This window comes from Telopea speciosissima, chromosome 7 (genome assembly GCF_018873765.1).
Source record: "Telopea speciosissima isolate NSW1024214 ecotype Mountain lineage chromosome 7, Tspe_v1, whole genome shotgun sequence".
Taxonomy (NCBI): Eukaryota; Viridiplantae; Streptophyta; class Magnoliopsida; order Proteales; family Proteaceae; genus Telopea; species Telopea speciosissima.
Window position 1 is genome coordinate 11,215,001 of NC_057922.1, and position 127,591 is coordinate 11,342,591.

The 127,591-nt window shown below is 39.8% G+C and overlaps 8 protein-coding genes and 1 long non-coding RNA gene across 11 annotated transcripts; 5 read left to right on the forward strand and 4 right to left on the reverse strand.

Annotated features, from left to right (window-relative positions):
• Positions 1-3,545: 3,545 nt before the first annotated feature.
• Positions 3,546-8,404, reverse strand: LOC122667569 (110 kDa U5 small nuclear ribonucleoprotein component CLO). 2 transcript variants are annotated; one of them, XR_006333812.1, is made up of 10 exons: positions 7,614-8,404; positions 6,212-7,474; positions 5,978-6,076; positions 5,728-5,886; positions 5,109-5,194; positions 4,826-5,024; positions 4,412-4,522; positions 4,039-4,245; positions 3,703-3,933; positions 3,546-3,600 (listed from the first exon to the last, which is right to left on the reverse strand). XR_006333812.1 is itself a non-coding variant. In XM_043863899.1 (9 exons), exons 1-9 carry the CDS (start codon positions 8,355-8,357, stop codon positions 3,835-3,837), a joined length of 2,967 nt encoding a protein of 988 aa, XP_043719834.1. In that variant the 5' UTR covers positions 8,358-8,404; the 3' UTR covers positions 3,667-3,834. The 2 variants fall into 2 exon arrangements, 1 of the variants encoding a protein (XP_043719834.1); XM_043863899.1 differs by lacking the exon at positions 3,546-3,600 and having other exon boundaries at positions 3,667-3,933.
• Positions 8,405-11,266: 2,862 nt separating this feature from the next.
• LOC122667615 (E3 ubiquitin-protein ligase RLIM-like) lies at positions 11,267-41,977 on the forward strand. Of its 2 annotated transcripts, XM_043863963.1 has the most exons (7): positions 11,267-11,283; positions 28,873-29,092; positions 32,325-33,323; positions 33,718-33,891; positions 40,538-40,665; positions 41,534-41,647; positions 41,761-41,977. In XM_043863963.1, exons 2-7 carry the CDS (start codon positions 28,976-28,978, stop codon positions 41,825-41,827), a joined length of 1,599 nt encoding a protein of 532 aa, XP_043719898.1. In that variant the 5' UTR covers positions 11,267-11,283; positions 28,873-28,975; the 3' UTR covers positions 41,828-41,977. The 2 variants fall into 2 exon arrangements, with proteins under 2 accessions (XP_043719898.1, XP_043719899.1); XM_043863964.1 differs by lacking the exon at positions 11,267-11,283 and having other exon boundaries at positions 41,537-41,647.
• On the forward strand, positions 16,616-19,274 carry LOC122667616 (F-box/LRR-repeat protein 14). Its single transcript, XM_043863965.1, has 2 exons — positions 16,616-16,702; positions 17,517-19,274. Exon 2 carries the CDS (start codon positions 17,573-17,575, stop codon positions 18,974-18,976), a length of 1,404 nt encoding a protein of 467 aa, XP_043719900.1. The 5' UTR covers positions 16,616-16,702; positions 17,517-17,572; the 3' UTR covers positions 18,977-19,274.
• LOC122667617 lies at positions 27,744-49,963 on the reverse strand. Its single transcript, XR_006333824.1, has 5 exons — positions 49,841-49,963; positions 49,755-49,759; positions 41,126-41,133; positions 39,117-39,121; positions 27,744-27,755 (listed from the first exon to the last, which is right to left on the reverse strand). It is a non-coding gene; the product is annotated as an uncharacterized LOC122667617 (long non-coding RNA).
• Positions 49,964-54,884: 4,921 nt separating this feature from the next.
• On the reverse strand, positions 54,885-64,808 carry LOC122666618. The gene is made up of 4 exons (XM_043862643.1): positions 64,797-64,808; positions 64,353-64,356; positions 55,146-55,322; positions 54,885-55,033 (listed from the first exon to the last, which is right to left on the reverse strand). The coding sequence occupies exons 3-4, from the start codon at positions 55,314-55,316 to the stop codon at positions 54,914-54,916; spliced, it is 291 nt and encodes a 96-aa protein (XP_043718578.1). The 5' UTR covers positions 55,317-55,322; positions 64,353-64,356; positions 64,797-64,808; the 3' UTR covers positions 54,885-54,913.
• A 7,033-nt stretch (positions 64,809-71,841) lies between these two features.
• LOC122666900 lies at positions 71,842-76,319 on the reverse strand. Its single transcript, XM_043863002.1, has 2 exons — positions 75,929-76,319; positions 71,842-72,021 (listed from the first exon to the last, which is right to left on the reverse strand). Exons 1-2 carry the CDS (start codon positions 76,246-76,248, stop codon positions 72,012-72,014), a joined length of 330 nt encoding a protein of 109 aa, XP_043718937.1. The 5' UTR covers positions 76,249-76,319; the 3' UTR covers positions 71,842-72,011.
• A 10,929-nt stretch (positions 76,320-87,248) lies between these two features.
• On the forward strand, positions 87,249-108,033 carry LOC122668846. Its single transcript, XM_043865396.1, has 10 exons — positions 87,249-87,357; positions 87,495-90,701; positions 90,792-90,985; positions 91,068-91,139; positions 91,231-91,383; positions 91,479-91,642; positions 91,770-91,917; positions 107,225-107,347; positions 107,451-107,538; positions 107,629-108,033. The coding sequence occupies exons 2-10, from the start codon at positions 87,578-87,580 to the stop codon at positions 107,823-107,825; spliced, it is 4,263 nt and encodes a 1,420-aa protein (XP_043721331.1). The 5' UTR covers positions 87,249-87,357; positions 87,495-87,577; the 3' UTR covers positions 107,826-108,033.
• A 6,445-nt stretch (positions 108,034-114,478) lies between these two features.
• LOC122668224 (ethylene-responsive transcription factor ERF084-like) lies at positions 114,479-115,264 on the forward strand. Its single transcript, XM_043864815.1, has one exon. The coding sequence runs from the start codon at positions 114,479-114,481 to the stop codon at positions 115,262-115,264; it is 786 nt and encodes a 261-aa protein (XP_043720750.1).
• Positions 115,265-124,742: 9,478 nt separating this feature from the next.
• On the forward strand, positions 124,743-125,296 carry LOC122668225. The gene is made up of 2 exons (XM_043864816.1): positions 124,743-124,957; positions 124,988-125,296. Exons 1-2 carry the CDS (start codon positions 124,766-124,768, stop codon positions 125,294-125,296), a joined length of 501 nt encoding a protein of 166 aa, XP_043720751.1. The 5' UTR covers positions 124,743-124,765.
• Positions 125,297-127,591: the final 2,295 nt, after the last annotated feature.

Here is a 127,591-nt window from a genome sequence, read left to right on the forward strand (position 1 = left end):
TTGGAATCGAACACTCCGCCGTCAGTACGATAGCAATGCAATCCAGATCGACGCTCAAATCAAAGCTGGAATCGATAATTTGATCACTCAAGCTCTTCACGAGCTGTGGAACCGCCTGCGAATCATCGCAGAATCATTCCACCCTCAGACCCGTCAGAATGTCTTCACCCGCAAGGCCCCAACATTTGATGGTTTCTGCTTGCCGCGATTCTTCGCCTCCGTACTATCAGGGATTGGGCCACTCCGTGTCCAAGACACTTTCCGTGACACATACATCATCTACGCTCCTGCCCAGGCTACGCGCCACCCCGCAAGAATTTTAACCCAGTGGATTCCCTTGCGATCCTTAGAATGATTACCCCCTCTGAAGCCCAACAAGACTAAATTTCTGAAAGACAGGAAACTTCCGAAGCGGATTTTCCCACTTCAAAGACAGAAAACTATTCAGAAATAGATACCAAAAAATGAGAAACTTCCTCCAATGGAAAGGGTGGATGTTGGGTGGGGAAGCTCAATGAGAATAGGCTAGCATTTAAATCTAAAACTAAAGAAAAAGAGGAGAATAACAAGGAAAAAGGGGTATTTGTCATAGCAGGATGCGAACGGTATCAAGATTGGAGTGATTAGAATGACGAGAAGAAGATAGAGAGATCGATAGGATAAGTAGCGCACGCCCAAAAAAACATAAATGGGATTTCAGGAAAGAGCACTCTGAGCAGTCAATCTCCCTATGGCCACGATTATGCAGAGGGGCTCCCAAGGAGCCTTCTTCACCACCACCGCCCTGACCAACACAGACCCAGACTCATACGAGTTATTGGGTGCTTTTCACAATTCGCATTACAATAGGAATGACATTGCGATGGGATTACTCTCCGGACCCCTGAACACGGAAGAGAACCCATTCGCAGATTTATTCATTACTCTCGGGCTTCGTATCCAATGAGGCCGTAATCAACGCTTTTGACGCTCCGACTCCATAAGAAGGAGAAGGACCAAATCAGCCGGCCCGCCCCCGTAAGAGGAGATTATGCGATCAACAACTTCGGCATAGCAGAGGCCACTACAACAAATTCGCTAGCTCACTCGCTCATGATTTATCAGCACTGGAGATCCTACAGATCATCCGGCACCGCATTTATCATGGAGGAGAGGGAGCAACAACACAAGCCCCAACCAGAACACCGCCACCACCAGCACCAGAGACAGACCTGGCCCCAGAAGGGGAAAGGGCCCCTTTGGCACCTTCGAACAATGTTTTGGAATGAGATATTTTCTTTTCATTTTAGTTAAACATGGATGCAAATTTTATTCTTTTTACAAAAGCAAGAGATGTTGTAGGAGCATTACCCCTGCTTTTGTAGAGAGGCTGTTTCAGACTCGAACCCATGATCACTTGGCCACAATGGAGCAACTTTACTGTTGCACCAAAACCCCCCACCCTCTTGGGAGTTGAATTAAGAGCAACAATATTTCTACAAAACCAAGACATTCACAGCATATCACCTTGACATATGAGAAGTACTTGGGGTTTCTTGGGGTTTCCTGCAACCTCAGATGGGACTATATTGAACGGTGGTGGTTTGATAAGGAGACCCAGAAGGTATCAATATCAAAGCAAAATGAGGATTGCATGCAAGGAGGTGGATGGTTTCTAACAAACTTTTAGTCATACCAACAACCATTTTCAATGAAGAACATTGACATCATGGAGAACAATGCTGCCGGAATTATAGTTTTATCCCTACTGCTCAAATTCAGTTATACATCAACCCATTATGAGTTATAGTCATCAATTAGCTATAGAGCTCCATGCTATGGACATGAAATCTGACAGATTTTGTGATTTCCAAATCTATTCTTTAATAGGTTCAGTTATACATCATCCCATACTGTCATTGGTTGAGCCCTTCTCTTTATTGTTTTTTACTACAATGTCCTGTGGCCAGAGCCCTGAGTTTGAAAATAATCATTTCAACCATATTCCGACTCAATTTTCTGTGTGATCTTCAACAAACTTGGACCATCTGCTCTCTATAGATGAGTTTTCAGAGACGGGCAATAGAACCTTTAACAACATGACTTCCTCAAACTAATTGAAAGTACAACCTTCACATGACCATCACTTGACATTGTAACGAACTCGGGGATCAGCCATAAAACCAGACTCTCTAACACAGTATAAAAGAAAAATGAAATTACCATTCTGCTACCAGAACAACTGTGATCCATGTTTTCATTGACCATCCAAAATATAAAGGTTTATTCAGTGAGGTAAACTATAAGTCAAAAGAACAGGGGGAAAAAGAGAAAACGAAATAGAAAAAATTAAAACAGAGTCACCTTGGCCCTCCATCTAATACCCACAAGTTACACCAATCATTTCCTACACCAAACCATACAGTGTGCTTTATCAATCACATAACATGCCAACGAAGTACAAGCATAACCTAAAGTTGTATTACTCATGAACTCAGTAAAGGTGCACTCAAGCTCTCTTCCAAAACTAAAGTAAAAAACTATAACCATAATCGCTTATATACCGCAAACCAAGTCTTCAACGTCCTAGCAAGCTAGATAACCTTATGATAGATCTACTTCACAAATCTTTAGCTCTACATAGTTCAACAGGAGAGAAAGACATATTCCAAACCCAACCCCCAACCAAGAAAGTAAAACGATGCATAGATCCTGCAAGATCAAAATTTTAACAAAAAGCAATAAACCAAATTTGTTCCCAGGCAAAGTTCTGCAAATAAAACTAACCAATTCCACCCTAAAATGGCTTTGCATAAACAATTGTTGAGCAATAATGCAAATATTGGCTCAATGGAAACTCGATGATCACGATAATTAGAGAAACATATATGAAAACCCAAACACACACCAGGGGGAAAAGAAAATTTTCCTAGGAAAGATCAGAAATAATATATAAAAGATAAAGGAGCTGCTAGGTTAAATATTTAAAAAAAAACAAAAACAAACCGTAAAAACTGCAGATTCTCCACTCACCCCTTGCTTCGTCGATTGATTCCCACTGCTGTTGCAGATGCCTGATCCTCCTGCCACCATTGCAACGATACCAGCTTTACGGCAGATTTTCTCTTATATGACTTCTGGACTGGGTTTGCAATTCTCTCCAAGTGATTAAGAGATTCAAGGGTTCACTTAACTTCACTGAAGAGTTGCAGATCCTAAGGTTGCCTGAGAGTTGCAGGTCTTGCATTTTGCATGATTAAGAGATGAAGAGGAATGAGGTAGTTGCAGGCCTTGCAGATCTTAAGGGTTCAAATATGGATTGAGAGGGTTGAGGTTTACTTGGGGGGGGGGGGGGATTAAAATTATCTTTTGCATTTCATATTAACACCATCAGCCAAAAGAGGGACGGAAGTAATTTTGAACATCACAGGGGAGTGGATTGTATTTTAGGTCTAGTACACGGGAGGTCTGAGTAATTTACTCTTTTTTATTTTATAGGGGTGAGGCAGCAATTTTGGCTTTCTTCACAAAAAAATGTCAATATTTGGAGCATGATGCTGTATGAAGTTTCTACAATGAACATACCATTCTTTACTGGATCCAATCTCAGCCTCAAAAAAACTTAGGAGAAACAAAAACAATATGGAAGGTTTAAGGAGTGGGTGGTGGTTCATGCAGAGGTAAGGCTTTCAGTATGAAAACAAAAAGCCATGCTACATTTACTATCACTTGAAAGCATAAAATAAAACAGAACATCCGCTGAGCCCCTACACCTCAGTACTTTGACAAAGCTCATCTGCATGCAGAGCCAGACCAAACACCATAGCTTCATCCATCTCCATCCTAACTTGCTATTCATATCATCTGCTGATGAAGCTCCGCGGCCTGCTGAGCCAGCTCCACCACCATAGCTTCGTCAAAAAACTTATTTATGCTAACATCTTCACTCATTCCCTGTCATTTGACAATGTCAAACAAACATAAGTTGTTAGCATTAGGTTATAGCTGCTAGATTTGACAATATTAAAAGAAAGAGCTGCTGTTTTACAAGAACATTACCTTCCGACGCCTTGTCTTCACCATGAATTCTCGTGCAAGGTGCTGAATGGGTGCAGGTTCGAGGGGTCGCAGGACTATGCTTTTGTCAAGGGGATCTCCAGGAACTATAGCCCAATGGTCAAATGCAGAGAGGGAAAATGCCTGTCCTTGAGTATGGTACCTTAAGTCTGTCTCAAACCCAAAGGATTCTATCACTGGTAAAAATGCCTACAGTTCACAGAAAAAGAAAGGAAGTCACAATCACATAAACTAGCATCCATGCATACAGGGACACGGCAGAAAGATTAACTACAAATAAAGGACATGGTTTTGTCGACATAAAATACACATAGAAGTATCACCAAACACTACAAGAATTGTTTCATCACCAAACCTTGACAAGGTAAGCAGGAGTTCCCGGTTGAGGAACGTCAGCCGTAACATGTCCACGCCTACGAGATAACACTGTGTAGATTGCAGATACACAGTCTATTGGGGTTTGGATCTGACACAGCAGACACAAATAATTGATAAAAGCCACCATAAACAGAGTTAAATAAGATTTTTTTTAGATAATTCAATATATGTATTGGCAAAAGGTTTCGTACACGGTCGTGCATGGTGCACAACCGTGCCTTCAACCATTGGATAGGGATGAGAAGCTGTGTATTGTACACGGTCATGCCCATCTAATGGTTGAAAACACGACCGTGTACCATAAATGGCCGTGTACAAAAACCTGTCCCTTCTGAATTTCTATACTTCAATATTTATGATATATGTTTTCTGAATACTAGCCTGTATATACCTCTACATAGTATACAGGTTCCATGAGCCTTGGAGTTGCCATGAGGAATGCTGAATAAGCCACCCGTCGAGCAGTTGGAATGATTTGACCAGTGCCCCGATGCAAAGGCTCAGGAGCAATCCTTGCATCAACAATCTTGAATTTTACATTTCTGATGGGTTCATCACAGAGTGGTCCTTCTCGAGCACCCCACTGGAAACTGGTCCGCACAACAACACCTATAAGAAATCAAAGAAGCAGGAACATGATACAGAAAGGAAACGTAAGGCAACAATTATTTTACCCTTGAACAATGGAATCCTTGACTGCATTCAGCAAGTTTTTGTCAACTTCACTTGGAAGAGTATCATCTAATAAAATGTTAGGTCCCTGCAAGCAAATTTTAAGTCATATTATTTCGAAACAGGAAGAGTGTGAAGACCACACACCAACACCACCCCTCTCCAAACCCCTCCCTCCCCCGCCCCCCCCCCCAAAAAAAAAAAACAAAACAAAACAATCTAAGAAACTGAATTTGAAAAATCGCCTCTTGCCAGACTGGAGAGATCCTGCCATTACCAATAGAGATGGTATTAAGCACACACAGGATATGTACAGCATGTGTATTTTTTGCAAATAAGGCATAAAACTAAATTTGGAACTAGCCTGATTTCTCTCCTTTCAAACTGGAACGGATTCAGAGTTTACAAAATAGGCAAAAGGACTGCAGATTTCCAAAGAGGGAGAGGATAACGAGAACACGATAATTAAGAATTTGGATTCATGACCAAGCATAAGTACCAAATTCAAAATGATTGAAATTATGGACGAGAGGGATGGGAGGGAGGGGGAGAAGAGCAGCGCCTTCAAGCTAAAACTAGCTATACAGCAGCCATGCTACATAGAACTCATATTCATATTACCTGCTTATCAGGCCCGAATGCCCAAATAGACCGTGCTGCAAGTAGATCCCAATCATATTTTGTTTGGAAGAAATCGCCAAGTTTCTTTTTAGGCCAATCAATGCTTACAACACCATTCTCAATATCCTCTGCAAGTCCCTTTTCCAGGGGCTCTGCAATCTAAAATACGAAAAAGATTAAAAGGTCACCAAATAAGACTATTGTCAAGATCCACAGTATCAGAAATAACCAGAAATATTGACTTCCCTACCATGGTTATTTTGTTCTTTTTGTTCGGTGTTTCAGCAAAACATTTCATTGATGAAGACTCCACCACTGTCTCACAGAATGACACAACAGGATCTGCGACCTATATCGACCCCAAAACATGTCAGACATCAGGTGTGGAAGGGCACATAAAACAGAAATCTGTTTAATGAGAAAGTTCCTTCATATTTTTACCAAGAGAAGTTGAAGGAAAGCACGAGTGAGATCATAGCAATACCTTAACTTCCACTTCAGAATAGAGCTCCCTAAGGTCTTTCATTATAGAGTCCAAATATAACTCTCCAGTACCCAAAATGGTATGCTCACCAGACTCCTCGACCTTCGTAATTGCCAAAGGATAGCTCTTACTGATTTTCCTAAGACCTTCCACCATCTTGGGTAACTCACTTGGATTCAAAGGTTCAGTTGCAGTCTTGACAACAGGGAGAGTATTGAACTTAAGAGGCCGGAATATATACAAATCTTCATCATAGTCCACATTGCAAAGTGTAGCAGTCTTCATAATTGAAGCATCCACACCTTCAATGAGAACCCAAGAGCCAGGAGGAGCCTTGCTTATGGGTATCCTGTAACGAGATTGATAAACCCATAACTTTGTTACTTCTTTTATGGTCATGTCCTCTTCATCATCTGGAGAGTAACCTTCACCTAATACACGTACAGTCTGTCCAGTTTGGATCTCACCACTGTAGACTCTACCAAAAGCATCAAATACACTGCAATCAGACTTGGGATAAAGTTTTGTGACATTAATCATAAGTGGACCATAAGGATCACAGTTTTCCATGGCCTCGTAAACCGATGAGTCTTTGGGTCCTGTATATATATGTTCCACCTTCTTAGGTGCAGCATCCTTGGCTGATGGGATGTGATTAACTAGCATATCCGTAAACCCCGTTGCAGTACCAAAAACTGAGCTACAGGCCAGCCTTAGCAAGGGTCTAACATTTAACTTGTATGCCGCATTGCTAAGTGTGACACCAAGTTCAGCAAGAGTTGACTCCACACTCTTCTTATGTTCTCCAATTACTTGGCTATAGATTTTATAGAGTGGCTCCAGGATAAACTGCACAAATGATCTTTCCCCCCCACTAGCAGGGGGCTTCCTCTTGAAAACCCTAGCATCAGGATGATAGTACATATCTCCCCAAAGGCGGCTAGCAAACTTATCAGCATCGAATGGGATCCCATGAAGCTTAGAATAAAGTTTAGCAAATGATTGCAAAGTGAAGGACCAACCAGCACTTGAACTTGCAAAGCAAACATTCCCGGCAGCTGGATCAATGGTTTGTACACCTCCTGCAGTAGAAGAGGCGGCAGATATGTGGTTGTTGATGACTTCAATTGTATGCCTTATCTTATGGTAAGCATCCTTTGGAGGCAATTTTAATTCTGTAATCAGCCTGTCAACCTTGTTAAGCACAACTACAATGGGAAGCCGTTCTTGAATTGCATGGCGTATAGCCCTCTCTGTGTTTACCTGCAACGCAATAAGAATAAACCTACTGGACTTAACAGCTTTACTCAGAAACAAATATTGCGATAAGAAATACTATTGGTTTACATGCATTCGAGAGAATATCCTTTTAAAGAATAGTAAACTGAGGTAAGTCACGCACCATTACTCCTTCAGCAGCATCTACAATCAATACAGCACCATCAGCAAGTCTGAGAGCCGCAGTCATTTCATCGGAGAAATTGACATGGCCAGGAGTGTCCATAATATTACATAAGTAGGATTTTGCATTGCTATCCTCAAGAACAAGAGACATGGGCACTGCCTTGATTGAGATCCTCCTCTCTTGCTCATCTATCCTCGTGTCTGTGTACCTCATGTGCTTCTCGCTATTTGGATCAAATGTTGAGATGTGATGGGTTTGCTCGATCAGCATGTCCATGAAAACTGTTTTACCATGCTGGAGGTGCCCAACAAGGGCAACATTCCTAACCAGCAAGGGGTTCGACATAAGACCCAGAAGGAATTTCGTATCCACATAGGTAGAAGAATCCTTCACACCCAACTCAAATTTAATATTCCGGACAGGTTTTATAATTGGTTGTTCAAGGGGCTGCTCATCTTCATCCATCACAAGGGCCTCAACATCCTCACCAAATACCTCTTCTGCAGTAGGGTAATACTTCTTGTCTTCAGCAAGCACAACCTGGTTATCCATATCAATATCATTAGTAGATGTTATCCATCCAGCTGAAGCAGCAGCAGTGTTCTCGTCATCTGACACTGGTGGTTCTTCATCAGCTTTGTCAGGTAGGTCCTCATCATCCTCCCCAACATCAGAGTCTCTATCAGATTCTATGTCTGGTCCAATATAGTTCCCAAACTCATCATATAAGCTGTCATCCATGTTGATTACAATCTGCAACAGAAGGCTCAATGAGTGCAACTCGAAAATAGCTAAGGAAGCCACAACAACTACAATGATATATAACCAGTTCTGGAAATTTAAGTTCAGGTTGAGTCAGTTTTGGGGCGCGAAAAGAAAATTTTGAAAATGGGAATCAGGGGAAGGGGCCTGTGATTGGAAATTTCTCATCTTAGTCATCCTAGTTTTGAACCAATAACCGCAGAAATCTGAGAAGCTCTCCAACTTTAACTGATTCTGGTCCACATGCTCCAAAGTTAGAGAAAGCACAAGGTTGCTCAGCAGCAGATATCAGTCATCCAGAAATACTTGGGTTTAATTTCTAAGTTAAAAACTTAAAATTACATGAAGAATGCTACATAATTAGTCTCCCTAAATGATTATTGGACTACTTTATTTGAACAAATGTTTCCACCTCTCACACGTCTTTATCATGTTAGGATAAAAAATAAACATAGGTGGGGTCAGGAGAAGAACAAGAACATAATGAACTTAACTAATGGACGCTTATAGGTAACTATAGAATTATCAAAATTCACCAATAATGGCTGTATATAAGGCGTCGTCAGTATCTAATGTGTAGTACTAATTAGGTAAATACAATTTTAAAAGCAAGAGTAGAAATTAAAATAACTCCAGTGAATGGAGAACATCTCAACCAGTCAACAAGTGAGTGGTAGAAATAACATGCCATCAAACTGCAAACTCAAGAAATAACATCAGCAACCAGACCCTCTTTAGTTAACACTCATGTAGCTCTCATTGTACTTGCATCATACGCTTTTACCCTAAATCAACACAACTTTGGTAGTAACTAAAAGAATTCCCCTATAAAGCTTCTACACTTACAAAAACAAGAGGAACTCTAACATGGTAAATTAAAGTGAAGATTTATAAATAATAGTCTGGTAAGGAGAAGAAATAAATAATGGCAAGATTCAATGGTTCCTCTGTACATAGTTAAAACGTGAACAGAATAAAAACGGTATTCCGTATGGGCATGTTTTAAATGGACTAGGACGCGAACGGGACAGTCAAAAATAAGGTGAAACTTTGAGGACGGCAAAAAATTGAAAACAGCGGTACGGGTTTTAAACAGTTAAATTTGAACAATATGGGACCAAAAAAAGGTCAATACACAAGGATAAATTGGGAAATAATTACCTAAATGCAACCCAAGAATACAATGAAACACTCCCACAGACAAAAAAAATTAATACACGAAACACATTTTCACTTGGCATCATTCATGAGAAGTACAAAGACCATATCATCAATGAGAACTACAAGAACCAAAGTACAGAAATGACCCGCAGGTCTCCGTAATCCCAAATTCCAATGAGCCTTACTAAACAAAGACAAAAGCACGCCTACAAAAGTTCAATAAAATTCAAATGTTACCATTACAAAGGTATAGAAATGGGGATAGGGCTCTTTTGGATTTCCATTTTTTAATTTTACTAGGTTTCGGTTATGTGCAAGAAGTGAGAACTGTCAATGACGGCTTCTGTTTTCCCATCATCAGAGCAAAACCTGTGTTAATTCGCATCGTTATAAATTCTAAACTGAAGATAGAAACTACCATCATCTATGTATAATCCAGCAACCCCCTGGATAAATTCGCATCATTATAAATGCGCAAGAAGTGGGAAAAGGGAAAAGACAGACCCGCAGGTCTCTGTAGCCCACAAGGAGAGAAGGAGAGAATTTCACCTATTTCCCGAAGGTGGCTGCTGCTCGAAGGATTCCCGGACCTGGAAGTTGCACGCCGGTCGCTGCGGCTCCAAGAAATCCAGAAACTGGAAGAAGCTGTGGTGCTGCAGCTCTGGCCCTAGCACCGGCCACCGCTAACTCTGGAGTCTGGCTGCTGGCGAGCCCTAGCGCCGCCGCCGCTAGTAGAGTGGGAGTGTGGGAGGGGGAAAGTGAGGGCAGAGGAACATGGTAATGGCTTTCGGGAGCAGGGAAACAGTGGAGAAGACTGTGAAATGAGGACGAAAATGCGAGGGGTTAGGTTTAACCGTTCAAGTAAATTAACGTTTTTCTTTCAATTTTAAAACGCGTATACGAGTGTAAAAGGCGTTTTAAACGGATTTCAATCCCGTATTTTTACCGTTCGTATGAGGGTAGCGTTATAAATGGCAAAAACGGTTTGATATGAATTAACTAATTAGGGTCCATCCATAGTTAGTAAGTTTGGGAATTGCAATAATACGGGTACGAATGCATATAACAATTTAACGGAATACACATCAATAATACTTTTCAAAAATCGGTGCAATAAAATATGTATGTCAATGATATGGTACGCGTTTAATACGTATTTAATACAAGCATCAATTCATTGGAAATATATCTCCTGTGATTCCTTGATCGATACAATTCCGCTAGTGCCTCTAATAAGAGGGGGTGGACCCCACCTGGGACAGAGTGTTCGATCAAGGGTGAAATGGTCATTTCGCTCCCCTTGTTAGGGAACCACCGGACAGGGAACCGTAGGTGATAAAAATCCTCAATTCACTATGCGACAAGGTTTTCATTGTTAACATTTCTCTTATTTTGCACCAGTTATTATCAATTTTCTTCTTCTTTTTTCCATAGTTTCAGATGTTGATCTGCTGTTTCTTACTTGCTTTCTTTAAATTAAAATCCTCCAATCAAATTGTTGAAGTTTGAAACAGATCATCAACAGACAACAGTGATTTCCATAATTCCTAGCAAGGGCGTTTCATAAACATCAATCAACTACATAGATTGTGTTTACTAGAATGAGAACAAATAGATGTCAGGAATGTTGAAAGCTACACTTCAAGAAACGTGAAATATAAAGATGGGAAGTAGTTTTCTGTCCGGGAGTGTAGCCTACGCTAACACTCCTATGTGTGTGTGTCTCTCTCTCTCCTCCTCAAAACAAGGGGGCAGAGGTGTCTTTTTCTATGGGAAGAGAGAGATAGACTCATAGGAGTGTTGGTGTGGCCACACTCCCATACAGAGTTCTTTTTCCCTTATCCAACAAATGTATAGAGAGAGAGAGAGAGAGATGAGTTTAGATTTATAGAAGAATTTACAAAACGTTTCTCATTGGCTTAATGGAGACGAAGAAGAAAAAGAAGGGGGCATTAGGGGCAGGGGCTCAACTCAAGAGGTATTTGAATCAATACTCAAGAGCTTCAATCATCAACTGCCACTGAAATCATTTGGAAACACTCTGTCGGAGAAGAAGGGGGTTGGGCCGCTAGGGTTCCTCGGTGGTGTATTCTGATTTTTCAAGGACGACGGTTAGGGGAGCTCAGTTAGTGTATTTGGGAGTTAGGGGATTTCGGGAATTTAGGGATTGAATAATTGATTGCCTTTTTTTTGTAACATAATTGTGTCACATGCGTTCTATACATGCATGTATAATACTCCAGACCTTAAAAGGTGTGTATAAAACCATATCACTACATTTATACGGAAGAAATCACATAAAATTTGAGTACAAGAAATGTCTGGACCCTCCAGTCCTAATTAAGACATTTACTTATTTTGATGCTACTTGCAAAGTTTATATTGAATCAAGAGAAAAAGAAAAGAGGGTTCAAAATGGAAGTTTCAAAAAAGGGAAAAAAGATCTCTATTTAGTGGTGTTTACTATGTCCTCTCACAGGGCACCGTGAGGTGATGCCTCTGTCCCTTAAGTAGATACCCAGGGATGCTCACCAATTGGCCCAGATGTTTGTGTAGCGATCATACAAGACCAAGTAGAGATCTCTTGTCCTTTAAAAAATTATCTCAAGCCCATCAAAATATTTAAAAAAGAGAAGAAGATGCAGGAGACTTCTTTTCCTTCTCAGAGTTCCAGTTAATCAGGTTGAGGATTCAGTCAATTATTTTTCTCAGTACACATTGATCGATGATCTATTTATTAATCAGTCCTCTATATACCCAAACCACTTCATAGTACACATTAATTCCTCATAAGAAGCTAAAAGAAGTTACAAAACTCTCAAAGACCACAATTTATTCATTGCTACACATATAGTCTAATACACTTAAAATACACCACTTAAAAGAAATAGCAGTGGCTAGCATACAGACTCCATAGACTTCTAGTAATTACAATCACGGACAATGGCGAGGGTGGTGAGGGCCGTGCGGTCCCGGAGGACCTGGCGGACCTGGAGGGCCTGGCGGAGGGGCATGAGGTGCCGGAGGGGGAGGGGGAGGGGGAGGGTGAGGATGGGGATGCCCATGGTGAGGAGGACCTGGCGGAGGGGGTGCATGTGGTGGCTCCGGGTGTGGCGGACCATGGTGTGGACGATGTGGATGTGGCTCAGGTGGTGGAGGGCGATGCATCTTCCTGATCAATGTGTTATCCTCTCCTCTTCTTCTTCTTCTTCTTCTTCTTGAAATTTGAGTAGTTCTGAGTGAGAGAAGGATTGGTACTTGGTAGTTATATAGTGAATTGAAAGGATGTCCGCAGGTAATTAAAGTCTTCGCTTGCAGTTGAGAGTTCAGACTTATCTAGAGAGGGAGATTATTTTAGAAGGTTCTAGTTACAATTAATGTTCAACACCGTCCATGCACTTCCATTTCTGTGGTCCAAATCGCTCGAGAGAATGCTCAAGTCCCATTATCACTCAAAAGCCCTGATATTCTAGCTGCAGCAAGAAATTTTAGTTATTGGGCCAATAAGGAAGTGGGAAAGAGGATCTAAAATACTTTGATAAATGAACATACTTGATGGGTATGAATGAAATTTGTTGCTTTTTTCTCTCTGGATTCTGGAGAGGATGCACGGCATGCAATTAAAAGAAAGAAAACTAGACACAGACTAATCTTATCTTAATGGTTAAGAAAAGAAAAGAAAAGTTGTAGTTTCTTCAAACTGAAAACAAACCTAGGAGGGCTCTCTGTTAGGCCAACTGCTAGTCAACCTTAATTTGTTTCGTCATCTAACACCAAAAAACAAACAAAACATATCTAAACCACCGTTTGTTTAATCGTTTATCGAAGGAAAGCCCTTTTGGGTAACGCATTTTAGTCATCTCTTCCTGTCGAAGCAACCTTCGGAGAGGGAATTCTCGAATCATTATCCTCTTCTGTTACAGCACGGTGTTGTAACGCATTGTGCGATGGATGCAGAGGTCATGTGGGACCCGTTGTGCCACATAGTATCTACAGCACTGCAGGTTACGTTACAACACCATGCTATAACAAGAGAGAATAAAAATACGGGAATTCTCTCGTGTGATTTACTTTGGCCGACTCTAATTTCATTGTCAATAACTAATTAATAGATAGAATTCTTTTTCTTATCAGATCACATACATGTAATAATAATAGATAGAAATTAAGAGAGATTTGTGAGATGGGTATAAATTTGGCTCCGCGAGTTGCTTGAAAATTTCAGTGCTTGGGCTAGGTTAGGGTTTAGATTTCCAAGCTTGTGGTTGAGCCAGTTCTGGGCAGTTTCCTTAGGTTACAAATAGAATTTGTAATTAATCTTACTATCTATGTCAGTATGTCCTCATACAATGAATGATGTGGCACTACTCTTTTGCTCAAGGTAGACTTTGTGTATTTAGAATTTCCATTGTAAACATATTATCATTATTCATTATTGTTGCTTTATAAATGTTGTTACGTGGGTGCATGACAAGCGTTGTTAAGATTGTTGCATCAAACATAGTGGGTGTTGTGTTGAATTATGTAAGGGGTCGGTGCTCTTCCTTGGTGGGCGATCGTGAATTACTTTATTGTATTCTGCAAATACATTTTGAAAGATCATTTTTAACCATCACTAATTCATCCCCTTTCAGTGATACATTTGGATATAACAAAACCCCAGACCTAACATTTACGAAATATGAGAGGTAAATATAATAAATCAAGGAAAAACATTTCCTATGGAAGAGTGTACCGCCTATGTCCAAACACAGAGGGGGGGCAAAATAACCGCGCCTTCCCCCCATGAAAGGCATAAATGATCACCCACCTTGCATGCTCCCATTGGCCCACGTGCACACGTAGGTGCCACACTCCCCCACTGGAAACATTTTCCCATAAATTAAACATGAGATATCCCAACCAATGGCCCCTTGTTCAACTAGCTAGTGGCATCACTTCGTAAGAGAGTTCTCGGGTTCGAGTCATGTGCTTCCATGTGAAATTTGAATCAAGTTATAATCTAGTGATAGCCTCCCTGTGGCTGCAGCACAGTCGAGTAGGGGTGTCAATTCCAAGCCCGGCCCGGTCTGATTATTAAATGTGTCAGACTTGACGTTTAATAATTGATCGTTCTCAATCCTAGCTTGTCATGCGCCCAGCTGGACCGATCAACTCCAGGCTCGACCTAGCCTGCCTGGTTACAGTCCAACTTTGCCCGACTGAAATGGAGGATTATTCAATATATCCGATTTTGGTTGGATTAGATCAGCACAAACACGATTTCATTTGTAAGAAATGGAGGTAACAGAGAGATTACCCCCTTGATTAACGGGTAATCCTTGTCATGAAGGGGTCATTGAATAGCTGTCAATTTAATTAGGCAAAGGTAATTACTGGGCTTCTACCTTCCAGCAAATTCCAAAAGGTCCACACAGACATTTACAGGATTCATCTAGAAAGAGAAAGCCCACGTAAGGTAGCCCATGTGCTAAGTCAAGGCCTTTTATTTACTGACTTAATTAAGTGGATGAGCGTCACCAGTTGAATAGGTCATACATATCCCCTCCAGCCCACATAAAAAACTAATGTAACTTTTTAATTTGCTTCCTAGAATTTGTGGTAGTCACATCACACACAATTTTTGCTGACAGAGAACTCTCTAGCAAAATAAATTTCACTTTAGAAACAATTGTTTCAATATCCCATAATCAATTCCAAAACCCCTTAATATTGGGCTACAGAAGCTGCAAAATATTATTTTAAGTTTTTTTTTTTTTTTTGAGAAATGGATAAAAAGAAAAGAAATAAGCATGGAAGAAGGAATTTATATTCTTCTTTTTTTGGGGGGGCTAGTCCAACCCTTTAGGGTTGTATCGTTTAGAATCCGTTTAGAGACCGTCTAGAGTTAAACATGCCTATAACCCAGTTAAAGCTCGGTTAAGGTCCGATTCTAGTACCCGATTATAGTGCAAAACTGACTGAGCCCGGTCAAGCCCGGTTAGCTAAACGGATGGTCACGGTGCAGGGCTTGAACTTGGTTAAGACCGATTAGGTCCGACCGAGACCGACCAAGCCTGTCTGGTTGACACCCCTACCAAGACATGAACCCCAATAGAAGTAATTCAAGCCGCTCAAGGAGCGAACTTAGAGTTTCTCCAAGCACGATAGCCCCTAAGAGAAAATGTCTCTACTCAACCAATTGCAGAGGTCAAGAATACGGTGTAGGGCTAGTGTCCTCCACCTTTCTTTCATAAGCTTAACATTGATGTCTCTTGGGGAAATGATCATCAGAGTGGGGGTTAAGGGTGATTATTCGAGATTCTCGTGGACAAGTCCGAGTTGCAATGCCTGAGAAGACGACTTTTAAGTATATTATAGTAGGTGAGGCAATGACGGTAAAAAATGGGTTGTTAGAGGCTCTCTTAGATTGTGTTGAGAAATTACTAATGGAATTTGATTGTCGAGAGCTCGTTTTATATTTGATAGGAACAACATCAACAACATCCAGCATTTTCAGGCTATTGTTGAAGATATCTTGCATTTATCAATGTATTTTAAAGCTTGCTCTTTTCATTGTTTTCTCGAAAGAATTCATGATGACTCCTTAGCAAGGAAGGATATGTCAGAAACGTGTACGGTAATATGACTAAATTTCACTCTATGCCCAGAGGAGCCTTCTCGCCCGAATGCCCAACAATTGTGCGTTCTTCCCGTTCTAATGAATAAATTTCATTTTTCCCCCCAAAAAAAGAAAGCCAAACAAGTGCCACGTGGTGCAAACATGGCTACGAAAATATTCTTTATGCTGGGGGCACAGGCTAGCCCAGACACACGGGAGTGGGCACAATGACCACCCTGCCCCCTGAGTGGCAGGCCCATGTGTCTGGGCGCAGCCTGTGCTGCGGCGAAGAGAACATGAGCCCTATAAATAAATAGCCTTTATCGAATAAAGGGTATTTGAGTAGTTTTATATGCAGAGTAACAAACCTTCTTCTGAAACATGAAAACTCTGGTCCCTGGAAGAACTTCACGGTTTCAACCTATCCTTCCTTTAAATATATCTCTTTTGGGTAATTAACGTAAAAACATTTCAAAAGCTTGAACGCAAGTATCAATCAAACAAAGCTCAAGATGACGTTGTTCGAGACTCGCTAAATGTCATGATTTTTTCCTCTCTTCTGGTAAGTCTCTACCCCTTTTGCTTTGCATCTGGTATTTATGTGATTGTAGATCTTGAATATGTGTAGTCTTTTTTTTAAATCTGCGAATATGATCATTTTCAATTTTTTTTTAAAAAAAATCTATGATGGGTTTGCTTTCTTCGACGTGTGGAACTTATTTGAGAAAATTTGGCCTTTTCAACGCTTCTTTTTCCTGTTCGACGAATCTCTCAAACTCCCACCCTTCTAGATCGAATGGAGGATCCTGCATCTATACTTTTCTGTCTTCTTTTTGTTTGATAAGATATATGAATGAGTGGATTCAGAGAAGCCCAATATCTAAATAACCTACGAAAGGGGTGACTTGTACATCGGAATTTTATTCGGGTTTCTGTTAAATTTTGTTTCATTAGGGAAGTCTAAAACTGGGCTTTCTTCCGTTGGAGGGGGGTATATCTGATAGATTTCTGGAAAGAGAGAAAAAAATTACTCTGGTTGTTTTGAGTAATCAAAGCTCAGGTGCCTCATCAGGAAATTTGGTAAACTTGGAATGAAGATACATCATTCGGGCCCAAAAAGATTTTCTTTTGGTTTTTTCAAATTCTTATATAATACAAATTGATTCTTGCCATGATTGAAGTTTCTGAAGAAGGGGGTGAGGGGATGTTTTAGTTGCTGAAGTGGTCAAATTTCCATAAGTGGGTATCATTTGTGAAAATCATGTGGAGCTTGTTTGTTTTCATATCTCGCCGCCCCCCCCCCCCCCCTCCTCTCCCTTCTCCCTGCATTTTAGATTTGGTACAAGAAAATAAGTATTGGATTTTCATAATTTCAGGTTGAGCTCCAGCTTCTGCTCTTTTGAGGGGGAGGTTAGCACCCAATCTGGTTCCAATGGAGGCTCTACCAGATCAATTAGTCTGGGAGATCTTGGCTAGGGTCAATAAAATTATAGACCGGAATTCTGTGTCTTTAGCATGTAAACGCCTTCATGCATTGGAGAAGGAACAAAGGGAATTTCTCCGTGTTGGTTGTGGATTAGACCCTGCAAATGAAGCTTTAACTTCCCTTTGCAACAGATTCCCCAACTTGAGAAAGGTGGAGATAATTTACTCTGGTTGGATGTCCAAGTTAGGAAAACAATTAGATGACCAAGGTCTTCTCATTCTCTCGAGTTACTGCCCTTCCCTTGTTGACCTGACTCTAAGCTACTGTACATTCATCACAGATGTTGGACTCGGCCACTTGGCTTCTTGCTCAAGGCTTATGGCCTTGAAGTTGAATTTCACCCCTGGGATTAGTGGATTTGGTATATTATCTATTGTTGTGGGCTGCAAGAACCTCACCACCCTCCATCTTATCCGATGCTTAAATGTGAGCAGTGTTGAATGGCTAGAATACCTTGGCAAACTTGAGACTCTAGAGAATCTATCAATCAAGAACTGTAGGGCAATTGGAGAGGGTGACCTTGTTAAGCTCGGACCTGGTTGGCGGAAACTGAAACGGTTGCAATTTGAGGTTGATGCTAATTACAGATACATGAAGGTTCACGATCGCTTAGCTGTGGGCCGATGGCAAAAACAATGGGTCCCCTGTGATAATATGGAGGAGCTTAGCTTGGTGAATTGCCTCATCAATCCTGGAAGGGGACTTTCTTGTGTTTTGGACAAATGCAATGCCTTGCAGAAGCTCCACTTAGACATGTGTGTTGGGGTTAGGGACAGTGACATTGTGAGCTTGGCCCAGAAATCTAACAACCTCCGGTCCATCTCGCTCCGTGTCCCATCGGATTTCTCACTCCCCCTGTTAATGAACAACCCATTAAGATTGACAGATGAGAGTCTGGAGGCTGTTGCACACAACTGTTCTATGCTGGAATCAGTGAAGATATCTTTCTCTGATGGGGAGTTCCCTTCCTTCTCTTCATTTAGCTTAAGCGGAATCCTTACTTTGATCCAGTTTTGTCCAGTTCGTGTTCTAGCCCTTGATCATGTGTACTCCTTCAATGACAATGGGATGGGGGCACTTTGTTCTGCTAACTTTCTCGAGATCCTGGAACTAGTTAAATGCCAAGAGGTCAGTGATGAAGGATTGCAGCTCGTGGGACAATTTCCACGTTTGAATGTTCTAACACTCTCCAAGTGCTTGGGTGTGTCTGACGATGGACTAAAGCCACTTGTGGGGTCAGATAAATTGGAGGTTTTGACCGTGGAAGATTGCCCTCAGATTTCTGAGAGGGGTATTCAGGGGGCTGCAAGGTCTGTGTCCTACAAGCAAGACTTGTCATGGATGTACTAAAGCTGCTTGGTTCCTAAGGTTGGTTAAGAAATAAGGCCTACTGCTTCGTATGGTCTCATTTGCTTTCAAAACAAAATACAGTAACTGGGTTCCTCAGCTTCTCTGTTACTTTGTTGTATATGTTTTTCAGTTCAACAGTTAGAATATGTGGCAGTGTATTATATGTCTTCTTGTACCAAATTTGGTTTTCTTATTTGTTTGAAGTCTGTCTGTACGTGAACTACTTTTCCAGTTGTCTCATTTATCTTGAAGCAATTTTAAGGTTATAGACACTGTATGCTTCAGCTTCCAGTATAGCTATATCATTTCTAAATCTCACCCTTCTTACCAAAAGTTTGCAGTGTATTTATTTCCTTCCCATACTAAAGATTAAAGATCTTGAACATCCAACCTGGGGCCTAGAACAAAGTTCAGAAGGCTAGGGAGCGTAAGAGAAAGGTTTAACAAATAGGAAGAAAGTTCATGCTTGAGACTGAGATTTGAGTTCCAGTTAATTTGCTGTTTCGCGACATCATCTTCTCTGACCCTTGGAGAAAAGATCCAGCAATTAAGAAGTATCCTACTGACTAAAATGTAGAATTCTTGATTCTTGAAAGGTAGGTAGTTTAGATAATTTAGGTATAATTATTGACCAACCTTACGCAATCAAAGGGACATCAAGAAAGACTTCCCATTTTATTGATGAATAAATATAACAAAAATAAAAATAAAAAATCTTGGAAAATTCATGCACATGTAAAATTACCAAATTCCCCTATATGCAAGCTAGATTAACGTAGACATGTGAAAACATGAGAAAACAAAGGGAAAGACCCAAACATGGAAAACCATGAAAATGCAATGAAATATAATAAAAACATCGGAAAAACCTCATCTAAACTTTTTTTTGGTAAACAAGTCTTTATTTAGGATAAGACATGCAAAAACTCATGGAGATAGTGAGAAACACAACTCACGCAACCATGGAATGGAAAGGGACCAACCATCGGAAAAACCTCATCTAAATGTTAGAAAATCAAAATCAACCGGCGGCAAGAAAGAAACCTAATAATGAAGAACATGTGATATCAAAACTAATGGCTGAACATGGAAATTAGAGGGTAAATACTAAAGGATTACAAAAAAATCCTGAAAATCACATTTAAAATATGATAGGACCAACTAAACAATGGTATAAGTTTTCTATTAGAAACTATGGAAACATGCTCCAATTCTTGGCATGTCGTCGTTGCCTCATTATTGGCAATAACGATGAACCCTCAGTAACTGGAGAATATCTCATAGCATTGAATGAAGTAAAACCCAAAAGAAATAAGGCTCACCTAGCTTTGACTTTTGTGAAGAATATCAGGATGTTGGCGCAGACTAAATTCAGATTTGGAGGAGCTCAAGTTGAAACTACTACAAGAAACTTGTTGGAAAAGATTAGACTCTCGCTTGGAACTCTTACGGACTACCTAGATATTCTAAGAATGCTCTAAAACTTCTATGTAGTTTCTTGTTTATAACTTAGGTTGTTACACACGTCCAAACCAGTGTTCGTCATCCAAACTTTTTAGAGATCTACTTTTTTGATGAGATTTTTAGAGATCTACTTATAGACTCCATTAACTTTACCAAAAAAAAAAAAGAAAAACTTAAGACTCCATTAAGCAACCTAGGTTCATGATGTGGTGGGCCCAACATTTATGGTTGCCTCCATCACATCCTCTATAGTCTAGGTAAGGCGAAATAAGTCCATTGCACAAATAATCAAACATGGACTCAAGAATCCACAAAAGTGAAAATGCACAAATAATCAAACAGCAAATGGCCATATTCTGACATGCATTGAGGCTTGACTGGTGTCGGTGCCATGTATCGATGGCACCGGTGGATCTACTACCAGTGCTGGCCTGAGCAAACCTCTTTGATTGACTTTGGCTTGGTTCAAGTGTGACCCTAGCTAAACCAAGGCTACACCATTTGTTGGGGTTTGGAATAGGTCTTACCTATGTGACAAAGCCATATAAGTATATAACCATGATTTTCAAAACACGTTTTTAGTCGATCTTGAATCATATGGATTTGGGACACAGTTGTGAGTGTGAGCATGAGAAACCTCTAGAACTATAAGTAAATGGGTCTTGCAATATTTCAAAACATTCTTGATTCATTGTTTAGCCTGCTTCGGGTGACAAAATGAGGTGTCTACAGCTATGAATACCTCTTGCTTGTCCATTTTGTTCAATATGACATTAAATATTTGGAATTTTCCAAAGAAGATGATTTTGGTTAAATACTAATTTATTTTGTTTTGAATTTTTTTTTGTGTGGTCATCAAACTAGTTAACAAGCTATTCCTATTAGAAATATAGACGTGTATACTTACAAGCTTATTACTTCATTATTATGCTCATTAGTAGGTTGACATTATTTATAAGAAAGAGACATAAAGAGTGAGCAGTAGGTTTTTCTTTTGATAGAAATAAAAGTTAGTAGGTAGGCATAGTAATACTTGAAAAATAAAAAACTTATAAGCATTTCATTATCTAGATTAAAAATATATATATCATTATCTATTCCAACGTCTTTTTCTTGGGAGAAACTTTGATCCTTCCACAGAGTCATATATTTAACATTCTCCCTCAATATTCTTAAAGCAAAAGTCTTATATATATAGGCACATCACCTGTGTGCAATAAGCTGGTGTGAGGTACCGATGGGGGTACACACGGATCATCATACGACAGGGATAATATACCGTTATTTTTTGCCCTTTTGATATGAAACCCATTTTTTCCGAATAAGGGTAATAGTGTCATTTCATATATATATTTGAAAAATATTGTGCATGACAATAAAACCTTTTGATAATGACATCACTTTCAAATTATTTTAAAAATCCTTTAATACCCCTATCTTAAAAACCTTATGAGAATAAAACAATGGGCAATTAAAACATGTCAAGAGATCTCTGCTTGGTCGCATGGTCTCTACATTAGGGCCTGGGCCAATGGAAGAGAGTGTCTCGATATACACCTAGCGGGTAAGGACGTCATTTCATGATTCCCTATGAGAGGGTGTAGGGGACTAGGGGATGCCACCAAGCATGGATCTTTTTCCATATATATATATATATGGACAAGCAAACCAACTTGTGCCACATAAAATTGACGTGGCAACTATCACTGTGAGAAATATAAGAATAGTTTGATTCAGTGATCTATCAAATTTCAAATTTCAGACTGAAATTTAACCATATGCTCTCCCATGTATTAGCATGGCAGCAAGCACGCACTATCTTCGTAATCCAAGCATTGCACACACCCAATTGGTAATCTTGATTACCAAACCAACCTTGTTTGGGGTGAAATTTGACATGTAAACAAGGGATCTTGAGGTCTACTTGTCCACAAAATTTTACATCCCTTATCACGTAACGAAACTAAGTATGTATGTTTACAAAAGACCAGTTTTATATTATTTGGGGGTTCTGGTTTTGAAAGCCAAAATACATCAGGTTAACCAAATCTATATTGACTATGCCATAGGGGGGAGGGGGAGCAGAGAAACTGTGAGAGGGCTACATACTCCCTAACAACATGTATAACCTTTCTCCATATTAATATGTATGTGAGTATACAATAGCCTTGTTTACCCCAAATAATATAAAAGATTTGGATTGGTCTAACAAGAAAATGGTCTTTGAGGACCTTTTTCCAATCAATCAAGGTATCAATATTGTATGTTTATCTCCCCCCACACCACGCCCCCCCCCCCCCCCCAAAAAAAAATTACTATTGTATCATCATCACGTGATACCGATATCGATTGAGAGTATTGGCCAAAAAGTGAATTAGTTTTTAACTTACATCCGATATGGACCTGATATGGTGCGATCCGTATCATACCAATATTGATATTGGCGATCACAAATATGACCACTGATAGTGATACCTATATTAAGTTGAAAGAAGTGCTTAGCATTTAGTATTTTGTACCACACCTAAGAGATTTCGGAGAAGAAATAAAATATTCAGTTATTAGAAAATTCCATCTAATTAGATGATCTTAACCACTTAATATTCAATAGAAAATGATCCAAGGAAAAAATAAAATCCATAAGATTTTTCAATATCAATATCAAAATTTTAAAAGATAAGAGTAAAGGTAGGTGAGTGGCCTTCTCGGTACAAATTTGCATATTTTCCATGTAGTAGTAGGTTTAATGGAAATCTAATTTGTCCAATTGTTTCTAACCGTGTGGAAAGTTTGAATCCACATTGAAGCCACTACTTGTCAATACAGAATTAGAGAAAATATCCTTAAAAATAATTTAATCCTAAAATTAAAAAAACAAAGGTGCCATGATTTTTTCTTTTGGCAATAAAATCCTGCAATCGGGAAATTTATAGAGCCTCTCTTAGCAAAAAGTTCAATAAAATCTTAAGGACATCTTCTACAGCCCCAAGTGAGAATAACCTAAAGTCCATTTTGAAATAGCATGGGCACAAGCATAATTATTTCTACATACATAGGAAAAAGAGACAAAGTCAAGGATAGACAAAAAGTAGCCTAACACCCAACATAATAGTGGAAGTCTCAAAGATTTGGGTGCTCTGTAGTGCGACAGGGAGTGTAGCACACCATTTGACGGCCCGTAGTGCTCAGGCTAGTAGCCCAACACATAGGTGGGGTATTGTACTGCGTGCCCAAACACTGTGGGCCGTTGGATATGCGCTACACTCCCTGTCGCGCTACAGAGGAGCCCAACGCAAAACCTCAATAGGTGGGATAATTGAATAATCCAACAAGCACTTGATCAACATTTGGCAGTCGGAATGGATGAAAACACATTGACGCCCTTCATCAATAGACATCGCACCATTAACTGCTGAACTAGGAAAATCATGCTTCGTAGCCACCGTTTAGAGATAATCACATCAGAGCACAAAACATCCCATGCCCATAACCTTTTTTTTTTCGGTAAGAACATACCCATAACCTTTTTTTTTTTTTTTGGTAAGTAGCCAATTCATTGAGAAGAAGGGCAAGCAGTTACAGGGGCGTCCTGGTTACACAATTCCAGAAGCCAGCTGGTGGAATTGGGCCAAACACTCTTGCTTACCAAAGAGAGGGCCCTCCTAGCTAGGTTATCAGCGACACTATTCGCTTTCCAAGAGATCCAAGAAAAGGATGACACATTTAGCCTCGTTGCAAGGACCCGTATGTCCTCAATAATATTTGCAGTATCTAGGGGGGTACAGGGATCTATTGTTTAGTAACTCGACCAAGGTCAAGTTGTCCGATTCTACCATGAAGCTGCTGCTGTCTAGATCCATCGCTGCTTGAAGTTCTGCTCTCATAGCTAAGCTCTCCCCCAAGAAGATGGAGTCAAAGGTGTCTAGGGCTGACAATGCAATAATAGGATTGTTTGAGGAATCCCGTATGATCACTCCTAGACCTCCTTTATCTGCATCTTGATTCATAGTAGCATCGCAATTAATCTTAAGCTGATCCTGAGGAGGGGGCTTCCAATGTTGGTCCTCCGAATGGAAAGTCAATCCTTCTCTGTTAGTTGTCAATAGCTCCTGGCAGGCTTTGTGGGCTTTGTTGATCACATCCGCTGGAGACCACTCATTGTTGTTGAAACTTAGCTCATTTCGAGCAAGCTATAGGTACCATATGATGAACGAAACCTGGGTGAGAAGCTCATTGCCCACTTTCTTTGAGGGAAAGTTGTACTGATTCCACACATGTAGGAGCTTCGCCAAGGTTGGAGATTCGTGCTCAGGCACTACAAAGGATAAATTACTGCCAAACCAAACTGCCCTTGCGAAAGGGCAGTCTAGTGTTATATGATCAGCAGTTTTGATTGCACAGCCACATCTCTTACAACTAGGATCTCGATTCATCTTACTTTTCATCATGTTTTCTCCAGAAGCCAAGCCATTAGCACACACTTTCCACATGAAGGACCGAATTTTGGGTAAGGTCTGGGAGGCCCATAATCTCTTCCAAGTAGGCGGAGTGATGCTCATCCAATTGTGGTTGCTGGTAGGAGGTGATTCTCTATGCTGCCTCTGCTCCCTTTGGTTGGATAAGAAGTGATAGGCTGAAGAAACAGAGTACAGTCCTTTCTTGTTTCCGCCCCATCTGAGTGTGTCAAGCCGTGGCACGACTGGAAGCTTGATCTTCATGATAGCACCCACTTCCACAGGGTTGAACAACTCTTGTAGCAGTTGAATATTCCAGGTGTGAGTAGGCGTATCAATAAGCTGGGAAACTGTACTGAGTCTACAGTTTGTTGGCTTGATAGAAGAAATTCGAAAATTAGGAATGATGGGGACCCAGTTGCTTTCCCAAATTCGAATCTGCTCTCCATTTCCTACTTGCCAACATAATCCGTCTAATAGAACTTTCCAGCCTATTAAGATACTTCTCCGTACCCAGCTGGGTCGATTTCTTGTTGAAGCCTCAAGGAAATTAGAGTGTGGAAAGTATATTGCTTTAATGAATCGAGCCTACAGCGTATCTGGATTTGCCCACAGTCTCCAAGCGACCTTGGATAGGAGGGCATGGTTGTGAATAATTGGGTCACGAAACCCCAATCCTGCTCGCTCTTTTGATTTACAAAGCCTCGTCCATGATACCTAGTGGGTTTTCTGTTCCTCTTCTCGCTGTCCCCAGTACAAGCTTGCCATCTTCTTTCTAACCGAGTGATGATGGGAAGTCGGCAAGAAAATATGTGCTTCAGCAAAAGTGGCCATTGAAGAGGCTACAGATTTGAGGAGAGTTTCTTTTCCTACTGGTGATAAAAGTCTGTGCTTCGACCCTTGAATCTTGTTAGACATCTTGTTGCTCAACTCCTTAAAGATTTCTGATTTTTTCACCCCAAAGTCCAGAAGTAGCCCCAAGTATTTTGAATGCCCATTTTTAGCTTAACTTTCAGCATCCGAGAAAGCCAAAACCTGCACCTCCGAGTAGTGTTTGGACTGAATATGATAGAGGATTTTTGGAAGTTCACTTCCTGTTCACTAGCCCCGCAGTAACATAAAAGACACTCTTTCAAGGATTGAACCTGTTGCTCCTTAATTTCTGAGAAAATGAGGCAATCGTCAGCAAATAATAGGCGTGAGATGGTTGGTGCTCTTTGCCGAACAGCTATGCCTTTGATGTGGTGCAGCTCCTCATTAGTGCGGATAAGGGCACTCAACACTTGGGAACAAAGTATAAAGATATATGGAGATAAATGGTCACCTTGCCGAATTCCCCGAGTGAGAAGGAAGGTGCCGTTTTCCACCCCATTGATCAGAAGAGTATAAGTAACACTGGTGATGCAGGTCATTATAAAATTAACCCACCGAGTACAGAATCCCATTCTAAGTAAAGTGGCTTCAATAAAAACCCATTCTAATCGGTCAAAGGCTTTACTCATGTCAAGCTTAAGGGCCATACACTTCTTTTTCCCTTTTTTTTTATGGTTTATATAGTGAAAAAGCTCATGGGCTATGAAAATATTGTCGGAAATAATACGGTCCGGTATAAAAGCTGGCTGGTAGGGAGAGATTGTACCTTGTAGGAACTCCTGAAGTCTTGTAACCATGACCTTAGAGATGATTCGGGTTACCACATTACTGAGGCTGATAGGATGATACTGTTCTAGCCTTTCCGGCTTAGGCACTTTGGGTAGCAGACAGACATATGTTCTATTTAACTCCTTTGGTAGAGCTCCGGAGTTGAAGAAGTTGGAAACCAAATGGAAGACATCTGCACCTGTGATTTCATTCAATTTTTGGTAGAAGATTGGGGAGAACCCATCTGGGCCAGGTGATTTTAGGGGTCCCATCGCTCCAATAGCCTTGTTCACCTCTTCAATAGTAGGAGGCGCACATAGTTGATCATTTATGGCTTCTGTGATTGTAGGCTGAAGACTCGCGAGAGCAGTAGAAAGGCATTCTTTGTCGACGCCTTGGGTGGTGACAACATTGGAAAAATGAGTGAGTAGAACAGTTGCAATTTCAGGTTCAGTCTCGACCCAATTTTCGATAGGCGATTTGATCTTTAAAATGCGATTATGCTGTCTACGATCAACCGTGGTTGCATGGAAGAAGCTAGTGTTCTTATCTCCATTCTTTAACCACTCAATTCTGCTTTTCTGGTGCCACAACGCCTCCTCCCTTGCTAATTCTTCTTCCATCTCCTGGGCTACCCTGTTTGCTTCAACCTGATTGTGTGTTCTTATACCCATAACCTTTAGGCCTTGAAGAAAGTGAAGCAATGGTGAATAAAGATGGGGATCCACATTGACATTTCTCTCTCCTATCTTGATCATGTGGGTCCCATGTAAATTCATATGGATGATACCATTTTCCAATCCTTCATTGGTTGTAGTGCAGATTCATTCTTACATTGTACTTGTAAGAAAGCGTCCCCCTTTTGGATTGCATTTTATGATTTGTTACTCCTCTCTGATCCTGTGTATTGGGCAGCCGTTGGATTCATCATTTTTACATGAGGCATTTTTATAGAAAAAAAAAATTTTGAAAACTACCTAATTACCCATATTTGGGTTTCCCCTTGCAAAACCACACATTAACTTTTTGGGTTTACAAAACTACCCCAAATAGTGATTCTTTCTACCCATGTATATTTCTAGATCTTTATACCCCTAAATTCCTGCACCCTCTGCCTCCTAACTCCATGTCCAATTGTCCACCCTTCCCTGTAACCCGTCCCCAGTGATGCATCACCGCCAGTTCTTCTTTTTCTTCTTCACCCACCCTTCCCCTGCCTTCTTGCCCCTCCCATCCTTTCTTCAACACCTTGCTTCAGTGTGGTGTTTTAAAAGAAGAAGAAGAAGGAAGAGGAAGGGGTGAGGGGTGAGGGGTGAGGGGCCACTAAGGTGGCAGGAAGAAGACGACCAGGGGAAGAGACAAGATTGCAACGATGGCTCATGGGTGGAACGGGAGTGTAGAAGAAGCGGAAGAGAGGGGCGGGAGGATTGCAGGGGGGTTTGGAGATAGTGATCAGACAAAGGGGAGATGGAAGGGTAAGATCGTTAAAAAGTATAGGTGGCTGAGAGTGGAACACTATTTTGACTATTTTTGTAACTTCAAATTCCATTTTGGGTAAATTTTGTAAAGTGAAACATTATTATTGTAAAATTGTATAATTTTGTAATGGGGAACCTAAAATTGTATAATCATATAATTTTCCTTAGAAAAAAAATCAAAAAAGGGACTTGAAGTGTAAACCTAAAATGGTAAAATTTTGGCTAATTTTGTAAAGTGAAACATTATTATTTTAAAATTGTATAATTTTGTAATGGGAAACCTAAAATTGTATAATCATATAATTTTCCTAAGGAAAAAAAAAAAAAAAAAAGACTTGAAGTGTGGTGCACGATGGTTAATTTTCTCCCTCAAGTGGGATGGGTGGGCTCTACTGTAAAGGTGGAATCCTGACCCGTGATGCACGTAGCCAAACATCTTGATCTTTGATCGTGCGGATCAGCTGATGATCCGAGATTCCGAGTAGGTAAAAGGTTTTAAAAACCACGTGTCATCGCTGGATATGGTTAAGAAAGTCCATGGCACAGGTTAATACAGCAGAGCAGGATATAGGGTAGAAAATACAGGCAAACAAATCCAAGTTAGAAAATAATTGAAAGAAGATTTTTGAAAGAAAAGGGAGCCAGCCAGCCCCTAACAAAAGACCAATAAAAAACCGAGGAAGAGATGGCGCTCCTGTCCTTGTGTGTGTGAGACTCCTCCTCCTCCTCCTCGTGCTTGTGTTTTTCTCTCCCATCTCCAGTTCTCCACCATTATCATTGCACCACAACGGTAGTTTCCTTACCCTTCACACATGTTAGAAGCGCAGACGACCTGCACTTTTCTTTTCTTCTTTCTCTCCGAAGCTTCACAGGAAAAGCCTTCAACCTAACATAAAAGGAGCGAAAAAAGGTCAGGAGAATTGAAACTTGAAAAAGGGGAGGGGTGTGTAAAACTTGTGAGGATGGGTTCGAGTAACAGCCGTTTGGGTCCTCGACCTTCTCGTCCGCGCGTTAATCGCTCGAATCGCAGATTCTTCTCGTTCATCTGCGGTGGCTCCACTTCTTACGCTCCAGTTGAGGTAATCGAATCATCTCAAAGGGAAGCTCTGGAAAATCGGTTTAATTTTGTTCAAAATTCTCATAATTTCTTGAATTCGTTATTTTGTTCAGCTACATGGATTCAGCTATGGAAGATCGTCTGTTCTATGTGTGTTTCTTTGGTGTAGGCTTAAGATATTCATTTGTTTCAAAATTTTCCAACAAATACAATTCTCATACCGATATATTTAGGGTTTACTGGTTTATTACGGTACTATTTTGTTTCAGTTAGTTAATTATCAATGATGAAGTTTCAGGGACAGTAAGTTTACTTGTTCGATAATATTGACTGGTTGCAATTGTTATCGTTCAATAGATTGTTTGTTTGCATGTAGTATCTCGGTGGTGATTGCCTTTTTGTATCGCTAAATTTAACTGGCTTCAATAATTAAATGAGATAAGAGTAACAGACGACAGTCATCCGACACCCTGTTGTCATAAATTTTTAATCATCGATATTTGGTGGCCTAGCCTAACTCAGTGGATGTGATGTAAAAGAAGGATGTTAAATTGTTAAGATAGGGCGGCTTTACAGTGTGGGAGGTGTTTCAGGGGCTTACTTTGATTATTTTTATTCTCACTGACCTAATGATTCCAAGGTTGGATTGATTATCAATTGAAGAAGTTGATTTTGGATGGGTGATCCAAGCATAGCCCTTTTGATCTTCTATGCTACAGTGGTTTTCTAATAAAATTTTAGATTTTAATAGTACTTGGTTGGAAGCTAGAGGGCAAGATGGGAGCAAAAGGGGCATAGGACTTTGTATAAAGCTTCAGGCTAATTTGTAGCTTGGATTTATGAAGTGGAGAATCTGCATTTCTTATCATAAAGTTGAGTACCAATAGATGGAATCAGATTATTGTGGGGTGACTTCGGTGAAATAATTGTAGCAGTACTGTTTGGAGGAACGAACATCTGTGGATTTGATTCAAGAGCATTTGGGATACAGTCATTCAATTAACGTTTGGATTCATATTTTTTCTCCTCCAGTTCTTATTCTTGACAATTGAAGTGGAAAGAGCTGACAAACTGTGTTTTCGGTTTCTTACCTGCATCTTGTATTATATGAAATGGTATGGGAACATGATCTTTTGAATTAGTATAGCAACTTTTGTTCAGCTACTTGAGCTGTTGTGTTTCTTGTCTTTTCTATGGACCTGTCCTTCCTTCATGAAGTTGGCGGCATTGGAAACCCTCCCCCTTAAAAAAAAAAAAAAAAAAAAAATACAAATGACTGACGTGAAACCAAAGTGAGCTACAACATTGTTCTGGAAACTTTTGCAAATTAACTAAAATATTATATTTCTAGTCTCCATGAAAGGGAAGTTTCTTATGTGGCCCAGTGTGGGGCCATTGATTGTTCATTGGAGAACGCTGATGTGAGGAAGAGCTGAAAAATGTAGAATGTGGTTGAATCCTTTGAGTTTGTTTCAACTGCCATTTTTTTTTTTTGCAACTTCATTTTCTCTTATTTTATGCGAGAAGAATAAATTTGTGATTTTACTAAACCATTTTGAGTCTAAGTAGTACTAGAATGTTTCCAAAAGTTGGCATCAGATCATCTGATCTATATATCTGATGAGACGAATCCAATGTATCATACCTAGTGGATTGATCCATCCAGTTGTAATGTAAGGCTTCTACTCTGTGGATTGGCTGATCTTTTTTTTTTTTTTTTTGTGGATTATCTGAGCCAGAAAAATCTGAATTCAGATACTGATCACTTTAGCGCATCCAGCAAGCTGGAAAGCCATCGCACTAGCACGCACATCCATTTTGAAGCAAGCTCGCCTCTTGCGCCCCTTAACAGAGAGATAAACCAGTGGCTCTTTTCATTGTGCGAGCAAGATTGGTTGGATTAGCACATTTTTCTGTAGGGTATATATTCACTTATCCAGCTTTCTTGATTGCCTCTATATCAGGCAAATTTGGTTAATTCATTTTTTTTAATGTACTCTATCCGTGACAATCTCATTGCTTTTGATGAAGAAGGGGGGCCTACCTTCTTCTATTTCTAATCTAGGATCCGACTTGTATAATTAATAATAATAGTAGGAATTGAACCATTATGCCAAGGAAAAGTTTGATTCAGGAGGAGAAGAAAAGGCAGAAAGTGGAAACCGGGAGCTACAAGAAAATAGAACGAATACCTTGCAGTAGTATTAATACTATCACATAGATCGTAAATGTATGAATATGTTGTACTAAAAAATCTGTAGTTCCTAAAGGAATAGGTAACATAGTCGTAAGACTTTGCGGTGACCTGTTTTTTGGTAAACAGTCACCTGGGCCTGGTCACTGCGACCCTGGAAGAAGAGGATGAATTGAAATATAGCTGCTACACCAAAACTAGGTGTAAAGAACCAACCAGACTGACCTAGTGAGTACATCATCCTTAAATCCTTGAGTATTATGATAGGTTTTGGTCTCATTAATTGCAATCTGGATTAGTTTATTGTGCTCTGGGTCAATGTTTATTTAATTTTTTGATCCAGCTGTCCAAGTTCCTCAACAAATTTTTCAAACAGGAATCTATATAATTAAGTTTATTAATATATTAAAAGAAGTTTCGTTGTTTGATCTTTTCTCATGGACATGTGATTATGGATATGCCCTAGAACCTTGGCAATTTGAGAAGGAATAAAATTCTTATCATAATTGATCCATTATTTGGAATAAGATAAAAAACACTACTCATTAAAGCATTACTTTGACTTTCTGGACTTGATTCTCATAACTAATATATTTGCTTTGTGGTATAGCACAAATGTGTTACTAATAATTAGTCCATTTACTTCTTGTAATTTTGGACTGAGAAGAATTACTAGCTACATATGTCCTGCTGGTTGGGAATTTTCCACATTGATTAATAGGGACCTTGGAGTTGGGCCTATACACATGGGAGGTATCTCCACCTATGAGCTTAAGGATTTGGGTTGGAGTGTTGGACACTTCAACACTGCTAGTGCTAGCAAATTCAATACATGTTTAAATTTTAGTTGGGCAAAGACTTATATTGCATATGATGAATTACTTCATACCTAAGGGTTTATTGGTTACCTGTTCTTGATCAATCATTTTACAGTGTGGCGATGAAAATTTTTCCCAGATCCAGCTACTGTCTTTATGATATAATAGTTCAATACTTGATGCAGAATGTAACTAACTGAAACTCTGGAATTGATTTTTAATTTTTTTTTCTTTTCCTGCAGATGGAAGATTGTCCAGCTGAATTAGTGGTGAATTCTACAAAGGATCATAATCCAATTATTACTGATGAACACCCCAACTCAATGAAGAAACCTTCTTCATTTTCCGATTCAGAAACTGAGTGCTTCAGTTCAAGAGATGAAAACGGTGCATCATCTGAAAGCAGTAATGGGACCCATGACGAGACATCTGTGGAATATTGTTCGAGAAGTATTGCTACAAGCAAGAACAACAAATTCTTGTCTGGGAGTAATGAAATAGTTCCTGATGGGATAACTGCTGAATTTGTTCCTGTTGAAAGAACTAGTGATGAGGCTAGTACCTCCTTCAATGGACAGAAATCGCTAGATTCAAACTCTGTAAATGTAGGTGGTTGCTTGAATGCTTTTATTGGTGCTGATGATACTAAAAATGAGGGTGGGTCTCAGATCTTTGAGGAAAGGATATGTTCAAGCAGCACATCTCATCATGAACTTGGCGACTCATGTGCAAATGCGGCATCTTGTGTTGGAAATCATGCAGATTCAATTATGGGTGTCCATAGTCCTGATATAGATTCTATTCCTAGTGCTTTTGAGACACAAGCAACTTCACAATCACTAGAAGAAGAATCTGGTCAAGAGACAGTACCTCCAGCTCCTGGATTTGTTGTGCCAGATAGGGAAAGAGGCAGAATAAATGGAAGTGTAGTACATGTTGATGTGGTGAGTATTTCTTCCAATATATTATCTAGTAGTACTGGGGAAGTAAGTAACCATGAAGCAAGAAGGAATAGTAGAAGAATGTTTTGGGATGCTTTTTCAAGACGCACTTCTAGAAGGCATAGTGATTCTCCAACCATAGTTTTCTCAACTGAGGATGCTGATGATCTGGGAACTCATGACAGATGGCTCCTTGATTTCAGTGGTGATCTCTTTGAGGATAGCTTTGGAGGTGATTCAGGATACCTTGGCAGTAGAAGTCATGGCACATATGAACGGCGTCGGAGTTCGAGATCGGAGGTGATCTTTTATTTAATTTTAACTGTATCATGAATGATTTACTTTTATTCTGGTAAGCCACCACATTGGATACATTGTGACAGTATTATTAGTTTATCTAGATCATGCTTTAGGTTCATCTCCCACTCAAGGTTTGTCATCCATGTTTTGTTAGATTTTCCATTTGTTGATGTCCGTGTGGAAGTCACAAAGCCCTTTTTTGTTTTATATCCTCTACCCTTGCGATGATTGATGATTAATCAATGGTATGTATTGGTTTTGTCTTCTCTCAAACAATTCATTGGATTTTCTATCTGGGAGACAAAACACAAAAGCCATAGTGAGTAATAGTTTTTCTGCCTTGCCAGATCCTTTGTTAATTTTTACATAACTCCTGTGAACATATATTTTCCAGATCTGGGAAAGACTTCGTGGTGGGTTTGATGAGAGTAGCCGACGAACTAGTTTTTGTGCATCTGGACTTCACCCTGATGGTACCTGCACATGTGAGAGTTTCTTGATGACTGAAGAGTCTGGTACTCGTGCAAATATTTCACGCATAGTTATGCTTGCTGAAGCCTTATTTGAGGTACATCCCTTTCGATTGAATAGTTTTTTTTTTTGTCGGTTTATGTGTTCCCTTTGGAATACATCTTCCTGCTGTTGGTTTTTTGATAATCTGAAAATAAATTATATCGTTCCTTTCATGTCGTCTGAATGTCATTGGCATGGTTAGTCTGATCTGTTATGGTTCTGCTGTTCAATTTATAAAACTATAGTGGATTTTGTTGTTAGGTTGATGGTTTTGTGTCATAGTTTGCTCTAAATGAAATGGGAAGCTTAAGGGAGATTGAAGGGATGTAGAGAGATTTAAAATTAGGGAAAGGCTTGGATGATTTATTCACCCCAAGCACATCTTTATTTATAAGAGTAATAAAAGAATAAAATTATGTACATGAGCAATGTGGGACTAAACCACTTAATAAAATAACAAAGAAAGAGGTCAGAATACCCCCACGGTATTCGGCCATATATCTAACACTCCTCCTCGGGTTGGAGCATATATATCATGCATGCCCAACTTGACTAAGATAGGATGAAACGACTTGCTACTCGGTCCCTTAGTGAACACATCAGCCGGTTGATCGATAGACTTCACAAAAGGAACACAAATGAGGCCGGCCTCAAGTTTCTCCTTGATGAAATGTCGGTCAACCTCCACGTGTTTAGTACGATCATGTGGGCGGGGTTATGAGCAATGCTAATGGCTGCTTTATTGTGACATTGTCACAATAAAGCATCATGGGAAGATGGACAGCAACACCGATATCTGTAATAATCCTTTAAGCCACGAAGTTCACAAATTCCTTGGGCCATCGCACGAAACTCGGCTTGACCTTTGGACCTGGCCACAACATTACGCTTCTTGCTACGCGGTGACAAGGTTCCCACCAACAAAGGAACAGTAACCGAGAGATAGATTTCTGTCGGAGAACCAGCCCAATCGGCATCGGTATAGGCTTCAATCTTAAGGTGACCCGTGGGAGATAGAAGGATTCCCTTTCTGGAGCGGACTTCAAATACCTCAAAATACTGACGATTTGCATCCATATGAGAGGAATAGGGATCATGCATGAACTGGCTCACCAAACTCACGGCAAGCTGCAATGTCGGTCGTGTGTGAGAAAGGTAGATTAGCTTGCCCACTAACCGCTAATAAACACCCTTGTCAACGAGGCTCACCCTCTTTCTCCCTATGTTTTGTAGTAGCTTCCATAGGAGTATCCGAAGGATGATGACCTAGCAGCCCCTGTTTGATCAATAGATCAAGAACATATTTCCTTTGAGAAAGAAAGATGCCCTTTGAAGAGCGAGCAACTTCTATCCCTAGAAAATATTTCGAGAGGACCAAGATCTTTGACCTCAAACTCACGGCCAAGGAGGAGCTTCAAATCCCGATAGCATCACCATCATTACCAGTGACCACAATATCATCCACATAGACTATGAGAAGAGTTACCTTGTCACCAAAATCGATAAACAAAGTGTGATCAGCATTACTCTGCCTATAACTCTGCTGAAATCATAGCCTTGTGAAATCGCCAAACCATGCCCTAGGTGATGTTTCAGCCCATAAAGTGCACACTTGTCTACTGAGACCTTGCCCTTGGTCTGTCATCGAGAAGCTTTGGTGGAATGTCCATATATACCTCCTCCTCAAGCTCCCATGGAGGAAGGCATTCTTTACATCTAAGCTGTTGAAGATCCCACCCAAGATTTACAAGAGGATAATAGCACCGGACGGTGTTGAGCTTCGCCCCTGGTGCAAAGGTCTCCGATAGTCAACTCCATAAGTTTGAGTGAACCCTTTGCAACCAGGGCGTGCCTTATATCGATCCACGAACCATCGGCCTTCAGTTTGACCACGAAGACCCATCTACATCCAACTGGTTTCTTTCCGGAGGAAGAGTCACAAGCTCCATGTATTATTTTTATGTAGTGCTCTCATTTCTTCCAACATTTGCCTTCCACTTTCCATCTGTAGATGCTTCCCTGCCAAACTTTAGGAATCGAAGCGAGGAAGAAGAGAAGATACAAAAGCACGAAAAGATGGAGAAAGAGAACTATAAGAAACAACACGAGATATGGGATGTAAAGTACAAGTCCTAGTACCTTTGCGGTGAGCAATAGGTAGGTCGGAAGAAGAGGGATTACCAGGAGATGGAGGATGCGGATCGGGAGCCGCAATTGGATGGGTATTGGTGCTAAAGTGGATTGCAGCGCCCTCTGTTGGTTACGCCCCTTGTGTAGGTGAGTATGTTGGAATTGTCAATTCTCTTAGAAATTCACCAATAGTTCTCGGGTGAGTCGGCTCCCCTGAATAGGAACATTAACAACACTATTTTCTATGGTCTCCCCTGTAAAGGATTCCCATTAGGTGAGGGAGGAACAGCGGAGGAGGTTGGACATCATCCAAAGGAGGTTGGGCATCGCCAAAGGAGCTGGGCGTGAGCCGTGGGTGCCATCAAAGGAGGTGGACAGCAACCGGAGGAACCTCTAGTGGAGGAATCTCAAAGGCACATCTTCACTAGAACTCTCCCCTTGAAGAGGTGGTGAAGAATAATAAGAAAGGGTCTCATGGAAAACAACATCCATACTCACCAAGGTACGACGTGGGAAGGAGGATGGTAACACTTATAACCTTTACGGGTTGGAGAATAACCCAAGAAAATACAACGGAGCCCACGAGGCTCAAGCTTACTGGAGATCGTATCCCTAGCATAACACACACACCCAAATACTTTGGGAGGGACAATAAAGGAGGAATGGCCGATAAAATATCGGAGGGTCGGGAATTAAGAACCCGAGAAGGGAGCCTATTAATGAGATAGGCGCGGTGAGAACCGCATCCCCCAATATTGAGAAGGAACATTCCTCGCAAACATCAAAGCCGGGCCATTTCCAACAAATGGCGGTTTTTTCTCTCTCGCCACACCATTCGGCGGGGGTATCAACACAACTAGTTTGGTGAATAATGCCATGATCAGCCAAATATTTTTGAAATTGGGATTGAGAAATTCGGTTCCATTATCACTTCTCAATATTTGGAGAGTAGCACGGGCGAGTTTGAATCATCTTATGAAAATCTTGAAAACATGAGAAAACCTGATTTTTAGTGTGCAAAAGATATACCCAAGTGTTCCGAGAATGACAATCAATAAAAGAGACAAACCAGCGATGACCGAAATAGAGGGCTTGCGACTAGGGCCCCAAACATCAGAATGTACCAAATTAAAACAAGAAGAACTCCTTTTATTTGAAATAGGATATGTTGAACGTGTCTGTTTGGCCGAACACAAGCCTCACAAAAAAGTCATCCTTAGTATGTAGGGTGACCAAACTAGGAAATAAATGAGCTAAAATTCCTAAAGGGGGTGACCTAACCGAGAGTGCCTGGTAAAGTTAGGAAGAGACCAAGGAGGTCGATGCGCGAAGAAGGCAATGGTGGTGGAGAAGCGACCGTCATCAAGAAGGTACAAGCCACCATGCACTCTACCCAATCCAATCGTCTTCCCGAGTCCGGATCCGAAACACACAATGAGATGGAAAAAAATGACTTTGCGATTAAGATCACGAGTAATACTACTAATGGAAAGAAGGTTAGTAGTAAAATTAGGAATATGTAAAGCAGAAGATAAGGGAAGAGAGGAAGTGCGAGTTGATGAGTCCTTTTCCGAGATATTGAAGAAAGGGACCCATCACCACTTTGACCTTATCTTTCCGAAGTAGGAGAATATCGTGAAGCAGACTAGAGGAACGGTCATATGATCTCGTGGCCCCGAATCTATGATCCAAGGATGGGAAAGCCGCGAAGCACAATGACCTACAAATGGAATACTGACCGGGCAAAGTGTGAACTGAAGGAGGCGAGGAATTGGCGTGGCTGATGTAGTAGAGGCAGCCGCAGTGAAGTCCCGAGCATACGTAGGAGGGCTGTAAATCATCCTCGGGATAGACCAAGTGTCGATAGTAGGGTAGTAATGTCAGTCTCCCCGATGGGCCTTGGTCTTTGTCTTTATCTTTGTCTTGGCAGCCGTTTAGCTTCAAAATCAGCCGGTTTCCCATGAAGTTTCAAGCACTTCTCTTTGGTGTGATAGGGTTTGTGACGGTGCTCACAAACAACAGTCCCTGTAGTAGAATCACCAAGAGACGAGTGCCACTAGGTGCGAAGGGTCGGGCAGCAGCCTTGAGAGCTGATCTATCGATAAGGCGGGTGCAACATGGCAGCCCTACGGTGCTCCTCGAGATGAAACCAATGCATAAGATTGTTCGAGTGTGGGAAAAGGCTTATGGCCCAACACTTGAACACGAATTGATCATCTCGCACATTCAAGCCAGCCAAAATCATAGACCCCGATCTTGTCCACATGCTTCTTATAGGAAGCAATATCAAGAATCGTAGACGGGTGGAAGTCGGAAAAGTGGTCTAATTGCTGCCACAGATGCGTGAGAGTAGCATAGTACTTGAAGCGAAAGTTCACCTTGAGTGGTATGGAGGACCTTCGCCTAAGTTCATATACCGGGCATCATTGCCAAGCTGCCCGTAGGTTTCCTTGCAAGCAGCCCAAATCAGTGCAGTTGTGTCTAGAAGAAGAAAGTTATCTTTGCAAATCGTAGTCATTGAACCAATTAAGTAGGACATGAGAACACCATTATTAGCAAGCCCCGTCCCGAGCGGGGCCTGGGGCGAGGTTGAACACTAGTGCCATTAATATGGCTGGTGAGACCACGCCAGCAATGGCAAAAGAGGAGACCTGACCATAAAAGGTAATTCGAGCCATCAAGTTTAATAGGATTTGGTGTGAAGGCGTGGTAGTCGGTCTTGTGGTGACCATCGGAGGTGGCTGATCTGAAGTAGCTGAAGAATCGTGAGAGTCACCCATACTTGCCATAAAGAAGTCCAATAATGTCTTCAAGTGAAGGCTGAACTAACCCCAAAAAATCGAGACAGTGATGAAGAACCCTATATCGAAATTGACGGGTTTTGGAAAAAAACCCTGAATTGTGGAGATCGATAAAGGGACAAGAGAGGGATAAAACTGCAGGTAAATAGCAGCAATCAAGTCGATTGACCTGTATAATGGAGAAAATAACCTGCAGAAATATAGGTCCAATAGGCAGCAGCCCCAAGATCGATGGATGTCGGGGTTTTGGAACAAACACCTATGATGATATATCGATCTTAGAGAGGTCTTCAAAACTGAACTGTGAAGGCCCAAATTGCAGTCGAGTGTGTCCTTGAAAGTGTAGAACCAGCCCTGCAGAAGTAGAGCCAAAGTGTAAGCGGCAACAAGCAGCCCCACACCCAAAGTCGACAATTGTCGGGGTTTTGGAAAACCCGAAGATGGAGATTGATTGGGAGTGGAGGTCTTCAATGAAGGAGAATATATATGCTGAATAGATGCTGGAAAGGGTGCTGAAGAAGCTCCAATAAGGGAAGAACAGCCTGCAATAATGGTAGGGGCTGATCTTCTAAAAACTTGAAGACTTCAAAACCGCGTAGAGTCCAGCAGCTATCGAACAGGGATTGATCATGGAAAAAACATAAAAGAGGTTGGGAGGGGCAGCACCTAAGTCATACGACCACCTCTTGTAGTGCTGCCCTTAGGAAAAAAGGAGAACAAAGGAGAAACAAGGAGGGAGAAGGAGGAAAAACGATGGAGGAGAGAGAAGGGAAAAAAAAATTCGATGGGGTTGGTCCCTAATTGAAATCAGCTCGATACCATGTAGAGAGATTTAAAATTAGGGAAAGGCTTGGATGATTTATTCACCCCAAGCACATCTTTATTTATAAGAGTAATAAAAGAATAAAATTATGTACATGAGCAATGTGGGACTAAACCACTTAATAAAATAACAAAGAAAAGAGGTCCAGAATACCCCCACGGTATTCTGGCCATATATCTAACAAGGGACATTAAGAACGATTTCATCTCCAGAACTTGCTTAGGATAAGTGACAATAGTAAACAATAAATTCCCAGAATATACAGCTATTTCAAATTTAGCTTGAGACCGAAGAGACAAATATCTCTTTCTAAAACCCCAAGGGGGTAGCTTAGTTGGTAAGGACCAACACCTCACAATTAATAGGTCATGAGTTCAACTCTCCTTGGGACCTATCTAGAAAAGAATAAAAAAAATTTCCATCTAGCTTGTCGGTATTCCAAACTATTTGTCTTTGTACAAAGTGAGCATGGAAAATTGGGTTGACTTTGTTGTCAAAATGCTTAAGTCACTAGTCACCGTGGCTGGAGAGAGGCAGATCGGGATTTTGGATTTCTATTGCATTCATTGCTTACTGTTTTTTCTAATTTGTAGCCTTCAAATTTTGTTTGAATTAATGGATTATTTTTCATGTTTTGTTCACAGAACTGCGATTTTTTTTTCTTTTGGTGTCTAATTTTTTGGGATGGGGTGTGCTTGCCCGATTTGGAGGCAATATTCTTTTGTACCTTATTCATTATTAGCTTGCACAGTTGAATACCCAATGGTTATGTCATGTATAACCTATGCTTTATGGACTGTGTATCATCAACTAGTACTTTTTCATGATTTTCTCCCCCTTTTTTTAGTGATGATATTTAGTGTGGACTTTGCTACTTCGTGTTATGAAAAGCTTGAAAATTATCACATGTTCTGAAAGTTTGAACTATCTTTAATGTGTGATTGCAGGTCTTGGATGGAATTCATCGCCAACCTATATCACTTTCGCTATCAGTCCCAGCTCCAGAATCTATTGTTAACTCCTTTCCTCTGAAGAGCCACAAAGGCACAGCTGAGGGTGGAAATGATGTGGAACAGTGAGTTTCTAACTGTATTTTCTATTTTAGAGAGGAGATAGGTCTTCTCGCAGATAATTCAATTCATACACTGAAATGCTATGGAATTTTAATTTTTGAAATAGAAAGTATGGCATCATGCTGATGCGGATTGATCTGAATCTATCAGTGAGTCAGCTTTGGTTCCTTTGGTGGGAGCCACAAACAAACTGTGAAGACCATTAATGCAAGCCTCAAATAGATCAGAGGTTGCTTATGTGTTTATTGGGATTGGGGTCTAAATGTACCTGAGGCTGTTATTGATGACTCTATATCTGGATGATTAATCAGATGTCCTCTGCTGCCTTGGCCATTGTTGTGCAGTCAGAAATGGTTAGTTTGCGACTGTAATGGTTCCTTGTCCAGGATGAGGAAGTACTATGGAATTCTCAGTTGTGGGAGACGGTACTTGATGGTCATCAAATCAGCCTTTGGAATGGACCTTAGGAACTCCCCCACCCCCAACCCCACCCCTCTTAGCCTTTTTTTCGATGAGCTTCTGTAAAGAAGCCATATCTGACGGTCATTCATTCTGGAAAAAAAATTGGGGGTTTATTCTGTGGAGCTAGAACTTTGAAGGATTTTTTCAATTGAAGATGATTTGTTTTAACTTGAAGTAATCTGGGGCACTGATTATGTGGTAAACATTAGGATGTCCGGTTGTAATGAGCCTAGGATACTGTTTCCCCCACTCATGTTCTTTCCTTTTCTTTTGAGCCGATAATAATCTTCTTTACCTGTTATCGTAGTCATCATCATCTATTCCAGTATCTTCTTTACCTCTCTAATTGATTAATGTTGATTTGTTAACCTCTGCAGTTAAGTTTGTTATTTAACATGTGCCTTGTAGCAGGTGTCACATTTGCCTGGCCGAGTACGAACAGGGGGATAAAATAAGAGTCCTCCCCTGCCGCCATGAATATCATATGGCATGTGTTGATAAATGGCTGAAAGAGATACATGGGTATCAGCATATCTCTCTCTCTCTCTCTCTCTATATCCATCTATGTTGGGTTTATGTTTAGTGTTTATATTTATGGATGATTTATGTTTATTCTTCTGTTGGGGGCTTCACAGGATTTGCCCACTCTGCCGTGGAGATGTTTGCGAGGGAGTTGCTCAGGGCACTGTCTCAAACCCATAAGAGTTACCTCTTCTTTGAGAAGAAACCTTATGTACATATACATGAAAGTAGAGTAGAAAAGCTTGCTCTTGAGTGCTCTTGAGATGTTGAATATCATTTCTTTCCTCAATAAATAATATGTACCCTCTGTATATTCATTTTCCCGCTTGCTATATGATATTGGGCAAGGGATCACCATGCCTCCGGCGTGAGATGGAATCCCCACAGCCAGCCAAATGGGTCATGGGAATGGGCGTCAAATGGTTCATCAACAGGGGGCAGGAGAGGATAATGAGAGAGAATGTCAAGAAGAAGAGATTGTGAGAGGGATGATCATGCCACCGATGTGTCCATCATTTTCCAATATATATTTGAAGAAAGTGAATTTAACTAGTCTGAAGATCGATTCAGAATGCTTTCGAAGGTCTGTATCCTATATAACTGTTGCAGCTCGGGCAGGTCTTGTAACCATGACTTTGAAGATGCCCACTTGTGTCACCTTAGATGACAGAAGGAAGGTGTCATGGGACATGGTATGCCCTGATTTAACACACTGAGACAAAACTCAAGGCATGGGATGTAATCTCACAAAATAATTAAAATTCATCACTGGCAAATCAAATAATATTTTTAAGGGGGCAGTTGGGTATTTTATGCAGTATAATAAGTTCTTTCTGAGATTCTTTGCACTCAACGCAGCAGTCTCTTTTGAATTTTTTTGGGTAATGTTAACTCTGATTTGCATTTTTGGAATCTCCGGCAAGATTGAAGCTTCTCAGCCTTTACCAACAACTCTGAGCTTTGTTACATACGAAGGAAGCTTTTTTTTTCTTTTTTTTTTTGGTAGTCTTAAATTCTGTGACTAAAATCACAATCCATCTCAAAACAATGCTAAGAACACCTATATGATGACAACAAAAGAATAAGGCAAAAGTTTTCTTTATACCAGAGTGTGAAATCTAGTGTCATACTTATTCGTTCTTTACTGGAGAAGTCGTTGCTACCCCTAGGAGTCCCATTCAACGATAATGAGGCCAGGAAATATCTAGACCCATGGTGTAAACAAATTCGGTGCAAAGAATAAGCTTAAGTAGAAAAACTCAAGACAGGTTCTAGAATGAAATGAATTTCACTGCAGAATTCTTTTGCCAATTAGATCTATAAATGGGTTCTTGAGTGGGATAATGTTCTTTGCAAATTCTGCTGATGAGTTCTCGAATTGAGGGAAATGATATCACGGTTTTAAAAATTGGAATCAGATAGGGTGAATAGTTTATTCGAATTGAAATAGGCTGATCTTAATTCCTATCATTCTAGAGTGCGGTGCAGCTGATCGGTGGAATGGAGCTGGTCTGATTGCTATATGCTAGTCCGACTGTAGACATCTCATTTAGTCATCCCAGAGGGTGTCCACGACAATGATAATTTTTTTTAAAAAAAATTAGGACAAAGGGAAGGTTCTATCATCTTTAGGCCTTGGAGATTCTCCGCCATCCCGACGACGGTGGAAATTATCCAAATGAAATAATCAAAATGTCCCTAAAGGATAAACAATGGTTGAAATGTGGTTTTCTATCCTCGGAGTCCACCCAAAAAGTCCAATTAGTATATTATTTCATCATAGTAAAATTTGGTATATGAAAGTAAGCTCGTTTGCCCCTTAATCAAGAGAAGAATTTATTTAAACTATGTGAGACCCATTATGACAACAACAACCTTTGTTGAAGAGTACAATCCCTAAATTTCATGCCAAGTCAAAATATTTTGGACATTGGAAGCCCAAAATATTGGCGTTCAAAAGCATAGCTTGGGCTGGATCAGGCCTGACCTAGTTCAAAACTGTAGACACCTCATTTTGTCACCTACATAAAGAAAAACCACTAAATAAAGGTAATTCAATTAAGACGGGCACAAAAATTGGTTATTGTTATATGTTTTTTTTTATAATAATTATAAGTTTATAATTTTTTATTCTAATAAATATAAACTTAACATTGTATTTTGGTGCACTAAAGGTTGATGATTACACTAGTTATATATCGGTGCACTAAATTTACAATATTTATCTGTGAATGAAATGGCTACTCCATAAGGAATCCACTTCTCGAATAAGGTGAATATTCTAAAAGAAATTCAGATAGTCCAAATTAATATGCCACATGACTATGATTTGACCAAAATTCCAAGCATGGTGGTAGTTTTGAAAGAATTTGCAAATACCTTTAAATATTACTTATTTAATATTTATATTTAAAAATGTTTTTTAAAAGTTATGTTTCTATCATCGTTGTTTCGATGCGTTAGGATTGTTTGATAGTGTTCATATTCTATACCCATAAATCTGTTATGTTAAGGGATAACCTAACTTAAGGGGTTCTTTTTTTCAAGTGTGTATTTATTAATAAATAATTATGTAATCATTTAAAAATGAAACTTTTAGATAAGTACTATTACCTCAATTGAGTGTCCTTGAAACCGTTCCTTTCATTATTCCTAGAGAAAATAACAACATGGTTGACTCTTTGATTCGAAGGGTTTTTTCTTTAACGTGTAGGAAAAAATGGATCAATTCCACATCTTGATTGTCTGATGTGTGTAACAATGACTTCTTGCATCGATCGCGTTTCAATAAATAGTCTTCTTTTCATACAAAAAAAAAAAAAAAAAAAGAACAAAAAACAAATGTTTGAGAATCAATCTTGAGAATGTATTAATTTCAACATACCATTGGCCTACCACCCCTTTTATTAAAGGACGTGGCTGATAACTGATAAACATGGTGGCATCTTATGTGGTGAAGAAAGAATTGGAGGACCATTAGAACAAGTGGGTGAGAAGGAAAACCTGAGAAATGCAGCTAGAGAAAAAGCATGGAAACTCGGGGTGATGAGTGACATGCATTCAAAGATAACAACGAAAATTTTCATCCAAACTTCTTTCAATGACATGATGGGTTGTCATCAGTGGCCAAAGACAACACCGAATTTCAATATCTTCATGTGATATTTGTTTGATATAGTGGCTTCATTTGCCAGATTGTCTCCTATCTATCAAAATTAATAATTGTTTCTTATTGAGCTGGGAAAGCTGAGAGTGGTGCAAATGCGATGTACTGGAGGATTTTTGAATTTTGAAATTTGAATTTTCAGTTCGATGGAGACTGTACAAAGAGGAGCTTGTTCATGTTTTGAGTTGTGGTGGTGCGCCACAAGGTGTGCAGCGCACCCCTGCACCGTAGAGGAGCCTAATCCCATTTTATGAGAACAGTTTGAGAGATCTGGGTCACTTAATTCAGGCCAAGCCAATTAAGCACCCTGCAGGACGCGTGGGGTAAACGTCTAGAAACAGAAAGGGCAAAATGGTTGCCTTGCCCCCCCCCCCCTTGAAATAAAAAACCCAATCCTTGTTGGATGCCCTTGTGCTGGTGTAGGGGCCACGTAGTTTGGTAGCAATCCCCCTTCTATATCATTATCTATCAAAATATTGCGACATGAGGGATTAGAAAGGCACATATAATTTTCGGGGAAGAGTTTTATGTCCAAGAGCGTTGTCCTTGTGCTTGTACAGAGACCAATGAGAAACGCACAAAAAAGCATCAACAAGAGTGAGATTTTAACTTTTCATGGGGAGGCGGGGCAATCATTTCACCCCGTCCTTTGTTTGGGGCAGGAGCTACGCTCTCGAGCAGAATCCTTTTTCCCATTGTTTTAATTTGGTCGTGATGGATCTCAATTCCTCTAGGGGATGACAATTATGGTTGTTTTCAGCAAGGTAGAGGCAATCAATACCTTTGATTGAAACTTTCAAGCTAGGAATCAGTGGATATATATACAGATAGACCTACTGACCAATTTTAAGGTATGTATCCAAATGTTACAACTTTTTAGTACCAGATAAATTGATTAATCTATGTTACATAAAAAAGAAAAGAAAAAAACAACCATTAGAAAACTATGGACTATACCATTCAAAAAACAGGCATCTTCATATCTGAAAATGACTTCCAATTTGGATTGAATGATATGATTGATATTGATAGTAATGGCATGTTTGGCTTAATAGGTAAGATCGAGTTTTCTTTCACCCATGGTGAAGGAAAAATTCGTAAAAATTCCTTCTTTTTTTATTTTTACGGATAACTATCATTGGCCTTAAATGGATGTCAGACATTTCAAACCTCCACCAAATAATAGCGAGTGGGGGGAATCCAATTCCTCTCCAACGCCCTAGCACATCCAATGCACGTCCAACAATTAAGCGCAGGACACATCCTAGCACGTTTCCTCAGACGTTGGATGTGTGCTAGGTGCGCTGAGGCACTGTAGAGAATCTGATTCCTAAGAAAGAAGAATATTAATGACCCTAAATTTGTGGGTGTTTCTTCCCCCAATGTAGGAGGAAAACATTTGAAGAATAGAAATTTCTTCATTGTAACCAAAGGAGGGAAATTAAAGATAACGGTAACTATACCCCACCAATAATTCAAAGGTAACGAATCGATCCATCTTAGGATAAGGACAATGATATATTTGTTGTGACATCTGAATATAACAGCACTAATGACTTGTAAAGACAAACCAGAATTATATCTAATCAAGAATTTTATCTTCTTGTAAGATGGAATATTTATTAATTCATAATAAGCATCAAATCAACCCTTACGTAGTAATTAAATCATATATAGATTGTGAGGGTGGTGGTGGTGACCCATAGAAGACAAAATAAGTTGCTTATTCTAATTGCAATGCTTAAGCCAACAAAAAAAACACTTCAAATGTGAGACTAATTAAGGATAATTAAACTTCCTTTATTTTAATGGAAGAGACCAATTACTTCCCAGCATTTCAAGGAACCGCATGGGACCAACCTCGTATAAATCTCTTACATAATAAGCCGAGAGAGGTGGGTCTCTAGAGCACTAGAGTCTCTATTATCATTCAATTGGTCCAGTTTGTTTTATTATTATTAATGGTGGAGCCCAATTACATATAGGACTCTTTCTTTGGTGTTACTAAAATCAATCCAATTTAGGCCCCTAATCTCATCTCATCTCATCATTTTTTTTTATTTATGGTAAAAGGTCTAGAGGCCAAGCAATTTTGTAAATTTTACCAAGATTTCATATTAGGTTTTTCTAAGGGTGTAAGTTTGGCCCTGTGAACCCGATCTTATCCTGAGCTCAGACAGGGTTTGGGCTGGGCTTTTCAATCCCAGGGCAGGCCTGGTTTGAGCCAGCCTTGTCTAACCTGATTTTGATTTTATATAACTATGTATTAATTATTACATATTTAAGTCTATAAATCTTTAGGACTATTTTAAAGAATGATTGATGTTTATTATTATTTTTTAGGTAAGAGAATGATTGATGTTTATGATGCCTTATTTTTTTAAGTGTATATAAGGATACAAATGACAAAAAAACAAGCTGGTCAATCTAGCCCCGGCAAAAATCAGGGTCAATCAGGACTAATCTGGCCCAGCCAGCTTGATCTGGGTCAATCAAGTCCAGGTTTGGTTGGGTTGGGTTGGGTTGAACTCAATAGAGTTGGGCCGGGATGAGATCTCAGTTTGACCTTAGGGTTGGGTTCCTATTCACGGTTCGATAACTCACTCTAAAACCACTTGTAATGGACAATGGGTTTTGACAGCTAGCCTGTGCAACACTCGTGCATCCTCTTATAACACAATGAGTCAACCTTACACATCATCAGGGTATCTCACAATGCACCCCAACAAATTTGTTTTTTTTTTTGGGTCTGTACCAGAAAGAAATTTTCTTCTTCAATAGGTTGAGCTTCATCGATTATGAAATGTATTATTGATCGATTGAAGATGGGTGCCTAGATAGATGCGTCTAGTTGACTATCCTTTGATTTCCGCTTAACAATAAGTAATTATCATCACTATCCTATACTTAGCCTATATTTATTAAAACTATCTTATCTTAAACTTCTTTTCTGATACTACTCTGCTTTTAAATTTTTACTTCTCCTTCTACCCTCATGTTTTTAAATACCCAGATTGTCCTTCATTTTCACCTTGTAACCTGTTAATCTATTTAACCTATCATTCTTCTTCTATTTTTTACTAGTAAAAAATGAAAACACCCCACCTGCTTCTTCTCTCTCTCGTTTTTTACTCTATTCGTATTCTGTTTTTTTGTTTTTTCTTCAATCTGTTATTCAATATTTCATCCTCATCGTTCTTCTTCGAATAGATCATGGTTCTAAGTATCGGTATTGTATCGGGCGATACGTACCGATTTTGCTAGTCACCGATATCGTATTGGTAGCATGATATGAACAAGGGGTAAAATGGTCAGAAAACTCATTTTTTAAGGAGATTCAGGGTAATTTTGTTCGATACAGTCGATCCAGGCTGATACTGTATCGATATCGTATCGGTTTTGCAGGTCACCAATACTCATTCTGATACTGTGCACTAAAACACAAAAAGGTAAATTGACTAAAAAGAGGAAGAGAGAGAAGACGTGGGGTGCTTTGAAGAAGTCGACTGTATCGAATAAAATTACCCTTGAATCTCCTTAAAAAATGAGTTTTCTAACCATTTTACCCATTGTCCGTACTGTACTACCGATACGTTATCGATATGGTATCAATATCGATGACTAGCAAAACCACTGATACTTAGAACCATGATTTGTTCGAAGAAGAACGATGAGGATGAAATGTTGAATAAAAAATTAATTAAATAAAAAAATTGAAGAAAAAAAAAAAAAAAAAAAAAAAAAAAACAAATGAAGTAAAAAATAGGAGAGAGAAGAAACGGGTAGGTGCTTTCAATTTTTACTATTTTAATGACAAAAATAATAAAAAATAAAAGAAGATTGGTAGGTTAAATAGATTAGCAAGTTACTAGGTGAAAAGGAAGGGCAATTTGGAAATTTAAATACATGAGGTTAGAAGGAGATATAAAAGTTTAAAGGCAGGGTAGTAATAGAAAAGAAGTTTAAAATAGAATAGTTTTACTAAATATAGACTAAGTGTAGGGTAGTGATAGCAATTGCCCCGCTTAACAATGTTCAAATTTAGTTAATTTGAGATGATTTATTTAGCAACAGATGTCGAGATTGGCTAAGAAATTTACCGACCTCTCCTAAGGTTTAAAAGGTCGAGCCCAACCCGACCCTATTTCATTCCTAAATTTTTAATTATTCCAAAATCCAACTTGAATAGGGCCCGGTTGGTGTCCTCGTGGCTGTCATTTCTTCATGGGTTCTGGGCCCTCATGCCTTCAATCACTCTCACGGTCTCTCCCGGCACCCTAATTCCCTAATCCCACACCAAATGGAATAAAAACTTCACTTAAATTCCTTAGTCTTTACTAACAAAGAACCCTATTCATTGGAAAAGGAAAAAATCACCCATAGTAACATGGGTTGCTCTTGTGAACAAGTGCGCTACAAGTGCTTCGCTACAAGTGCCCAGCGCACTTGATAGTATGTGGTGTGTTGGAGCCCATTGATACTAGGAGGTCTTGACTTGAATTCAAATCTCCTGGTTCACATCTCCCCTTCCCTCTCCCCCATAGAATTGAATAGAATAGGACCTATTAAAAAAAATATGGGTTGCTCTCACTTTTCTAAGGCTCCCCACCTGAATTAGTAGCATGGCTCTTGCACCCAAACACATTAGTGCACTCGACTCCATTAAATAAAATAAGGAAAATATCATCCCCCTCCCCTCTAAGTTTTCTTAATATCAATCCAATACCTAAGTTTTGAAAAATGATAATGCGTTCCCCTACTTTTTAAAGATTCTATCAATCCCTAACCATTAAAAAATGCTATTAAGTGATGACGTGGGCAAATCCAAGTATTCTAAAACCCTAAATTACCCTTAATTTAATTTAATTCAAAATTTACCCTCTCCAATCCCAAAACCCCTTTTACATCTATTTCACCCAAACTCCCCTTTTTAGTTTCTACATCTTCTTCTCCTTCTTCGTTGCACGCCCCACACCTGCAACATAAAAAAGATCTCCTTTTTTCTCTTTCGCAATAGCGACGAACACCACCTCTGTGAGAATTACAGGGACCCATGGCCATGAAACAGAAAATCAGCTTAACCTTTGTTCAGGTTCAAATAGGGATTTTCTTCTGAAACCCTTTGAAGAGGACGACGATATGGATTTGGAGCATGTTCCAAGTTCAAATAGGGATTTTCTGTTGCAACCCTTTGAAGAGAACGACGATATGGATTTGGAACTCATGATGCTGCATAATCTAGCTGGGCTTCCAAGATTCCTCTTCACCATCAAAGAAGAGACAAAGGAGGATTTGGAATCCAAGGATGGGAAGTCCAGAAGTGATAGAAGCCGAGTGAAATCCTGACAGTGGAGACCCCATTTTTGACTCCTTTGTCTTCACCGCAATTTTTCACTCCACCGCTGACCCATGTGGACTCGTATAACCACCATGGATTCAACCCTCTCTATGAATCATCAACAGATACGGAGCGGAACAGGATTAGGTCTTCACCACCTCCAAAATTCAGGTTCTTGAAAAATGCAGAGGAGAAGCTGTACAGAAGAAAAGTGATGAAGAAACCGAGAAAAAGATCCAGAAAAATGATGGGCTTTTTCAAGATGGGTTGGCGAACGCTCCTGCTTCATCTGTGGTCACAAATGAGGAAGATGGATCTTTTATCACTATCATTGTCGGTAAAAACAAAGAGAGAGAGAGTTTCATCACCACCATCAACTAGCACATCACCATTTGATACGATCATAGGTAGTTGGGTCATTGTGTTGGGTTTAGTCTATTAGGAGTAGATGGGTAATTTGTGTTGTGTTAGTCTATTAGGGGTAGATGGGTAATTTGGTAGAATTTGGCTATATAATGTAAAGCAAGAGATTGTGAAAGGGAATGAAGAATTAACTCTACTTCTCTCTTTGTCTCTGTCAATCTGCTTTCTCTCTCCGTCTTCTTCTTCTTCTTCTCTCGTCTTATTCCTCTGTCTCTAACTTCCCTCTTCCTCTATCCCAATCGAACACGTATCATTGGTCCGACCTGCCTCGGCTCTTCTGCCTCGGTCATTACATTGGTGCTTTCGTTGAGAGAAATTGGCAACCAACCATGGCCGACGAACTCCGCCTCATCCCACCGTTCAACCTTGCTCAAGAATTGAAGGACATTCGTGCCTTATTGCTTGATTGCAAGAAGAACTGCTTCAAGATGCTAAACAATATATCAGATATGCGGCTTAATTCTGTGGCAATCAATGAGCAATCAAAGGAACTGCAACATCTGGTACGTGAATTAATCGACGAAGAAAATGCCAACGCCATGGCAGATCTTGAATCTCTGGCACAAGAAGTTGATTCTGGTGCTATGTTGACTGAAGTTGATGGGGCTTTGATTCCTACCATCATGGGCCAGATTCCGGTTGCATCAGAGCTAATTCCTGCTTTGGATCAGAGACCATTTGAAGAGCCAACGTCGCTTTCTTCTTCGATCCCTGCCCTGCCGGACCGGATTCGAGATCGCAGGAATCGGGATTGATGTCGTCGTCACTCAAGGAGACCAGGCCTTCAACGATGCAGCCATGGAGCAGAATCGGTTGCTTCAACGATGGTGGTGGCAGCAGAGCTCGTCCCTTCCTTCGCCGATCAAAATCCAAGTGGCATTGAGCACATTCCTGTCGTTGTATCTTCAGGCATGCCCAAGGCTGATTGGGAAATCACCATCGGCGCAGCTCTAGCTCTTCGTTCCACGGCGATGGAAAACCAGCTTCAATCCACCCACTCCATTCATCTAACTTCCTCCCCTGGTCCCGTTGTTGTTTTGCTCCTCACCGTCTCAGGTTCTAGTTGCGTTCATGGCCTCGCCGGTCAATCAACGATCTTGAACCTAAGCACTGTGCAACCTCTGATTGTGTTTGGCAACGCTATCGTTGATGCGCAGCGGATGCGTTCGTCGTTACGACATGGATAGGGATAGTCGGGATGGATCTTTCGACCTCCACCGAGCCACCACCACCATCTCTGCACGCATCTAGCTGTCGGCATCTCAGCTGTTGGACCAGCGAAGGTCCGGACTGTATGGACGCCATGGATTCCAATTTCTCTTTATTCCCATTTCTTCGAATGCATTATATGCCCAAATTCTACCAAATTACCCATCTACCCCTAATAGACTAACACAACACAAATTACCCATCTACTCCTAATAGACTAAACCCAACACAATGACCCAACTACCTATGATCGTATCACCATTCTAGTGCTTCACAAGTGCTACCTCTAGATTCTTCTGCTTCCACAATCCAGCCAACTTACGGGAAACCCGTATTGCATTCCAGTCCCATGGTGAACAAGGATTTGGACAATCTTTGATTTTTCCTGATCCCTTTCTTCATATCTGTTCTGCTGCAATCATCGTCAATTTCTCTGTTGGTGAATCTCTTCTTACACCATAACAATCAGTAGAGCTCCGTAACAAGAGCCAAAAGCAGAAAACCGAAAACCAGACTAAGACCAATCCCTAAACTACTCAAAGGCCTTCCTCACACTCCAGAATCACATCTCACAACCACTATTCCAAGTTCAAGATTGCTTTAATATCGAAAATACCAGCTGGGTCGTCAAGGGGGGAGGAAGCTTGCAGGTCGTCAATGGCGGAAGCTGCTTGCTGGCGCTTCTTCTCTCTCTCTCTCGCTTTCCTCTGTTGCAAGAGAGAGAAAAGGGTAATATTGTCTTTTTAAACTCTGTTTTAACAGAGTTAATCACTTAGTGGACGGTTTTAAAAAGTAAGGGAGGGTATTGTTGCGTGTGAAAACCTCCGGTACCTGGTTCGCCCGTGAATGAACCTGCAAAAACCAAGCAATGAGCGCAAGAGGGCCGGTGTGGCTCCGGCCTAGGACTCTCCGATGCTCAAGTCAGGTCTTCAACGCGACAGCGTAACTGCGTACTAAAAAGCCAGCTGTGGAATAGAGCTCCATACCTGGGTATTTATAGAGTAAGGAGGAGATGAGACGGTTGGGAGAGTCCTAGTATGGTAGGAGTCCTTCTTTCGGAAGGTTCTCTCGCGTAGAGCGGAGTGGAGAGTTATTTTCGGGGTCGGACTCTTATTAAGGTAAGAGTCCATGTAGAGTGTGATTCTGTGTTTATCTGGGATCGTGGCTCGGTCCTTATCCCGTGATTCTCGGGATGTGCTGACGGGGCCCGGAGATCCCCGGTGGGGTGCTATGGGAGCCTCAATGGAGGAGGGCTCGGCCTACGAGGTCCGCCCGTGGGGTCGGCCATGGAGGTCGGCCCGAGAGGAGGTTGGTCTCGGCCATGAGGTCGGCTAGGAGTCCCTGGCTGACCCGTATAATCTCGGCCTCAGTCATCGGCCAGCTCGCTCAAACCAGGCTTTGTCAGGTGACTTATCGGATATGGGGTCGGCCCAATTTTCTGCTCGGCCCAACTCGGTTCTCGGATTGAGGTCGGGTCGGCCACGTGGCAGCCTCTGATAGGTGGGGTGTTTTATGCCTCATCAGGTATTATCATTTTTCAAAACTTGGGTATTGAATTGATATTAAGAAATCTTAGAGGGGAGGGGGATGATATTTTCCCAATAAAATATGGCATTTATATTGATTCCCTTGTGTATGCTTTCATTGATCGTGCTACACGACTTGCTAGTGATCTCTCCCTAATTTTAAATTTTTTTGGAGAGATGTTCTCTACGAGGGAGTGTAACCTAGATTGGGTTCCTCTATGGCGTGAGGGTGCGTTGGAAGATGTCTTGCACCCCTAGAACTCGACACATGGTTGAGGTGTTGTTTGATTGGCAAGAATGGATGTACACCACTGAGGCTGTGGATGGCGGACATCTTCCAACGCACCCCTGCACTGGACATCTTTCAATGCACCCCCACGCCATAGCAGAGCTCAATCCGTGTAAAACCCTATACCTAGACACAGGGGTGAAATGACCGCCCTATTGATGCTGTTGTAAATGCTCCCATTGGCCTCTACACGCACAAGAACCATAGGACTCCCTACGGAGAACTTTTACCTTTTCTTTTTTTAAGAACGTACCCTATGATTAAATAGAGAGTGGGTGGGGTTGCCGCAGCCCTTAAAGGTGAAATCTGAACTTTACTGGCTCCATCACCGAAACAGTAGCTTCTCTAGTCCGATTCCGTTTCACAAGGATGCCAAGACAATGATGATGGCCCGTTCTTCTCAGAGATTACATGATCTGCCAGATTGATCGATGGCTCTAACATGGCTGATTTGCCTGACCTTCAACATTTATTGCTCAGGGGTCATATGCTCCAAGCCTTTTTTTTACATTTTCTTTAAACCTAGCACAAACCCAGGTTGCATCTAGGGTAGTTTCCAAATCTGACCTGCTTCAGTATTGTCACAATAGATTGCTAAAGCTGATATATTTATGTGGCCCTGATCTCTCTCTCTCTCTCTAATTATCAAAAAAAAAAAAAAGATCTCTCTCTCTCTCTCTAATTTAGATAATTCAATGAGAGAAGGAAACAGGTGGCATGATCAGAATTGAGATTACAAACATCAAATTGTGATTATTTAACGTTATAATTCACTTTTAGAATGGAAAAATAATGACTAAACGACAGCTTATCCGCAACCAATCTAAAGCCTTGAATTTCCATCCATTCATAGAAAGGTATGGTAGACAAGTAATTGGATACAAAGAAAGGTTACAATTATCACTAAATTAAGATTCTCAATCTGCAACAAGGGCAGTGAGAGCTGGTTTCTAACCACGGCGCCAAACACCTGGAATGGAACCTATGAGCACAAGGCAGATGCAGAAGTGTCTCCCCTTCTTTAAACCTTTCTAAGCACACTGCACATTCGTCTTGGTCCGATACTCTCCACCCCAACTTTGCCCAGCTTATGAATCTTTTGGAGTTAGAGCTGCAACTACTACTCTTCGTCTTCTTCGATCCAAACACCTCTGTTGGCAAATCTCCAAGGACAACAACAGTACTACCTGAACCCCGCTGCTTCCCACCACCATTCTCTGTGCTGATTTGCCTGTGTAATTAGTACTGTTTCTTATCAGAAATTTTTATAATTAACTACTCTGTTCTGAGTACAATTTTGTTTATAGAATTCGATTTACCTTTTGATTTCTGGTTTCTTGGGTGCCCTTAACCTCTCATCTAGTCTTTCCTTGGCTTCTCTAGCCACTCCTCCCAATTTCTCATCTTGGAAACTCTGGTTTGTTGGGTTTCTTGGCTGGGTTTGTTGTGTTCATCAAAATTCAAATTAATAGATTCATAAAGAAGAACACACACAGAAAATAAAATGGGTTCAAAATTCATCATCAAGTGAAGCAATCAATACATACCAGAGAGGAGCTTGAACTTAGATGAGATTCATGGTTGCTTGCATAGAGACAGAAAGCTGAACGCCTTGTTCGACCATTGCCGGCTGCTTTACTCTGTGATTCAATCCACCCTCCTCCTTGATGGAATCGTCTCCTTCGGGCACATTCCACACCAGGGAGCATTCCAGCCATTGATTCAAACCAAGAACACAAACAAAAGTTGTAAAAACAACCCAATTAATATAAAATTCTTATAGTTCCATCTCTTAATGATTAGAACACAAATGGATTTCTGATCAACAGCAGACACCTTTACAAGATATATATAAGAGATTGGAATCAGGTTATATATATATATATATATATATATATATATATATAAGAGGAATAAGATATAAAGAAAATAAGTGAGGGAGGCTATTCATCAAGAACTTGGCCGACAGTAGCGGGGCCACGCCATTAAACATCTAAGAGACAGCTTAGCTTGGATCATTTTCCCATTCACTCCACAGAATTGAACCATCTTTTCCAACAGTAATTTAAAACGAATTTGGTAATGGAGGTGGAGCAACATAGGAATGGGACTGCAAGCAAGTGACAATTCTATTCTCTCTCTCTTCCACTCACTACTTATTACTACCCTTCTCCTCAGTTCCTCCACTACTGACTGGTTCTTGCTGGCTCTCTCACCCATGGATGAACATGATTCACCAGGAAATTAAAAGATGAGCCACGTGACTAACCAAGCCTCTCTCTTCATTATCTTAATTCCCCTAATGATCCCCTACTACTACTGGGGCTACAAAGAAAAAGATGGTTCTATCATTTATGTGGGATCACCACCGGAGATGTAAGCTATATATGATTGCAATTTCCAAAGATCCAACAATCGATCACACCGTTGGGATCAAGATACATTTGGGAGCTACCTAATCTCCGTCCAATTGTATTAAATAATTGTTGTTTAATTACAGATAACATATCCAGACCGTTGAAAAGATTTACGATGGTCAGGTGGAGATGTGGTCCCTACTTTTTAGTATAATTATGACTCATAGCATCACCTTTTCCATGGGGATTAGGAATGGAGTGCCTTTGTCTCTTTTTTATTCAACGTGAGGTCCGCGGTGACCTACCCTAACACGTAGGGCAACATTGTTTTCTGATTAACCAAGGTATATGCACGATGTCCGGGCGGGCCCAGACCTAAAATTCGTACATATGGCTCCCTAGAGGGAAATATTTTATCCCTCTTAAGTTTTCTTTTTATTACCGCGCAGCTGCCCGTTCTATCTTTGCTGCACAGACACATGTTTGAGCACAAAGATCGCCTTATCCCTGTTCGAGTACCTTACCCGAATGAAGGTAAGGTGGTCTTTGTGCGTGGTCTTGTGTCTATGTAGTACAAGTAGGATGAGCAGGTGCGCCGTAGAGAATCCAAATCCAATTTTCCTTCACCCATAATCCCAAGGGTTCGATAATAGTATCCATAGTTTATCCCATAATAATGAGGTTATTTTTTTATCATTCATAGAGATTAGACATTGAGAATTATTGATGGTTGTACTTTTCCTTTACACATCCCAAAGAAAAACTTTTTCGATCAAATAACGTTCTTTTCCCAAAAAAAAAATTATAAAATAGAAAACTTTTAAATCTACTTACGGTGAATTTTTAGTATCTAGCGGTGTAGAAATTCTATTTAAAATTTCCCCTAGACCCTAAAACTATAATCTATACCAAAAACCCTATACATATACCATATAAAATCAATATTAATACATTAAACCTAGTTTGATATGAGTTATTAAACAGATCCATCCATTAAAATAACGTTCATATTCTTTTCATTTCCATCTCTTTTGCATATATATCTCTTAATTATTTGAGCCACATGGAAGGTCTATGTGGTCCATCTTGTTCATTCATTTGATAGGTCACAATATTGATTATTTACATGTAAAATTTCATGATCCAGCTCAATCCAAATGATCCACTTGGTATCTACCTTCCCTAGCTCAACACTAAAATGATAATTTTTTTAAACCTACCATTACCAACTGTGAGTGACTTGAGTAGCAAACGGTACGAAAACCCATATAAATTTTGGGGAAAGGCTGGCACACCATTGGTGTACCGTAAACTAGTGTCCAGTGTGTTTATCTCTCTCTTCACCCTTTTGAAATGACCCCTACCTCTATCTCTTGTATGATACACCATCATGTGTCCCCATCGGTGCCACTCACTAGCTTACTGCAAATGGGGTGGTGTGCCTATCTCTCGATCATAAAAAATTTTCCTTACTACAGGCCCTACTGCACTGTACCCTAGGCTAAAACTTGTTACAGGTGGCCCAAGCCCAACACAAAATGTAAGGCAAAAAACCAAACTTTAGTTTAGCCCAACCTGATATCAGCTGTGAATTTGACCCACCAAGCAACAAATTTCAAACCCATTCAAACAATCAAGTTTGAGAGAGGTTGAGCTGGTTTGTTGCGTTCCCAAATAATTTAATTGGACTGGGCTCAAGATGAACCCACCCTGAACATCACAATGGACCCAAAAGAAATTGGATTGGGTTCTAGATCCTGGGCCAAGCATTCTATTCTAATATTCAGGCCATATCAACCACCGACTGAGTATTAAAAAAATTAGTATTTTTTACTAATTTTACTTGGGAATTTTCCTTTTACATGTTTCCTGGAAAACTAAGCATCTTTTGGTTTGATTCAATGTAAAATAGTGAACGTATTAAAAAAATGTAAAATTCTAAGTTAAAAAAATGGGTCCTTTCTAGGCATCACTATGCCTAGTGAAGTATAACGTTTCACTATTGTCTCTTGGCAGTACATGGGTTTTTTTTTTTTTTTTTGGTAATGGCAGTACATGGGTTAACCCATGTGATAAGAGACCCCAAATACATCTATATGGCCAAATTTTAGTCCAAAGTAAACATGAAAAGTTTCTCAAACTCTACCAAAATACCATCAAATGGAGATGAATATAAAATACAAAATCACGTCTTTTGTAATTTTAGCTTCTTCCTCTACTCATTTAAATTGAAATTGTACCAATGAGATGTTTGTCTAGTTTCTATCACTTGTCATGTGGCAAATAGTGAAGCGTTAATACTTCACTAGGCATAGTGACAAGAAAGAAAATCCTAAAAAATGTAGTTAACTAGAAATAAAAAAAAAAAAAAAGGGTTGTAGAGTTTAATAAAATATTCGAGTTACTTCATTATATTTCTAGGCATTTTGATCAGGTTGAAAGAAACAGCTTGTACGGACATTGATTAATTCAGCTTGTAAGCTATTGCATTTGGTTAATTATTTGCTTTATTCATTGAACTTGATCTTTCCATACATGAATTTGACTTCTGTGGGCAATTTATCCTGTTCTTGAAGATGATTGATATTGAGCTATTAACTATAAAAGACTTAATTCACCACATTTTGTGAAATCATTTACTGAAAATCAAGAATGGGTTGAAGTTGATTAATTTGATTTTTGGTGGTTCTTTCATTTCATTGCAGGGGTTTGGATGATCCAAAGATTATGTTCTTGACTTGCTCAGCTACTCCACTTTTTCAAAATTTTAGCTTAATATGATTCATATATATCAGCTAGGCAGAAAGTTGCTCAACTACAACTTTGATTCTTACCTCTTTTTTTTGCAGAAGAAAAGAAAAGGATTCTTACCAACCAAATTATTATTTTCCCTTAACTATGGTTGATGAAATATGAATAAAAAAAAGTTTAGGGTCATAGGACATAAATTATATTCACTTGGAGTGAGTATTTGGGGTAGGGAGGATGAAGGCTAGACTTGAGACTTGATCCGATGTCTTAGCTGTGACGACGAGCCTAAGACTTTTTTTTTTTTTTGGGTATATGGATTACAAACCAGTGTGAAGGGAATGTGTTGATGGACCAATTCTAAGTTCTAACTTAAGAAGCGAAATCCTATACACGATGCGAAAAACAAACAGAAAACAGAAAGAAGAAATAGTCGTATAATCACAAGAAGGGCGTACCCAGTGCACGAAGGAGCAGGGTCATAATGTAAACAACCTTACCCTTGTTTTCACAGAGAGGTTGTTCCATAAACAATCGTATATTCACAATGCAAGAATTTATGTGGTTCGACAAGATACCTACATCTCCGTGAAGAGAATAATTTTCACTAAAAACAAAGAAAGGATTACAATATCTCTTCCTCATGCCTCTTGCAAAGAATTCTTAATAACCCTAATAAATTTTCATCACAACAATTTTTAAGAAAACAAAGAAATAAAAATTTTCTAAATTACTTTCATGTAAATCCTAAAAATTTTTCTTGGGACTGTCGCCCTCGAACCCCTGCATGGACCCCCGCTCAGCGCGACCCGGAGATAGACACCAAGACACGCCAACTCCTCCGTCAAGCCCTACAAGCTTTTACCGGTCCATCAGAGCCACCCCACAACGCAATAATAACTACTCATTGGCCCCATACAACCAGAAACAATATTAAAGAAATAAAAAAAAATGAAAATCAGTGCATATCATTGATCCATTAACTTAGTTGTTATTTTTATTTTTTATTTTTTTATTTTTTGTCTAAGACTTTAGGATCATCCTTGGACTTTTCAAAAACAAAAAAAAGATAATGTGTATTAAACTATTAAGACAATACTTTTTTTCCTCTTTGGGTACATATTTATATCTTTAACATAGCATTAGAAAGCGAAATGTCTAGTTTATTCTTTATTTTCTTTTTTTTATTTATAATTCCCCCCCCCCCCCCCCCCCCACCCCCACCAAAAGTTAAAATACTAAAACATTTTAATACATTAACCTATTATAGTGTCATTTTCATGAATAATAGTATAAGGATACTACTGTACACTTTTATAAACACAAACATAAATAGCGAAGGATTTGAAAGTGCCAGCTACCTTAGCCGGCTGGTAAATCGTTGGTATGTTGTCACCACAATGTAGGTCGTGTAGTTTACGCTCAGACACAAGAATGTACGAAATTACTATCCAGCTCCTATTGAAAATAAAAATCTCATCCGTATTGATACCACTATGTGCACTCTCATTGGCCCCCCACACTGATGCAAGACCTACATGATCAAACAACAATCTCTTCCTCTAAAAAAAAATTATAAATATTACCTAACACGATTATGTAACTAACCTCAAAACATTAATAACTTAATTAAATTAAATTTTAATATATTTTACAATCAAATCCCTTGGATATAAGGCAAAAAAAAAAAAAAAAAATATTGCATTTAAAATGTTTGATCATCATATTTGATAAGAGCTTATGGTTACATATATATTCATGCTGATTCAGTTTCCCTTCCTTTTCCCTAAGCTGAAGAGCAAAAATAGGAATCTCCCCATGGAATTTCAAATAACATCGAACTTAACTTTTGAGAAAATTACGTGGCCCTCCCCTGAATTATGGATCTATTAAAAACCCTTGTATTCTGAGCATTTAAATCCGCACCCCTAAAGGTTGACGGTGTTAGTAAGTTGTTAGTTTTAAAATGTAAAAGACAATTTACCCTTATTAAATCTTAAACTAAATACTAAGGATGTCAACGGATATTCAAAAATCTGTATTCGATCGGTGTTCGTATCCGTTTAGGAGATCTAAATCCGTACGAAAACTAATCGGATATGAATATGATAATCCCCCTATCCGTCCAATTATTATTTGACTCGTTTAGCAATCCGACGGTAATAAATGTCTGAAATATATCTTTATATCCATCTATCTGATTAAGTGTTTTTATTTTTATAATTTTATAAGTTAAGATAATGTGATTCATTTTATAGATTTTCTATTGGTTTATATATATTGTTTTATACATTGTAATACATGGAATCACATATCTATTAAAATAAATACAAGATAAAATCAAAAGTAGAAAACAAAAAAAAAATCAAAGACTAAGATACGTAGTAGAAAAAAGGGTAGTTGTTGAACTCTCAAGTCTCAGCTCTAACCCTCATCAATAAAACTGTAAAGATGTCAATGGATAGGATATTATCCGAATCTGTCCGAATATAACCGGATACAAATATGATAATGTCACTATCCGACCGAATTTGATCCATTTGCATCTTTACTAAAAACATCCAAAATCTAAATACCATTTTTATCCTTATTACATCTTCAAACCTAAAATTCCATACAACTGACTCCTCTGCATTGCAGCAGCAGTAGCAGAAATTCCAACTGGGCTTGCCCACCAGTCCCTCCATGGCTTCAATGTGTATCAGTCCAATCAGGCCTGGACTAAGCATCCTAAAGTCAAGAAAGCTCATTGAATCCTTTAGAGTGGATGAGGAAGAACAACTACCCGTACCAGCGTTTATGCTGGAACAGAGAAGAGCATTATCTGGGCTCTTCTGAAGCAAAGCAAGGTTTACAGCTCGTACATCACCGGAATGAACAGATTACTCCTCGTACATTGCCGGAGATGACAGATTGATATATGCAAATCGCGGGAGAAGAAAGAGATGAGATAAAAGATAGGGTTGGAACGATGGAAAGTTGAGGAGATCAAGGTTTTGTAATGAAATGGTCAAAAAGGTAAAACTACACTAACCAAGGAGTAGGGGGTTACTTGTAATTAACCCCACCATTGTCAGGGTAGGTCCATGCAATTGTTCACAACATGGGGGTTTGTTATAGGATCGTAAACAAGGGGCGGGGGATGGAATTTGCTCTTTACTTTTCTACTTATTAGAGATCAATATCTTGGGGCTGAAATGGCTGATATGGGATTTGCTACTGGTTTTGATAAATATTTAAATCACTCAGAAAATATATGTTTTTTGGATATCAATCCAGATCCTCTACTACCGAGCTGCCGTTAGGACCGTGCAGCCCAGACCCAGTGAGGCGTGTAGTGATCGCCTTGCCCAAGTGGGGGGTAAGGCGATCATTGCGTGCTTCACTGTGTTTGGGCTGCACGGTCCTATATCAGGCAGCTCGGCAATAGAGGATCACGATCCACCTCCCTGTTCCCTGGTTGGAAATTGGACCACTCAAGCATCCCAATGGTTAGGGAAATGCACAGGAGTATCCACGTGTACTCTTGAATATACATATGTAATTTTCATTTTCTTTATTTACAACTCATAGAACTGATACTTGTTATCTTTTTGACTCTCATGTGTTTTTTGCCGTCGTAATTTATAAAATTTATTTTTTCTCATAAAAAAAAAAAAAAAAAACTAGATGGAGTTATGAGAAATATAAGTCAATATTAATACACAATTTTTTTTTTTTTGAGAAAATTTGTTATAAAAAAGGTTGTGAAAAAAAAAAGAATTTTTTATGATACGATGACAAGTCACTTTTAAATATTTTAAGGGAAACGATTCTTTAAACCGTTCCAGTAAGATATGCTAGTATTTTTATTTCTCTCTCTCCTCCTCACATGAAATGATATTGTTGTCTGGCCTCTAGTGTTAGAGTAGGATACCATTTTACTATACCTCATTAGTGTGCTCCTCTATGCTGCTTGCTTGGAGAACCCTATCTCTTATTTTATTTTATTTTTTTTGTTGACCTCTTCCTATATTTTAAAAACTCTTTTTTGCCAATACATTAAATAATTTTGGGAATAAGACAAATGATGATCTAATGAAAGTTTATTTCCCATTTCATTATCTTTTTTTAATAGTTAGACGTCAAGGAGAATTGAACTCATGACCTCTTATTTGTGAGGTGTTTGTCCTTAACAATTGAGTAACCCCCTTGAGGTTCATTTCATCATTTGGTGACAACAAAATGTACCTTTTTTTTTTTTTTTTCTACCAACAATTGCCTAGCTCAGTTGGTGAGCCGTGGTGCGCTTCATGCCCATGCTCACTAGGAGGTCTCGAGTTTGAGTCTCCTGGCTGGTACCTTATCCCCTCCCCGGTTCAATCCCCCCCTCTATACAAAATATATATGAAACTCCCTATTCCCAAAAAACACATTAGATGGACAGCTCACTCCCTCCCTTTCGCAATGTATGGTGTGAGTTTAGATTCCTTGCATATACTTTCACCTCCACATGCATTTTAGGTGCAAAATACCCATCTCAATTAAATGGTGAAAAATGAAAACAAAAAGAGCAGAGACTGGTTGAGGAGGTTCTCATACGCCAAATGATACACAAATGAAATCCAAGAGAGTGAATGGATTTCATCTATACGCCAAAAATGGTTCAAATACGAAAACCTGATCCAGCCTCAAAGAAACATGTGTTGGCACATGAACATACGTGCATCAGGTTGGACTGCTTATAACAGACGAGTTGAGCATAAGAATGACAACTAAGCACCAATTAATCGAACTATGTTTAGTGCCAATGATGTTAGAGCTGGAAATTTATCCTCTTAAAGTGCAAGCGCATGAATCCAACCGTAGGCCCAACACTTTTGAGATGAAAAGATGCCAAGTCAAATGACGAAATTACCCAAACCCACTCAAAACACGTTCTCTGGTCTCTAGGCTAACTCCCCAAAGGACAAAGGCCAAAACCGCCCACACGATCTTCCCACGCCGGCCACAACTTTTATATAAAACCGTAGAAATTGCGCCCTTTTAGGCTTTAGCCTCTCTCTCTCTCTCTCTCTCCATACAATAGTATAAATACTACGCTGCCGCTTTAAACTCCCATTTCCTATTTCCCTCTTTATTCCTTTCTCTCGCTCGCTCTCTCTCGCTCCATGGGAGACGAACGTGATTATCATTCACATTCTCCATCGCTGAAGCACATGTTCCGATCAACCCTTTGTCTCTCGTGTTGCTTCGGCAACGGTCACCACGAACAACTCGTAGACGAAGACAAGCCGAGGCTCGTCAGATCTTCGTCTGGGTGGCTGAGATCGAGGGCTCACGAGTTTCCCGAATTCAAAGAAAAATGCCGGAATCTTCTCTCCCGGAAGGGAAGAGGAGGTCGTAGACACTCGGCCGATTTCAGGTACGATCCGTTGAGTTACGCTCTTAATTTTGACGAAGGACCAGACGACTTTCAGAGCGACGAATTACCTCTTAGGAACATGTCACTCAGGCTTCCAGCGCCGACACCAGCGAAATCGGTTATGCCGCCGGTGGTTGTAGAGGGGATCACTGCCTATAGTTAGGAAAATCAATTAGAGCATCCATGATTCCATATCTCTCTCTCTCTCTCTCTCTCTCTCTCTCTCTTGGTGTTTTTATTTCTTTTTCTCTTGATGATTATTGTATAATTCGGTTGATCAGCGAATGAAGGATTCTTCCTATTATTTTTATGGTTTATTATCTCCGGAGGAAATTTTTTTGTTTCCCGACTCAGAGGGAGTGGCGTTAGTCTCTGTTTTTCTTTTTGTGTTTTCTGATATCAAAGTCCTTCTGATCATTGGATGGGTAGTTGGAGACTTAAAAAGGAATTGGAGATCCAAATCCGGGATAGAAAACTCCCCTCCGGGATAGAAAACTCCGCTTATGACGCTAATTAATTCAATAATTGTCATTTTGTCTTAGCCCCCAGACTTGATTTGATTCGATATAAGTACTTAATAGAGAAATCAAAATTGTACCAAACCAAAATCACATTTTCAAAATCAATTAAATAGGTTCTATCACCCACAAAGACATTTCACCAATAAAAAACATAGAATATCAACTGACTAGAATATAATGTACAATCTAAAAATATATATAGATGGTCCTAGTATCTTTAGGGATGTGAATGAATAGTCGAAATCCGTTTTCGTATTCGTGTCCGTATCTATTTAGCATTATCCAAATCCTTTCGAAAGCTAAACGGATACGGATATGGATAGGGTATAGCTATCCGACCGAAAAACTATATTACATGTAAATGGATAAAATATCTAATCCATATCTATGTCCGTATCCGTTTAGCACTATCCGAATTCGTCCGAAAACTAATCGGATGCGAATGCGGATATAGCACTATCCGAGCCAAATCCGATTCGTTTACATCCCTAGGTATCTTGTTTTGCGGAGAATAAAAAAAATTAGAGTTCAAAGGTTTTAAACCACCAGTTCTTGTTTTTGGTTTCAGTTCCAAAAGAATAATGTCTGGTTGTGTGGTTCCTACTCCAGACATTGGAGTGCAAAATTTCCACTCTAATGTGATCTCTTGCATTTTTTGTGGAAAATAATTAAAAATAAGACAGATAAAATATCTTTTTTTTTTTTTTTTTTGGATAGAAGATAAAATATCCATAACACCCTTAGTAAAGAAGATCCTAATCCAATCTATTCTAGCCTTCTCAGCTAACATTTTTTGATAAATATATAGTCATCCAATTGTACCTTCCAAATCATAGAATTAAAGTCCCTTAACAAACAGTCAATTTTTCAATCACACCTCTAAAAAAACTCCCATGGCCATTCACTTGCTTCTATCTTAGAGAACAAATTGAACCAATTCTCAGGAATCTATCCACACTCCTATGGATTTGCACCCCAATAACACTTCTCTTGGAGCAATCCTCTTGCCGTTGTCTCAACCCTGCCTTTTGTACCACCATGACTCATAGCCACAAAAGCAAATTGATTAAGCATTAACACAACATGCATGATCCTCAGTCCAGAAACGAAAGTGATGGTGGGTAGGAGGACACTCAATCAGTTGAATACAGACAAAGATTATAAAGCCATTTGAAAACATTATTGAGCACTACATAGAGATTAGGGGTACAATTAAACCAATCTGATTGGTGGTACGTAATACAGAGTTATAAATAAAACATTTAAAATAAAAAATAAAAAAACCATTTACTTTTCATTGTGTAAGTAAAATCATCAAAAAAAGACTTAAATAATCCAAAAGTGAAATTGTTAGACCAATTTTCAATGCGAAGTCCCAATACTTAGAAGCAGCCAATTTAATTGTGATACCTCTAGTCCTAAAGTCCCAACAAGGGGATAAGACCTCCAAATGCGATCCTATACATTGACCCAACTAGTCTAATGCAATTATATTAGAGATCCAACCAAGTTGAACCGGACCAGCTTCAATGAGGCCAGGGTCGTGGTTGACCCATTTTAGAATTGATTGGGATCAAATTTGAGTTGACTTTCAACATTTGACCAATCAGATACCCCCTCCCAAGAAGAGGCTGAAAATTATTTTGCAACTAAATAAGGGAAAGGTTAAGAAGGTCTTTTGTCGGAAAGAAAACCATGTTGGGTTGGGTTGGGTTGGGTTGGGTTGGTAAGAAAACAGAGGAACAGTAGCAGAAGGGAAGGGGTGGATTGTAGCTTGACGTTACTTAAATTTGGTTCTCCATCCTTCCTTGTCACCAACCAAAACCTGGGAAGCAAGTATTATAGCTTAAGCATCTCTATCTACTCGCTCTCTTTCCATGTACGTCGCCTTGCTGGCTCTGCTAGCTCTATACGTGGTTGTTCCTGTGGAAATGACGAGGACCAAGGAAAAGACCTCAAAGCTTAGAAGGGGAACCCTAGAGTCTAGACAGACGAATCGTGTAAGAAATCCTTGAAAATAAAGCCTTTTTCTTTATTTATTATTTATTTTGAGAGCTTAAAACGTCACTCAATCAGCAGTATTTGCTAGAAACTTTCGCCATTAATCCAGCTCATTACGTGACGTGTGGAGGTTCTGTGAGGTTGAAACTTGAAACCTTAAAAAGTTTGGTTGAAAAGGAACGTCATGGCATGTTTGTCTCTTTTCTCTCAATCTAGAAGTCTCGAGTCTCAAGTCTCAAGTCTCAAGTCTGAACTGTAGTATTTCACGGTCAGCTTCTCCTGTGGTGGCTATATATTATTTATTTGTATTTCAACCAACTTCTGAATTGGACATTCAAAATTGGGCTTTTCCCCTTATGACTCTTCACTTCTCAAATATCCATCATCTTCATAAGAAACTAGTAACAGGAAATTATTTTTAAAAACGGAATACCGTTTCTTCCACGTTGGTTCTATATGAATACCTCATATCCTAGTCTTTATGTGGGTGAGGGCTCTTCCAGCAAATGGCACAGAGTAGAACATAGAGGTGCTAGTATAACCTACACATACTTGTCTTTCACATTGACTCCATATTTTTTGAGAAAAGAATGCTACCTAGTCGTACGGATTCTGCGCCCAAACACAGGAGTGTGCAAAATTGTCACCCCACCTCTACTGAAATAAAAAATCACATTCATGTTGATGCCCTTGTGCGTGCTCTCATTGGCCCCACGCTAGTGAGGGGCCACACGACCAGATAGCAATCCATGTTGATACCCCTGGTGGGGGGCCACACGACCAAGATACCTCATATCCTAGTCATTATATGGGAGAGGGTTCTTTGAGTCTTAACCGTATTAGTATCATATCGGTTTTGAAGGTGATCGATCGATACCCGATCTGATATCGTGCACTAAAACCATGATTGGTTCTATATATGAATAGGGCTGATGTTCTCTGTGCCGTAGTGTAGCTTGTACCCCAGACACATGGACCTACCATTCAGGAGGGCAGGGTGGTCATTTCGCCCACCCCCATGTGACTGATCGCAGCCTGCACCCTCGGCACAGAGAATATTTGGCCATACGAATATTTCCTATCCAATTGTAAGGAAAAGGTTCTCTGGGCAAATGACAGAGAGAAGTTCACCTATGAGCTAGACATAGTAAAATGATATCATACATTAAGGCAGTGAGGATATTTCATGTGAAGAGAAAAGAGAGAGATAGGCATAGAGACACTAGTATATCTGATGGCTTACCCCAAAGGCTTAGACAACCTTCTCCGTATATTATATTAGGGAAAGTATGTCGCTCTCACACTCTCTGTCTCTTCTCTCCTTGACTATTATATGACTTGCGTAGAAAGTTGGGTTTCCTATTTTTTTCTTGGGAGTGATTATGAATTTTTTTAGTTTTGTTTTCTTAGACTTGGGCTTTATATTGATTTGGTCCATAATATCACGGAAAGCGATTCTCTGCCGACCATCACAATCCAAATGGTTAGTTCTGACTATTGCTCCTTCGGAAAGCCCAAGGAACAGCGAAGGTATTAAGAAGAACTTTTATAGTAATGGGTCAAACTGGGAATGTCACATTATGGGGTATTTTGAAGTTTGAAGTTTTGAACCTCCCAATATTTAATGAACATAATAAAAATGGGCAACACTTTGTTAGGTTAACCCATTTAAAGGTTTTCTTGAGGGTTCAGATATCTGGCAAAAAAGCAACATCTCTGTTGGCACTTAATTTTCTTGGGTATTATCAAGCTTCCATTTTAAAACCAATTGGTTCATAATGCACTCCTGCTACCATCTATCAACCTCGATCAGTAAAGTTTCAACCACAATCCAATTTACCTACATGGACATAAAGTTTTGAAATTTGATGGAATAGGAAGAGTATTATTTCTAGGCGAGCCTGTTCGGACTTTGGAGAGATTATCCAAATGACTATTTATTTCGATTATGTAGAACGTTAACGTAACAATTTTAACCATTGGAGACCTAAGGAATGGACTGGATTTGCCACGTATCAAATTCCAAACCCATTCAATCAAATTCTCAGGGAAAGCATCTCTTGGTATGGTGGTAGCTCCCAATACAGTAAAGCGCTGGCCCAAGTCAAAGGATGCTTGTTTGACAATCACCCCCACCTACCCAACCAAATGTATTACATCTAGAGGTGTAAATGAATAGCCGAAATCCGTGTCTGTATCTGTTTAACACTATCCGAATCCATTCGAAAGCTAAACGGATGCGGATAGGCTATAACTATCTGAAAAGCTATATTTACATGTAAACGGACAAAATATCCGATCCATATTCGTTTAGCACCATCCGAATCCGTCCGAAAGCTAATCGGATGCGGATGCGGATGCGGATATAACACTATCCGAGCTGAATCCGATCCGCTTACATCCCTAATAACATCCTGTTCCCAGGAATTCAAAGTACACGTACTATAGCCCATTTGGCTGTGTACTGCCATCAAAGTCCTGGTTTTTGAGACCGTTACTTGCCATCTGATACTGTGAATTGAGGTAGTTGAATAACTAGCTATCATATTGGACACTTGATATTAATACAAAATCACATTAAGAGAAAACATGGCAACTGGGGACCCCAACGAGATGTCAGGAGGATGTACTATTAATCCCCTTGTGGAAGCTATTAATTAGCTATGTTGGGTATCTCGCATCCTCTCCCTCATATCATCAGACTTCAGGAACCGACCAACACTGGGGAAGATCTTTACCTACGGATTCCAGACAGAACCACATACAGGCATCCCACACCACATTAAGATCAACTAAAGCCTCAACCAGAGTTACAACAGTTTAGTTGAGCACCACGAGCTTCCTCAGGAAGATCATCAATTACCAGTTAGGCAGTTCATAAATATGCTGGAAGAAGCTTACAAATATTGACAAGCACATTGGGGAAGCTGAATAGCTTACAGTGAAAAATACATGAACAATGTCCTGGGATTCCATGTCACAAATATTACGTCCATTTCACCAAGGTGGTAACTATTCAAAACCTGTCATCTAAACTGGGTAATCTACGGTAGCCATTTTAAGGTTGGATATTATTGCCTTTTGCTTCTTTTGACAATGGAAAGATCTCTCAATTTGGGGAATCCTTCCAAATTAGGAAGTTTATGTCAACATTATAATCCCGAGCTAAAACATTGGCACTTTAAGGTTGCCTTCAACAAGTACTAGAATTAAGAGTCCAAATCTTTTCCAACTCTGTCTAGCAATTACCTGCCAGCCCAACCAGGAAATCCATCATTAAAAAGGAAGAGAAAAAAGCAGCATCAAATGGGATTCCTTAAAGCTGTTATGGTACATGCCTAAGGTTCATACAGCTTCAGGCAACCAGCACATCTTAAACTACATATCTCAGCTGTCCCTGAATATTTTTCCAACTCTTAAGATCACTTCCCAACCCCTTCAACCCCCCACCCCATGAAAAAAAAAAAAAAAAAAAGAAGGTTGCAAACATCACTGCAAGTCCACTTGAAAGGACTGGGATACCAACACGGTACTCACCAGGTATCCAATTCCTTGTCTTTCATAGTTTGACAAAACATTTTTCACTGTGGATTTCCCAAATATTTCCTGCCCCTTAAGAAGTTTGTGAATTCTTACTCACTTTCATGTGCATGATGTAGCCCTCCATACAATGGTCATCAGAAAAAGATTTGTCAATCGTCAGGCTCATGCTTAATCTAATCATGCACCACTGTCTAACAGTAGAAGTCATCTAACTGTCAGAAGGGTCCTCAAGATTTAACTCAGCTGACAAAGTGTCGAAAGAAAATATGAGGTAAATAAAAGAGAGAATCTAAACCAAAGAAAGAAGACTACACAAATTGGTCTAGCCTATTTGAGGTCCGCTACACAATTCTTGTTCCAGCTGATCAACCTACCGCATATCTTCTATCAAAGGAACAAAATTGTAAAGTCTTTAAACAAGCTGGACAAATAAAAGTGGACTTGATTGTAGTTGAATCACATGCAAAGCAAGTACTGGACTGGTTGCAGAAGACACTGTCAAGACCAGCACTGGAATCTCTCTTCTCTTTTTTTTTGATATTAAGGTTCTGTTTGCGTCCAGGTACAAACCATACAACAGGGAAATTTTTGGGCACAGTTGTCTAGGCAGCACCTAAGCGTCCAGTCTCTTTCTTGGATACAAGCTGACAGCATGCCTTGATGACACTTCACGAGTTTATGTTGGTTTCTGTTTATTGTTTGGGTTTTCGATGAATATGCTTATATTATATTCTATGTTTTGTTTACTTTATGTTGGTTCTCATATTAAGTCATTACTAACATAATTATATCATATTGAATCGATATGGCTTCTATGTTGCATAGAAGCATAATTATATAAAATTATCATATATTACATATAGTCATATACTGCACCCCTAGGGCGCCTAGGCGGTCGCCTTGTCACCTAGGTGCGCCTCCAACAACGTGGGTCTCCTAGTCACCGTGACAACTTTGGGTAAATCTTCCTTCAACAGGGCTTCTACCTACATAGAGACAAATGGAGCCTAATCAACTAATAAACTCATAAACTTTAAGATACTTAACCAGAACTAGGACAACAGGCAGCTCAAATACTAGAAGACAGGTCTCTTGAGGAGACTCTGGGAATTCTGGTTCCGTTGTACGCTAGAATTGTTTGAAGATGTATCACATACTGCTTTCAGGACTCTGTCAATGAAAAGAAAAGAGACTAATGCGCTTCAAAGGTATGTGAATATGGACTCACTACTGTGCTGGACCATGCACAATATTCTAATGTATGGAACACCAAATTATTCAGAAATTGTAGGGGGAAACAACCTGAGATAAGCATTCTTTGTAAAAGTTAAAAGGGAAAAAGCAATCTGCAAACCATGCTGATTGCATAGAAACTCTTCCCTATCATAATAGAATTTATGCTCCCCCCCTCCAACAGAAAAGAATAACAAAATAAGACAAAATTGTCAAGCCTTCTCTCATTACCTGGATCTATAACAAGTAACAAATCACCCTTCTCCTTTCAGAGAGCCTTCAACTCACACCATATCTTTTCCCACTTCTTACTAAGAGTTCCCATAGTTCTCTTAACACAAAACAATATAAAATCAGTGCCAGGAATAGAAGATGGATAAAAAATAACTTGAATGTAACAATTGAACCTTATTCACCCTCCCCCATAAAAAACCCATGATTAGATATAGAACATTGGTCAGCAGAAAAATATATTTGAAACATTAGGAGTTTGTTCCTAATAGAAATCCAGAATCACACATGAACAAACCTGTAAAATTAATAGCCAGTTGCACACTGCCAATAGCCTTAGCAAATAATGCTTCAAGTAGCAACTCAACAAAGCTCTCAAAGACCCCTGCAGCATTGAATATATCAAAGCATATAAGCATTCTAGCACAACCAGATGGAAAGTACATACATGATTATTCCACCAATTCATAAATAGCCAGTAGAATTCTGTGTGCATCAGTAGGTGATAGCAGTGGCCATTTTTTCTACTATACAAAAGGTGATGATAGAGTTGAAATTCATCCATTTATAACAGAAATAATCAGGCAGATTTGAGGGTTCTATTTTCACCCAAAGATCATATAGCTCTAATTCTATGATCTTATGCAACAAACATATAGCTCTACTTCCTGGAGCTATGTTTGTTAATGAAGAACAGGATGCAAGCCGCGATGGGAGGAAAAATATTATTGATAGACATCACAAAGATTTGAGTCCTGCAACGATTCATACAGCAGCCCATGAAAAATATTATTGCTTCTCTTATTTCTTCCTTCCCAGTTGTCCTAGGAATCTATGTTTAGTTGTTTATTGGTTGTTTACTTATTGATTCTCTTTCATAGTCTGAATAGGAAAGCTACTATTGTAATCGGCAAGTCTATAAATATAATTGTGGTTGGGGAGGCTGGCTATCGGTTGCTAGTCTCTTTGGCAATCTCTCTGTTCTTCTTCCTTATGGTGATTTGCTGGTTTCTAGATCTGATATAGTAACATGGTATCAGCTTCGGCGCTGGACCTAGCCATAGTTATCTGCTTCTTACTATGCCAACAAGTAACTAGATTACCTCTCCTATGAAGATGTTCTGTGATAATCAAGCTGCTATCACATTGCTAGTAATCCAATGTTCCACAAGAGAACCAAACACATTGAAGTTGATTGTCACTTTGTGAGGAATGCTGTTATGAAGAAACTCATTGCTACTCCTTTCATCTCCTCTGTTGATTAGCTTGGCGACTTGTTTACTAAGCCTCTATTTGGCCCTGCGTTCCGGAAGGGTTGTTCCAAGCTGGGCATGGGGTGATCTGTATGCTCCAACTTGAGGGGGAGTGTTAAAATGGTGGGGTGTTGGTTATGTGTACCACGATAGGGGGAGTCCCTTCATCGTGAGTTCCTTTTGCTTCTTTTATTTCTTCCTTCCTGGTTGCATATTATATATTTATATGATAGGGACACTCGTCACACTTCCCCTATCATGATCACTAACAACTTAACAAAATAAACATTATCCCACGGTGCACTGTTCCATGGAACCTATCCCATGATACACACTATAACAGTAGCAATTCAAACCCCAAATCCAGAAATTGAAAGAAGAGTAACTGGGAGAGATCACTCTCTCTCTCTCTTGCTGAATCCAACTTAATGTTCGAACAGAGTACCGTCCACCAGTGAAAGGTAAACAATAATAGAAATAAAAGGAAAGAGGAACAAGGAATAGGTAGGAGAACAAAGGGGGGGGGGGGAATGTGAAAGAGATCAGAACTGAGAATCTGAATCAAACAGAGAAGGAAAGAGGAATACAGCCTCATAACCTCAGTGCACAGCAGCACAAAAGCTCAAAAGGTAAACTTTAGTCAATCAACTCTGCTTAATCGTTGGTTACATGCTTGTATATAAAGAGGGAAAGACTCCTAATCATATCCTGAAACTGGAAACAAAAGTTAACTCAAACTCCAACTCCTACAGTAAGTCAGTAAGAACATTATCTAATTGCAACAAAATTACAAAAATAGCCCCTATATGTGTGTAACTGCATCACTCATCTTCTAAAGAAACCTTGCAGAACATGAAAATGGGAGCCTCTGAACAAAGAATTTAAGTGGCTCGATCTTTAATTAACAGCTATTAGATCAAGTTTCCAGCTCTGCGTGTACAATATTAGCATGGGTTGCGAGTTTTAAGGAAGTTTACATAAGACCTGTTAACTGATGCTAAAGGAGCAGGCGTTTTTAATAAGGTGATGGTTGTCCAAATAATTTGTTATGAGAATCTTAGAATGTAGTTTTTTATTAGAGGAAGAATCCACCCATGGTCTATATATTTACTAGGAATAAGGAATGAAATAGATTTTGTGTACAAGGGATGGATGTTTCCACTGTATGGTTGGATAGGCAAACCTCCACATGATTTTCGTGGTGAAAAGACTCATCTTTTCTCCATTTCTTCTTTTCCTTTCTGTTTAATTATTCGATAACCATGTTCTCTAGTCAAGTGAATATACAAGTCAGTTTCAATGTCTTATTTTTAAGGTTCTGCTGTTGGTTTAGATCTGTTTATTTTCGCACCTGATTTATGTTGTTTGGCCTTATTGGTTTGTCACCAGAATTCTCTATACCTCTGTAATCTTGAACCCATCAGTTAACCGATATTCGTTTCAGATTTGAATTCAGGTCTGTCACTCTAACTGAATTCTGGATTTGACCTTCAGGTTCAATTTTCCTTCTGATTTAGTTCCAGAACCACTGAAGTTTGTATTAGTTGTTCCTTATTTGTAAACTGTAATTCTAGAATTCTCTCTAGTTTAGGCCCATTACCCGAGCCGCAGGCACTCTACTCCCTGCCTGCCTCAGTGTACCTGAAAGATTATAGAATATTGGTCTGGATCATCACAGATTCACAATGGAAGATTCAAGGAGATGGACGGATGTGCATATATTCTGATAGATAGATCTTGTTGTCTAATCCAAGATATCAAGGAGGTTACTGGATTGTGGGGAAGTGCTGCACCTCCAATAATAGAGGTATTTGCTAGGATATTCTTGTTGAACAGGCTATTGATCCTTCAACCATTCAAGTAGATAAACTTCAAGTTAGCTAATCGGTATTATCTTTGTTATGAGGAAGAGGAAACAGCGGCTTAGACGTTTCTGGAGTGTGAAAAGGCTAATGCCTTATGGACTAACTTCCTGGGCCTCTCTGTGTCAAGGCAGCTAATTCTGAGATCAAGTTCCTGTATTCCAAATGGGCAAGAATCCAGTATCTAAGAATGGTGTGATTGTATAAAATCTTGTCATCAATTACTGTCTCATGGGGGCTATGCGAAGAAAGAATACATTCAGAAATTGGCTGCTTCGGTTTGGACTGGGCAAGTGGGAAAATGAAGGCACAGAAAGGGAACACTCGGGGAATAATTGTTGACTACCTTGTGAATCCAAAGATTCTTTTTCTACCCACATTTTATATCACTTAAAAGTTTACAGATACGGATGTATATCATTTCTACGTGTTCTTGTGACTTTTTTTTAAAAAAAATAATAACATTTCTTTCTGATTAGGCAGTGAAAATCTTTTATTGTAGATGGTAACAGAAAAAGGTAGACCTAGACAGTATTGATTTTTCTCAAATAACAAGGCTTGAAAGAATCCTTCTTTTATGTGGCATGGTGCAGGGGATAGAGGGTTCAAACCAGACGCATAGAAGAGAGATGGAACTAATGTATCATTTTTGTGGAGTTAGAGATTTAGATTATGAAAAACAAGTAAAATAACCAGCATGAAACAATGGATTCTGCATCCTTCATATTCTGTATTCATATTAAAAAATATGAGAAGAATTCCGTACAATGAAGATAGTTCGATGGATGCCTCCATGCGAGTGGAAAATCAGAATAAATTAGAAATCCATAGGAAGTTGACACAGAAAACTTGTATGTGAAGGCAGCAACTATAGCGTAAAAAATGGATGCAACTTTCTCAAAAGAACATGACAGAAACTAAAATTTTTTCCAGGAAGATCAAGAGAATGCTAATTCATCAAGGTTCTTCCGGATCTCGCTTGATCAACAAGTTGAAGTCATTGAGATGTTCTATGCAAATCCAAGTTCAATCTCAACTGGAAACCATTAATCAAACTAAATCATGCTCAAATAGTAACAGTAAAGACATTTTCATGAGCTTTTCCTTTTAGTCTTTAGCAATTGATAAAGTGAATTGTGTGTCTGTGCATGGCTTTGGTTTTTGAGGGTTATGTTACCTGACTTTCTTGACAAGGATGGCTTGGAGCTTGCGAGCAAGCTCCTGGGATCGGATCCTCCGCTCCAGGGCTTTATGAGCTAGGACACGCTTCTCAGAGTTCTTAACATGGTGGGTCTGCTGGCGCTTTATCAGACGTTCCATGCCACTTGATTGCATCTTACGCTGCATCACAGTCAGAGCTTGCTCAAGGTTTCCATTCCGTATCCTTACTCGAATCCCTCGCCATTGCTGGAATTGCTGATGCATTGAACGCAATGGATTACATGCAAGCCCAGGGGGTCTGAAGAAGTTTGATACTTGCTTTGCTATCGAGTTCATTTTTAAGGATTTTTGTTCGTTTTCCAAGGTTTTCAGGATTCACATGAGACAGTCCTGTTTGAGGACGTGAGCTGCATAATGAGCTAGAGTGGATGAGCAATGATAGTTCAGAAGTTTTAAACATAAAACTACATACCATAAGGACGACTAATTGATGTTAAATTATGTTAATACCAACCATCAGGTAAAAGACTAAAAGAGTACCATAAAGATCCAAAAGCAAAAGAACTAGTGGCTTGAGATCATTTGGTTTTTTATTTCAGAACCACTTGTCAGATCAGCAGGAAAGATAAACATATACCAACAGGTAAACCGCAATCACACATTTACCCAAGTATGAACTATGCATACTGCTTCTGAGTTTCAAACCAGTCAAATGACTATTGTTTTTTTTTTTTTTTCATGCAATAAGTTGCAAGTTAAATTGTAAAGACTAAGAGATTGTCTTCTTGCCCTAAAATGGGTTCCAAGATAAGTTGTGCTTTAAACCCCAAAACCGAAATGAAAAAACTAAAATAAAAATAAAACCATGCATAAGCTGAAGTAATGTAATAGGAGCTAATACCATAGGCATAGATGAACGATTCTTCATACTAAAACCAAATTCCCTTAAAACAATGACTTAACTCTAACATCTCAACACTTGTTTCTTGCTTTTAGAGAACATAGACCTAAAATACCAAAGTCTGGTACCATAAATACGGTCATCAACAAGAACCATTTTCTCCCATAAAATTCACATTGTTCTTGTAACAGCATGAAAGTGAACCAAATAAAAAAAAAAAGACAAATAAGAAAACACAAAACTTAAATGACAACACAAGATGGAACTATTGAATTGAACCTCATTAAAAGGTACAAAAGATGTTAAAAGAATAACATATCTAGCCCATTAAAATTCAGAAAACAAATGCTAACTTTCGTCTGCTCGACGATAAATAGCTTTCAACCGCAATGTCAGCTAACAGATAAAAATAATAATAACAGAGGGCAAAGCTTCATCAACAAGAGATTAGAATGTATTATGTAGCATTTCAGAAGTCAAACTCAATGTACATGGGACTAACAAACAAGAATTAGAAGAGAACTTACCACTACCAGACCGGGCCACTTCTAACCGGAGAGAGGAATGGAGAGTAGTTTCTGTTCGCCAGAGTTCGCTGGATTGTAAAGCTGAGTGGAGGAGATGGAAGGATTGGAGCCGCAGCCGCTGGTCATTCGATGATAAATTTGGGGCCTGGGGGTGAAAGGGGAAGGATGGTGGAGCGCAGTGAGCGAGTAGAGAGATGTATCTTGGGCCTTGGGGCCTAAAAGCCCGAGCCCACTCAAAGCCCGCCCGAAATTTTTTGGGCTTGATCTCGTCTCGGGCCAAGAAATCCCAACCCTAGTATTAGGGCCGAGCTGTGCTTCAGTTTAAGGCCTTAGGGCTACTAGGTTGCCCAGCTCCGCTCTAATTTAAATTTGTGATATATTATAAGGGGAAAGTTTTCATACACGGTCGTGTATGAAAACTTCTCCCATATTATAACACTAGTTACATGTTAAATTTTTTTTCTTGTTTTTTTTTCAATGGAAAGAGAATGGTACCTAGGCGCCTGTGGGGCGCAGACCACCACACCCCCAGGAATTTTCGCCCAATCCATGGGGGCACGACGGTCATTTCACATGCCATGTGTCTGGGCGCAAGAATAGCGCACTGCACGCACCCAACTTAAATAAATCCCATGTCCATCCTTCTTGTTGACCTTGTCAACTGTTATACCAACTCTGTGTCCTCCACCCGCAGCTCCACTCTTTGAAACCCCTTGGCCAATGGTTGCAGACCTTGCAAGATGCTTTGGGCTTCGATGTCAACACATGACCTGTAAAACTATGACTCACCATAGCATAGTGAAATGTGGAATTAAAAAGAACAATAGATGCTCATCTAACAGTTGAAGTAATAGAATGAAAGAAACCTTCCCAAATCAGAACTGAATGATCCTCGGAAGGTAATTCTAGGAACTCAACAGTAAAAGTAAAATAATGAAAGAAACCATCACAAATGTTGGCAGATGCGGCCCAATTGCTACATCAACATAAAGTAGTTGCAACTAGAAGGAGTTTCATACATTGATGGTAACTCCCTACTCCCTTGATGGTACGTAGTTACAAGTGCAGGGAATGTTCACGCACGTGAACGACTCACAACCGTTCAGATAGAAGGTTCCATTTGAACGGTTGTGACTCGTTCATGTCCGTGAACATTCACCCCCTCCATAGTTACTTAGGAAATTTCATCTAAGGCTATAAGTTAGGGAGAGGCTAGAAGACAACTCATGTTGTTGGTGATTGTTGAGACACTGAGAATTCGTTGAAACTAGAGAACACCAGAGTTGGACAACAGTGTCCTAAGGTACGATGAGACCAATGGAGCTGGTAGGTGATCCTCACTTTCATTTAAGTTTTTTGCTAACATGATTTGATCAATGCTCACAAAATACGACCCATATTTTCAACCACTAATTAAAGTTTCTTTCCTTTATCTCGACTTATCATCTATTTTATGAAGCTTTGTTTTGTCATATGGCAAACTCCATCTGATTTTACAAATTTTTCGATAATAATCTGATTTTATAATTTGATAGGTGGTTATACAGAAGAAGGTGAGACATACCCATATTAGTAATTAATTGGCTAATTGTGTTAATTCTAATTGATGCAACTTGCCCAAACCTACCTTCCTAGAAGATGAGAGGATTTTAAAACATCTAACTATTGGAATATTATTAAATGTTTTAAAATCAAAGATTCAAAGTACATTTAATTTTTTATTGGTTGTGTCAGTTTCTCCTCTATATAATAAGGAGAGGAGATCTTGTCTTTTTTCTCTAACATATTTTAGAAATAATAGTAAATTTTGTTTTCCTCTCTATCATAGTTTGTCTTAATGAGTAAGTGAGTATAATCTTTGGATCTTTCTGTGTAATCACATTTAGTAGTACAACTTATGTGATTAAAGAGCTATTCTATCTCGAGGTTTAATAAACGCATGGTCAATCCGGATTGCACAAATTGGGGCGTTTAAAAACCTTAAGGAGGTATCATTTGATACGACTCAACTCTATTGCCTTCTATTTCGATAATACATACATGAGGATGACGTATATTGGTTTTGTCAATCCTAGCTTGCTTCAACATTTAATAAGATATTTTGGTGATATACAAATTGTCATACAAAACAGATAAGTCTTATTGTGTTATATTTAAAACAGTAACTACTTTAGGATTTAGTAACAATTCATAACAATGTATTAATCTTTAAAAAAAAAAAAAAGTTAACTTTCATTTCTTTTGGCATCAGCAGAAATAATATTTGAAAGAAAAAGATATAAAAATTTTAAAATGTTGAAGCAGAGGTGTAGATATGGATATGGTTGTAGATGGTTACAAAGCAAAAGAGATTCAAATGAACTATTAACTTTAGTGATATGGTTGTAGATGGTGACAAAGAAAGAGAGATTCAAATGAACTTTTAACTTTAGTCATTCTTTTCCCCAAATCAAGCAACTTTCGGTTTGTCTTAAAGACATACTGTATTATATGCTATGGAGCATATTCCTCTCTAGCTAGTTTACTATCTTTTCTTTCTTTTGTAATGAAAATAAACAGTTCCAAGTTTTCCCTGGTCCGTGTGATACTCTGAATTGATTTTGTCAAAGAAACTGCTAAAATGTCCCACAACATTCCATGGCCGTTATGGAAGTTAACTGTCATCTTAAAGTAGTACTGAAAAGACAAAAAGAAACCAAAACCTTTATGTACCTAAATATTTAACGAGTTTGGTTCTTTTGCACGTATCAATAGGTGAATGTACATGTAAGAGCCAGCCATCTGTCATTTTTTTTTGTCATTTATAAGGTGATGAGGGATTTTTATGAAAATAAAATTAAAATATGATTAGCTCTGAGATATACGTTCACCTATTGACACGTGCACATGATCCATCTCAATATTTAACTTTGTCCCGACCAAGAAAATAGTCAAAATCCATACTTTGAGACTTTGAGTGGATAACCTTCTGGATTTCTCTTTCTCAACCTCAACCTTCGAAGTAACTGCTGAGAAGTTTCATTCCTCCATAACGTACGATTGTGGAACTTGACTTTTCTAAGGAAAAAACAAAACAACTAAAATGTTCATGACCAATACTGTCATGGTCGGTTTGTGATTTCAAAATTTGAAATGTATGGACGATTTAATATATTATATTTTTAGTGCTGTGCTGGAATTGATTTTGTACAACCCCATACTGTATGTAATTCACTCACAATAAATCTTCTCATTTTCCCGTCCATTAGAACAAGTTAGACTTAAGGGAGATAAGAAGGTATGATACCATGAATTGAAGCACAACGTTGGACCCATGCATGTTTGTTTAGGGCTCACATCGGCCAGTTTTGGAACAGCACCATTGGGGGTGGGGGCGAACAAAGGGTTTTGGATTCAGGTACCTAGCGGTATACCGTAAGCTAGCACCCTATATGCATATGTCTCTTTTCCCCTTTTTGAAATGACTCTCTTACCCCTTAAAGGAAGGAAGAGAGAGATAGACACATAGGGTGCTAGCTTATAGTATACCGTTAGTATACCCAGCCTTTTCTCTTAATTTAGATATATAGAAAATGGATGGGCTCTATTTAAATGGTGGGCCCAAATGAGTACCATATGGCAAAAATCATAGCGACCTGGTTTCTGGGTTATCTCTTCTTCTTCTTCTTCTTCTTTTTTTTTAAATAACTAGCTACACTAGAAAATCATAATGAATAATTAAAAAAAAAAAAAAAGTAGTTAAGAGTTGGGACTCAGGAGGACTACCTTTAGCTTTGGTTCTTATAATATATTACTTAGTTTTGTTTAAGAAGCTTATCAAATTTCAACAGGGTTGACCCAGGCCCACATTTAGGGATGATGTTTTCTGATAAGATGGTGAATTAATCCAAAGTAAAAAGAGTATCATAATAGACCTCAGTTGGAAGATGGATTTTTTTTTTTTTTGGTTTTTAGTATAAAGTCTTATAGATTCCAATAGAAGCATCACTCTAAGAGTAGTTGTATAATTAAATCATGAATAGGCTTCAAATAGGGCCCAAACTAGTGCCAACATGTTCATTGAATGGGTCCAATGTATGATAGAAAACTTATGAGGCCCATTAGATGACTACATCTGCAGAATCAATGTTTTCTATGAGTTGCCAACATTTGCGTGTAAGAACTGTCCTCTATCTTTGTTCTATGTATTTGGATTTTTTTTGTTTGGCGTTGAGCACGCATGAACTGAATAGCCTTTCTGTCTAAAAAAAAAAAAAAAAAGTGATCTTTGTGAAAGAATGTAGTCCTTATGCATACGTGAAAACCAATAAACGCAGAAGCATCAACAAACAGATATTTTCACCTTTCATGGATTGAGATGGTCATTTTGGCCATGCTCTCTTTATCGCAGGGACCACAACACTCCCCACAGAAACCATTTTCCCCATAGGATATAGATATGCCATGGAGCATGTTCCTCTCTAGTAGCTGTTAGTATCTTTCTTTTTGTAAAAGAGTAAAAATAGTTCCAAGTCTTTTCTGGTCCCATATGAACTATGTATAGAATTGATTTTTGTCAAAGAAGCTGCTAAAATGTCCACATCCTTTCATGGCCGTTATGGAAGTTAAACTGTTGTCTTATTAATCAACATCCATACTTTGACTGGATAACCTTGACTTTCTTTCTCTAACCCTTTTGTGTGTATTTTACGATGAAGGGGACTCTTCAAAGAAGCTGCTGAGAAGTTTCATTGGTACTCCACATTGATGGTGGTAGTGGAACTTAACTGTTCTAAGGAGAAAAAGCTGAAATGTTCATGACCAATGATGGCCATTATGGAAGTTAACTGTTCTCTTCCAAGGGAAGTGACATAAGGAAGTGCTATAAAGTGGGCAATCACCCATACTTTGACTTGATCGGTGGCTCAAGTCTCCTGAAGGAGGCAAGAGAAGATTCACAACGGATCAATATGGTAGCCACATGAGCTCCATTTCTTGGAAAGCAAGTAAATGTGAACTTGGTGTCGCTAAGGAGACTTGAACCATCGATCAAGCTCCTGACACAGTTCTCCCAAGGGAATAACGAACCACCAGGGCAAACCCTGGATCGAAACAAAATAATTTTGCTAAGCCTGGATTAACACGAAACTAGTAATAGAGAGAGAGAGAGAGAGAGAGAGAGAGAGAGAGAGAGAGAGAGAGAGAGAGAGAGAGAAATAATTCTACATCCATTCTATTATTAATTGGATATTGTATACAATAGATCGATTTTTTTCATTTTTTTTGGATTGAAAGTCGACCAATTCATATACGTACACTAGGCCACTAGGGGTGCGGCCGGTTCAGTCTGAACCAATCTTCAGCCAGTGTCGTAATACCCAAAACTGAAGCCAATCTCTAGGAAATTGGTTCGGTTAGATTCAGTTGGTCTGACCGGTTTGGTTTAGGGTTTGACAACTTTAATATCCACCTGAAGTGGATCAACCCTAATTAATTAAAACCCAATTCATTGACTACCTAACTTTGCCAACTTGATCACTAAACTATGATATGCGTCGTATTACAGAACAAGCTTAGCTAAGCAGTGATTAGTAAGACCACGATCAATTATCTTACATTGGAAATACTGACTAAATTCTTCTTGTTACCTTAATTGTCGCCATATATATGTGTTGGAAAGTTGCATGTGAGCATGATCAAAGTTAAACCCAAAATTTGTCCCTAGATCATTATATTACTCTTGTGAGAGTGCTTCCAACGCGCTTGACTCTACTTACATGCTCTATAGTTACACATATCTCTAAGGTACTGCCACCCCCACAAGCTTGAACCTAAATACTCTTTAATATTAGGGAAAAAGTTCTCTGTCCGGGAGTGTGGCCTACGCCAGCATTCCCATGAGTCTATCTCTCTCCTCCCAATGTGAAAAGACACCTCTGCCCCCTTGTTTTAAGGAGGAGAGAGATAGACACATGGGGGTGCTGGCGTAGGCCACACTCCCATACAGAAAACTGCTTCCCTTAATATTATTATATTTTTAAGGGGAGATTCTATGGTCGGCATAGCAAAAAGGCACACTTGGACTACTTTTGCCTTTCTATTATATAGGTCCCAATTAATTCCATACGCGCAGAGAGCTTCACAAGTGCATGAGATTTGCATAAAATAATATAGGGCTGATGTTCTCTGTGCTGCAGCGCAACCTGCGTCCAGACATGGACCTGCCATTTAGGGGAGTAGGATAGTTATTTTGCCCATCCCCATGTGTCTAGGCGTAGCCTGCACCTTCGGCATAGAGAACATTTGACCACCAATATATTATGTGTTTGTATAAAAAAACGCAAGGAAAACAGAAGGTTGCTTAGTCATGCCCACTACACCAAGATACATGGATGTCAAAATGACCACCCCACTCGTATGGGATGTTTGGGAGTGTGCTCCTATTGGTCCTCGTGTTGGCACAAGGACCACACAACCAAGTAACGTTTTTTCTCCCAAAAAATAATTAACATATGTGCTTAATGCTGTTTGTTAGATCCTTATAATGATCCACTTTTCTCTTAAGACTATGGTGCTAATCTACACCTTAAGATGGTCCCCACAGATTAAGACTTTAGTCCAACAACTTTTGTACAAATGTCTTGAAGGCAACATTCCTTATTATCCATTCAACAATCTCTTTTCTTTAGTAAAGGCTTCTATACACATCTATCTACTCTTAAATATGTCGTGTTAAGAGGGTGTTTTGGCCTTCCACAAGAAAGACTCTTTATCTCCTTCTGAAAACTCTCTCTCTCTCTCTTTCTCATTTATGTGATTGGAGATATAGATAAGTGTAGGGGGAGTAGACATAATTCAAGGCCTAAATATCGATCAAAGTGTCGACAACTTGAAAGCCATATATGGAAATCATGGAATCAAGAAAAATCATTTCCACCTAGAAACAATTGGAATGGAAAGGAATTGGTTATCAAATAGGGTTTTACTTTCCACAAAAATGCCCTCTATCAACTTTTTTGTACTTTCTTATTGTTTTGTAGTGTAACTGATCTACTTTATTCTAGTGGTATATGAAATCTTTCAACAAGTCACTACAGGGATTGGTCTACCAATTAAGTGTACATGTTGTCATGGAGTTTTCTTGATCTAAGCTAGGTCTCAAACATCCTTTATACATGAATACGTATTTCCATCTTAGTCAAAAGCTGAACAAATTTGTTTTTTCTCAATTGGTAAACCACTCTTTTGCACCATGAAATCCATACAACAAAGTTTGACTTTCCCGTCTTCACCTTATGCCATAAGGCTTTCCCTTTCCCCCTCCCCCTTCCCCTCACCCCAACTTCCTCTCCTCTCTCATGTAGATTTAATTAAAATCTCATTGGACAATTAGACACGATAAACAATTTACTTTTTATAAATTCTATTAAATACACACCATATGTCATCCCATTAATCTTGTGGTCTCTGACTCCCTGTGAAAGATCTTGTCACCATCTATCATTCCATAAAATCATCAAGGGTACAAACCGTTCCAAAAATAACAAAATTAATCACAATAAACCCTCTTAGCTCTAAGTGGTTACACCTTACAACTTACCACTCTATGGGGAAAAGAAGCATACAGTGTCTAAGTGCAGATTCCAATATATGCCCTCTCACATAATATGCCGTGGAACTCATACTAATATTTTCTCTCTCCTATTCTGACTAAGTGTGTCCTATGTGAACTCCATGTGGATGATTCCATTCTCCAAACTCTCATTGGTGTGGTATGCAGATTCCTTCTTACAGTGTCCTTGTGGCAAACCCTCTCTTCCACTTTATTTACACCTGTGTTACAAGGACATATACACAGTCATTGAGGGAAAAAGATTAAAGTGTGAAGATGCTTTCATGGGATTTCCCCATACTGTCAGCATAGGAAAACCCTCTAATCAAATGGGGATTATTGAGTAACAACTCAAAACTCAAAGCAATTCTTTTAGTTGCTTTGAGTTCTAAAGGAGGTCAAGATGAAGTTTGTTGGGCCACTTTAACAAAAGGCTTGCTCTTCAACAGGTATTTCTCGGCTAATTATCAAGTTTGACTGTTAGGCAGTGGTTTGGTATCTTTCTAATGAGTCTTTTTCCATCATTTCATGTCCTCTGTGTTTCGTGATACCAATGAGGAACAACTTGTTTTGATTTATGCTTCCTTTATGTATTTTAGTAGGTGAGAATTCTCGAGCACACTTTCTTGCATGCTGGTGCGTGGGTTTTAGTCCCACATTGGGTGTCTGCGTGTAGTGCATATTGCGTATATCCTCCATTTCACAATTCTAAAAATCATTTAACCTTTTGTGATTGGTGTGTGGTTTGTGTGGTTCATCAAATAGTATTGCACAATGAATGTCATCCTTTTTAAATGAACTCATTGTCAATTCCCTTTTTGCCATTGTGCACCAATAAATTCCCCAAAATGGGGTTTCTTGCCCCAAAAAAAAAAACTCATAAGAAACACACTTTATTGACCCCACTTTCCTTTTTTCTTCTTACCAACCGAAAAAAAGCTTTCCCTATTTCTTGCATTAATGTAGATTATGTATTTTAGAGGTCTATTGTGTAATTTTATTTAGGCCAAATGTTCTATGTGCTGGGTGCGCAGGTTGTATCTAGACACATGGGGGTGAGTGAAATGACCACTTTGCCCCCTGAATACCCAACCCATATGTCTGGGCGCAGGCAGTGCTGCGGTACAGAGAACATCAATCCTTTTATTTATTTTTGGGGAGAGGGTTCCCTAAAAGTCATAATGACCCCTACACCATTACGGGGCCAAGGGAGCATACGTGGATGTAGGGATGTCAAAAGTGAGACCGCATTAGGTAAACTAATCCGAATTGAACCGCATTGATTTCTTATTGGACATGTTTTGGATTAGGGTATTACGACCCCAAAATCAAATTGAATCACACAAAAAACCAAAAGAACTTGAAACCGAACTGAAACCGGCTCAAAAACTCGGACATAAACTAAAACCAAAACGATCTACCCCAATAATAAATAAATAACATTCCGAAACCCATTAAAAAAAACCAGATTTTTTCATAATTTTGTATAAATATGTATGTTAAACTGAATCCAAACCAATCCAAAACTGAAGCCAATCCCGATAACAAAACTATACAAGAAACCGTTCCAACACAAAACTGAAAATTTTTTATTGGTTTGATCTCGGATTCATCATTCCCTTACCAAATTGACTCAACCTGATCCGAAACCGGCCCGAACTGACCGACTAACACCCCTACGTGGATGCATCCACATGGGTAGGATTCCCACCTTTAATGGGGACGGAAAAGACATTTCGCACCCCTATATGTCTGGGCGCAGGGCAACGCTGCCTTTTAAGATTTTTTACCTATTCCTTTGGGTAAGAACTCAAGAAGTGCCATTGTTAAAGTAAAGTCCTTCACAGGTCACTAGGTCAGAGGCTCAGACAGTCGGACTCTGAGCGCTTCAAAATTTAGAATCCAGCTCCCCACCTTCCCCACCTTCCTTTTCACACACAGTGGGACTAACACAGTGGGACTAATTTGACACAAGCAGGCACAGAGGGTCTCTGCATGGCACTCCATGACTCCACGTGCCCTTCGTGTTTTTCTTCCTCGAGTCTACTTAATAACTAAGGAAACAAACCCATAAATTAAAAACAAATCACAGACAAAGACACAGAATAGCAGTGAAAGCTGAGCTTGATCTTCTACCTTTTCTTCACTTTCAGTTCAAAGTTCTAAATGAACATATCAGAAACGCTTATTAGCTTAAAATAAAGAAGAACAGAAGTAGAGGAAGAGAAAGAAATACAGATAAGCAGAGCGCATCCAGGTGGACGACCGAAGGAACGAGAGAGAGAGAGAGAGGAAAAGCATCGTCACTGTCATCAAAATTTCTGGATCAGACTCTTTTCGGACGCCTGTCGTTGCCATCTTGTTGTGCTGTTGAAACCTCACCGTCCCTCTTCTCGTCTCTTTCTCCTCTTCCTCGTCTCAATCGGGTACTATAATTCTGTCTATACGTCAACGCTCTCTTAGTGTACTCTGCTCTTTCATTTTTTTATTTCCCGATTCCATATTCCCATCTGGGTTCATTGGGTAATTAGTAATGGATTTCGAGGCTCTTTTATTGGTGCAGCTCGAACGCACAAAACCCAAACCCTAGCTTTCGTTCTCCATTGATTCGTATTTTCGTTTCAGTCTCTGCCACCATTTCTCCCAATGGCGGTTGATCAGAACTCAATACCCAAAAATCTCCGGCCATTGAACGTAGCTCGAACCATTGCCGAAGAGCCTCGCATTGCCGCCACTGCCGCTGTGAGGAACATGGAGGGGTTTTTCCCATCGAATCCGGTTCGTGAGGGCAGTAGCCCTAGGTCGAGACCGGCTTACTATCCTGCGGCGACCGTTTCTGATGCTGGGTTTGTCGGATTAGGGTTTGGTAATCCTCCTATGGCTTGGTTCCCTCGCCCCCCACCTGCTCCAATTGGCCCTGGTGGTGGCGGTGTTGTTCTTGCTGGGTTTCCTGAAGTTGCCAGCAATGGGAACCGGATTGGGGGCAATGCGGCCGATCAGAGGACTGATGAGGCTGGCGACGATTCGGCTTCGGCAAAAAAAGTCAAGCTTCTGTGTAGTTTTGGAGGTAAGATTCTCCCCAGACCCAGTGACGGGACCTTGAGGTATGTTGGAGGGCAGACACGGATAATTGGAATGAGGAGAGATATCAGTTTCAACGACTTGTTGCACAAGATGATGGATATATCTGCGCAGCCTGTGGTCGTCAAATACCAGCTCCCTGACGAGGATCTTGATGCCCTTGTATCGGTTTCCTGTCAAGAAGATATCGAGAACATGATGGAAGAGTACGAGAAGCTGGTGGAGAGCTCTTCTGATGGTTCAGCCAAGCTTCGGGTGTTCTTGTTCTCAGCTTCTGAACTCGACCCACCTGGGCTCCGTCAGTTTGATGATCTACAGGATACTGGGCAGAAGTATGTCGATGCTGTCAATGGAATTCCGGAAATTGTCGGCGGTGGGATCACAAGGAAGGAGAGTATAGCTAGTGCAGCATCAACGCAGAACTCAGACAGCCTTGTGAGTGGTGGTGATGGCGTCATTAGCTTAGGTCCTGGTCAAGGTGACGGTGGCGGGCCACCCTCACCCACCATGTCATCATCTCCTAGAGTTACAGCTCCTACTACTGCCGCTCCTGCTTCTGCTCATGATGCTGCCACTAGATTAGTGTATGTTGATCCCAACCCTGTAATGTATACTGATGCTCAGGCCGTGTCAATGGGTACTCTAGCGACGGGCTTGGCAGCAACTCTGCAGCAGATACCTTCTTCTCGGCCGGAGCTTGAGATAGAGAGGACATTGCCTGCAATGGTACAAACACAGTCCTCATTGGGCTTTGAATTACATCAACCTTCTGCAATGGAGTTTCCACCTGCTGCAGCTTACATGCAGGCTTATGTAGATCCCCACTCTCAAATTGGGTATGTAAATCCTCAGTTGATGGGTATTGAACCAGGATCCATGTTCTGGCGTGCTGATCATGGCCAACAGTTGTCTAATCAGTTTGTATCTGCAGTGCACATGACAATGGCTGCTCCATCTCATGTAGTCATTAGGCCAAACGGAGTTCAGGCTGTTCAGCAAGTCATGAAGCCTCAACAAGTCCGGATGGATTCATATACTGAAGAGTACGCATATGGGCAAAGATTAGTTCAGCCTCTTGGTGACCAGAACTCTAAAGCTTATCAAAACCAGCCACCACCTTCCCAGGCACCTGTGGCAGCTCAGACAAGAGGGTATTGGCATCAGGTACAGCCACTGGAGCATGTAGTCTCCTATGGAGGTTGGGTACCTCAGCAGCAGGGAATGTTCCATGACAAAATTCAGAGACTGGATGACTGTTACATGTGTCAAAAAGCTTTGCCACATGTGCATTCTGATACTTCGTTACAGTACCAAGGAGAGAGCAGTGCTAGTACCGTTTCTGATACAGATGTGGCTTTCCATAGTCTTAATACAGAGGAAAATATGAGAGCCCGACATGCAAACAGAGTAGCAGTGACTGGAGCTTTGGTGGATGGCTCAGTTGAACTCAAAGGAAGTGGGACTATACCCCGGGTGGTTGGGCAAATAGATCCTGACGTTGCTGCCCTTCAGTATGGGATGCTTGGATTCCCATCGAATCTGGAGGTGCAACATGACAATGACAGAGTTCTTTTGCAAAACCTAGACAGACATGGTCATCCAAGGATGTTTTCCTCGGGTTTGATGAGGGTGGGCAACATCCCCCAGAGCCAGCAAGAAAATGTTCTGCAAGAGCCCTTTGTGCCATTCCAATACCAGGCTAAACAGGAGGCTTTCATGAACAGACCAATCACTAATGATAATCCTCCTGTGAGAGTTGTACCTTTCCAAACTTCTGAACCCTTAGTTAATGAATCTTCTACAGAGTATTCTGGTATGGTTCCTGGCTTTGTTCAGAAAGATGTCTCTGATTCTTCCACTTCATATGACCATCTTAGAGCAACTGATGGAAGGATGGAAGCGCTCCAAATAAAATCACCTGACACTAATGGTAGTAGCGAGCAGTTTAGTTCACCTGTCAATAAACCTAAGAAGGATGAGACTCCGGAGAACAGACCACAAATTGCGGAGAAGGAAATATTTCAGGCCAATTCCTTTATCCAGCCAGGGATTTTTGCTGATGGGAATCACCTAAAGCCAATTGAAGCTGTACAATCTTCTCCTAATGAGGTTATTCAGTTGCATAATATTCAACCTGTAGAGAACAGTCAATTTGCAAAAGCTCCTGTTTTAGGGAACTCAGAACAGTATCCACATCTAAAGATGGGACATCCATACTTGCCTCCTGATGAAGTATGGCATAGTAAGGCAGCGTTTTCAGGAGTTGATTCAGCCTATGCCACTGATAGGATATCACAACCAATTGGTGAATGGAAAGATGCTGTATTACATTCAAGGGTGGTTCCTAATGATGTGGGATCGATTGCTGTTGCTGCAACTGGTAATTTGCCAACCTCTATACCTCTTCAGTCTGCGGTGATTGCAGATAACTGGGATCCTGCTCCATCAAGCTCGCTTTTCAGCAACCAAGATCCTTGGAATTTGCAACATGACTCCCATTTCCCACCTCTGAACCTTAACAAGGTTCCAACGAGCAGGGAACCCTTTGTTAAGAGGGACTTACTAGTTGAGAATCCTTCAGGTAATAATGGGGAATCAAGTGCAAAAATGCGACTGGAAGGAGTTCTCAACCAGTCATCAGGCAACCTCAACAAGGATTTAAGTTCAGGAAACATTCGGTTTTTGAAAGGTTAGATGTTTCGAAAATGGATTTTTATTCGAGTATGAATTCTCAATGGTTGTTTTGGGGCTGTTCATTACTTTGTCCTCCATCTCATAGGCACAGTAGAGGAACAGATCAAGCAAGATCTTCAGGCTGTTGCAGAAGGCGTGGCAGCTTCTGTTCTTCAGTCATCTACTCATTCTAATCCTGATTCATCCATTCAGGAGAATAACAAGGTACAAGCTGAAGCCAACCGAGGCAGAGAACTTCCTGATGGTGATGCAGAAGCAAATAATAGAGCCAAAGTTGAGGTGCTTAAGCTGCTTGGTGTTTATTGCATTTCTTTTTATTGTCTTATGATGAACTCACTAGTCCAGTGGAACTGTAATTCAGGATATTAAGCCCAAGCTATCAGATAAGACCTGTCCTGTTTTTCCGATTTCAGATGGCATTGGTCGCTTGCAGGTTGATATTTGATTCTTCGTGATTTTGTTGTTTGGATGCATGTGCTATTTGTTTTGCCTATTAATTATTTTTCCTTTTTTTGAATTGGCAGATAATCATGAATAGTGATCTTGAAGAGTTGCGGGAACTGGGTTCTGGAACTTTTGGTACTGTGTATCATGGAAAATGGAGGGGCACTGATGTTGCAATCAAACGGATCAATGATAGGTGCTTTTCTGGGAAACCATCGGAGCAGGAGCGCATGGTATGAATCTCTGTCACTGTTAAGTATCAATGAACTTGTCATTGGTCATATTTTATGCTCATATTGTCCCAATACTTTGGTTTCTGTTTCTTCAGAGAGATGACTTTTGGAATGAGGCAATCAAGCTTGCGGACTTGCACCATCCAAACGTGTTAGCTTTTTATGGTGTTGTCCTGGATGGCCCTGGGGGTTCTGTGGCTACAGTAACAGAGTACATGGTCAATGGATCACTTAGAAATGCTTTACAAAAGAATGACAAGTAATGATTTTTTTTCTTTCCCTTGTATTGGTTATATTCAATTTTATCTGTTCCATAGTTATCTGATGTGACTAGCATGCAAATTGAAGTCTTGCGGTGAAGGAAAACTGAACTTAACTGTTATCAGGATACTTGATAAGCGTAAGCGCATCTTGATTGCAATGGATGTGGCATTTGGAATGGAATACTTGCATGGAAAGAATATAGTACACTTTGACTTAAAAAGTGACAACCTACTTGTCAATCTTCGAGATCCTCACCGGCCAATATGCAAGGTAAATTGAGGGATTGAGATTCAATGGTATCTTGGTTTGCTTACTTTGGTATGGTTCACATGCTTGGGTAACATGTTCTACTGCATTTTGATCGTGTGTAGATACTTTTTTAGTGTATCATGGTTTTTGAGCATGCCTTGTTGACATGATCAGCTTTTCTTCCTCATTAATGATATAAAGACAATTTTCATGAACTAAATGCTATGGATAACTAGATAGGTGGCTAATATTCTGATAGATATTGGTATTGTAGTACTGGAACATCTTACTTGATCTACTATTTTTATGTCTTGTGATCTGCTGACGGGTCAACTGAGCAGCCCACTCCTAGAAGTTAGATCTAGGAGAATGAGTGTTGTTAATAGAAACATGCTGTAAAAGAATAGGTTGTTGTGGTGGTAAATTTTAGGTCAAGGAAGTTAATATTGCCTTAAAATGACAGGAAATTTTTTTTTTTTTTTTTTCTGTTTATGCTCTGAGTCTGGGACTCATAGTGAATGTTGTAGAATGGTCTTCTCTTATGAAGGGGTTGTAGGTTGTTGATAAATATTAATTGTATTTCTTTGATTGCTTTGCTGAACTTGCAATTATGACTTCTGTTTTCTACATGTTGCAAGAGGAGGTGTTTTGTTTAATAACTTTGTTTTGAGGTGAACAATAGTAATTCTGGAATTTAGGGTTCAGGAGTATGGAAGCGAGGTGCAAAATCAGGAGGGACAATATAAATGAGTTAAGATATTATGCACCTAGCACCACTTGGCCCTTGTGACCAGGCCTCTTAGCTCCCTCTTGGAAGGATTCTTGCAGTCGTTTTCCTCCTGGTGCACGTGATGCAATGGGTTCTCTTCAGTTATTAAGGTAGATTCTTTTATTTCATCTTGCCTTGTGAGTAATTCCTTTTGCCTTCTGTTCGACGGAGCTCTGCTCCTTGGCCTCTTATCTGTGCTTATGATGACTTCCATTTATGCCGCCTAAGTATGCTCTGCAGTTGCCGTCTTCGACGGATCCTCTGCATCAGAAATAGGTGTGTATGGTGTACGGTGGTCTTCTCCGACTAGATTGGTAACGTCCCTTGAGTAAGGTGTGGGTCTGCAGACAGAGATCGCTCTAAATCCCGGCACACTCGGGTTACCTCCGGTCTGGTCAGAAAAGGACACTATTCGCCATACACTATGCTTACTGTTCCCATCTCATGCCAGATAATAGGTCCGGTGCATCTCTGAAGGACGGAAGACATCCCTCTTACTATCATGAGTTTACAACCTCCTACTGCTCCAGTCACTCTTAAATCTTCCCATGCCTCTAAGGTAGACTACTTATATGAACTTAATTATACTCCGGCTAAACAACAAATTCACCCAACCAACTTCCCCATCATAAACCCTTATGATGTTTTCCCCCAGTCTTCTACCTCAGTCACTAGGAAGATCAGGACAATCATTTCTCCTAAAAAGACGCAAGGTCTAAAGGAGTACGTCCAGGCTCCTCCTTTTTCCCAGAACCAGATCACTGCTAGTGGAAAAGAGCAATATTTCCCTGTGGACATCAGTTCTGAGTTGATCCGGCAATGGATCCAGTTAGGTTACACCCATCTCCATCTTGGTGCCGTCAAAATAGCCGTTACCTTCCACGGTCGTAAGGGTCTCCCAGTAGCCATGCGCCTTAATCTTCTGGACACCAGATTCCGGAATTTCCCGCATGCAACCATCACGGACGCTCGCACCACTCGAACGATGGCACTGCTTTCTACACACGTTGTATCCCAACTACAACATTTCTGCAAGATCCAAACTCGCCCGATGCTTGGCAGTTTGATACGATTGACAGCGCGCTTCGTAAAGAGAGGCGATAGCAGCCACTCTTCACTACCAGGTTTGCTACAGACTCCAAAATCATGCCATGAACCTTAATACTGGTTTCTCCAGTAATGATGCAGCCTTGTTCGTTCAGATTGGAGAGGACCGAATCCCTACTATCACTTATGTCCCTCGCCAGATCGACAGAGCAGCCCTGCTCAAACTCATTCCTGAGTCATGGATCACGGCTTACGAGTCTACTCATAACATCCCAGCTGCTACTCCACCTTTGACGGCTACAAACCCTGTCTACAAGCCTCTTGAAGATGGCCGCACACTTGTCACATATCCAAAGCCTGCAGACATGTGCTCTATGATTCCTACGGCATTCCCAGCCTGGATGGACGACGTCGATGATCTCGAAGAAGATCTTCCACCTCCTCCACCTCTAAAGCCAAAGAAGAAAAAGCGCCAGCCAGATTCTCTATGGCTCCGCTACCAAGCCGGCTGTCCAAATGTCGGACCACTTGGAGAAGATCGTGGCAGATACCAATTTATAGTGGACTATGGCAATCACAAACCCTGTTCTTTGGGTTGCTGTTCTCCGCCACCAGCTCAATCTCCTCCACCGGTCACGCCCTACTGTAAACCAGAGTTACCTCCGGCTCCGCCTTCCCCTCCAACGGATCCTCCGTTGATGTTGTGGCAGACTCAGATCCAGCAGCCCATTCCTTGTTTTATGGCTTCTAGCTCAGAAGGGATCAGTAGGAATTTCCCTCCCACTGCTGACTTTGAAGATGCTGATCGTCGCCATCACAAATGGAAAGTCACTCCCCCTAATATCCTTGACAACATGGGACGATGGCGCCAATTCCACAGTTGAAGCACGACTTAACGCGGCGTGAAAAATGCTTTGGTCAGAATCGATTCGAACAAGCTTCTTTCCTACCAAGAGCATCATACTCTTGCACTCGGCGAGAATGAATCCGACATCCGTTACCTCAAAACACGGATTGAATCACTCCACCAAGAGCTCATGACTATAGCTATGACGGTGAAAGATTCCTCTTATGCCTCCTTTCTCATCTCTGGCCGAGAAAAGGAAAAGAAACTGTTGGAAGAACAACTCAGGATGGCTCAAACTCAACCATTTCCATCCAGCCCTACTCTCTTCCCTGAATCATTCACAACCCCGATTTACCATGAGTATTCAGCTCCACATAGCTTTCCCACTGCTATGTTCAAGGAGTTATAGGACCAACAGAGACATCTAGCTTCTCTCAAAGCCAGATCCCCGAAACCAAAGCGATCCCATACATCTTACCCTGTCTCTTCCCAACCTGTTTTTCAACCTACTCCTATTTCCCTGCAAAAACCCATGGTTCAACCTACTTTCCAACCTTTACCTGACCATCACACAGGACCCCCTAGTTTTGTTCCTTGGGTTCCTCCCAGATCAAAACCAGATATCCCTGATTCAGCTTGTCCTGTTATTCCTCTCCCAGAGAGTAACACCCTTAGCACTTTCCTCACTCAGTTAACCCTGACTCCACCTAAGACTATACCTGTATTGTCCATAGCCAAAGTTGCCTCTGTTACCTCCTCCTCGGACACCGACTCTTCCACTTCCCAGAGTCCTCTACCTGCCTACCAAACCCATCCCCCGGCGCCAGATGCCTCTCAGGCTCCAACTGAACCCATTATCCATAGCAGCGACAGTGAAGTTGACACTGCGCCACAGTAGCACCATCCAAGAGCCGCCCCTGCAACTCCTCATATTCCCCCTCAGGCACCTAATCCTAGTCCTTTTGCCAATCAGGACCCTAAGCAGCTTTTCACCTTTGATGGTCTCCCTTTTCATAAATGGCCTGAGCAAATTTCGGAGTTTCATGCTTGGCTTACTGCAGAAATGTTAGTTGCTGGAGCCACAGACGGTACTGTCATTACCAAGTTCTTGGCCCGTACCCATGGAACCCTCAGAGAATGGTTTATGGCCCTTGGTGGTTATCGGCAACTCCAGTGGACTCAGATTCCTATTGATGTCTTCATCGCACAATTGTACAATGAGATGATTGGACCTATTGAGAACAACAGACTCAAGGCCCGAGAAGAATACTTCCAGATGAAGTGTTGCTCCTTCCAGAAGAATGATCTTGCTAAGCACTATACACGGATGTTGGATCGATTTTACATCCTTGGAGGATTGGATGACCCAAATATGAAGCAAGTGTTCCTCAATTCTTTCCCCGAACCTTTGGGAAAAGAGGCCATAAAATCCTTGCACCATTTTGGTCTCCAAATTGATCAAGCTCCTATCGGTCGTCTCTACCAAGAGATCCTTAGCGCTCTGCAGAAGTTGTGTGACCAGCAAGTATTCTTCAAGCAATGGGAAAGGACCACGCATAGACTCACTGATGCGTGTGACACATCTCATCTTAAGATCAAGTGCAAAGACAGAGACTGTTCTTGTCCGTCCAAGAAGAAGTCCCACTTCTCCAAACTCAGTTCTCGTCCAGAAAGGATCCCCAGGAAAAATGAAAATCACAGATTTCATCGATTTAGACGTAAGCATCATCGGTCTCAGCAGCAGCCCTATAAGTTCTTCAAACGAAAGAAATTTCGGCAGAAGACCTCTACAAAATGCTATGCGTGTGGAAAAATTGGCCACTTTGCTCGTAATTGCCCTGACAAAGCTAAACAAGCCAAACTAATGCATATGCTTGCCCCCTTTTCCATCACTGATGATCCAGATGCAGATGTTGAATCCCTCTACTCTGTAGATGATGACTTCTCCCCGGACTTACTGTTTGTCCTTGAAAATTGGGAAGAAGAAGGAGAAGCCCTGGATACCTTTTCCTCACCCGACTCCGAGTCCAATGGTTTTGACCCCATCTACCCGATAGCCTCTCCTTTGTCCCCTCCTAACCCTTCTAAGTCACTAGCTTTTGCCATCACCAAGACCCCACTTCCTCAAGCTAGCCTCTCCATATCTCCTACCACATGGGACCGTCCTATCAAAGTTATTGGTTACTTTGATACAGGTTGTTCCACAACCATATTAGCTCCCCATTATCCTTCCTCCGGAATGTTGGAAACCTCACAAGCAGTTCTTCACTGCAGCCGATGGTCAAACCTTTTCGGTCAACCTCATCTCCAAACATCCTATCCGTTTCCAAATATTTCCCTCTCTTACCTTATGTCATACAGTCTTAGGATCCTCCCTTCCCGGTCGTGATGCCCTTATTGGTTTTGACATCCTTTGTCAGTTACCCCACCTCCGATGGAGTATACATGGTCTCAGCCACAAAAAGCATTTCATCCCTTGGACAACTGTTCCTAATTTGCTACTAATCACTCCTATTGCGGATGTTAAAGCATAATTGTTCCTCCATTGTGGTCTTGAGAATCATGCGAGACTTCCTTACCAAGTGTGATCATCCCCTCTGGGCGAACCGGAAGTTCTTCATCCGTCTCCCTTTCAAAAGAATGAGGATGCAAATCCTACCAAAGCCGCTCACTCGGTATGAAGCCTGAACATCTTACCGATTGACGACAAGAAGTTGCCCTTCAGAAGCACAAGGCCTTATTGAGAAGACATCTTCCCCTTGGGCTTGTGAAGCCTTCTATGTGAACAAAAGAGCTGAACAGAAGCGTGGCAAACTCAGACTTGTGATCAATTACCAGCCCCTCAATGTATTTCTGGCTGACGACAAATTCCCATTGCCTACACGGCCTTCCCTTCTCCTTCAACTTTCCAAGGCGAAGATATTCAGCAAGTTTGATCTCAAAGCAGGATTTTGGCAGCTGAATTCATCCAGATGACAGTCCAAAACCGGATTCTCGTGTTCCGGTGGACACTTCCGTGGCGTTCTCCCCTTGGTCTCAAGGTGGCTCCTTCCCTGTTCCAACAAGCTATGCTACAGGTCTATGCTCCCATTCAAGAACATGCTTTGATCTATATAGACGACATACTCCTCTTCTCCAGTACAGAAGAAGATCATGCTCTTCTACTTCAGCAGTTCTTAGACATCACCATAGCATATGGTATAATGCTCTCACCCACAAAGATGGAAGTTGCAGTCGACACCATTGACTTTCTCGGTGTTACTATATCTAAAGGACAATTCCAGCTACAGCCACATATTGGCCGCTCCCTCCTCGACTTCTCAGATGGCCCCTTCACTCGGCAAGAGTTGCAGCAGTTCCTCGGCATCATCAATTATATGACCGAGTTCTTACCACACCAGGTCCGGTTCACGCATCATCTTCACCGACTCCTCAGAAAGGATGCACCACCCTGGTCCTTTGTTCATACCCAGGCAGTCAAAGATCTGAAAGCCCTGGCCCAGTCATTACCAACTCTACAGATCCCATCGACAGGACTTCGTATTCTACAGTCTGATGCCAGTGATACCCAATGGGGTGCAGTTCTACTTGAAGAATCTCCAGGCAAGTTACGACGTGTATGCGGATACCGTAGTGGCATGTTCAAACCGGCCGAACAACACTACCACTCCACATTCAAAGAGATTCTTGCAGTCCGTCGTGGAATTGAGAAATTTCAGTTCTTCCTTATTGGCCATACATTCCAGATCGAGATGGATATGACCGCTTTCCCAAAAATGTTATAGTTCAAGCAGAAACAGCTCCCTGAATCTCAGCTACTTCGATGGGCACAGTGGTTCTCACAATGGTCTTTCACGGTTCGTCACATCAAAGGCAAAGATAATGTCCTTGCCGATTTCCTCTCTAGAACCAGGAAGAATTTACCATTATCTTCTTCCATCCCTGCCCTTTGCATGCCCCTTACCCCTGGAGCTTCCTCCTCTTCTTGACTCCACTTGACCATCCTTGACCTTTTACCGGCTCTTCCGACATCCCTCTTGATAATATTTCCCTTCGTACTCTCGGGACCAATAGCATCTCTACCTACCAATCCGCTCTTATCTCCATGGTCCATAATAATGGCCTTCAGTTTGATTGGGTAGTCTGTCACCCAGATTTCCCTTTCCTTACTCCTTTCACCATCAACCCGGCCCTCTTCGATAAAGAATGTGTCGTGTTCTTCTGGCACCTTCTTGCTGTTCACACAGTTGCTCTTACCTTCAACCGTCATACTCTCTATCACTATCTGAGTACAGTCTCCACCATCTTCTCTAATCCTATTGGCACTGTTTACTTTCGTCTCCAAAGACCTCAGTGTCTAGCCCGTTTTCTCCGTCTCTTTGCTCCCATACCTCAATGGCTTCTGTCCCTCTCTACTCTTGATGACGACTCCTTTGTCACCTATATTTTCCACCGACCAACTGATTTTATCCATCATCACCTGGCCACACCTCCCATCCTGGATCACAATCTTATTGCCTATGATCCGACCTTCTCTCTCCATGGCACCAGTACCGAAGATCTCTTTGTTCACCGTGATGATTCCAAGGCTCACAAAGAACGTTGGTACACCTTCATGACCACCATGTGCTCCTACAACCATGTTGATCCTGCAACCCTACCAGCTTGCCTTCTCCGCAGCACTCGTACAGCTTGGGACGTCAACAATGAATTACAGCACCCAGTCATTCAGCGAATCATGAGCGAACACCTGGAGTTCGAAGTGGATAATGCATTGGACATGTTCATCCCTTACACCAGTGACACCGACTTCGACACAGACTAGTGCTTGTCTTGCCCTTTCCTATTTTGTCCTGTATTTGTATTTGTCAACAGAGTTGGTTTGTAAAGTAACTATGGTTTGTATTAAAGTCTTAAAGTAACTATGGTTTGTATTAAAGTCTTAAAGTAACTATGGTTTGTATTAAAGTCTTAAAGTAACTATGGTTTGTCTTAAAGTCTTAAAGTCTTAAAGTAACCTTGGTTAGTAACCTTGGTTTAGTTTGTTTGTATTTGGATATTTGCCTATTTAAGCAGCTCGTCTGCTCTGTTTGTAAAGTAACCTTGGGTAACCTTGGTTTAGTTTGTTTGTAGTTAGATATTTGCCTATTTAAGCAGCTTGTCTGCTCTGTTTGTAATCAAGTTCCGCAATGAATATGAAAACTCTGAATATGGTATCGGTTCAATTGGTTCAATTAGGCTTTGGAAGACTTTATTTTGGCCCATGGTTGGGTTGTATGACCTTGGGCTTCTTATTTTTGGGTTTATTGATATCATTGGGCACTTTTGTAAGCCAATTTTTGGGGTTTTAAATATGTACACGGGATTAAGTATATAGATAAGATTGTGTGTGTGCCATGTGCTGTTAAGTAAGTTAGTCTAAAAAACTCCTTATTAGTAAAGTATTTTATGTTTTATTGTTAGTCAATAGTTTATGTTGTTGGGAGTCTTCTATAGCAAGTATTTGATCAATTTAATTTCGTTTTTGTTTAGATAACTTGGGAGAATTGTTTATTTAGGTTAAGCGTCCTAAAGTAAGTTTATTTGGTTAAAGTGCCTTAAGGTCAGTTTATCTGGTCTTTTTAAATAGGATTGTAATCCTACATGAATTTACGAAATTTTGAAATGGAAAATTAGTTTAATTTAGTTAATATTGAGGTTGCCTCTCTTTCTATCCTTTCTCTCTCCTCTGTCTCCTCTCTCTCCTCTCTCTCCTCCCTTCATCCTTGCAGTTCCCTTTCTTCCCTCTCCTTGTGGCTCGATTACTAGCAATGTCTTTCCTTCTAGTATCTTCCCTATCCCATTTGCCGAGTTTGTCAGCTAGCTAAGGGAGCAAAGCAGAATATAGGTCTCTACTCATCATTACTTGTTCCACATATGCTGGTTAGATATCAGTATGGATTTGCTGCCTCCTACAAGGGAACGATATGATTACATCATGGTTGTAGTAGATCGTTTCTCTAAGACGGATCACTTTCTACCATGTCGCAAGACCTTCGATGCATCTCATATTGCAAAATTATTCTTCAAGGAAGTCGTGCGACTATGTTGGCTGCAAAACACTGTTCTCTGACCGTGACGTCAAATTTATGAGTTATTTTTTGAAGACTTTGTGGTTAAAACTAACACGAAGCTGCAGTTTTCAATTGTATTCCATTCACGGACTGATGGACAAACAAAGGTAGCGAGCAAAAGTTTGGGAAATCTGTTGAGGTGCTTAGTCAGAGTATGAGAAGACATGACTGTCTATTCTTGACATCATTGAGTTTGCCTACAATAGTTCGGTGAACATGACAATCGAGCGTACTCCTTTTGAGATATTACTTGGAATTCAGCCGAAGCGACCTACTGATCTTGTTCCACTTTCACCCCACGCTCGAATCAGACTTGAAGCCAATGAGTTCTTATGCCAAATCACAGAGGTGCATGCAGACATTTGACGACGTATTGCTCTCAGCAATGATGATTACAAGGCTACAACAGATCGTCATTGGCGTTATGTGCAGTTTAAACTAGGAGACATGTTATGGTTCGTGTCAATCCACAGAGGTTCCAAATTGTGGTCAACACTACGTTCCACCCAAAGAAGATGGGTTCATACAAAGTGTTGAAACGTATTGTACCAAATGCTTATGTGCTCGAGTTACCTGCTGATATGACTATAGGCAAAGTCTTCAATGTAGCTGATTTACATCTTTATGCGGGACATCACTCAAATGAATGACAGTGATACGGAACAGATACCGATGCTGCCCCAACTCAAGCCACCCACCACTCATATCATTGAGGAGGTTTTGGATGACACTTACAAAACTACTCGTTGTGGCACCAGATATAGGTTATCCACGACGTGATAATACTTGGATTCATGCTGGTGACTTTAAGAAACTCGATCCCGACTTGTATGAGCGTTACATGTCTTTCGTTTTCAAGCCGGGGAGAGCTGAATTGGATCTGAAGAGCTACATTCGTAGGAAGAAATCCAAGAAGGGAGGCCAAACCATGGCCTAATTGCTGCTGTTTTTTTATTTTTATTGCTTCGCTTTACTCCGTTTTATTTTGAGTTCTTTTGTTTTGGTTTAATTCAATTGAACCTGGTCCAATGTTGGTCCAATTGTTGGGTCAATTTAAGTGATTTTATTTTAAGTTTAAGTTAGCAACTATTAGTAGATTGGGTCCACATACTTAAGTAGGCTAGACTAAGTGTGGTTGCTTTGTAAGTAGAGTCAGGTAGGGGCTTGTCCTATTCCAACTCAAAGTCAGTTTCTTAGTCTTATAAATAAAAACTTGCGTGATGGGTTCCTAACCAACTACTCACGATTCTGAAAACTGGAGCTGCTGCCGCAACTTGACTTTTCTTGAAGATTGCCTTGTGTTTGATTGAGGTTGAAGGGGTTGGTGTATGATCCAACTACAGCCTTGCGGTGTGAAGCCCGGGTGGATCGTTCTCGTGTTCTTGATCTCCTACTACTGCTGGTTACTTGTTCTTATTCGTATTTTCTGACCGTAACCATTAACAAGTAAGTGAGTTCTTATTTTTCTACAACTAAGAACCGTAGTTCATATATAAGGTTTTTCTGTTTTTTGCATGTGTTTTTTTCCCCCTCCAGATCAAGCAATTCAGCCGTTGGATCTGCTTGAAATTTTGTGCAAAGACTAAGAACCTTAATCTGAATACCCAACTTAAGTTGCTTCCTGATCAGACCAGCCGATTGGCGGTTACTGTGCCCCTACCCTTGTTAAATCCTGACTTCAACTCTGATTTGCTGATTTGATTAGGCTACTGATTTACTATTAATCATATCAAATCAGTGTTCTTATTGCATCTTCCAACCTTAATTTCTGAATCCTAATTACAGTAGCAAAATTACTCTTTTATCCTCAACCCTATTGCTAATAGGATTTTACCATAACTTCAATTCTAACCATCCGAATAGGCTACAAACTTTCAGCAACCCTTCCCCCTATCATCCCTCCACTCGATAGTAATCACAGGCCTTTTGAACCGTCCAATTTTCTGTTATGTTAAATCTTTCTATTTTTGAACCAATCCTTTGATTGTTGATCTTGGTTTTGGCTATTGATTTGAATACTCAAACTAGTACTACATTAGCCTATCATTGAGAACTTGTAGACAGATCTGCTTCTTAAAAGAAAATTTGCATATCCTTGAGTTGAGGATTAATTTAGTTAAATCGACCCATTTATTGTAGTTTATTACTTTTGTGTTTACAGACACCTCCAATAAGGGGTGATCAGTAGTATCAACTAAATTTGGAGGACCTCCTTTTGGATTTGGAGAAGTTAAAATTATCATCTTATAATCTAAAGGAGGCTTGGAAGTCAAAGGAAAGTGGTTTTGTTATCAAGAGAAAGGTGAGTTGTTCCTCTTCTTGGTAAATTCATGGAGACTCCCTAGAAAACCTCTTAGTTTTTAGTGTAGTGTAATTAAATCAATTGGATGGAAGGTCGTAGTGATACATCTGGGTACATTTGGATTATCTGACTGACAGTTGATGAGTTCCTGAAAAGGGTTGAGCCTGATGTAGTTCAAGAATTTCTTACGGGCTGGCCCAAGTCACCCACCTGGTTATACAACAACAACAACAAATCAGCCTTATCCCAACGAAATGGGGTCGGCTACATGGATCCTTTCAAAACAAAAGAGGGAAAACTGAGGTCATCATAAAGGGAAAGGAAAGTACGAGGAATGAAAAATAAAAATGAAGAAATGAGATAAGAAAAGTGGGAAATGGAAAATGAAACATCAAAGTAAGACGAAAGAGGATAGCCCAAGAAATCAGGGAAATCTCAGCTACATGGTATCGACAACGTGGATCCTTGCCCTCCAATAGGCTCTATCTGAGGTCATACTTGGCACAAGACCTAGACTATGCATGTCATTCTTCACAACCTCACCTATGGTCATTTTAGGCCTGCCCCTAGCTCTTTTAGCTCCTTCACTCGGAATCAAATCACTCCTCCTTACTAGGGCATCCCCAGGCCTCCATTGCACATGGCTAAACCACCTCAGACAACATTCTCGGAGCTTGTCTCTGATTGGGGCAACTCCCACAGTAGCTCTAATACGTTCGTTCGTCACTTTATCCTTCTTAGTTTTGCCGCACATCCATCTTAACTTCTTCATCTGTGCAACACACAACTTCGCTATATGACACTTGTTAACTGCCCAACATTCTGCCCCATACATCATAGCAAGTCGGACGACAGTCATGTAGAATTTTGCTTTAAGCTTTGAAGGAATGTGTCGATCACACAGTACTTGGGTCGCACCTCTCCACTTCATCCATCCCACTTTAATTCTTTGTGAAATATCATCACAAAGTTTCAGATTTAGGAGATCTAAAGCAAATATTTCCTAGCTTATTTCTTATTGCACTAAATGAGAACTTGCTAGTCCTTTAGGGAGAGGGAGAGGGAGTGAGAGAGAGAGGGGGGGGGGGAGATGTTAGCACATTCCCCCCAAAAAAGCAATGAGGAAAGGTAAGAGAAGACTGTTAAAACAGAGCGGCCCTTAATAGTGCACTGGCTGTTGTAGGGGTGACCAGAAATTGGGATCTGAGTAGAATGAAATTACTGTCAAGAAGAGTAAAAGATAGAGAAGAATGATGAGGGGAGGAATGAACATAAGAGAAAATCACACAAATGTATCAGGCCCTAGTTTTTGGGGATATTGCTTGAATATAATAGCAGTGAGCACCTAATTGTTGTTTTACTAAGGAAGAAATTGCGAAGAAGAGAAAATAAAGAAATTGCAGATGTGGAGAACAGTTTTCTTTGAAGTCATATTACAATTTTCTCTGTGATGAAGTGTCCAAAAACCATTGGTAGAGCTTGCGCTAGGAAGAACTTGGTCCCTGCAAAGTGGTTGTTTTATCTGGGTTTTATACTTAATGAAGTCACTTTCCCTCGAACAGTTAAAACCTATTGTTTTATGATTTGTGCTGACTAGTAGATGTTAGGCTGAGAAGCCACCCAATACGTGTATTTGAAATGTGAGTGGGTTGCAGTACTATGTTCTTACTGTTTGGGTTTGTTTGGCTGTGGCTGGTCTCTTCCTCTGCATTAAAGCAAATATTTGATTAATGGCCTGATTTAACTGTCTATTAGAGGTGGAATCTCATGGTATATGATGAATATGATCCCCTGTTCTGTTTGTTTGGCTGTGGCTGGTCTCTTCCTCTGCATTAAAGCAAATATTTAATTAATGGCCTGATTTCTAACTGTCTATTAGAGGTGGAATCTCATGGTCTATGATGAGTATGATCCCCTATTCTGTTTGTTCGGTATTATGGAATGAGAGGAATGGGTGGGTATTTGGAGACGAGGATTATCTGTTGACTTCATTTAGATTCTGGATATCCATTGGTGGGCTGGCATGTAGAAGTGAAGAGTTTGAAGCAATTTCTCTATGTGACTTTGGAATCAACTGCTGGAGCATCTTGGACTGGTGAAATGTATGTGCATCCGAAATGTTTTCTTTTTGTATCTTCTTGTGAATATAACTGACATACTTATATGTGCAATTGCATTTAACATTTTAATTAAATATTTTTGTTTCTGATAAAACAACGTGGGAATGGAGTGGGGGGGGGGAGAACAACAGAAGATATCTCTTAAAAAAAGTAGCGAGTCTATTTACTGTCTATGTGTTGAAGTAGTTGCCCCTCTCCAACAACCAGTGTAGGAGATAGGATTCACATGTTGGATGGAAGTATGTGGACGAAAATAGGAGGTGAATTTGATTAGGTAAAATCAGGGGAAACATGACCTTTCTTTTGTAGCATTTGTGGGGATTTCCCAAGGAGACAATAATCTGGTTCATAGTGGATAGATCTACTGGAAAGGATCTTAATGAGTAGGTTTCCAACTTGGATATATAGAGTAGACTATTTTTTGGCCTCTAAGTCCATTCATAGCATTCCTATGTCTTTTCTTTATATGCCAATTTGTTTTAAGATGTAGTGCATGGGATCAAATTTTGCGATGATCTTCAGAGAATAGAATAAGGTCGCTCCATTGCAACCTCGGAGCAACAGTAAGGTTGCTCCATTGCAACCTAGTGGTCGCAGGTTTGAGTCGGGAAACAGCCTCTTCACAAAGCGGGGTTATGGCTGCATACATTATGATCCTCCCCAGACCCTGCAGTGGTGCGAGCCTTGCTGATGCAGATAAGTCACCTAAAGGGCTTTTTTATTGAAAATAAGCTTTGGGTTGGGTTATGTAGGTGTTGGGCTATTGATTCCATGGTTGTCTTTGTAATTGGCCAATTTAATGAGCATAAAATATGGGTAGAAAATAGGAAAACGGGATTTACTTCATTAGTTTAGTTAGAGTCCTATTTTGAGCCTGTTTTCTTTATTATTTCACTTTCCTAGTCAATTTAGGATACCTTATTAGTTATGGATTGGGTTAGGCCTTTCCAATTTAGTGTCTAAGTTTATTTTTGGGTCTTCTATATAAATTTATAAGGGAGGCCAGTATTGTACACGAATTTGAATCAATAGAAAAGTTATTTATGAAATGTTGAAATCCTAAGATAGGATAGGTGAGAGGCCTAGGGTGAGATACCCATTCCATTCCCCCATCCCCTTCTATTGATTTTATCATCAAGCCCTAATTCTTCCCTAGCCGATCTCAAGAAGCTGTTGCAGATTGATGGAAAATTCTCTGCAAGCAGTTCATATCAATCTTTTTGGGTTTTCTTGTTGCTGCCTAGTCCAAGATCCATCACCACTGCAGGGTTCAAGACCCCATCATCGATTCTTGGAAGGAACTTAAAACCCTAAAGTGCTGATCGGTCTTCTTTTCTCTCTACTGATTGTGATCTTCTAGTGGGAGTTTCTTTACATATACAATATCATTCAACTGAGGCTCCTATAGCTTCAACAGGTTATTACTTTGTGGGATTATTTCTTTTTTGTTATCTTTTGAGATCTCATCATTCTTCTCCGACCAATTTTGAGATCCCATTGTTCTCTTGGGAACCCCATTGCTCTATTTCTTGTTCTTTTGAGATTTTCTATTTGATCCTGCCTGGGACTAGACCTATTCTGGTTCTAGTTCCACATTATGCACTGGGTACACCCTTCAGAGAATAGAAGTTTTCATTTTTGAGTATGTTTTCACCGCTGATCTGCTGATGTGCCTTGTTCTTCCTCAGAACTTCTCCTAGAGATAAGCCAGTTATTCTGAAAACAATTAGTAATCCAAGATTTCCTCAGCCTTTTTAAGTTTAGTGTGTGATCTCTTGATTGAAAGTGCATCTCTATTACTGGCTTGCTTCTTCACTGTTGCTTGCTTTCTACTTGGGAAGTGCAATGGAGCTTATGCAACTATTATAGCAATTACTGCCATCTAGGAGGACAAAGATAATAGCCGTAGGGAGAGCTCCATGTTGTTAATGACTTATTTAGAAATAGGACTCTACTGGTTCTCATTACCAGAATAAAGTTCATATGTTATTGTTTCCTTCTAGATCTTTGAGCAAGCTTTTGTTTCCATACAAGTGTAAAACCATGTGCATCATGTACCAAATTTCTCAATTTGGTTTGCCATGTACTATTTTAAATAAGGTTGTATCCTTAGCTTCTTTTTTAAAGCAGGTTGGTGATTTGGGCCTGTCGAAAGTAAAATGTCAGACTCTAATCTCTGGTGGAGTGCGTGGAACACTGCCATGGATGGCTCCAGAACTTCTGAATGGTAGCAGCAGTCTGGTCTCTGAGAAGGTTTTTGTCTCCTCTTTGAGTTGGCATTTATGTTTACCATGCTCTCGGCCCTGAACATTTTTGGATACCATTTGTTTCTTGATATTTGCTGTTGTGTTTCCAGGTTGATGTATTCTCTTTTGGCGTTGTCATGTGGGAACTTCTCACTGGGGAGGAACCCTATGCAGACTTGCATTATGGTGCTATCATAGGTAGATTTTTTACTGAAACCAAATAGACTTGATGTCTTCAGTCTGGTGTACCCTGAAACTCTGATTTTTGTCCTTAAATGCAAAAAACAGGTGGCATTGTTAGCAACACATTGCGGCCACCAGTACCTGAATCTTGTGATCATGTGTGGAGATCGCTGATGGAGAGGTGCTGGTCATCCGTGCCGTCAGAGAGACCGAATTTCACTGAGATTGCAATTGAGCTACGTGCTATGGCTGCAAATCTTCCTCCAAAGGGACAAGCACATCAACAGCAACCTCAAACATGATTTTGGGCTTCACACATCCATCTTGCTTATTTCCTGAACCCCGATTGGAAGAGTGTCATGTGCTCATCTCAAATCTAACAGCGAATGGTGGCATCCATATTTTGAAAATGGCCTTCAGATCTTTGTTGTGATCATGTTGGGTGTTCTGGGAAACTAAATAGTTTGTCCAAAGGAAAATTTATAGTTTTTGGTTTCCTGTTGTCTAAAAGAAGTTACGTTACCAACCTTTCTTAAGACGCAGGTTCACTGATGTGTTGGTGTAAAATAGGTTTTACCCATTTTGTTTGGGACTGTAAAGAAGAAATTTCATTACTGTTATAGTGAAGATGCTTTCATTTTTTATGTTTCATCTCCTAAATTCTACATGCTTTGTGGCCCTATTATTTCTCATTTGGTGGTTAGGTGTGCCAACAACCAAGCAGCCTGACTGTGTGTTGGCCTGGCCTGGCCTGAACATCACAGAGTTACTTCTTGTTAATGTCTAGCCACCCAATGTTTACATTGATAATCAGAAGCCCCAAGGGCGAAAAATCAGCTATAAAGGAAATATCCTCAATGCTTCTTCCTGTAAAGGGTGAGCAGATCACTTGGATAAAACAGAATTATGCTTGTTTCTGAACCATACCCAATTTTCAACTGTGGATATTTAAAACCACAAAACCTTAACCCAAGCAATCTTTTACTTGATTTGAAAGGAATCCAAGAAGATGGTGTGGGTGTATTTTAATGAATCCAAGAAGCTTCATATGATAGCTTGGAATACACTGTTAGATCTAACACTGCAGGTCAATCTATCTAATATCAAAAGGCTAGACTCGATGGACAAATCCACCTGATGGGTTTTGGTTCATCACTTGTTGAAATTTCCCTTTGATCATTTCTGTCCCATTCAAAACCTAGTATGATTGAGTTCCATGTCTGATAGAGCTTCACAGACTTGTGGATAGCTTAAAAAATAGTCAAGTTTGTGAGTTCCAGACCCCAGTAGTGAGAGGTTCATCACCACCCTTTTCTTTCGATGTATAGATACCTGGCTAGATAAGAACTATTTCACATCCCTCTTGGTAATTCGTTCCTCTGTTGGATAACAGAAATTTGCCATCGTGTGGTTAAAAAGGGTGGCTTTAAACAGGTATAAGAAGTGCATTAAACATGAGTTTTTAGTAACATGAAATTATAAAATGCCATTACATTCCATTTTAGTGGAATGAAAATCTTGTAATTTTATGAAACTTTGAGATCATTTTTATCCAATTTTCAATGCTTGTTTTAGGTTGAATTTGACTAGTGAGATGTGTGTGGGGTCCTTTGTCACATGAACATATTGATATCCTTCCAAGTCTATCACTCGGAAAAAAAAAATTGGCATAATATACATAAATCCAAGTCACCAAATTGCTGTATTATTTGAAGGTGCCATGTAGCTTAGCTGATAACAACATTGTCATGCTGTATGGTTTCTTTTTTTTTTTTTGGGTGGGGGGGGGGGGGGGGGGTAGAGGGAATGCAATTTGTGTCCTGTATTGCCAAGCTGTTCGGTAAGACCGTGCTGCCAAGACACGGTGAAGCACGCAATGACCGTCTTACCCTCACTCAGGCAAGGCACTGGGACAGAGGTAAGACGGTCATTGCGCACCTCACTGTGTCTTGGCAACATGGTCTTACCGGACAGCTTGGCCGTAGAGGATCTGGATTCGAAGGAATGGTAAACCCAAAAAAAAAAAATTATTAAATTTTTTTGGGTTTTTTACAATTACCACCCCAAAATCTTTACTATCTACTATTACCCCCCTCCCAAAAAAACTTTCAAACAACTGCTACCCCCTCTGATGCATACTAATCACTAACTGGCCCCCACCGTTACATTTTCTTAACGGTGGGGGTTACTCGTGACAGTGTGTCGTTGTCACGAATTTTCTAGGATCAAAATGCCCTTTTAGGGTGGTAGTTGTAAAAAAAAAAAAAAAAAAAATCCCATCACCGTTCTCCTCCTCCTTGTCCTTCTTCTTCTTCCTCATCTGCAACCCATCACCGTCCTTGCTGAACAAAGAAAGTTTGGGTGATCGAATGCAAGATCCGCAGGGTCTATCCATGCTCTCCCCTACCATGAACCTGAAACACAAAGATACTCTGTTCTCCATCCCAAAACAACAAAACCCATTCGAAGATTCCTCCCGCTCAGAGTTCAAACTCCTCTCCTCTGATTCTCTCTTCAACCCATCGCGAAGAGGTAGTTCAGGTTCCTTCTTGAGCAGTAGCAGAAACTTTGGTTCTTTGTCCCCAGACCTTAACGACAAGGATCCTCAAGCCCAACAACATAGAGTTTCAGATCTTTGCATTTCCGGATTGGTATTTATTGGCTTTTGTTTAGAAAATCTCTTTAGGGTTTCTGAAATGAGATTTGGGGATTTCAGCTGGCGACTATTCTACAGGGTTTTAGTTACAGAATTACCAGTACCTAAAAAATAGAGTTTTTTCTTTACTCTATTTGTTTTCGGAGTCACTTGAACTTAGAAAGGTGGATTTGGGTTTGTTTGAGTGTTTTAAGAATGGGCAGAGCAGAGTTTTCCTGTTTCTTTCTCAAATTTGGTTTATGTTCATTAAAAAATTTGTTTTTCATTTACATTGGTGTTTTCAGGTGTCACGAGATCTTCTTTTTAGTATACGCTTGTAGGTGGGTACTTGGTAGTGGATGTTGGTAATGGCTGACTCGGTAGATTCGATTTTGGAATTCCTCCGAGGAAATCGATTTACAAGGGTTGAGGCTGCTTTGCGTGGTGAGCTCAATAACCACCTGGATTTGAATCGAGCACTTCAAAAACCCATCATGAAAGAAAGGGAGGAGGAAAAACCAGAGGTAAGCAACCGGGGATCAGATGCTCAAAGTAGTGTTGAAGTTTCAGTAAAGGACGGTGATGGGTTGCAGAGGAGGAGGAAGAAGAAGGAGGAGGAGGAAGGTGATGATTTTTTTTTTTTTTTTTTACAATTACCACCCCAAAAGGGCATTTTGGTCTTAGAAAATTCGTGACAATGGCACACTATCACGACTAACCCCCACCGTTACGGAAATGTAACGGTGGGAGTCAGTTAGTGGTTAGTATGCATTAGAGGGGGGTAACATTTGTTTGAAAATTTTGGGGGGGAGGGATAATAGTAGATAGTAAAGATTTTGGGATGATAATTGTAAAAAACCCTATTTTTTTTTTAGAAACCAAAAAAAAAATTCATTAAATAAAAAATTAGTGAAATTAAGAATGTCTGTATTCTATGATCAATAATGCTAACTACCTACTCGAGGGTTTGGTTAACCTCAATAAAACGACCGAATAGATTGCTCAGCGTGCATATTTGGCTAATATTTTCGGGCTTCCAACAGTGATTCTGGAGGAGCAAAAGGAGGGTGGGTCCAAAACAGCTCAATGGAATCTTAGGCTAATATCAATCAAAAGTAAAATTAAAATTTGGGACAAAGAACACCATCTGAGCAAGTGCGTTAAGCTGCTCCGCACTCATGGAAAGACAGAATCCTAGAGATGTAACGATCATTTCACATGCCCCTATGTCTGAGCGTACTTCCCATATAATTTATTCTACTAATATAATTGTGATTAGACTATGAAGCTAACAGATTTTCTGAGAAGTTAGCAACTCGTTCATTCTATGTATGTAGAGCAGTATTATTGCCCAAGTCTTGTACAACACATGATTGTGTGAGTCCCACAAAATATATACTTAGAAGTTCACTATTGTAATCCTCTCTATCCGCTAACACATGGATTTGGCTCCTTTGCGGTGTCAAAGATCTTATGGTGCGGCATAGTTGTATGACATGTATACAATTGCAAAATCTAATGAACCGGAATGGTTTGGAGCAGAGAATCTCACGTACGATGTACTGAAGAATAGGGCAATTTGGAAACTTCTTCAACACAAACCAGCGCCAAATCTGTATCTTCTTTTCTTTTGTTCTTCATCTCCATTGCGTTGGCGAGCTGGAGATAAGAAAAGGCTTTATTGGAGTTGAGGACATCTCAATTAGGGGTGTCAATCGGTTGGTTTGGTCTGGTTTCGATTGTGCTGAATCAATTTCAAAGTGAGAATGGTTAAATCCGAAACCAAATCAATAAGGGAAAGGTTAGTCCAATTATGGTTTCAGTCCGATTTGGGTTTTGTTTATTTTAGTTTTCTCTTATCAGGTTGTTAACGATTTGGTATCAGGTTCGATCCGGTTTGCAATGTATATATACATAATTATCGAAAAAGAACAAATTTTTTTTTTTAAAAAAAAAATAAAATTTCAGACTGGTATCAGTTTCTTACTCGGTTTTATATGGGTTTGGGTTTGGTTTTTCATATTTAGTGAGTTTTCGATCAGTCTAATGTGATCCAATTTTCATCCGATTCCATAATACTCCAAATCAAACCTGGTCCAATAAGAAATCGATTTTATTCGATTTAAATATTTTTTATCAAATTCAATCAGTTCGACCGATTTGGATTAGGGTTTGACACCCCTAATTAATCTCAATGCTAGAACACATCAGACTATAAATAGATTATCAAATCGATTACATCTTTGCAGCATCATCTCGAGCAAAATAAACTAGAACACAGTCAAAGTCTAAAAGACATGATGAGGTAGGGTTAGTCTTAGATGATGAGCACGAGCCTATTGAGCTTTCTAAAAGCGTCGATTGCCATCAATTACTCTAAAAGAGAAACTAAAAAAAATGGGTTATCTTTTTAACTACTCACATCATTACCTAATGAGAAATTAGGGCAGTTCATGGTCAGTCAAAGCTGATACCACAAATTAATTACTAACATCTTCAATCTCGGTTACCGTAATTAACAATAATTAATACATTTTCTTCTCTCTAGTTTTGGGATTTACTCCATTTCTGTCAAAACCCAATAAGATCTCTCTCTCTCTCTCTCTCTCTCTCTCTAAACCAGAGTGAATTTAGACTTTGGAGTTACTGAGTCCAAAGAGTGTGAAAAACACTAAAAATCCCGCGTGCAGGGGAGTTTCTTCCTTGGGAACCCCATCTCTCACACCTACACGTCTTTTTAAAGAAACAAAACAAAATGTGTTTGTGGTTACAGAGAGAGAAACAAAAACAAATTGGACACAAAAAGCTAAGGGTGCTTCATAAGAAGAAGAAGAAAAGACACCCTTTGTACCCTTTCAGGGTTTCAACTCCTTCATTGGCCCATTTGGTTTTTCATTCCCTCTCACCTTCCTTCCTTGAATAGTAAACCTTTTAGAGACTTTAAACCCCGACATTCTCTACTCTTTCCTTCCGAATGTTTTTCCCTTTCTCAATAATCAAATCAGACAACAACAGTTCTTCTCGGGAACATACATTACGAGAGATGGTCCCACCATATCTCTGGTGCCTCCTTGGATGACTCTACTACCCTGAAGATGCTAATCAGACAATCATGATCAAATACTTTGTGGGATCAAATAATGTGCGTCATGCATGGATGAAGAAGAACACCAATGTTAATCTAATCTACAGTGTCTTCACTGCATCTAAGGGTGTCAGTCGGGTGATTCAGTTCGGTTTTTCGGGTTCGATGTGGGTTTTAGGGAAGCGGAAACCGAATCAATAAGGACTCTTTGGTTCTAACTTGTTTTCGATTTGGGCTTGACTCAGTTCGGTTCAATTTGTGATATCGGTTTCAATTCAGCTCGGTTGATTTGAAACCCAGATATGGGTTGGTTCCGGGTAGAGATTAGGTATATTTTTTTGGGTTTGGGGGTTGGTTTTATTATTCGGTTCAGTTCGGGTTTGATCCTATTGGGCAAGCCAATCGGTGGCCTATCGGTTTAACCCGAATAAATCCAAAACTAAATTGTGCTCTAACCCGTAAACCAAAGCTGAACCGATAATGTCTCAGTTCAATTTGAATTGGGCTCAAGCAGATTGGGCCGGGCCGGTTTTACCAGTTCGATTTAGGTTTTGACACCCTTTCTGCATCTCTTTTACGTACTAAATGTAACCTTTGGAAGTGATGCAGGTAGATACACAAAGGTCCTTCTATGCAACCTCAAAAAACGGTTACTTGGGTGTAAAACCCCAAAAAAAAAACAAACACACCCTTACCGAGCAAAGCGGTCAAACAATCTTGTCCTTCTTGAACTCCATACGAAACCATGACCTCGCAGCTCGAGTTGTACGCAATCGAACAAACCCCTCCCTAAGCAAGCGAGCAGGGGTAGTAGTAGTACAGACTGGCTATCAAATCATAATCCCCAACTACCCTTTTCTTCCTCTTAAATTCCTTCCAACTCCCTACTCAGCAATTCTCTTTCTTACAACAGTACAGTAACCATTGTAAATTATGAAAAACACAAGGGTAGTTCATGCCCTAATTCTAACTTTTAATCTGATTCGAAAAGCTTGTGAGTTGTGATGGGTGGAAGAGCATATAATAAGTTAATATGAAGGATACGATCTCATCGAGAATGACAGGAATATATATATATATATTTTAAATTCTCAATATAATAATCCAAATTTTCTTTATTAAATTTATCGAAAAAATCTCTACTGTCTTCGTATATAAGTGGGTAGCAACGTTTTCGGTTCATCGCTTTCGTTCTGAAAAAAAACAGAGAAGAGAGAAGAACAGAGAAGATAATGATGATGATGATGAAGATGAATAACAATGAAACCTACAAGCCTGCAGTGTTTCCGTTATTTATTAAACCAGAACTGTTCGAAGCTTCAGAAGCTTCTTCTTCTTCTTCGTTGTTGAGTCCAATACCAGTAAACCCATCTGATAATGGACCGTTTCCCGGTGGTTTTCCGACACCGGATGATGAGCCCTATCCACCAGTTCTTGAAGGAATAGCTGCTGTTGTGGGCCGACACGTTCTGTTCGGAAGTGATGAATCAGTTTCGGTTTCGGTTTCACAGCGTGTCGGAGCTGATTCGGAAGCGGAGAAGAGAAATGGAAGCATTTCGGTGCAGAAGAGATACAGAGGTGTGAGGAAGAGACCGTGGGGTCGATGGTCGGCTGAGATACGTGATCGAATCGGGCGTTGTCGACACTGGCTCGGCACGTTTGACACGGCGGAAGAGGCGGCACGAGCTTATGACTCGGCGGCTAGGAGACTGAGAGGGTCCAAGGCTCGGACTAATTTTGTGATCCCTTCCCTATTGCCGGAATCTTCTCCGGCATCCTTGGATAAGAACAAGTCAAATAGTAGTAGTAAGGTTAAGTCCAGAAGTATGGGTAACTGTAATAGAACATGTGTTGTGGTTAGCTCAGTAGCTCAGCTCTTCAGTTCTACTACTACTACTGCTACTACTACTTCTACTGGTATTGGTGAAAGAAAGAAACCTTGTAAGGTAGAGTTGGATTTGAAGCTAGGTGTGGATTTCCTTAGCATGACTGCAGCACAGCAGCAGCTACTAGATGACTAGATGACTTTAGGAGGGCTAGTTCTTGATCATCAGTTATGCTTTAAGTGGGTTCTTTTCTGGTTTTGGGAGTAGTCCATGAAAAATTGTAAATCTTGAAAGGTAAAATGCATTACTACAACAAAGATTATCTTTAAAAAGCAGGTAATCTTTTTGTAATAATGTATATCTATTTTTGTTATCAGTTTCTCTTTTTAATTCTAAACTGTTTAAGTAATGCAAGTATCTTATGTAAGAAAGTTAGTCTTTGCTTTGGTTTGCTTTGGTTTAGATTTCTCATCAGGGTTTCTTTCTTCTTTTGGCTTTAATTATTGTTTCTTTTCGACTTCCTTTAGGCTCAGTTTAGGGTTTAACCTCCACCAATAAGGGAATGAAGGCTTCTGGTTCTGGGTTCGGTTAAAAATTTTAATCTCTGTAGTAGTTCAGTACTCACAAGTCACAAGTACGAGGCTTTGAACTATAAAATCACCCAGGAAAAGCGGAAATAATGAGAAAGAAAAAGTAAAAACAGTAAAAGGAACCGCTCCCCCTTCCCCCTCAGATGCTACATGGTTCATACTTGATACTTGATACTTGATACTTGATACTCTCTCTCTCTCTCTCTCTCAAGCAAAGAAGCAAACAAGTAAAGTGCAAATTGAGGGTGATATAATAGAGTGTAGTTGGTTTTTGTGTAGCCGGGCATCGATTACGATTAGATGGAATTGAAGTCATTCTACAGAACGCAGCGGCTGTTACGGACGGGTAACAGTACTACTTCACTTCACAGCTTCTTTCCCCTAAGGCCCTATCCCTCAACTGTCATCTTGCAATCTATCTATCTATCACTAACAATTTAAAGACTTTTAAGAGTACTTAAACTCATCACACACCCTACCACACATTTCTTCCTCCATGCATCTCTTCCTTTCTTTGTCAAATGCCAAGCACTGCAAAAACGGATGATTCATTTATGACCATTGATCTCTCTCTCTCTCTCTCTCTATAGATATATATATATATGTAGGGTCAGATAATGGGACCCAGGATTGAAAAGTTGAAATCAATGGCACCTAGGTCGAGTAGCTAGTGGAGTGTGTGATGGGTATTACTGTAGAGGGGCAAGTGAACCCATTTTTAGCTTCACCTAGTATTGTATTGTATGTATATAATAGCTAGGATCACAAGATAGAGAGAGAGAGGATCATAGGTGTGGGTTTTACGTGCATATCTTAAAAAGAGAGAGAGGATAGCGAAAAACACGGGCGAGTGTTCTCTACAGCTTCCCAGGCAACAAACTTCAATACGTGCACTGTGCACCCCAACTTAAATATATTATGATAATTAGAGTCGAAGAGAAGGAGTGAAGGACCGATCCATTTGGTTATTTTATCAAAGATTCATTCATGAGGATATCTTGGTACATGCATTAGAACCACGAGGAACTATGATTTGGAGGAAACCAACCAACCACCCTGATCTACTCAATACTTCTTTCTATGATGTTTGGTTACTTGAATAAGGAAATACCCACAAGTTGAATTTGATGACTACACAGAATCAAATTCGAGTTTTTGACTCTAAACATGAACCTTCTTCCTCTTAATAGATATGATTCGCTCTTAATCTATGTCTCTAAATTGTCTTAGCTTTTTTTCTCATTCTCTATAGCATGTCGAATTTTCAAGAACCCTTAAGATCATTAGTTATTTAATTTATTATTAATTGGTATCTATTCAGATAGATTATGTTCAGAATAATCCGAATTCAGATCTAGATACCCTTTAGTTGGATATAGAGACTCGTAAACAAATACAGATGCAAATCGATTGTGAACTTTAAACTATTCGTTTACAATCCTACCAAAAAGCTAGGGATGTTTTTAATGGGTCCTAGGAAGAGGAACCAATGTCAATGGTTCTACTCTAGTCCATCTATCCCTCCCCCCGTGAAAATAAAAATCCCATTCCATCAAATCCCTTTACTTGCAAGCGCTACATGACCAGAAAACAATCTCTTGCCCATATTTTTTTTGGTAAACTGTTTTCCCATATATTGAGTGTTATGTCAAAGTATGTCGACACATGCACAAACCTGATCGCCAGAAATAAGGAAACACATAGGATCTTTATCGTCTCCATTTATCTGCCTCTCCAGTTCTTCCATTACATCTCATAGGAAGGATGAAAATGACTACCCTACCCCCTATCAAACACACTACTTGGGTAGGGTCCACTCCCCCTATAAGATGTAATGGAAGAAATGGAGTGACAGATAGATACATGTAGACCATAATTTTCCTTGTGCGCCAATTAGGCCTTCTTCCTTTTACTGTCCGACGGTAAAGGAAAAAGAGGAAAAATGAAAAGGGTGCTTCCTGAACTAAGCCATCACGTTAGATTGGAATCTCTTATTCTATTGATCTCGATCTCAACGAAAAAATCTCAAAACCAGAGCCGAAGGAGAAACAAAAAAATATTAAATAAAAGGACTGCTGCTGTGCTGAGTCTGCTGACTGCGGATACTGGCCGGCCTATCACATCTCTGTGTTTCTCTCAAGTGCTTTAATTATTTCTGAGACTGTATTTAAGATCATAAATTGCCACACAATCCAGAGGACATGTTGTGAGATAATTGACATCCGACGTAAATTGAGAATAATAGTTTATTTATTAGTTTTCAATCAATTTAATAATACAAAAACAGAAAATAAAAATTACCCTTAAAATAATAATAGCCGTCATTTTATCGAATTGGATTAAGTTTTCCTTCGAATGGTGGAAAGAAAGATCAATTTACCCCTTCTCTCATTTTACTTCAAAAAAATTTTTTTTAATTAAAACGGAGGGCGGGCCGGGCCGGGCCGGGCGAATATCCATTGCGAGGCTTTCCCTAGCTACTACAAGGTTTGAAAAGGGAAAATTAAAATGAATTGGATGGTCATGTGTGGAGAGAGAGAAATAGAAGGATTTTTAAAAATTCAAAATCCCCTCTAAAATATGTTATTTATTGTATCCTTAGAGATGTGTTTTACAAATTTTCAGACGAGACAGAGGACATACTCCCATTGTGCAAAAGAAATTTTTAATGCTTGGAATATAATCTTATATACTCAAATCCTATAATGAAATGGGTAAAGTGGATCCCTCCTCTTGCAAAGTGGGTTGTTTTGAATTGAGATGGCTCCAAGAGATTCAAATGGTGCTAGAGATTGCAATAGCCATCCCATCTTTATGGTTGCTGAAAGGGTAGATATTAACAAATCTATGTTGTGGATGAAAGTTGAAAGCTTAAGGAGAGGGATGGAGTTGGCAACAGCCTTTGATATTCCCAAGATCTTAATTAGTATGTTTGGACTCGTTTAACTCTCTATTCAGTATATTCAACAACTTAAGCTAGCCCCTTGGTAGGCTTTTTGGCACTTATTTTAAATTCATATAAATTTTATTTTTTTTGGGTTGAAGTGAAAGCCTTATAAATTGTACCAATGATATATGTTTTCTATTTTATATAATTTAAGAAAAAAAGATTGAGTATGCTAGCAATCTGTGTCTATTTTTCTTTTTCTCCCTTTGAGGGGTAAGAGAATCATTTCAAATGGTGAAAGAGAGAGATAATTAAACACATACACTGCTAGCATATGATATACCGTTAGCATACCTATTGCAGGAGAAAGTTCTCCATAAGGAAAATGTACCACCCACGCCAAGACTCAGAAAGGGGGGGGAGGAGGGGGTGTGGGGCAAAATGATCACTCTCCCCCCATGAAAGGTGGATATGTCAACCCAATTGATGTTCTTCTGCTATGGGTTCCCATTGGCCCCAGCACATGTGCATGGGCCACACTTCTCTCCACAGAGAACTCTTGCCCTTTAATCAACAAATTAAGAATATGACCATATAATATCTGCATCGGCCTACATTTTAGGTGCCAGTACCCATCCCTTTTGTTTCCATAAGTACTAATCTTCACCCTTTAAATGACAGTAAATGAGAAAAAGAGAGAGGATTTGAACTCTATATCCTTTCCAGTGCTCTCACTCGCTTGACTTGGGTTTTGGATAAAAATTCAAAACATGGAATAGGTGATCAAATTGGTTCTTACGGATCGGAATAAACCAAACAAATCTGAATACTCAAGGATTCTACAGTTTTGATATAAAGAATCTATCGGATCGAATGCGTTGGAATTGGGATCCGAATCCAGGAATTCGATTGATCCAATTTTGATGAAACAGTTTGTTTTAGGTTTGGCATATTGCTCTTATACATTTCGTGTGTCAAACAAAGATTCTTTTTTTTATTATTATTATTATTACTGAACGTAATCTAAAGCTCTGTGAGAAGTGAGAGCACGCAGAGTAGTGATCGGTACACGTGCAAGTCACGTGAAATGCAGGGGGTTAAGGCACTGCCAGATTGTGGAATAGATAGATAGAAAGACAAGTGAACGCTCCTCACCCTCTGCTACTTCGGGAACGCAAAGATGACGAATGATGACGACGAACGATTTAATAATAATAATAATAGTAAGACAGATGGAGAAAATTAACTCAGAAGAAGAGAAGGCCCGGCCCATTTTACTTGGAAGACATGTGACTGATTATGTGTTTTTTGACTTTAACCACGTTAGTGCTCTCTTTGACGTTGGATCGAAATCTGTTTAACGGCTACCCTTCCTCGTGGTCCAATCTGAAAGTGAAGGTGATGAAGTCCAAGGTGAAAGTATTTCTGATGGACTATGAACATATCGCATGTTTAACAGGTTAAGGTCTGAGCGCCGAGGCTACGTGCACTTGTAGGGCCTAGGGGTGTCAAAACCTAATCCAAATTAGAAAAACCGATCAAAATCGATCAAAAAAACTTGGACCAAATTGAATCGATCTTTATCGAATTAGTTTTAGATGAGGGTATGATAAGATCGGTTAAAAATTGGACTGCACGCACCAAACTAACCGATATTCAAGCCGAATTAAACCAATAAAAAGATCATTGAGTATGAGCTTATGAACAGATGAATTATTATCCATTAATTTCAATATTAATGAGAAGATTTCTAATTGTAAGGAGAATTGTTCCAAATCTATGAGTATATATGAGGTTATGTGTAGGAAAATTGATTTGTAACAATGCTTCCATTGATCTCTTTGTTTACTATACAAAATTAGTTGAGTGGTTAAATGAATGATATGATAATAAGGTTCATTTTGTGATATTAATATTAGTTATACATTGATTTTAATTATAGTTATCTATCCTTTGCGATGCTAAACAATGATTTAATTAATTTGTGAAACTATTTAATTATACATTGATCTCAATATTAGTTATCGATCATCCCCTTGCAATTCATGATTATAATATTATTTATTTTTCCTTTACAATTTATTCTACAATGTATTACTCTTTGTTCTAAATATGACAAACATATCAAACCAATTTCCCTAGCTGGTTTTTTACTTGTTTGATTTGGGGAAGATAATTTAAGTGTTTTTACCGAATCTTTCTTCACTGTAAATAAAAAATGTAAGATTTCATTGTAGTTCAAACTTGAAAACAATCCAATTTAAACCAATATTAACATGATACTAAAAAATCAAAATAAATTGAAACCTTATCGAACCAAAACCGAAACCAACTGAAAACCAAAGTTCTTTAATAGTTTGATTTTAGTCTCATTTATTTCAAAACTGAAACCGATTCAACCAGACCGAAACTGGGCCGAATCGATCGATTGACACCGTATACAGTAGGCTTCTTACTGAGCAAAAATTAAGACATTAATGACAGTAGCCGTGAGTTTAACGAGCTATATGGTAACTGGTAAAACTTAGGAGTTGACGTTTTCCAACCTTTCATCTCTTCTTTCTATTTTAATTCGAACGAGATTTCAGGGTATAATAAAGGAGCTTTTTCCGTACGTGTAGAGCTATTGGTGTTTTTTCCTTTTTTATTATTTTATTTTTTTATTTTTTTTTATGAAAGTGTAATCGCACAAATGGACACCACGAAAAAATATCCTGTCAAATTCGTTTTCAATAGAATCTTTTGCAGGTTTCGTCGTTCCCATCGTTTTTCGATTAATGGCTAGGCCCGAACTTTGCAATGGAGCTCTTAATAAATTTGTTCCCGAGTCAATCTCCTCAATAATCCGGGTAGCGTGCAGTCATGTGCAGTACCTGAGTAAGGTGTGCGCATTGTCCGCCTTACCCCTGCTCAGGCAAGGCGTTTGGGCAGGGGTAAGGCGGTAAATACGCACCGCCTCATCTCAAGTGCTACACATGCAGCATTGCTGCTCGGATTGATAGGAACCGAGTCCCACAAACCACACACCAATCCCAAAAGGTTAATCGACTTTTAGAACCGTGAAATAATGGATATACACAACACACACCACACTCACACACTCGATGTGAGACTAAACCCACACATCCCTTTTTTTTTTAAGTGAGATAACCTTTGATATTTCTATCCGTTTTGTCTTTCATTGTGTTGAGAACTTGATGTTGGGAATTGGGAGTTAGAGAGGTACGTATATTTTCACATTTGTTATCTCGGATTTGGAATGTGTCTTCATATATGATTTTGAACAATCTCCATCTAACAGTTTAGGTCTTGTGAGTTGGACTCCGAAATATCTAAGGTTATCTCACTTTATTTGAGAGGAACACACAAAATTACTGTTCTACCTTTATGAAATTTAAAATCTCATCTACATCTCTGTTATGCCCCTATGTGCTCTCAATGGCCTCCGCACTGGTCTAAGAGTTACATGATCAAACAGCAATCTCTTATCCATTCTTTATAGGAAAAAAAGTGCTGCTGTATCGCATTCCCCTGCACCCACACATAAGGTAGGAGAAAGGTGAAATCACCACCCATCCCTCTTATTGGATGCCCTTGCGTGCTCCCTTATTACCCCATGCATTGGTGCAGGACCACACAACCATGGCACGCATGATGATTAACACATGGTATAAATATCAACATAGTCTTCCTTTGTTGAATGAAGGAAGGGATGGTTATAGAAGTTGACAGAGTCAATTGGAGATGACCAATAAAGTTTGGATCATATATGCATATATGCTTGCTAGAATTGTTGATTGAGTTGGATAATTTGACCAGTCGTTCAAACTTACTTGACCTTAGACTTGTTCCAAATAGCACGTGATGCATTTGGTAAAAGAATATTGAGGATGAGATAATTGACAATCATCCACAACACATATATAGATCACTGGATTAACTAAGTAGATCTGTACAAAATTAATAGATAGACTTTGGCCATAACATCTATATTATGTTGGGTTCCATGCGGTGGGCGGAAGAAATAGTCTCACATTGAATATAAATAGGATTGTGGGTGGTTTAATAGGTACTTTGGTACCTTCTCCTTAATGGTTATGTCAACAACAATTCTTTCTTTGGAAAATGGAAAGCATTATATATTGGGTTTTCACAATTGGTTACACAGACCTTGTAATCATACAAAAATGCCTTAAAAATTTTCATACAATCAATGTATTTTATCTTATTTGGACCACGTTAGATGATTACGATTCAATATACCTTATATATTTAATTACGTCTTTCCTTAATTAGCCGGCAACAATTGAAAGTAAGATTCAATCTTAAAACCTGGTTATATCGAGCCAAGATTCTTACCAGCTATCTTGTTGATATTTTCATTTTGGCAACAATTTATTCCTAAATCCCAATTAATTTATTTTTTTGGTAAATAAATCTCAATTAATTCACATGTTGGCTGATCTAGACTACGTACCTCTCATATATATTTATTGAATGTATGGAATGACTAGGCCAGCACTCGATAATATAAAATTGGGGCATTGTTCTCTATGCCGCAGCGCAAGCTGCGCCCAGGCACATAGGGGTGGGTGCAATGACCACCCTGTCCCCTGAGTGGCAGGCCCATGTGCTTAGGCTTTGCGCTGCAGCACAGAGAACATTCTCCCTATAAAATTGATCCACTTTGCATGGACGACTCGATCACAAGTCACACATGATCTTCATTTATAATTTACAAAAAATAATAAATTTTCAATTTTCAATTTTGGGGCAACTCTAGTGTGTGGATACGAGTAAATAATTTGGGTTAGTACAAGAAACCATTCAAGTTATATAGGCTAATCCGATATTTTTATATTATTCCAGTCGGTTGTTAGTTGAATGGTTGATGGATCGACATACTCAATTTTTTTTCTTTAAAAATAAGATAAAAGTTCATTTTTATTTATTTTTTGAATAAACAATGTTTTACTGATAAGATCGTGTAGTACATAGGAATTCTGAATTACAAATTTATAGAAGTCTTACAGTGGAAATTGGCCTCTCAGTCGTCAATGTCAAGAACCAGATCCTCCAAGCAAAGGAGTCATCCAAATTGTTTCTCCCTTCTTAAAATAAAAGCAAACGTACATGAATCTAAACTCGATGCCAAATAAGTGCTATTTTAAATAACAAAGATCAACTTAATTGGTGGATCGATGTATTTGCCAATAAGAAGTGAAATCAGTACTTTGTTATCAAATTCTACAATTAGTTGGTCCAAACTATCTTCAACAGTTAGTACGATGTCTGTCCGAATTGTCATTGCTTCGTTGATGAGAATGATTAAGAACATAATCGATTCAAATGTAGCATGTTTCAATATTTTGTTTCCTTCATTCATGTACCCAAAAAAGCTAAGGTAGATGAGATTAAATTAAATTAAACTATAATTAATTAATTAATTCAATCCCAACCTAATTAATCTATGATTTTCTATATATTAATTCTTTGATTAAGTGTTTATTAATTAACCAGACTTTTTAACTCAGCCTAAATAGACACTTGTCTTGTCCTCCGCCGTCCCCTTCTTCAATTTACAATATCGATTTTTCAATTAGTTTTTATTTTCAGGTTAGATCTTAAATGATACCATTGCTCGTGTTCTCTTGCGTGGCAACTCTGGTTTAAAGAAAATAAAGGAATTAAGAAACTTCCCAGATATTAATCGTTTATTTTATTTATTGATGGATAGGTAGGAATAGGTCCTACGTACATAGTTGTAACCACGCAGAGGTGTCTTCCATGGTGGGACAGATGAAAGGAAACCAATCCTTTAAGAAAAAGCCCTCCAACAACAACAACAAATTAAGAGAGATGCAGATATCCAGGTAGGCAAAAGGGGTGGGGAATTTGAGAAAAGATAAAAGTAGTGACGAAGTCAAATAATTAAAGCTTTGCTTTGCTTGCTTCCTCCTTCTTACGTGTTTTCCTTTTTCCCAACAATTGTAATCCCACGCTGATGCTGGCTCGTTCTTATCATGAGAAAGGAGAAAACGCGTAAGCACCACTAAGCCGGCCATCTTATTAGAACTTTCGTTAAGTACTTTCCTACCCCGTGTTCTTTCTTCAATATAATTAATATTTCCCTTCTTCGGATTCATAATCTTAATTCTCTCTCTCTCTCTCTGTCTCTCTCTGGTTCCAATTCATTTTTCTCTCTGTCTGGTCACATATATGGGTTCTCTTCATGAGAAATCAAGTTTGCTAGACAACAATTCAGCAATACAAGAAATGGAAGAAGGAGAAGGAGAAGAAGGTTACGAGGTGGAGGGATTTGGGAATGATGGGTGTGCGTGTTTTCGATTCTTCGGCATAGGAAGGCAGAGGAGTAATGAACGTGTATCTCTGTTGCAGTCGCAACAAGGATCATCATCATCATCATCATCATCATCATCAGAAAACAGAGAGAGTCTGTGGAGGAGAAAACTAAAGGATTTGAAGGAGATAACTGAGTTGTTGTGTGGCCCAAAGTGGAAAAACCTCATTCGCAAGCTCAGCGTCTACGCCAATGGAGGCAACAAGAGACGGAATAGGAGGGCCGCCCAGTTTCAATACGATCCTCAAAGCTATGCTCTCAATTTCGACCATCGGGATGACGATGAAGATCTCGACGCTTCACGCCTTGGTTTCAGCTCACGCTTCGCTGCTCCGTCTAAGATCAACACTGGCTCAGTTGGATTTGGATTCCCGAGTCGTGACTCGTGACCCACCTGGTTTTTCCTCTTTCAAGTCTTAACCCTCCCTTGCCCCCCTCCCCCCCACCTTATTTTTTCTTTCCAATTTTTTGAACCCTTTTTCTCCTTTCAGTGCTACACTTTCTTGGCAATGAGATGATGGGTTGTTAGAGTTCCATACAATTACACCATATATTGCCTGTTAGTGAAAAATTTGTAATTTTATGCTTGTAAAGGAATGAATATATATTATTTTTGGCAAAAAGAATATTGCCTGGTCACATGGATCCTGCGCCCAAACATAGGAATTCTCATATAGAATATCTCCAAATCAGATTGTTTATTAAACATTATGGCATTAATTCATTCCTTATACTATCAATGCACATTGATAGTAACCCTCACTGTTAGGTTGCAACAAAAATAAAATAGAAGGGAATTAAAGCACAATTAAATTTAAGGGAAAAAGAATGCTAATCGGTCATGTGATTAGCATGGTTCTTGCTCTTACACACAAATCAATGCTTTTGAGTGTGAAAGAGACCATTCAGTCTGTAGAGAAATCGAAAATCGCATCCAAACCAATGCCTCTATGCACACTTTCATTGGGTGCAGGTGTGCTGGTGCGAGGGTTACACAAGCGGTTAGTATTCTCTTGCCCTAAATTTTAATTGAAAATCTTTGTAATCATTACGTAATATGATTTGTGTAATTAATTCTATATATGATATTATATTTTGAGAAAAAAAGGCCTAAAAAGCAGCACCGTCCTTGCCCTTAGAGACGGGGGACACCACTTATGAAAATGATAAATCCCACCCCTGTTGATTCTTTGAAGTTCTCCTACTATGGTATAAGGGTCACGTCGGAAAAAAGAACTATATCTGAGAGTGTGGCCTATGTTAGTGCTCCCATGAATCTCTCTCTCTCTCTCTCTCTCTCTCTCTCTCTTCCCAAAATAAAAAGACATTTCTACCCCTTTGTTTTGAGAAGGAGAGAGATAGATAAATGGGAGTAGGAGTGTTGGCGTATTTAACTTTACCCACCTTTCTTTCCTTCTACTTGCAACGAGCCGAAGCCTTGAGTGGTTTTTTACAATCATAGCTCTTAAAGCCGGATTGAAGGTCAAACCAAATGAATCCTCGATTCCCTTTTATTTTTTCCCCTCCCTTCCGGCTTTCTTACTAGATTTGCGGAGAAACCTTTAGTTTCAAAACAAAATAAACCCAGATTTCTTTTCCCTTTCAGCTTTCTAACAAGATTTGCGGATAAATTAGGCCAAATTGGAAGAATAAAAAACAACAAAAGGAAAATCGTGAAGTTCTAGCTATAATGACCTGCGTACGTACGTGCTTCCTCATATGGGTCTTGGTCAGCTACCACTTTCAAGGGGGAATGAGTGGTTATTCTACCGGATCACTCAGGAGGTTTCTTAGCGGTTCCGTGCAAAACTTCCTGCGGCAGCTCGACTGCTGTTCTTGAAGCTGAGGCAGTTCGCGATACGGTTTTGCTCGCCCGTAGTAGTCAGATTCAACATCTTCATATCTTCTCTGTCTGTCAACCCATTATCCTAACTTTAGTAGTTGTAGATGATATCTTACTTTTGTGTTGTTGTTTTTCTTTAATGGGAGAAAGAACACCACTCAGTCGTGTGTCTGGACGTATACTTGTGTCAGACACAGCCGGACATGAAAAGACTGCCACTCCCCTGCCTCTCCATATTTTAAACTATGGTTGCTCATTTCATATGTGTTCAATCAAGGGTCAGTTTGTTACATATTATACATGTGATATTGGTACGGTCAAAATGACAAACAATGCTGAAAGAAAGATTGTCGGGATTGGAATATACGGAATCACATGAATCGTGAAAACTTTGGTTGGAGTCAGACATGTGACTACTCTAAGAAAAAATCTGATTTCATTGGGAACACTAGATTCAAGAGTTTCAAATGTTCATCCAAAGGTGAAGTTCACAGGGTTTCAAAAGGGGCCATTTCAAATGCCATTTGAAGGTTGATTTCACAAGGTTTCAAAAGGGGCATTGGTTGTAATGTATGGACGGATGATTGAGAATCTATATAAACTTATATGAAACGTTGAAATAGGTGAAGCTATCATTGGAACTCAAGAAAGAGGTACAATTGGACGACGAAAACTCCAGACAATTCACGTTGTGAACACATAGATCTAGAAAGAAGTGCATATATTTAGCTTTGAATCTTGTGAGTGGAAGTGATCTCTTCGATCGGGTTATAGGAGTAGGAAATGTGAATACAAATCACACCATGCGACAGTGAGTTGTGTAGGGCATCTTGGGTTAGGG

Excerpts from the sequence above, each read along its gene's own strand:
- LOC122666618 (XM_043862643.1), bottom strand. The coding sequence starts at position 55,316 with ATGGCTGGAATGCTCCCTGGTGTGGAATGTGCCCGAAGGAGACGATTC. Across the intron at positions 55,034-55,145 it reads TAAGTTCAAGCTCCTCTCTG|CCAAGAAACCCAACAAACCA; the intron begins GTATGTATTGAT and ends CAACAAACCCAG.
- LOC122667616 (XM_043863965.1), top strand. The coding sequence starts at position 17,573 with ATGGAGGCTCTACCAGATCAATTAGTCTGGGAGATCTTGGCTAGGGTC.
- LOC122668846 (XM_043865396.1), top strand. The coding sequence starts at position 87,578 with ATGGCGGTTGATCAGAACTCAATACCCAAAAATCTCCGGCCATTGAAC. Across the intron at positions 90,702-90,791 it reads AAACATTCGGTTTTTGAAAG|GCACAGTAGAGGAACAGATC; the intron begins GTTAGATGTTTC and ends TCCATCTCATAG. Across the intron at positions 90,986-91,067 it reads ATAATAGAGCCAAAGTTGAG|GATATTAAGCCCAAGCTATC; the intron begins GTGCTTAAGCTG and ends ACTGTAATTCAG.
- LOC122667569 (XM_043863899.1), bottom strand. The coding sequence starts at position 8,357 with ATGGATGACAGCTTATATGATGAGTTTGGGAACTATATTGGACCAGAC. Across the intron at positions 4,523-4,825 it reads AACCTGTATACTATGTAGAG|ATCCAAACCCCAATAGACTG; the intron begins GTATATACAGGC and ends CTGCTGTGTCAG. Across the intron at positions 3,934-4,038 it reads TGAAGACAAGGCGTCGGAAG|GGAATGAGTGAAGATGTTAG; the intron begins GTAATGTTCTTG and ends GTCAAATGACAG.
- LOC122668225 (XM_043864816.1), top strand. The coding sequence starts at position 124,766 with ATGGGTTCTCTTCATGAGAAATCAAGTTTGCTAGACAACAATTCAGCA. Across the intron at positions 124,958-124,987 it reads TGTTGCAGTCGCAACAAGGA|GAAAACAGAGAGAGTCTGTG; the intron begins TCATCATCATCA and ends TCATCATCATCA.
- LOC122667615 (XM_043863963.1), top strand. The coding sequence starts at position 28,976 with ATGGGTTCGAGTAACAGCCGTTTGGGTCCTCGACCTTCTCGTCCGCGC. Across the intron at positions 33,892-40,537 it reads TTGCTGAAGCCTTATTTGAG|GTCTTGGATGGAATTCATCG; the intron begins GTACATCCCTTT and ends GTGTGATTGCAG. Across the intron at positions 41,648-41,760 it reads TGGCTGAAAGAGATACATGG|GATTTGCCCACTCTGCCGTG; the intron begins GTATCAGCATAT and ends GGGGCTTCACAG.
- LOC122668224 (XM_043864815.1), top strand. The coding sequence starts at position 114,479 with ATGATGATGATGAAGATGAATAACAATGAAACCTACAAGCCTGCAGTG.
- LOC122666900 (XM_043863002.1), bottom strand. The coding sequence starts at position 76,248 with ATGAACTCGATAGCAAAGCAAGTATCAAACTTCTTCAGACCCCCTGGG.